Source organism: Phoca vitulina, unplaced genomic scaffold (assembly GCF_004348235.1).
Source record: "Phoca vitulina isolate PV1807 unplaced genomic scaffold, GSC_HSeal_1.0 scaffold12, whole genome shotgun sequence".
NCBI classification, from domain to species: Eukaryota; Metazoa; Chordata; class Mammalia; order Carnivora; family Phocidae; genus Phoca; species Phoca vitulina.
In genome coordinates, this window is record NW_022589715.1 from 34,404,348 (window position 1) to 34,548,009 (window position 143,662).

Consider the following 143,662-nt stretch of genomic DNA (forward strand, 5'->3'; position numbering starts at 1 on the left):
GAGGATAAGAGGGAAGGAGTGGGGTGGGGAAGAGGGAAAGGGAGAGAGAGAGAGTTCTCCAAAAGCTTTCTCAGCTGAGTTATCCTGTCTTTTATAAAACAACTTCACATCTGGACTGATAACTTGAATTCCACCCAGTGCCATTTAAATAGCCTAAGTTATAAACCTCTTAAACTTGAGGTTTATAATAGAAACACTGACAGACCCTTAACTATAGTGCCTCTATAGTAATGAAAGCACAACTATTTCATTATAGCAGTGTCTGGCAGGGCTGCTATAATTAAGAGTCTGTCAGCGTTTCCATTATAAACCCAAATTTTAAGAGGTTTTTAACTCACATTGTTTTAAATCACATTGGGCTTAAACTTGCTGTACAAAATGTCAGACCAGGTGTGTGTGTGTGTGTGTGTGTGTGTGTGTGTGTGTGATGTTGCTTTTCCTCTTATTTAGCCCTCCCCCTGACAAAGAAGCAAATAGGTGAGGCTTGTTTTGCGATTGGGCGTGACTGGGTGTGAAAAACATGTCCTGAAAAAAATTATTCCCTAGTTAAAAGAAAAGGAATCAAAGAGGGGGGAAGAGAATTAAGTTTGAGATACTTTTTGTTTTTGGTTGTTCTGATAGTATTTTTCCTTTAGAAGTGCTCTCCTTTGGGAAACCAGATTTGTACAGATTCAAAAAACAGTGTTAAAAAATGAATCTTTTGATAGTGGATTCTTGATACTGGTTTATTTGGAAGATATTTGATAATGTAGACTGCTGGAGATGATGGAAATATCTTGCATTATATTCTGAACAATTGTTCAGTTGCTCTAATATTTGGGATGATCTTTTTGAACTCACCATCTTTGCTGGGAATCACTTTTAGGCTATAATTAGCACTTATAATAGGGTTGCCTGATCAAAGCCTTATTGGTCTCTGGGGAAAACTAGAATTTGAATGGTCATGTGGGTTTCATTCACATGGTAATAGGATTTATTCACTTATTCACTACAAAACCATTTATTGAGCATCTACTGTATTTGAGTTTTGTATGTTTTTAATGCAGTACATTGGACTGGCTTTATTGCCCAACACCTATGTGTCTTTGATGTCAATGTGAGGGAACTGAACTGACTATCTTACCAAGCGGTGTTCTAACCAGAACTCCTTCTTGTCTTCAAAGGGGCCTCTTATTTAAATGGTGAGACTGCTTCCCCCGACCCATACATTATTGACTCAGCACACAGCAGCCCAGTGGAGAGGCAAGTATAGACTTATTTAGAGCAGATTCAGCTTTCTCCTTCTTTCTTTTCCTCCCTTTCTCCCTTCCTTCCTCACTGCCTCCCTCCCTTCTTCCCTCCTTCTCTCCCACCCTACCTACCTTCTTTCTTTTCTTTCCTTTTTTTGGACAGACCATCCAGGTAGGTGAGGTAGCCTGCCAGCCAGCTAAAGGCCCAGGGAGCCTCTGGAGAAATGCCAGACTAACTGTTCCCCCAGGAGCCTCCTGGGGGATGTCTGCCCTTGCATAGGGTGTAGACACTGCCCTCCCAGGGCCTCCGTAGGTCCTCATCTCTGGATCACAGTGGCAGGAGAGGGGGAAGAAATGTTATAGAGAGGTGGGGGCTGAGGGAGGCTGGGGAGAGGAGGGTCCGTGGCCCTTCTTTTCACCTTTCTCTTTAGGGTGCCCACATAATGCCCACCCCCTTTCTCACACACAATCCCCTTTTCTAAAATTAATTTTTCCTACTCCCACCCTCAAGAACCCCAAATGCAAAGCCTATGTCAAGTATAGAATCTAAACCCAAATTTTATTTTTATGAAGATGACTGCCCATTCTCTATTTTCTGAACTGCTATCAGGACAAAAAAATAAGAAGAATAAAAATAAGAAGAAGAGAGAAAGAAAGAAACAAAGAAGGAAGGAAAGAAAGAAAGAAAGAAACAAAGAAAGAAAGAAAGAAAGAAAAAAGAAAGAAGAGAAAACAGAAAAAAGGAAAAAAGAAAGAATGAAGCCAAAAGTAAGGTGGGACTGATTGTAACAATTTTTTTAACCATTCAGTCATTCATTTATTTATCTTTAAGCCTATAAAGGTGTTTCCCCCTAAAGGCAGACAGTGAATATTTTATTTTAATCTTGTAGTTTCCATCGAGACAGACCTTTAACCCTTCATTCTCCAGCTCTGCCCGAGTCCCCCGCGCCAGGCGATCCTCCGCACGAGGGCTGGGACTGTATTAAGTCTCCCTCTTGGAGCTGTTTGTTGACCACATTCACGTTCAGAGCCCTGGAGCTAAAAGCACTTTACACCATAAAATAAAAGCACTGTCTTTTTTTCTAAAAGGTTACGTCTGGAGGCCACGCGGCTCATACTTCATACCGAAAACTACTGAAAGGACTATGAAATCCTCTATGATTTACACTCTCTCACTGCATTAGGGTATAGATCTACTCGACTCTAAAAATACGGTGGGTTTCTAACCGACGTGAATATATGTGCATTATTTCAGAAAGTCTGTTAGAAAACTTGTCAACACATTATAAAGCATAAACCAGGACTTGGCTATTAAGTACGGAGATCAGAGGCAGAATATATACTGCAGGAAGTCCTGGGGAGTCTCCTCCGCGGGCAAGATAAAAAGGGGGAGGAGGGGAGGGGAGGGGTCGTCTGTTGGCCTGGAGTTTACATTCAATGTCGTCACCAAAGGTTTGGGAAAGAGCCCACGGAGCGTAATTAGCAAAGGTTCCACAGCTCCAAATTAAGTTAACTGAACGGCCAGAAAATAATTTTAACGTTGTCATAATTTATTACTTTCTAAAAGCCACTTTGGGAAAGGTAAATATACTTATTGTGTATCCAAGTGTGCGCGTTTAAGGTGACCTTTCACCCCTCTACAAAAGCACCTGCATCATTAATCAATACTTATGTAATATTTTTAAACCTTTTAAAACAACACATTTTTCTTTCTTTAAACACACGTACAACCTTCCCCTCCCCCCACTTTTGAGCGCTTTAGCGAGCATCCAGCAGGAATGAGGGAGGGGGCGTCACTCTTAGGGGCGAGCACGAGGGACCGGCAGTGGGGGTCTGCGGCGAGGAGGGATCAAATGCCAATACACAGCCCAGGTTTTCTGGACTGGGTGAAATCAGGCTGGGGGAGGGGCGGGAGCGGAGGGCAGTTCCTATTTCACTCTGGGCATTTTATGGTGGTGAAATTAAATATATGTTAATGGTGGAAACGTCGCTGCTTACCTCTCCATTGGCACCGAGGGAAAGCAGCTGCAAAACTGGGTTTTTAATGTATGTTTTAAGATGTGGTTTCGGAAGGAACCCCCTGGAATCTGAAACAAGTGCAATAACATAGCAGACCTACTTGTAACTAAGTGCTTAATTTCCTATGATTTTTTTTTTAAAAAGAAAATCAATAAAATGTTGCCAGTTATTTATTGGAAATAACCACAGATAGCGGCCCTGATAGGGTGCCGGTTTTAGAGAGCACACAATTGTGTAATGAATTGTAATTCAGAAGACTGTTAAATGTGAACCACAGAACCTTTCAGAGGTAATAAAGTCATTACTTTTTACACTACAGCCAACCCTGAAAAGCTTTATACACACCATTATATATAAATCATACATATATATTTCCACAACACACATTTGCCCATTTATATGCCTTCCCTATATATGGACTTTTATGGATGGATGGGGGAAATACTTAAATTTGAAAAAGTCGGTTCCGAAAGAATCTGACTCACTATTGTTACCTGAAGAGGCTGTTATTTTATTTTATTTATTTTTCAAAAACCTCCCAGTTGCACTTTATTCTTTCCTCTCCTCACCTTCCCTCCAACCATTCTTCTCCACGCAGCCCCCCTCCTGTGCAATGACACTCTTTTGGTCGTTCTAAAGCTAGTTTAAAAGGACGACGACGAAGAAGAACAAGAAGAAGGGGAGCAGGAGGAGGAGGAGGAGGAGGAGGAAGGACAAGAAGAAGAGGAAGAAGAAGAAGAAAAGACAGTAGTGGGAGATGCCGACCTGCTCTGAAGAACTCATGAAAAAGGGGAAATGGTGTAACGCACACACTACAGAGCTTTACTGCAAGTGACTCTTCCTGCTTCTTAAACAGGATTTGAGTGCCCCCCCCCCAAACTGGAGAGAAACAATAACAACAAAACACATTTACACAAACCCAGTTCAGCACACATCTCTCCTAATGCTGAGCATCAAAAACCTCTCTTTCTTCCTTAGTGGGGCCCGAAGCTTCGCGGAGCCAGGCAAGCCAGTCATTTTCTAATAGGTTTGAAACTTTACTAAGACAACACGAGAATAAACAGCCGCTTGCCGGCACCGCAGGGAGGTGGGTGTGCGCTTGCAAGCCAGGGGCTTCAGCTTAAAGCAATAAAGCCCCCAGCCGGGTGGGTGAATTTACGGAAAAGACGTCCTTTAGACTGAGGAGGGGAAAGAGAAGACGCGAGGGGTTGTGGAGCCGCTTGGAGGAGAGGGAAGGAAGGCTCCTCGTTCTGCAGACACACACTCACACACGTCCACCTGCAGCTCGGAGTCTCGCGGACCGCAGCGACCCGCCTCCACCCTGCACCCTCCGCGCCTCCTTTAGACTTGAGTCAGTTTGCCTCCCCCCCCCCCCCCCCGCCCTTCCTGATTTGGAATCGCAGCGCGGTCTCGGCGGCGGCGGCTGAGGCTACAGGGTGGCGCAGGCAGGCGGGGAGGCTGGGAGGCGGGAGACGCCGGGGGACTTTGCAGACACGTTTCTGAATAAACTTTCCAATCGCAGGGGGTGCTGTTGCTGTACATTTTACGTAAAACTGAAAGTATCCCACGCCAGAGTGAAGCCCGCTTTTTGACAGCGGCAGCACGCGCGCGCGCGCGCGCGCGTGTGTATGTGTGTGTGTGTGTGTGTGTGTACGCGCGCGAGCGCGTGTGTGCATTAAAGAGACAGGGGTTTATTTCCAACAGGTCTTCTTTAATTTCCCGGGAACGTCTGTAGAAAGGCCGGAGGGGCCTGCAGGCTCCAGGGTGTGCGCCTTGGCTCTGGGCGCCTGAGCAGCACGGCGTTGACCCAGGGCGGTCACCCCACCACCGTGGTCTCCCCGCTGCTCCTGGGAGCCAGTCCCTCTCTCTCCATTCCCCATTTTCTTTCCCCGGGGTAACAGCACAGGAATAGTTGTGCCCGGCCTGTAAGAAACATTTTTCTTTCCATTCCTCTGTGCTTTAGCAGTTGCTCTTGAGTGGGAGGGGGTGTGTCCATCCCTGGGACCCGGCCCGAGGACGTCCCGCGGCGCCGGAGCACGTTCCCAGGGACTGGAACTCTCAGTACTACCCGTGCTTTGTCCTCTGGCCCGCGGCCGCTCGGTGAGGTGGACGCCTCGGCGCCTTCCTCGCCCCGGGCCGCGGCGCTCCCCTCTGGGGGCTGGAACGTGCCCCGAGTCTGGCTCCTCGTTCTTTATTCCTTGTCCTTTCTATTTGCGACCCTGGGAGCCTCGAGTCCGTGCTCCCAGTTTCATTCAGACCCAATCACTTGTCTGGGCGCTCAGATCCCAGCTTTCCCCCGGCCTCGCCCCCGGCTCGGCCTTGGGGGTGCCCTCCAGCCCGGGCCTGCGCCGCCTCTCTCGCCCTTGCCCCCTCTCTCCAGGCTGCCCAGGCACCTACAGGCCCCGGAGCTGCCTTTCCGGACCCGCAACCCTCCAAACTTGGGCTGGACTCCGTTTTGCTGCGCGCTTCCTCCCGCCTCCCCTCGCCCGCTGCGGAGCTGTAACTTGGAGGCTCAGCTCTCAACTTCGGGTGATTTTTCTTTGCTATCCTCTCCTCAGGCAAAGTTTCCCGAGCGCAGCCCCGAGCTCAGGGCTTTCACTGCAGCCCTGGGCGTCCGCACGCGGGGAGCGAGCGCAGCAGCCGCGCGGCGGTGAGGGGAAGTGGGTGTGCGCACAGAGGAGGGTGTCCGGGAGCAACTCTACCTGGCTTCCCTCCGCCCGCGCTTCCCGGGACCCAGGCTGCAGCCTCGCCGTATACTCTTGCCTTTTTTTTTTTTTTAAGTAATCTTTCATTTTAGGGTCCGCGTCCGGGGGGGGGAGCAGGGCGCACGTCTCGCTCCCCCCACCCTGCTCCCCCCCAACCCCGCCGCCCCTTTCTTCTCTCCCGGCCACGCTGCCGCCACGGCGCTAGCTGCGGCCACTGGTGAGCCCGCGGCCCCAGCGCCCCCTCCCCTCCGCCCGCCCCTCCCCCGGGGGCCGCGTCTGGCGTCTGCAGAGCCCCCCGCCCCGCACCTCCCCCGCCCCGCACTGGCCATTGGCTTGTCCTGGTCTCTTTTTCATGTCCAGCCCCTGATGTGTGTCCATTGGTGTGAGCTTCCCCTTCCCTCCTCCCCTTCTCTCCTGCTCGCCCTGCCCATGTTTTGTGTGTCTCTGTCCATCCAGACTCCTGACGTTCAAGTTCGCAGGGACGTCACGTCCGCACTTGAACTTGCAGCTCAGGGGGGCTTTTGCCATTTTTTTCATCTCTCTCTCTCTCTCTCTCCCTCTATCTCTCTCCTCTCTCTCTCTCTCTCTCTCTTTTTTTTTTTTTTTGCTTAAAAAAAAAAAGCCATGACGGCTCTCCCACAATTCATCTTCCCTGCGCCATCTTTGTATTATTTCTAATTTATTTTGGATGTCAAAAGGCACTGATGAAGATATTTTCTCTGGAGTCTCCTTCTTTCTAACCCGGCTCTCCCGATGTGAACCGAGCCGTCGTCCGCCCGCCGCCGCCGCCGCCGCCGCCGCCGCCCGCCCCGCAGCCCACCATGTCTCGCCGCAAGCAAGGCAAACCCCAGCACTTAAGCAAACGGGAATTCTCGCGTAAGTAACCCAATAATAGTAATAATAATTATTAATAATCACGAGAGCGCGCAGGACGAGAAGTAAGAGCGAGGGGGAGAGAGGGGTGTGTGCATGCATTTTTTAATTTTTTCACGAGATGAACCTCCGAGAGTCGGGGTAAAAGCTTAAAGGGAGAAAAACAAACAAACAAACAAAAACCAAACCTCATCCTATCCCGAACCACAGCCGTACGTACACTTTTGGGATAGCACGCACCTTTTAATTTTTATTTAATTCACAAAAATTTGACTCCTCCTCTTTCATGCTTTCCGCTGCTTTATTTCGCTTTTCGAAAAGGAATGCAATGATTTCCCCTTCAATTTTGCAAAATAATGAACAATGCTATGGATGCGAACAACTCTCTTGCAAACCTAGAGGAGGGAGCTGGAGGGGAAAAGGGGGGTTGCTTCCACTCACCGAAGGAAGGAAAACGGGGCGGGAGGAGGGAGCCCAAGCCAAAAAAACAATTCCCTGGGAGAAAAGAGGTGAGACTGGCCCTCGGACAGCAGCGCGCTCACGGTCAAGTGTGCATCAGGAGGAAAGTAGTCATCTCCACAATAGTGAGAAAGTGGGATTGTGGGAGGGGGGCCCCCCGGCGCTCTGGAGTCTGCCGAGTGTGGAGAGGGGCCGCGGCGGCTGGGAGAGCTTGGCGACCGGGAAGGACGGGAGTCTCGGCCGGCGCTGCCGCCTTTTGTTCCGGCCCGAGGTGGGTGTTTGTCCCGCTGCCTTTTGTGCCGGCTCCTCGCGCTTGCCCTTCCGCGCCTCCGCCGCCGAAGTGCAGGAGCAAGGGCCCAGGGCGAGCGGGATGGAGGGAGGGCGCTCGGGCCGCCGCCGCCTGGGTTCCCGCTGCCCGCCCATCCCAGACGAACCTCAGTGGCGGCGAAAAGACGTGAAAAATAAAATAAAAATAAAAACAAAAATAAAACAAGGCAAGAGGATGTAAAATTTCTCGCCCCCAAACAGAAGCCAAACGCTCAGCCAGCCGTTTTCTGCAACGCTCTCCTCTTTGACTCCCCCACCCCCCCTTCAAAAATCTCAATCTCTATTAGAGGGGGAAAAATACAATTACCCCCTTCCCCAAAACCCCTTTGATTGCAAACTTAGAGCGCCGGCGGCATGGAGAGGGAGCGAGGAACTCCCTCCTCTTACTATTTTTTGGAAGATTTTCAAAAAAAGTGGAAGTGGATTTTGATTGGGAAAAATCTCGTGTCTGAATGTTTACAAGCACCGCGTGTGCGGGAGCCTCCTGCCAACAAACAGACAGAGGACCGAGCGCGGCGCGGCAGCCCGGGAGCGAGCGGCGGCGGCGGCCGGGCCTCGCCCGGGCCTCGCCGGGCCTCGCCGCGCCCCCGCCCTGCTCGAGATCGCCCACCCCGCGCCAGCCGTCTGCCCGCCCGCACAGCGGCAGGCCGAGCGGCGACTCCGCGCCAGCCGGGTCCACAGTGCACTTTCGCCCCCAGCACAATGCCCAGACCTTCTCCCAGCCCACCAGACTGCGAAATCGGCTGGGGAGAAACTCAGCTTTGTGAAGCATTTTTATTTTTCAAAGCAATTGAAAAAGCGCGTCTGCCGCCCCCTCCCCCCGCCCCCGGACGTTCTTGTCCACAGCTCCGGACCGCGGGGAGGTCACCACGTGCTTTCCTTGCCCCCCTCCCACTGGGTCTGGCCACTAGCCCCCGCCTCCCGAGCGCTGCCAGGCCAGGTGTGTGTGTGGGGGGGTGAGATGGGGGGGTGGGGAGGTGGGCAGAGTAGTATGTGCGAGTGTGTGTTTGGGGAGTGCTGGATCCCGGTACTCCGTGCACCCCACCCTTGAGTTGCTGCCCTCTAACCAGGGCCTGTCTTGGTCAGCGGTGAGGGGATGGCGGTGGTCCTTTTGAGTCTTTATGGGGTGGTGGGTGGGTTACTGGGTCCTGGCTAACAGAGTGCGTCTGGAAAGGCGGGCGGTGGGCACTTAGGAAAGTTTGGCAGCCGGGGAAAGAAAGGCGTGAGAGGGCCCACATCCCTTCCCCTCCTCATTTGTGACCCTTATTTTAATTTTTGATGCAATTTAAAACCACCACCTATACCCAATTTTGTATTTATTAAAGGGTTGGGGGGTGCGCATAGGGAGTTGAATTTTTCACTAGGCCCTGGAACTTGTCACACACTTCGGAAGCTCCCCCGCCCCGGCACGTTGCGGGGCCCTCCCTCTCCCCACCCCCGCGCATCCCTCCCTCGTCGCTCTCCCCCGCCCCCCACTCCCCCGGCCGCGCCGGATGCGGAGCAGACGCGGCGCGCGGCGGTGTGAAGTTACAGCCCGGCCAGGTACCGGCGGGAAGGAAGGGCAGTGTTCGCAGGACTCGGGAAAGCCCGGCCCTTCTTCGGAAGGATGCACTGGGGGCTCAAAGGACCGACTGAGGCGTGCAGTCCGGGCTGCTCCCCTGTCCCCCACCCACTCCCGGGTCCATCTCGGGACACTCCAGGCTGGGTGGGTTTAGCCGGCCTCTAGCCTTGTCTCATTGCGGTTTTTGGGTTAAGGGACTAGTATGGAGGGGGTGCGGGGGCCGCTTCTTTCTCATTTTCTGGGTGCGCAGAGGGGGCGGGAGCCATTCCGGTCTTCAAGACCCCCCCCCCCCAATCCTCCGCTTCTTGGGCTGACTGAGCCATTCGGTCGCTAGGAGGCAGAACAAGATCAAGAAAGCTCAGCGAACTTGAACCTGTACCAGAGCCTCCCCCACTCCCTGCTCTGCGTTTCTCGGCCGGGGAGGGACGCGCTTTGCGAGGGTGGGGGTGGGGGAAACGGACGGTTAGGCAGAATTCCCTTTCTCCCCCCATCACCCCTTATGTCTTTGTTCTTCATTTTGACTTTAAAAATGCTCCTGGCCAGGGCTGCGGAGAAGCGCTCGGGAGCGCGGTCGACAACCCGGTGCGCCGGGCGCTGAGTGGGGTGCAGTTTTCGCTTTCTTTTGGGGCGGGCATTTTTGGTAGGGAGGAAAAGGGGAGTACGCACTCTCAGCTTTCGAGGCAAGGCCAAAGGGCGGGATCCAGCAAGTTTGCACTTAGTCTCCTGGTTCACTTCTTCTACCCCCATACCCCCGCGCAAAGCACGGACAACGGCGGCTACGTTGGGGTTGCACGGCGGCTCTGCAGCCGGACCTCTGGCTCCCCCGCCTCCTGCAGCTCTCGCCTCGGAGCCCGAAATCACAACAATAGTAATAGTTATCATAATGATGCGGGCTAGCAGCATCATTAATAATGAATAACCGCAGCAGCAGCCGCCGCCGCGCTGCGCACACTCGTGCCCGGAATTGCGGGAGAAACGCATTTGCAGAGATTACCCCAAAGTAAAAAGTGTAAGCCTGGGGACACAGAATGAATTTCGGGGCCCGCGCTTGAGGGGTGTGTGTGGTAATACCGAGACTGCACCAGGTTAACCAGCCGAGTTTTCCAAGCCTCACTTCCCATTTCTCCAACTGGCGGGGCCGGGGAACGGTGGTCACCCTGAGGCCGGGCTGGACGGCGGTGGAGGCGGCAGTAGGGGCCCCTGGCTGCCCGTCGCCTCCCGGCCTGGCCCGCGCCCCACGGCCCGGCAGCCGCCGCTGCACGTGTTTGCAGCGAGCGCGGCCGGAGGCTGCAGCCAGCAAGCTTCTTGCTTTGTGCTTCAGAGTCCCGGCGCCCAACTTCACTTTCGGCAAAGCCCGCCCCCGCCGGGCCCCCTGCCCCGGGCCTATCGCCCTAGCCTTCGCTTTTGTTTCTTTGCTTTTCCTCTCCGCATTTCAGACTTGGTGTGCTTCCTTACCCTGTTAAGACAATCAAAAGGAAGGACTTGGAAAGCAAACTTGAAGGCATAGCTCCTTTTCCCCCTCCCCCTCCCCCAGCAGCCCTCGTTTCCCTCGCTTCTTCCCTACATTTCTTCTAAAGCTTTTTTTTTTCTCTTTAAATGTATTCCTTTGCAACTGCAGAGAGGAAGGAGATCTCAGTCAGCCGCTGGGGCATTGAGACGTTCCAGTCTGTTTTACTGTTTCAACGCAGAAGCATTTTATTTTCTATTTCTTTCTCCTCTTGTAGAGAATTCGCGGCTAATTATTATGATTATTTGCCCACTCCCTTCCACTTCAATCCTGGACTCCCCGCTTTGTAGCGGGAGGTTTAGGCCAAAGCTTAGAAGCGATGGTATTGTGGGGGCGAAAGAGGATGGAGTTGAATTGAGGGAGGGGGTAAAATGGCTGAGGTTAGGAATGTTTTTAGGGAAAGAGGAATTTGCATTAAAATACAGAGAAATTATCAGATGCCCAGAAAGGAAATGTTGATTACCACTGAGAAAAGATGTCAATGCAAATCAGTAGACTACACCAAGAGAATGGTATTTTCATATTTTCTTTGTGCCCCACTTCGTCTCATTTTTAATAATATAGCAGCAATAATAAGAACACGTTTTGGTATTTCTCTGAACATTACTAGCCAAATGTTTTGCAAGAAGCCCGATGTTAGACGTATTTCATACATTAGGATATAATTCTTGTTAATTAGCAATAATTTACGTTAAGAGCATAGAAAATGTTGAGGTTACAGGTTTTATATCTGTACATTTGATCATCTTGTTATTTTCAAGAACTTTGCCTCCTATAAAATTAATTAGGTGAAATGTGGAGGTGTAATCAGCAACCTCTGAATTACCACTTCATTTCCTGGTTTTGATTGTAAATCAGTTCAGTCACTACATTTAGAAGACTTTAACCAAGTCTGTTTGCACCGCATTACCTTTAACTATTTGATACCTAGGAGAATATTTCCTTTTCCTCCTAAATAATATTTCCACTTTCAGAAATATGTCAGGCCTTGGGGATAAAAAAAAAGAATCTTAATGGTGGAGTTTAAAAAAGGGTTTTTTTGCAAAGGTTCTACGTAGTACTAACTTTAATAAAGCAAAATATTATCTCTGAGTCTTTCTTTAATCTGTGAACCTCAGAACTTGTAGTTAGTGCTGAACAACAACAATAAAAAAAGCCACATTTGTCAATGTGTACTTAAAAATCCTTAATTCAAATAGCAGTGATCTTGGAGATGACTTCCCTATTCGGTTCCTCACTTGGTCAAAATGAAAGCAAATGTAGGAGTAAAATGACATAGAGGCATAATGCAAAAGCACTTCCGTTTATCTCCTTTTATTTAAAAAGCGTGCATGTGTATTCTGTATTTATCTTTTGGTCAGTATGTTGGGCAAAGAAACATAAGTGCTTACCTTGCTGCCTTTATTAGTGGGAATATAACCTTCATATTCCTGTGGTGACCTTATGTTAAATTAGGAGGAGTACCAGAGGCTAGAAATTATGACATGTCCTACTTGAGCACAGGTGCAGCTAGGCAGGGCTCTCTCAATATTATTTCACCCAGCACATCTGGGAGTTACTCCAGATCTTCCCCCTCAATATTCAGCCTGGGTAGGGTTGAAATAAATTTAACCTGAGTTCACTGGATTTTTGCACTTTATCAAAATCGGTTCCAATATTCTACACTCAAATTAAAATCTATTTTTTGATTCTCTGTGGCTTTAAGTTCATTAAATGTGAAATTGGCAGCTTGCTAAAGAAGGTCAGACTGATTAACTGTTTAAGACTTGTACATTTTCTGCTTCAGTTTTATTAACTGGCAGCATCCTGGATGTGTTTTGTATTTTGTGATTTTTTTTGATAGAGTAAGCATACGGTTTCAGGAGCAGAGACTTAACCAACTCTCTTTTCCTCTTTGGAAGGTTAAAAAAATGATAGAAGCTGTTCAAATGAGATGCTGGAGTATTTTGGTGCAAAGTTAAAAAAAAAAGGAAACAGGAATGAAAGACATATCTACCTTGTTATACCATCCGCTGGTGATTATGTGTGTAGAAATAGTCCCATAATGAAGCGTTTTGGAGCTCATTCAGAAAATTAGTCAACTTTGACAACATTAGGCTAAGTATTTCAAGTCTAAAGAAAGGACTTCTCAGCCTTGTTCTGAAATGTGGCGTTTGCTTGACCATTCTGATTTTTATGTGATGGAGGCCACCAAGTGCAAACATGTTTAGAATATTTTAGGCATTCCTTTCTTCAGAATGAAAAAATGACTAATTGGCTTATTTTCTTAAGTACTCAAAAGTATCCCATTTAGCTAATGTGTCTGAGAAGAATTGCCAGTGAATTTGGTATTTCTTTGATTTTGTGGCACTGCTGAGAGTGAGATCAGAAAGGTTTTTGCAGTATGAATTATGCTGCGTTATGATTATTATTTAGATCCGTTTCACAGGTGAATGCAGTCGTTTTCTTATTATGACGGTGTAAATGTGGCACATTTTCTGTGTGATATAGTAGCTTTCTAATTTATGAAGCTATGTCTCTGTATACTTAGGAGTATATACATTCACACACAAAGGGTGTGTGTGTTTATTCACCTCTCCTTTTTTATTCTTTGGCACAATGGACAACTTAGTCTGTAGGAAAAAGAAACAAATTTGGTTTCAGTACATGTTTTTACTAGTTTTGGGGGTAGTTATTATTTAAGCTTTCTTTATATTCCCTGCCTTAAGGATTTATTTAACAGTCAACATTGTTTCTAAACTCGCAAACCAAACACAGTTTATAGTGTGTGTGTGTGTGTGTGTGTGTGTGTATGTATGTATGTATGTTTTCTCAGGAGTTAGGGAAGTCAGAGAGTTTTCTTTAAATATATGATGATTTGCCTCATTGATAAATTTGCTTTCTTGTTGATAATCTTCACATCCTTACATGTTTTAGGTGCTCACGTTTTCTGGGTATTATATGAAGGAGCCTAGAAACACTTTATATAATGTGGTGGGATGGGATGGGGTTGAGAATGTATTTCCCCCTTTTCTCTCTTCTCTGGCGCTCTAATAATTGTGCTTTTGTTTCTCCAACCACAGCCGAACCTCTTGAAGCCATTCTTACAGATGATGAACCGGACCACGGCCCTTTGGGAGCTCCAGAAGGGGACCATGACCTCCTCACGTGTGGGCAGTGCCAGATGAACTTCCCATTGGGGGACATTCTTATTTTTATCGAGCACAAACGGAAACAATGCAATGGCAGCCTCTGCTTAGAAAAAGCTGTGGATAAGCCACCTTCCCCTTCACCAATCGAGATGAAAAAAGCATCCAATCCCGTGGAGGTTGGCATCCAGGTCACGCCAGAGGATGACGATTGTTTATCAACGTCATCTAGAGGAATTTGCCCCAAACAGGAACACATAGCAGGTAAATGAGAAGCAAGGAGAAAAGCTGTTTGCATGTTTTCTTTTCATTTTCAGAGGTGCTGTAGCCAAGCACTAAGGAGTGGTGAAGTGCTTTCTGTATTTCTCCATGTGACTGTCCCTGACAGCCCTGTAATGTTTAAAATAATCATTCCTATTGCTTACATCCAGAACACAAAAAAAATAAATATTTTCCACTTCACTGAGTCAGATGTAGGTGGTACACACACCTGATGCCCTCTCTCTGGATCTACTGATGCTGAATTTCTTTTCTTTTTTTTCTCCCCTTCTCATTTTTAAGTGTTGAACCTTACTCTACGTGGCCCAGTTTCCACTGTCCATTTCCAGACATGGTGACAAGTCAGAGGCAAAAGTGGCCATACAGACATTTGGTGGTTCAGCCGATGACCTCTTTGAGTCCGAATACCTGGTCAGACCTCCCTAGGGGTACAGTTAGTTCTCAAGGCTTCCATGAAGTGGGGTGGGCTGGCAGGATGTTTTGGAATGGCTAGAAAGAGTTAACTGAGCTTCAGGGCTAGCCTTGGATCCATATTGGCTGTCAGCCCGTATGGGGCTGTAATTAAACACAGCCCCGTGGTGGGATGACACTGTGACCTTGACTTTAAGATGCCATTTTCGACTGGCCAGGCCAGAGTAGAGAGGGCAGTTGCTGAAGCGCACAGACATGCTTACTCGAAAAGTTTAAGGGCATGCTGGAAATTTCAAAAGGTTGGTTTGACAGGAACGGCTGCTCCCTGCAGCCTGCCTCCTCAGCTAAATGATAAATGCTTCTCTGTGCTCTCTCTTGTCTCTGATGTGGTTTTGACAGATGTATCTTGATTTTGTTTGTGGTTTACACAACCACATGTCACCCTTACAAATGTCCAGTCCAGACTTTCCCTGTTTCTGCTATAACACAACGTAAAAATTCTATTGGAAAAACACATACCCATATTCAACAGCTCTCCTTTCGGTTAATTTTAGCAGAGAGGTAGCTAGGTGTGTGGGTTTCTCAGCAGCTCACGGGGAAAAAGAATTAGCGGGCTAACAGAGGGACTTAAATCCCTACTCTAAGTGATAAACAGCAGCCCTATATAGTGACCTTTAAGACGTGTTTTTGTGAAACAACAGTGATTTAGCACACAAGACAGAGTAAATGCAGAGTCTGTGGTGCCAAAAATACCAAGACTGTTGGTGGACCCCTTTCTTCTGTTTCCCCCTGCCCCCTTCCCTAAAAGGCAGAAGGTTTGTTCAGTTTTAGGAAAGAGTGCGTATAATCAGTTGATTCACTGAAACTTGTCTTTCTGACCTAGTTTGACCACAGAGTTGAACTGTAGTAGGTCAGTGGTCCAGAGGGGATTAAATGTTGTATTATTTCTCCTTTTCCCCTCTGGAATTTGATCATTAAAATCAAACGTGCCATTTTCTTTCTTTCTTTCTTCTTTTTTATTTTAATGCTTCCTGCAGTAACACTCAGATACTTTTCATTTAGTGAAACGAGAAATCTGTACCAGAGAAGCTGCATTTACAAAATATTTTTCTAGACTCCACCACATTTAGCTTAAGTGACATGTAGGTTAAGCTTTTATACCCCCGCTCCCCCCCACCCCCCCCAGTAGGATATGGCAGTGACCATTTCCATGTGCTGTCTTGTGACTGGAAGGAAAACGTAAGGCATGATTAATGAAGCAAGAGCCGGCAGAAGGGGATTTGTCGACTTCGGAGATCCAAAGCCTTTCTAAATCACCAAATATGGAGTAACACTTGCGTGATGTAACATCGTATTTACATATCGAGCTGCTCGTTTAAAAGACAAAACACAGTGTCTGTCAAGCAGGAATTAAAACCACACTTCTTACTGAGGTCCCAAATAGGTTATTCACTCTCAGATTAACCAGCTCCAAAATTCTGTGCTTCTGTACTTAGAAGAGGAATCTAAAAGCTGGGGGGAAGGCACTGTAGTGAAAGCTTTTTACTGTGATAGTTGTGAATCTACATAAGGAAAGAAAAGATACTTTCTTTAACTTCTGGTTGTCATAAAGGTTTTTTTTTTTTTCTTAAAACCTGGTACAATAGCAGAGCCTAGAGAAGCACCCCGCCCTGCCAAAAACAAAAACAAACACAAACACAAAAGAAAGCAAAAAGAAAAGAAAGCAAATTTAAAATATGTTTTAGAGTGCTAATACTAAATAATTTCACTGAGATGAAAAGCAGTGTAAGCTATCTAAGATATTCAATGGGTGCACCAGCGCTGCAACCCAGGTGAGGTAAACCTTTCATGCACAAATAATTACAAAGTCTTGATTCCTTTCATTGTGTTTAATCACCTGTTCCCACCCTGGAATTGGCTGAACATAAATAGCGTGGTCACATCTCAAAGCGAGATGTCAGTAACTAGAATCACGACTTCTCATAATTCACAGTAATGAATTAAGAGTTTCCTATGGTGAAATTAACATTCTACCATTGCACATAAATTAAGATGCCTTGGCCCTCAGGTGCCTCTGAAGGGAAGTTCTGGAAGACGGCTGTGCACAACTAGCCCATTTCTCTCCAGCACGTCTTCCCAGTTCCAAGTCTTCTTTTCTTTTTATGGTGAGGAAGGAAACAAGAAGAATAATCATTCGGTAGATATTTGAATTGTGTCACAAAAAGAAAGGAGAAGCAATACTCCATATTAGGAGAGAGATCTATTGATGAATCTCTAGAAGAATATGTTTGGCAACCACATAAAAGGTAGTCATTTAAGTGCGCTGTGTAGGAAAGGCTTTATTAAAGTGATGTAAGTTGGATTTGAGCTCAGTGTGCTCTGTGCCATTTTATAGGCAGGAAGCAGGAGTAAAACAATGACAGATTTTCCTGAGATAAATAAAGCTTAGAATTTGGGGCTTTCAGATAGGAGAATAAAGTAGAGTTCTTTAAATCCTTAGTAAAGTGATATGCATTTTGACTGTACACAGGCCTCTCCAAGAGGAGTATTTTTTTTTTTTAAGAAAGGATGATTTTTACCTGGCGAATAGATGGGTCTGTGCTCCAGCACTTCACCCATGTACGTGTGTTAACACATCGACGTTAATCAGTTTGGTTTCTCATTTCATTCAAATATTCAAAATATTGCGTGACGATGATCCATTGAGACCACTGAAATAGTATTCATTTAACTGGAAATGAGCAGGTTATATTGCGTGGGGTCCAGTGCATGTATTTGTGTTTCAGATATTCACCACGAGGTATGAGCAGCCTGTGTGTGACTGGCAGTCAGGGCTTTTAATAGGGGTGTTGCTGTGTTTTCTAGTCTCCTATTTTATGATGGGGGAAATACTCATCAAAGACTAGTGAATGGGAAACTGCTGTTCACTTATAGAAAAGGCCAAAAATATAATCCCACAGTGTCAGATTTGAGGTTTTGGCTTATTATACACAGAAATCTTCAAATTAGGGTTGGACTGTTATGAAGTTAGCTTTTTAAGAGAATGGGAGAAGATATGACCAGTGCTATAAAATGTAGTCAAGTCTACTACCATTGATAAATACGATTTTTTTCTCCTTAAAATTGTGAACATAGGCCTTTATATCGGATATTTCAAAATTATTTGCTTAGGTAATATACCTCATCACTGGATAAAAATATGTAAGACAGTTACTCTAATGGGAGGGAGAAATACTAATTCAAAACAGAAATACATCAGCATGTTACTTAAAGGTAAATCAAATATAACATGCTTTTCAGAATCTAGAAAATCAACTTGCCTTTTCCTTTTGTACCCATTCTAATTCTCTAGCTCAGACTGGATTTGGAATGTATTTGTATACTTCATGGTGTGACTGTAAATGAGACTATAAATTGTAGTATCCTAGTATGACTACTTACTTTTAATTTCTTTTTATTCGAGTGATTCTGAATAAAAACCACTGACTTCTGAAGTGAATTTTTAGCATGGCAGCTGAAAAAGAAAACAACAAACAAACAAAAAAAACCCCAATGTACTGGTGAACATTTTACTTACCTTCTGAATCCAGAGAATAGAGAATATTGTTTCCTTATATATATCTAGGATTTTCATTGGGAGCGTGTGTTTGTGAGGCCACTACCCAAAGACTCATGTTCATGAGTCTGGGAGTCCTATATACAAGCTGTATTTGTAAATAAGACCGAGAAAGGTTGTGAACTGGCAGCTTGGATGTTTTGTCAAAGTACAATGTCAGAGAAACTCTCTCTAAGACAAATTGTAAATAGAACTGTCACAGTGATTGCATGATTGAGCCACAGAAGTGTCTTACAATTGTTGGCATTGTCAGAGGACTTTTGAAAGCTTAATTAAACACAGTGGCCCGCATGGCTGCTAAATTTACTTCGGAAAGCCAAAAAGGAAAAAAAAAATTTTTAAATGTGGAAGATCCCAAAGATCCCAAAGTTCTTCAGACATTACCCTTTCGGTGACACAGAAAAGAGGCATTGTGCATTTTCCTAGTTGTCTTTTATAAATAATAGTTTTGAGAATAGGGCCACGTGATATGAAGATCATCCTGTGTGTGATGTAGAGATTGTGTTAGTTTTTCTGTCTCCTGCTGTTACAGACAGTTAATGTAAAAATGGCCTTTTATTGGAAACACAAATATGTATTCACTTCAAGAACAGGAGCAGAGGGGGAAAGTTTCCCTCCCATTCTCTGTGTTCATTCTATGAAAGCTTAAAAAAACAGTGCTTTAATTTCTTAAATCACCCCATTCCTTGTGTTGCAAGTTGTGCCTTTTACTTTAAAGGATCTGAAATCTGTTTTGCACACCTTTCTCCGAGTGAATGTGGCATTTAATTGTGGAGCTGCCCATGGGCTGGAAAATGCAACTGGGTGTAGAAACGTGCAGGCAATGTCAGGACAGCGAACCTTAAGCTCAGGGAAGAGGAGAGTTGGATGCATATTAATGGCACATTTTCGAGTCCTGGAAAATCATTAATTTCACACCATAGCCTCAATGTAGTTTGGCTAATGTGGGAGGACTAAATTGGAGTATATAACAAACGTGCAGACCCTAGGGAAGCATTTTTCAGAATTTCGTGATTTCTTAAGTGAAAGTATTTAAGAAAGAAAAGAATAGATGAATGGTGGCAGTGCACACTAGTCAGTAAGAAAGGAAGAAAAGTTTGGCTTTCCTTTGGGGGAAAACATGAAATCGAACCAAAGTAGCACAGCTAGGGAGATGCACCGAGATTGCGGCATTCAATGTGAATTTAATGTACTTTGGTTGGTCTGTTCACACTCTTTACTGCACAAAGGAATCATTTGACAAAATTTACCCAAGTCCCAGTCTGTTTTTACATACCGTAGTACTAGCTTCATGCAATAAAAAGCACTTAGCATCAAACTGGACCCAGCCTGGCACCTTGCCACTTTTTTAGAAACAGATTTAATCACCAAGGATCTTTAGTACCTTTCTGCTTGTTCAGATTTCATTTGGGTCATGGTTATGTCAGCAGTGTTGTTATTACAAGGATTAAAAAAGAAAAAGATTTTAACTTAGTGCCCATTTTTAACATTGTCTCAAATCAAGCAGGTTTTTATATTATGTGTCAATTTGGAGGACATTAATAAAGTTCATAAATATGTTCAGACCATGTAATTTAATGGATAATAACCAGTACTTTTATTTGTAATGACAAATAGAAAATTGGCCATTGTATCCCTCCCTCCTCTATTCTTTCCTCCTACCCAGGTAAATAAGCATCCTTAAACTGCTTCTCCCTGTTACTTCCAGGGTATAGAGGCTCTGGCCAATATCAGTAAATTTACCTTTGTAATTTGCCATGTAGTTTTTACAACAATGACCTAATTAATTTGAGCACGAACCATATTATTGCTACTAGAGTCATTTTCTGTCACAAACTTAATTTCCAGGAAATGTAACCTGACGAATAAGAATGCTTTAGCTCTCCACATGTGCTCCTAGAGACCAAAGGCAAATTTAAAATAATAATAATAATAATAAAATGCCAGCATTATTAAAGCCAGTATGCTTGATGCCAAACTCAATTTGAAGCCAGCAAACATAAGACTGTATTTCTAATCAGTTTTAGAATGTAACGTATTCCATATTGCGTTCACTGGAATCTGTCTCTCTGCTTTTTACTGGCCAGCTGCACTCCCTATGCATTTTTAAAACATTTCAGCAAAGGCTTTTGCTGTTCTTAGCAGGGTTAGTAACTTGGGGTCTATTTCTGAGCTCATTCGTCATTCTGCGATGGCATTGAGTTAGGTTGGCAAGGGAAGGATTTGAAGCATGGGGGGTGGTGAGGTCACTTCTGACCCCAGCAGGGAATAGGTGAGCTTCATTTGCCTTTACAATAGGCGCACAGTTACTGCACCTTGGAGGAGCACTCAGGTGCCGCTCAGATGGGCGCATGTAAATGCCCTGTCAGATGCGGAGCTGGAATATTAATGCTCCTTCCACCACCGCACCATAATAAAGCTGTACACAGCAAGCTTAATATGCAGCTAGTCTGGGGAATTGTGTAAACTTAGATAGCCCAGTGTGAAAGACAGCAATGTAAAAATGCTCGATATGCTACAGTTTCCATTCTTGTTCTCCTTTGATCTATAGCAAAATGAAAACATCATCCTTTCCTCCTCTTGGAGTTGTCTCCCCAACTCTGCCACCTCCCAATCCACCACCAGAATTTTTTGCATGTGTGGTATGGAGAAGTGCGACATAATTTGTTTCATATGGTTAATTACAGGCGTTTGAATATTTAAAATTTTAAATAGCCGCAGTTCCAGCTTTTCCTGTTAAAAGTATGTGATTTGAACAAAGGGAATACAGTGTAAATATTTGTGGTGATTTGCAACACCCCTCTCTCCCCATTAAACACATACACACACGCGCGTGCGCGCGCACACAGACATTCAGTTTAGATCTAGTGCTGACTTAAAAGACTTCTGTACCTTCATTTATACTTTTTTTTTTTTAACCAACTCTCAGTTGGAACTCCATTAAAACATTTCGCCATTATTTTTTGAGTCCACTTTTGCTTGAGGTTTTTAAAGAGGATTTTTATAATGTGTTCATTTAACAGAATCAACAGCTGTCAGAACCAGTTGTGGTAAATCCACAAAACGTACAAAAGAAAATACACACGTTTCCTGAAACAAAACACTTGGAAAAATAAGCTGCCAAGAACTGGTGAATGAGAAGTTTGCAGACAGGGAACCGGAGTGTTTCATCTCTGGAGACTGATGTGAGCGGATCTGATGCAATGCCCCTGGAAGGCTTACCTGACCAGGTGGCTGCGCTGGGGTGGTGCTCCCCATGCACGCAGGCTGGCCGGGGCTGCAACTTGCTCCTTCTGCCCTCCTTTTTTTCCTTTTTGATCTTTCTACAGAGATAAAATACCAAGTTTGTAGAGTGCTAAGCAACAAATTCTATCCACTAAAGGTGAGATGATCAGATTTAAACTTCCTGTAAAAGAGGTGAGAAGGCGCCCAGCACACCCTTTTCCAGATAGAGTTGGCTGTGTGTTATGCCGAATGGAATCGGCCCCGCCAGGGAATTCCCAGTGGGAGCATGGAGCAGGCCTGCTGATGAAGGGGATACCTGGGGACCTTGGGTCACTCACAATGCGTTTCTGTTTGTATCTTCACTCTTGTGAGCATTGGCGATGAACAATTACACCTACAATTTGATCTGAGTTTTAGATACAGGTGAGTCCACTGATTAAAAACTCCCATTAAAATGAAGAATGGAATTATTGTGAAGCCTGCGAAGGTGCTTTTGCAAAAAGAACACAGGTGCTGTTGTGTCCCCCGCCCTCTGGTTTCTGTTTTCTTTTTGAATTTTCTACAAAACACAAGGAAGCCTCATGCTAAGCATCAGGGCACTTAAATTCATATTCATCAGTTGTTCATTTTCTTGATATGTAATGATGCATAAAAAAACTGCAAAAAACATCACATCTGTTAATTTTTAGAGAAAGAAGGTGTAGCTTGGAATTTTACCTTAGTTGGAGCACAAGGCCCTACATGCCATGTTTGATCTTTTTACGTTTTTAAATATGGAGTTTCTCTTTGGGCCAAAAAAAACCAAAACCAAAAACCAAAACAAAAACCCCAAAACAAAACTCTGAAGCATTTCCCTTTACTGACTCAGGGGATACCACGATTTCATGATTGATTTACGTTTAGGGGGCAGCTCACAATGAACCATTTACTGCTCCTTTTAGCCCCCTCCTCCACAAGTCTTTGAGTTCACAGTTAAAACAATACATTAACCAATGTTAAATTTTAAATCTCATGAGTTTCTCCTACTCCATCCTGTCCTAAGATTAAAAAAAAAAAACAACACAACTATTCTTTTACATTTAAAAGTGAACATTGGCTACTGAAGAATGATTTAAAGGCTGTGAAAATTTTTAATAATAAATCGTAACCTTCTCATGTTATGTTTTTGTTATGTTAAGGGGAAAAAATCAATAAGGAAAAATTTAATTCTGATAAAGATACTCTTGGATCTTTGAAAACAACTGCTGTCCTTTTAACTAAAACATTTGAGCAGCTTCAAAGACTATGTATTTCTTCTGATCTTGGAGCTGTGTGACTGGTAGCAAGAAAGAAAAAAAAATCTTATTCTACATACAAGTGGATTGCTTAACAAGTCTGCACAGACACGTACTTGTTTGTACAATAGAGATAAAAATTCCTGTATAAAAATAATTCAGCTGCTGACAGCAGGCATTGTTGTTGGACCTGTCTTTTGTGCTTGTCCCAGCTCTGGGCCCCCTCTCCCCCCTATCTGCTTGGGACAGCTTGCTGCCTACAGACTCCTGACCAGAAGTTAATTGCTATATATTAAATGTATAGGTATTGTATCTAAAGAGGAACATCTCAAGCCTTCCTGTATACGTTCCACTCTCCTTTCTGATGTGATTGCGGCGCTGCCAGCAAAGGGGTGGCAGGCAAACGCTCTAATAGGGAAAATGACTTGAAGGCAGTTAGGGGAAATTTGGCCTTCAGGTCCCATTTGCTCTGCAGTGTAGCATCAGTTTCTAAACTTTTGTTTTTAATCTAATTCTGATTTACTCTGTCACATCCCATATCAACCCTCACTGAACTCTACTCATGTAGAGTAACATTAGTGTCAAACGGAATTGGTCAGGACTGTGGACCTGTGGCTCATACAGATGGTTGTGAATGTGAGTTACATGCAGCTCTGCATCCGATTCTTTCTAATAAACGTTAAAATGGGGCATGTTTCCGAGCAGGGCCCATGGATAAGTGAGCTAAGGAATCAGGGATAGTACTTGGGTATTTTCCCCTTCTCTGTTCTCTTTTCCACTTCCTTGGTATACCTGCCTTTCAGGTAGGAGGATCAATTCTAGGAAAATGTCTGAGGCTGGGGGTGGGAGGGGGGAAAGAGTGGCAGAGGGAAGTTACTGGAGTATTTTCAGTAGGGGTTCAACACAATCACCAAAGCAGAGAGTCTTTTGGGTCCAGAAGCGGAGCAATAAGCACGGGCACGTGGTCCTAAGCTGTTATTCTCAGTCTGACTTGCACACTAGCCGAGATAGGACTTAACATGTGCTTTCATCTGGGTTGGATGTATGGGATGGGGGAAGAGGAGACATTCACTGGGAATTCTATCACTAGAATTTCTTAAATATCATGAGGTTAGTAAGGTGTGAGTTAGCATTCGAGGTGTGAGATAGATTCTTCTCCATACTTGTCATTGGGAAGCATGAAAATTCAAATTCCCACTATGTAATAACTGGGGTGGGGGGTGGACACAACGACTTTCTGAATGTCAGCTGATGTCTGCATGACCTGTTCTTCTTGAATTAAATGCTGTCAGTGTAGGATGGGGGGAACCCCCAGGAAGATAAATACCCAACGACAGGATTTTCAATCCTCAGAAGTAAACCAGATCTCGCTCCTCTGCCTCATATCCTCTCCTTTCTTGTTCTTTTTCTTTTGGAAGCAGAAACTTCTAAAACGAATGCCACTACAAGGCGATGAAAAAGCTGTTTTTATACCACAGTGGATGTTTACACAGGAGACTCAACTTGAGGGGAAAAAGGCTTTTTGGGAGGGTGGTGGGACTCGTGTTAATCTGTTTTGTTGGAGGCCTGTGCAGTATATTGCCTATGAGCAACTCTGGGCTGTTTTTGATAAATTACCATGTTTAGAGATAGGTTTGGCTCTTAAGGGCTTAGTTTTATGAACAAAGTCCGTAACGATGTTTGCAGCCTCTGTTTGTCTCTTAGCCCCTTTGGCTTCACTAGAAGCTCAATGTTTAGTTTAAGCTCAGTCTGGAAGATATAACAATTTTGCATTAAAAAAATGAGGAAATCATAGGAAGAAAAACCCTTTGCTTTTTGGATGAATCTTACTGATAATTTGCTAAAGCTCATTTGAATTTTAAGCACTTCTTTAATCTTCAAAGGCTAAATTGCTTTATGAATATGCATGGTGTGGGCAGACTTCAGTTCATTACCTAGTTGTAAATTCTAATGACCATTAGGTCCTTCCAGTAATTGCGAATTGTTTTGCATTTTTGATTGGCCTATTAACATGTACATTCGGTGCACATCAGGCTGGCCTGTCAGCCTGCTGAAGGAGAAAAAAAAGGTGAAAATTGTTTATAGCACCAAGATTCTTAGATTTTCAATCTTGCAAAATTGATGATGTAAAAAAATTAAAGCAGTGTTTTTTCTTCTCAAGATTGAAAGTTCACCAAGAGATTTGACATATTTAATTTACATGATGACTTTGCACTCCTTCATTAATGCAATTTGCATATGAAGCTGTTGTTAATCACTTTTGATCATGTTTTGTGTATTAGCTGCCTCAGTGGCTCTCCTCCTAGGATGCCCCAGTAGAAAGGAGCAAAATGATGCATCTTCTTGCCAAGTTTCCTTTAGTGAATTGAGGAATTAGAAGTCTAACCTTGAGTAATTACATATGTTTTATCCGTTTTCTTTTAACATTAAGTACAGTTTGTGGAAGTGGTGGCTGGAAGTTGTTCTCATTTGGGGAGAAGACTGTAAAATTCAAGTGTATGATTGAGGCATATCCAGATCTGTGTGGAAATATGTGCTGCCTGTCCCTGTTCCCCCCGCGAAAGTTGTCGGGCAGTTTCATTGTTAAGCGGTTTGATGTCAGGGAGACTTGAATTTTCCAGCGTATTAAGACATCAGGCTTCTCCTTTGGAAGAGAGATGGCTACAAAGTACAGACAGACCTTTGCAACAATGCTTTGGGTTTTTTCTTTCAATATGTGCCTAACACCCACAGCCCTCCGTCTTGGGCCTGGGCTTGGCTGACTTCTTTACCTTTGAGCTCAAGGAAGTTTTCCTGTGGCCTCGTCCGGCTTCTGCTCTCCGCTGCTCTGTCTGTGTCCTTCTCTAGTCACGAGAGTAAATCTTGGTCCCTGGGCTCCCGGGTGCCTCCTTCAAGGTACACAAGTGCCCTGGTTGTGAAAACAAGCTGCTAACTAACGGTTTCCGATTTTTGAGAGACTGTGATTTTGGTATTTGCCCTTGCTGTTGAATAGCCCGTGCTGTATTATTGATGCTCATCTTTGGTCTATGAGTTTATCACTGGTTAACAAGCAGAATCAGAACACGGAAACTGATATTCTGATTAAAAGGAATGTTTAATGAAAGAAAATAAATTGTGATGGAAAATGAACAGTGTGTAAGAAACATAACTACAATTTTAACCTCCGAGGGACCCTAGCACTGCCCTACTGTGACTTCCATCCATACCATGCTAAAAGCATGCTTCAGTTCAAAGTTGTTAATATTCAGCTGGGAAACAGTATCCAGAACACAAATAAATTATTAAGTGCATGAACTTTTTAGGCAGTAAGATGAACTGATGGGGTCCATCTGTGAGATCCAGGGGCTTTTTATTTGTGTGTGTCGAGCGATTCTGCCCTCTCCGACTTCACAGCCTTTGGTCTCCGGCCAACTGCATGCATAATTGATTCCACACGCACTATCATTTTCTTGATGTAATTGCTTTACTAAGATATGATGAAATCTAATGGATAATTTGCTATTTGAAAATGGGCAAAAAAATGTTCATACTTTTTATTGGAGGGAGGGCAAAAGAGAAGGGGGTATTCAGATGACCGGCTATTTAAGAAAACACAACAAAACGGAACAGGCAAAACTAACTCATGCACTCTGCTTCAATCACGTTGCTTGTGGGTAGGAAGGTCTTTGTGACATATGGAAGCCAGTGTGTAAATCTCTCTCTTTCTATCTCATATCACCCTCCTTCATTCCTTCTTTCTCTGTCTCTCCTCCAAACTTTACAAGAAAGGGATCCTAACAAGGTAAAAAGTAAACAATTTAGTCATCACAAGCCTTATTATTCAGTCTATCCAGGAGTTTTGCCATGTCGGTTTATTTAACTTCCAGGAATGTAAACACTGACACAGCCCTAGAAGCAGCCAGAAAGATTACAGTATTAGAGTTAAAAACCGTGAGCACGGAGTAGCTGTGCTTTATACTCAGCTATAATAACACTTTACATTGAAACATAATGGTAAGTCAAAACCGACTGGAAACTTCTGCTTATATGGAGTACAAATTTCATTCTAATAGATTGGCATAATCTAGTGTACCCGGAGTAGATTGTTACATAATGGAGAAACTGTATAAATGTCAAGTACACAAATAATTCTACGGGAAGTAAATGAAAAGTATTAGAATTTCTTAAATCACCATTAAATTTTGTTGGTGGGACAATCTCATTAGGTCCCTCAAAATCATGTGTGGCTTTGCATAAGTCTTTTAAAAATGTATTTTGAGAGAATTTATGGACATTGAAACATTGTTTTAATCCAAACCAGTTCATGCTTTAAATATACCTTAAAAAAATTGTACTGTTTTTCAAAGTACTTAAAGGGAGTGGAGGGGTAGAAAGCATATAAAGTGAATCCATCTCACTGTGGCAAACTGTTTTTCAAGTAAAGTCATAATAATGAACAACACATGATCTGAAATTTGATCAGCAAACATGTACTTATGCCAAGGAATTTCCTTTCTTTCGTTCTTTCATTCTTTCTTTCTTTCGTTCTTTTAATTTCTTTTTTCTCTCTTCCTTTCCTTCCTTCCTTCTTCCCTTCCTTCCTTCCCTCTTTCCTTCCTTCCTTCCTTCTGCCATTCACATACCGAGGTTCTGTAAATCAGTAAAGTAGGGGGAGATCAAATCATAATACACAGAATGGCACAGCTAAGCTATCTTTTGGAAGAAACATTAAATTCACCACCACTAACAACAACAACCACAAAAAAATCTTTTTACAAAACTGGAAATGACAGAATAGTTTTAAAAAGGAAAAAAAAAAAACCCACCCCACCTTCTGATGCTCAAAACTTCAAACTATTAATAGACCACCAGTAAGATAGACTGTCTTTGTGCCTTGAAATGCAAAATGAGGGAAATAATTAGCAGAGGAACAAAATTCTCAAAATTTGAAGAACTTCTGTGATTACTGGGGGTACAGTGAAAAGAAAATGCAAATTTCTTCCTGATCTTAATTAGATTCGATTGTGCGGTGGGTGTGTTGGATTTGGGGGGAGAGGCGGGGGCAGGGATTGGGGGAGGCGGGGGTGGGGGTTGAGGCGAGGGGCTGCGTGATGTGGAGACAGGTTAACAGGGGCCTGGTGGTGTGTGTGGGGGGGGGAGGTGGTTTCTGGCGCTTGTGCAGTAAAGGGTGCTGATGGGGTGAGAATCCTGAGCCCTTAGTTTAGCAGGGCTCATTTCCCTCGGGTCTAGGAGATTCATTTGAGGGGAGGGGTGGGCACTGAAATAAGAGCCAGGCTGCCTTAGGAAGGGGAAGCTGCCTGTGGGTTACTTTCCCCGACCACATGGGAAAGCTGTGTGAGACGTTATGGCCTCCACCTTGTGCTCTGTGGCCATGGCTCAGTCTCTCAGGGGGGAGTCTGCACAGAACCCCCAGCACCAGAGCACCGCCTCCCCGCCCCCCTCCCTGCCCCCCTCCAAACACGCTCTTTAGAGTTCACTGGTGTGGTTGGCCAGAGTCCTGCCAAAGTATGTGCAGCAAGTTTCACTGGCTGGATTTCCCCTTGCGTGAAATAATAAAAGCCCTGGCCAAGGCTTATGAATCTATTTTTGTTTCATTAATATTATTTATTATGTATTTTATTAATATTTTTAGGAGGGACTGTGCTCTCATTTGACCATTTGTAGTTATAATTAATACATTCCGTACTGGTTGTAAAAAGTGTATTTGCATTTAATTGCAAGTCAGGCTAAATTAATGGATATGATTTAAAACAAAACTCACTTAAAATAATCTTGCAGGGAGCAAAAGAAGGGACGGTCCTTGCATTAAATTTATTTTCTGGGTGTCTGTGGTGAGAGGGTGGAAAGGATTATGTGGATCTAACGGGAATCGTGTGTGTGTCCGAGGGACATGGGGGCCACACAGGGGAAGGAGGAAAACCTGGGCAGTAGGAGGGGCAGCCAGGAGCTCCGATCCTTTCTTTAATTTCTGAGGTTACCAGGAGGAGGGGCTTAAGCAAAGTGGTCAAGTCCATCTGCTCCGGAGAAGGTGGTAAAGAAAAGAGGTTAGTGGCAAGAGGGAAGAAGCACAAAGGGAAAATTGTACACTGGGAGCGTTGCTCTCGCGGCCGTGGTGTAGCCAGACTGGTTTAGCAGACAGACTGATAGATTGTTTTGTCAAGGGTCCCAGGGTGTGCCCTGAACTTGAAGCACTTTGTTTATCTTGAATAGAAAGGGAAAAGCACAGACATAATCGATGTCTAGTTTTTAGGAGCTCGAAAGAGGTAGGAGAACACAGAGGAGTCGGGGAGGTGGGGGAGGTGCAGGCCTTGGTTGTGGCTGTCCATTAACAGATGAACTTGGCCTAGGGCCAAGCTTTAGATGAGAGCATGTCAGGGCCCCAGTGCAGCCAAGCCTTTTCAGTGTTTTTTTTTTTCCTTCCTTTTTCTTTCTTAAAAAAAAAAATACCTGCTGACTGTACATCAAATGCTCCCAGGTCTTTGGCTAAAGGCAAGAAAAAAAAAAAAAAAAAAAAAGACACACAGCCCAATTTTTTCCCCTCTGAACCAGTTGAGGCCAGTCTTTTGGCTACACACACAGGTTCTATCATCTTTCCTGGCTTGCCATTGGGAAAAAAAAGAGTTGTGATAACGCCAGTAACCCGGGGGCCCGGGCCGGAAAGGGTTCGGTGTGTTCAGGAGAGCAGCGTGTGTGAGCGCGTGCGCTGGCGCCGACGTGTGTGCGGAGCCGGGGCGGGCGGGGCGTGCGGGGCGTGCGGGCGTGCGGGCCTGCGTGCAGGTAGGAAGTCGGTGCGAACGAATTCTTTTTTTTTTTTTTAATGGCTGAAGTTAAACTCCTTGTTGGGAAAGAGCTGTGAACTAGGCTGTTGGTGGCTCGGAAGGATAATACACCAGCAAGGCCCGGGAAAGGCCAGGGTGGGGGAAAAAGTGTCCCCGTTGGAAGCGCCGCATTTCCCGTGCGGGGCTGATGGCAAACCCATGTGTCTGGACTTGTTTTATTCTCAATTATCTTATCTTCTTTGGTCTGTTTCTGTGTTTTTTAGTTTATTATGACATTATGCATTCACTTATGAGTGTTGGCAAGCAAGAGTCATCAGCCCAATGACTTCCTGACATTTTTAGCTCTTTTAATGTGCCGTCTTTGCCCTCCTGCCACAAGTGGCGAGGTAATTGAATTTCCCTGTTACTTACTGGCGGGGGGCATGTTCTGGTTCCCACCAGAGGAGCTGCTTGCGCTACATCTGGGTTCGTAGCATTCTACCTAGAGGACACCCGGGCTTCCAAGTAGTTTGGGGGCCTGTCCGAAATGCAGTTCGCACAATAAAAGATGTTTTTTCCCAACATAGACTTGAAAAGGCACCATTGTGAGCAGCCACATAAAATGGGATAAAATCACGGGGCGCCTGGATGGCTCAGTCGTTAAGCGTCTGCCTTCAGCTCAGGTCATGATTCCTGGGTCCTGGGATCGAGTCCCACGTCGGGCTCCCTGCTCAGCAGGAAGCCTGCTTCTCCTTCTCCCACACCCCCTGCTTGTGTTCCCTCTCTCACTGTGTCTCTCTCTGTCAAATAAATAAATAATCTTAAAAAAAAAAAAGGTAAAATCATGTTTACTTCCCCAGGCTGAAGCCTCAGCAGGGAGGTGGACTTTTTCTCCTCCTTATCAAGTAGCAAATAGAAACTGGGAAAATTTGGAGGCCTCTGGGCTCATCCCACAGATAACCCAAAACACTCAGCCAAGCCCGTTAGATGCTCTTTTCACTCCACCTACGTGCCTTTTTAACCTGAGTGGTAACATGGGGAAGCCGGGCTGAAAGAGGGGGAAATAAGCCCTTAAAAATATGTTTATCTCCTTTCCTTTTCTCCCCCTTCTTCAGCTTCTGGGCATACATGAAATAAAATGGTGAGGAAGTGCTGCCATTTCTAGTTGTGTGAGCTTGGGCAGATTTCTTCATCTCTCTGAGTTTCCATTTCTTCATATGTAACATGGGGGGAGTTGCAGGACCCCCCTCCCCCCAATGGGGACATCATTAGCATTGCATGAAAACGCTTGCCTGGTACGCAGTAAGGACTTGAGAAAAGCCAGTTATTATTATGATTCTGACTCATGGCTTAGCACTTTTCTCTCCTATAAGAACTGGGGTCTCAACATAGTTCCTCACAGTGTGGGGCTAGTAGCTTGGGATGAGAGATGAGCAGGGCAGGGAGGGTTCGAATGGGCTCAGAGCCTCCTTCTGCCTCAGGGTGGGCTCCTGCTGGAGCCTGTGGGCAAGGGGCTATTGGGTGGGAACAGTTGAGTAGCCGTTGTAGATCTGGTGAGGTGGGGTGATTGGAGGGGCTTCTCCCCGTTGGCAGTTCCCTCAGTGCTTGGCCTCTCTCCCTACAGACATGGGCTGCATCACCAGGAGAGTATGCCTGGGTATGTGACATAGTCACTCTGGGTTCAGATTCTTGCTTCACCACTGACTGGTTGGGAGAGTTTGGGCAAAGCGTTTAATCTCTGTGCAATGCAGATAACCCAAAGCACCTCCCTCATAAGGTGGGTGCAAGGGGTAAATGAGAGAGAAAGCACATAAATTACCTGCTACACAGGATGCACTCAGAGAGTTGCCATTGCTATACTATGTGTCTGTTCCACAGCAAACCCAGAAAGGAGGTCCTATTAACCCCATTTGGTAGAGGAGGCAATTGGGCCTCCCCAAGGGTTAAATAACTTCCCTGAGGGGTCACAGTCATTAGGGGCTTAATCCTTTGGCTTCCAGTCATTATCCTCTGTCACCTCCTCACAATGTTAGCAGCTTTCTGCAGTGGAGCTGGGCACCAGTTGGGTGGGAAGCTCTGGTGCTGGATGGTTGGCCCTCCTGTGGGTTCTGTGGTCAAGTTTTTTAGTCTTCTGGGAAAGAGAAGAATGTTATCCAGTTCCTGGGCGGCTGTCCTGGGCATATTGGCGTAGCCTTGGAGCTGTTGGAAAGAGTTGCAATGTGAGGAATTCTGCTTTGCAAGTAGTCACTTCTCCATCTGTCCAGAGTAAGGCAGACATGGGGCGAGGGTCCTGTGAAGAACAGGAAGGAGGTTTTATTATTTGCGCGTGACTCGGTTAGGAGATAGCAGTAGGCTGACCAAGAAACCAAGCAAGGACTTTTAAGGGCTGGTGAACCCTGGCTTCCAGTGTTTCTGTTCTGTTTTCTCTCCGGCATTCGCTTCGCTGACCACACCTTTAAAGGGCGGGGAGCATCAGAATTATGCTCTGAGCGGGAGAGCGTGTGTGTGTGTGTGTGTGTGTGTGTGTGTGTGTGTGTGTGTGTGTGCGCGCGCGCGCGCGCGCGCGCGCATATGTGTGTGTTGGGAGTGCTGCGGGGTAATAATCTGCTTCTAGGAGGTTTTCATTATTGGCTGAACAAGTGCTGTGGTAAGGCAAGTCCGGAAAGCACGCTAAGAGACCTGAGAAAATTTTTGAATGGAAACTACAGTCACCAACTCCATATGATCCACATGTGGCTTTCCCTGAGGCAAGTTTTCAAGTGCATGGTGGCCTCCCCTCGTCACTCTGCAGGCTGCTCTGACTCCATTAATATTTGCTGAAGCAAGACCTGAGGTTCATTGCAGACGGATTACATAATGTATTCCAAAACCAAATGTCAGGGTTTTCCTTTTTATCACCCATCCTTTTGAATTGGCTGGGCCACCATGGACCACCATTGGTATAATTTCAGAGTCCACTGAGTAGTTAGGAGGCGCCTAGTGTGTGCAGGAGTCCGGTGGGGGACCCGGAGAATTGCCTCCAGCAGTGACGAGGGTTGGCTGGGAGTTCTGCTCACTCTTCTATGCTCTTCTATTCCATTTGAACCAAGGGAGGTTGTTCAGATCAGGTCCACCACCAAGGAGTTGTCATGGGCCTGGATCCAGGAGGTCTTCTGAGGTGGGGATGGGGGTGGGGGTGGCTGCTGAGAACACATGTGGGTAAAGAACTCCAAGCCTTACACTTCAGTTCTCACTCTGCCCTGGGACTGGATCCTTGCTTCCTTTGCCCTCGCCTCTTCCCCTGGTTCTCCATGTTGTGTCTGCCTGCCCCCGGGTCAGGACTGCAGCAGTCTTCCCCTGTCACCCCAGGAGACGAGCTCTGAGTTTTATTCCTAGGCTGAAAGGCAGAAATGATAAAAGGAATACCATTGCTTTCGAGGCCCTATTTTTCCCCTCTCGTGTTCTCCCCATTCTCTTGAAAATCAGGCCAGCTCTCTGATGGTGGCCTTTTGTTTCTTTTTCTTTTTTGGTTCTGCCTTCATTAAGGTAAGCTCGAATTTAATGTCCCAAGAGGCAGGCCGGTGACCCTTCAGGCCAAGTGCCTGGATGTGGCAACGCTATAATAAATTTTGAATGGTGAGAGCAATGGAAATTTAACAAAGCCATAACTGAGGAGACCACAGAGGGGCAGCGGACTGGTTAAGAGGCTGTTGGATGAGCTGGGTAGTATTTCTACTTCAACCTGATTGAAATGTCGACTAAAAATCAATGCTGTTGACTAGTGATAATTTACAACGTTCCCGGTGCTAAGTAGTTCCCCGCTTAAGAATGCGTTGGCTGGGCAGAGATTAGTGCGGGGAGTTGTGTGTGTCACAATGAATCAGACGCATTATAGGTCAGCCCTTTATTTGTTTCATCATGACTTTTACACAGTTGTCATGTAATTTATGGCTGCTTTCACGTTGTCAAACATTTTCATTGCATCTTCTTCTTTAACACACTCCTGACACAGACGCGCTGTCTTGGAAGGCTTGGTATTATTTCATAATCCGAGAGGAGGCCTATAAACCATCAAATTACACTATCTTCGGGCTAATCTAAATGCGCTGCAGATTAAAATCAGAGCTCATTTGTCCCTGATGCAAATTATTAAGTTCTAATTATAAATATCCATTTAATTACCCCATACATTTTTATTTTGCGGACCCTTTTGAGCCCTGCTGTCTGCGACGGGGGCGGGGGGGGATGCATAGGAGACAATCTGCAGTAATTAATGTACACTTCCCAAATGTACAGGATAAACATATGCTGCTTTGTTTGTCGTATTTATTGATTGATTAGATGTATAGCGACTTTGGCATGGGCACAATCCAAAGTTGAAATCTTTGTTTTAAAAATGAAAACTATTTAAAAATCTCTTGGGGGGAAGACAAAGCAAAATAGAGCCAATCCAGAGCTTTCTGCTAGAATACATCATCCTCAAATATAGGATTTTCAACCAGATTCGAATTTGAGTCAATCTAGATTTTTCAGAAGTTAAGGGTGAGAGAAACCCTACCTCTTTTGTACCTAGAATACGAAATCATCATCATAGAAAAAACTGTAGTGTTTAAAAACAAAAACAAAAACAAAGTCATCCTTATTTCCACCCCTGTTGCCATTTAGGAGATAACATTTTCTGCCTGTAATAGGAAGACAATCCATTTGAGAGCATTATGATAAACTATTTTTGATTACTAAACAATAAAGTAAAACAAAAAGAGAACATAAACATTTGTGAAGGCCCAAGAACTAGATGCTTACTCTTCCATGAAGGCAGTGGAAAAATGACCAAAATGGTTTGGGAGGGTAGGGTGGGGATTGAGGTCTTTGGGGATTTTTCTAGAACCAAATTTTGACTTCTAATGATAGCGGGAAGACACTGGTCTGGGAACCAGTGTGCCTGGGTTCTAACTCTGAGCAGTGAGACTTTGGGTTACCTTCATTTTAGTTTCCTTGTGTATAGAATGGGTAGTTTGGAGTGGGTGCATCTCCAAGCCCCCGTCCTGTACCAGTGTACTCTGAACACCGTAGGGAGATTCCCTGCTTCCTCTCCTTTCTGCTCTTTTTGGAACCTCCTTGCTGAATGGGGCTCGCCTGCAGAGAGGGCAGAATATTTTCTTTATTTGCCTCAAAGGTAGGAGCTATGGTGGAGATTAAGGGTTGGGCTCATAATCCCTCTGCAGAAAGCTTAAGAGCAACTTTCAAATTGCTGGAAGCAAAACTGAAGCATGGTATAATGGAATGGTGATAATTCACAGAAGTTTCCAGCCTTACAAGATTTCTCCGTCTTTTAATTGTTGCAAGCTGTTTTTTTTTTTTTTTTTTTTTAATATAAACTCTAAGGAGTGTAATGTGTATTTTCTCCAAGCTTGCTTTTTTGGGCAACTGTAGCTATGTCAAAATAGAAATACGTTTGACAAAGAAATCAGTTGAATTTAAACAACCAGGTATTTTAAATTCAATTAACTGACTGAATTCAGTGATATTTTCCTTTTTCCTCCCCCAAAAGCTGGTTTCTCTGTATGGACATAGCCTACATATGCTGAGTTCTTGGAGTTACAAATTCTTGCTTGTTAAAGGCATCCGATGCAACATGTTTAGAAGAACTCTCCCTCTGTTAGTGTTGAAGACAGCATAAATTGAGGGAAAATGTTCTTTTTTTATTCATCATGTAGGTAAAAGCATATGGCCTGTTCTGGGACATGTGATCTTTGCAATCCATTTTCTAAACTTGGTGTTTACCATTGACTTTTAGCATGGATGTTTCTGTTTTCCACACTGTCCAGCAAATACCATTTATGCATGGCATGAAATTAGATATAAAATGATGTTTTCAGAAGCATGCTGATAAACAACATTCAAAGTTACCCTTTGGATAATGATTATTTAAAACTTTCTTTTATTATCCCACGTGCTAAGAGGAAGGGGGAAATGAACCAGTTGTGGGATACATGTTTCTCGTAGAACTCAGGCACTCTTGAGATCTATAGCTTCCATAAAAAAGCAATTTATTTACATTACTGCCTCTTTAATTTATAATGTTTTGGGGGATTTTTATTAGGAGTGCTCTATTAGGGCACTGATAATCAGCTGTTTCAAATTTTGCCTACTCTTCTGTCTCTGGCAGAAAAACAAAACAAAACAAAATGCTAAAAAAAACAAACAGGGAAAAGGAAAAAGTTGAGCCCTGACTCAACCCAAAGGAAGATAACGGGCAGACTGAATGAATGGCAGCCACCCAGAGGTACCACTTTCCCCTTCAGTTATTACTTGAACAAAAAGCACAATAGCATTCATGCCAAAGAGATAGGCAACAAAATATGTATTTAGATACGAAGTTTAGGATTTCATAGCCTGATAGTGTCTCTTCTCCCCCAACCCTGCATTGTATTGTGCAAATGTATCAGCATTGTATTGTTAATGTGTGATAGGATGCTACCGCTAGGACAGTCTTGGCTCACTAATGGGGTCAGCTGTGTCACAATGTGATATATGGATTATGTTTACCATGGCATATTTTGTTTGCGAGCTGGGCTGTGAGACTGGAGCAGATGATAAATGAAGATACCCTACAGGTTTTCACACGAGGTCCTGTGGTCCCGCGTCTCCAAAACAATCAAGCACTACTGGTAATGGAGAGGTAGTTGTGGGGACATAATTGACTTCAAAGTTTGAGATCTCCAGCTGAAGTTTAAGATGTGATAGTCCATTACGTTAATGTCTCTACTTAAAGCTCCTGTTTGACTTAAATAAATTATTTAGGATTTGTTGCTATTACCTGGGTAAATTCATGAATTGTCAGGCTGGTTAAATAACTTTCCGGTGGCTTTTTGTGCCTTCATGATTCATTTGCTTGGGCTCCTGTGTGTTTGTATGATTTCTAAATCTATCTCTCAAGTGTCAATGGCAATGAATGATTTATCTTACTGGAGTCTTGTGTGGTACACCTATAAAAGACTTATCTCTTTGGGGAAAAAAAACCCCTCCAAATACAGTGAAACGATCATCATAAGATGTAACACACACATGCTTATACATATGTACTACATGTATACACATATATAATGTGTGTATATATATCTAGAGTGTGTATTTGTATAGCGCACGTGTGTGTGTGTGTGTATATATATATATATATACACACACACGTATGTATATGCACTCTATATATAGGTAGAGCGAGAAAGAGTGAGAGTGGGAAGATCTTCAGATTTACCATTAAGTTAATACAAAAGTTTTAAAAAGTCATCCATATGAATACCTCTTTCATTAAATTCCAACTTAGGCCAATCTATTTCATGCTGTCTCTGAGGGTCTGTTGCTCACATAGCCCTGGATTGAGGGGCACAGTTTCTGATTCAAGCTGAACTCCTGGATGGTAGCCTATCCCCTGTGCATTCACAGAGCTGAGGAGGCTGGTCTTTCTCTTGGTGGCAGTGACATTTGTGGCCACGAAGTCCCCCTCTGCAGAGTTCTGCCATGAGAGTGTTTCTTGACCCGCCTCTGCATCTGGTTAAATGGACTTCAGTAATCTGTGCACAGTTACTTCTTACTTATTTTATATCCTGAAAGATATTAAGTCCAACAAGCTTTTACCCACTGAGTCTACAGAGAAAACGGCCAGGCAATTTTTGTTTCAATCTCTGTGTCTCTCTGGAGCACTAGTTCCAGAGGCTGATCAATAGGTTTTATTGTAGACCTCACTGTCTCTAAAAGCATTGTGACCTTATCCTGTCTAAAAATAGTATTTACTCTTGCCTGCAGAACCTTGACCTGTGAAAACCCATTTGGAACATAACTGACATATCTAGTCAGCTGTATATCTAAGACATGCTCTGTGAATGAATTCTGTGCAGAACTGTCCAGGAGAACACTTTCTTCAAAGAAAAATAAATACCAGTTCTGAACACTGGGAATGTACCTGCTTGCCTAAAGCGGTGATGGGCCACAGAGTGGAGAATGAGGAAGACTCAGGAATTAGGGGGATGTTGAGAGGGGTGAGGACTCTCATGGAGGACTCCCAGAGAGTGCATTTGGCCCCCAATAGGGCAAGGGACTGCAAGGAGGAGTATGGGCTGAAGTGCAAGGTGGCTTTAAACAAGGTCCATGACCCTTTTTAGAGAGTGTGATTCTCCGAATGCTTTTCTTGTCAGCTTTAGTCTTGAACTTGGTGGAAGGGATCCTCCAAAGCAGGACCTAGATGCAAAGAAGTATTTCTGAGTCTAAAGTAACTCCCCTATTTAATGGTAAGGAATTATTGTCACTTTAATTTTTTTAGATGTGATAATGGTTTTGTGGTTAAAAAAAAAAGTCTTTAGCTTTTAAAAATACATACTGAAGTATTTGGTGATGAAATGATAGGATGTCTAGAATTAATGTGTATAATCCAATGGGCAGGATTGGTTTTAGAGTTATAGATAAAACAAGTTTGGTTATGAGTTGCTAGTGGTTGAAGTTGGGTGATGCGTACTTGGGAGTTGATTTAAACCATTCTCTGTACTGCTGTATGTATGTATGTGAGATTTTCCCAAAAATAAAGGTGCTGCCTGACTGCTCAAGAGCAAAATGGCCTTGTTCAGTGGATGTTGTTTCTTTGCCAAGGGTTCAGCTCAGAGGTAGTGAGGGGACAGGTATCCTTTAGGGAAGAAAGTACTTGTGAACTCAAGTCTTGTATCTGGGAAGTTCACTTTTAAGGGAGGGGGCGTTCTTCTTAGAGTCTTCACTGTGCACTGTGCTTCATTCTCCTGGAAGAAAAGAGCTGCCAGAGTTTGTTTCAGCATGTGAAGAGCAGTTGGAGGTGGAGTTTAACTGAGTGCCAGCACCGGTGCCTCTTTTCTTTGTAGTGGGTGTTGGCAAGAGCAGGTGGGAAATGCCCATTTACCTGGCAGTGTTGACGAAGATAAGGTTCTTGGGCCTTCCTGTGGCCATTGAGCTCTGGCTATTTGAGAAAGATGGTTTCCCCAAGAGGAAGCTGACCATGCTCTTAAGGAAGAGGGGGACCAAAGCACAGTGGAGGGAGTTCTGGGGCACAGCCTCTGGAAGATGGGGGGAGCAGGCCGATGATGGCAGAGCTGTAAAGGGGCATCTGTTCTGTTCAGCAAAAGCCAGGGATGTGGCTGCTTAGCTTGAAAGCGAGGTTACTGGGGGCTCTAGTGCAGCTGGTCTCGTTAGAGGCGCGGGGGGCCTGGTCTCGTGCGCATCTGCTGCCTGGGAGCTGAGACCAGCCTCACCGAGCCATTCCCAGGCAGAGGTCCCTCTGGTTTCACAAAATGTCCACTCTTGCTCACTTCATGGAGAGGCTATTATTAGCAAGTGTCACTCAGTTATCTGAGACTGGCGCTTTTAGCTGCCATCGAAGTGCCTGACACTTGGGTTTACAGCAGATTAAATTAAATTTTAGGCTGGTTTGGCTTCACTGGCGGTAGACAATAGGACCAGCTGTCGTAGAAATGTAACCTGGCACCGTCAAGAAACTCTGTGCGCAGGCGCTCCCATGTGCACCTATGGGGGTGCCGAGCGTGCAGGTGACTCTGGGGCAGTGAAGGACCTGACGAGCCACTGTGTGGGAGTGGGGAGAGTGCCATCGTCTGGGGCTGACCACCGCGTACACCTCCCTATTTTCTCTTCTCCGCGTTTCATCCCTTCCCCAAAAAGTGTTTGTTCAGACAAATTGTCTCTCCAACTTGGTTTTATTGTGCTTGTTGACAGAAGGGAGTGTACAAAGCTGGAATAATCTTTCTGCTGTTTGCACATCCATGTCACTGTTTTTCTGCAAAGGGGCTAAGCTTGCGTGAAAACACCAACGGAAACCAGCAGAAGGGTGCAGATGATCTCGGGCTCGTTACAGCCTGGTGACCAAACTGATGTGATGGGTGGGATAGGCGGAAGGTCTGGCTGCTCCCCTGGCCTGCTTTCTACCTCAGACTCCCATAGGTCCAGCAGGCACACCAACATGGGGCTTGTGGGGGAAGGTCTTCTCTTTGAGAGGCGAATGTCTTTGCTTTCCTTGGCGCCTGGTTGTGGTTGTGCCTGTGAACTCAGGACCTTTAGGCCTCCACTGGTGAGTCAGAGCAAGGCAGTGTACATCAGCATCACTGATTTAAAATTCTTCAGAAAAGTCTGTGTGGATAACTTCTCCTTATAAACAGAATGCAAATGTGTCTATTATTCCACCGAAGGGCGATGCTCTTTGCTTTTATAATCTGGATTTTAAAAAATTCTGTGGCACTTGATTTCAGTTCCTCAGACTCCAGAATTTATACTCACTGATTAGAAATACATTATGCAAATAATTCAGTTTACATATCCAAATACTGTTTTGCATCATTCACACCTCATGTCTTGAAAAAAAAAAGTGAAATGTTTCCTCAAAATAAACAAAACCTGCAGAAGAGTTTATTGTAAGGGTGAAAATTAAAGAGGCACCCATTTGCCTGGGAACTTTTGAGGAAAATTTTAATACTCATGCATAAATAACTTTGCAGGGTTTTTTTTTTTTTTTTCTTTTTTTGGCTTCTACCCATAGGACATGCCATTCAAGGTATATTATGTTATCTTTGGCTTTGTGAATTTTTCAATTTTTGGAAAAAAGAAGCAACACGCTACATCAGATACACATTTGTGTATCTGCACGTACAGCCATAAATGAGAAGTTAAGCGGAGGAGATTGAAGGAGGTACAGACATTGCTTACCGGTGACATGAGTTTTCTGCTAGAGAGAGGGGAGAGTAGGGAGATGCAAACTTTTGATAACCCTTGTCAAGAGAGAGTTAACTAGGCATAGCCATGAAAGCTTAAGCTAGAGATTGACAAATGGCAAGGCCCTGCAAAAGTGTCTCTGCTTTCAGTGGGTTTTTATTATCATTGGAGTAATTCGGGGGAATACAGGATGTGACCTGGCAGCCTCGTCTTTATAAGCACGTTCCCGTGCCCACTTGAATGTCTAAAACAGTGGCTTTGACCTTGTGCGGCAGACCCGAATTGGCGTCAGAAATCTGGAATCCTGGCCCAGGATTCCAGTGGTTCCAGCCTCACTCTCTGGGGCGGTTACCCTACTGCTGTTGCAAAGCATGTCAGATTTCAGGAGGAATTTCCCTGCGAAGGAAGGAAGGATGGCAGGGAGGGAAGCAGGCGGGCGGGGACCTGGCCTTCTCTCTGCGCTGTGAGTGCCGTCATCCTTCTTGTAGGATGCTCCACACCCATCTCCCCTAACAGGTTACAGACACATTTTTGGCACCGCATAAAGTAAGCGTTCCAACATGTTTTTAATCTTTAACTTTCACGTCGTTAAAAGTCTGATGTACTGACTTTCAGCTGCCTGCAGATAGTTCAGGGCACAGCACCTGACAGGTGTAATGTTTGGTGTTTTATGTCTCTCAATATGGAGGTTATAGAATCAAAAAGGCTGCAAAATGCTTTAAAGCTGTTGATACCCATATACCAAACTCTCTTGGTCCTTAGGCTCTTTCTTACCCCACTTTCACACCTACATTTTTTTTTTTGTTGTTGTTTGTTTGTTTTGTGGCCTGTATTCAAAAGGGGCCCTTGGTGTCCTGGGGAGACAAGAAACCTCTTGGCTTGGTGTTACCTACCAGAGTGTAAGGACTGAAAATCCCACTTCTCTTCATTTTTTCCTCAAGGGTTGAGAGACGTGTACCATAGCTCTTTCAAAGAACCAACTGTCCTTTTGTCGTGGGTCATGGGGAGACAGATTTGGTGGTATTGTGGCTGCAGATCTCAACTCAAATGGCGGAAGGTCATTGACAAGCAGCCCCACCAACTACCCTGTGAGCTACTGCATCTTAATTTTTGCCTATGGAGCAGTGGCATGTTGATGGTCTGCCCAGCTTGCTTGGAGCCTGCATAGTACCTGCTGGGTCCTCAGGATGCCCCATGACACCTCCTTTTACATCCCAGTTCTGGATGGACTTTTAAAGGAACTCGGTGATGATAAGTGGGCTCTTGAATTTTCCTCACCATTCTCTGATGGGTTTATGTGTCGTCTCTCACCCACCCCTGGTGGGTGGTGATTCTCAGATTGTGTGCGATGCTTCTCGCCTTGCCCCCCCCCCCCCCCCGCCCCGTGTCTGTGTGTGTGAGAAACTGACATTCTCATGTGTGATGCCCTCCCATGGGCAGTTTCTGGCTGGCCCCACCTCCTAGTCTCCACTTGAGGAAGCATATTGAAATTCAGGTGAATCCAAATGTCATTTTGTAGGCATCATCTTGAGTTGGCTCTAACACAGACACTTACAAAGTAAATACATTTTATCCGTACTAAGTAGTAACAAAATCATTTGGACTCACTTCATGATGGGCTGCAACACTCCCGTGTGGATCTCGAGCTCTGATGCAGTGGGCCTTCCCCTCAGTGCCTTACGCGGTGGGGGAGCTCAGCAGATGTTGATGGAGGGACCCAGACAAGATGTGCGGAGGCCCACCCAGCCTTGCTGGAGGGAGTCTGGATAGAGAACACCTACGCCTCATTTTGCCTTTTTAAGTTAAGAGAGCTATTTTTTTAAAGTGCTTTAAAGAAACGTCTCCCTTTCCCTAAAATTGACTCAGAGGGCAAGGCTCTTGTTCCGTTTTTGACCAGAGTATCTGAGCAATCAGAGAAGAGACGTTTTTGAGCCTAGTGTTCTTCATAAAAGGGGGAAGTAAGTATTTATTGAGCATCTTCTTTGCAGACACAGAGTCATGAAGTCCTATCATCTACCCTCTCATTATACAGACAAGGAAGGTTGAGGCTGAGGAGGGGCGATGATGGGCCCGAGGCCATTCACTAGGCGGTGATAGAACTGGCCCAGAGCCCAGGCCTCACACCCTCTCCCTGGCTCGCTCTACCAGCTCGTACAGCCTCTCCTCACCCAGCAGGACCCGGGGTGACCCTCCTGTGCTTCTGCCGAGAGACTCGTGCTACCCCCAATGCTTTTATGTGTGATGGTTGGAATACTTCTGAGAACTGGAGCTTTGCTGAGGAAGACCCCAGAGAGTGGTCGGGTGCTGTACCCTTTCCTTAAGGCCTCTTTCTTTCCCTGTCCTGTTTTGGGCAGGCGTGGCCGCCATGTTTCCTGACAGGGCTCATGCAGAGTGGTAGCACCATGTGCACAGGGAACAGCTTGGCACTGTTATTCGGATCATTGAACATAGGGGGTGGGATGGAGCTGGGGTGCTGGTGGAAGTTGGACCCTCTCAGAGGCAGACGGGTCTTGAGAATTGGCCAGCTCAACCTCTTCCTCCTCCACATGTGTTCTATTTTTAAAGACATCTCTCAATAGCAGGAAATCCTTCCTTTTGTCTACCTTAAATCTCTTATGCTTCAGTTTAAACCCATTTCCTCTTCATTGCAGAGAAGATAGAGTTCCTTATCATCAGCTTTGAGCTGAAACCCCTCATATTTTAGAATCCTTTACTCTGCTCCCTGCCTCTTCTCCTTCCTGAAGAATCTCTGTTCCCTGAACTTGAATGCATAGATCTGTTATCTTTTAACCCATTTATTATTTTTGTACCTCTCTTTAGAACCTCCTGGTTCTAACCTTCCCGGATCTTTTACTCAAACACCGGTCTGATTACCGTAGAGTACACTGGTGAGATACTTGGTGTTTTCCCCATTCCTTACTCTGAGATCTGTACTCAGGTATCTTGCTTACTTTTTTTTTTTTTTTAAAGATTTTATTTATTTATTTGAGAGAGAGAGTGAGCACGAGAGGGGGGAGCGGGAGAGGGAGAAGCAGACTCCCCACTGAGCAGGGAGCCTGATGCGGGACTCGATCCCGGGACTCCAGGATCATGACCTGAGCTGAAGGGAGTCGCCCAACCAACTGAGCCACCCAGGCGCCCTCTTGCTTACTTTTTTAATAAAAAGCAGGCATTCATGTTCAGCTCAACGTCCCTGAGGAATTCTAGAGCTTCTTCAGCCATCTTTTTTTTTTTTTTTGCAGCAATGCAAAGTTTATTGAGCGATAGTAAAGTGATAGTACAAAGCTCCCAAAGGGGGAGGGGACCCAAGAGGGTTGCCATCTTCGGCCATCTTTGAGTGCAGTTAAACTTGCCCTCTCAACCGTCTTGAAGCCACACCTCTCCCTTCCTAGGCTCTCCTCTCTGTCCTTGTCCATACTGAACCTAATTCTCCACTCCTGTCCCAAGCCGCCCGGCCACCTCTCTGCTTCACCAGGTGGCGGAGGGTTATGATCCTGTCTCTGAGGGTGCCTCCTCCCTCTTGGCTCCTCTCCCAGTGACTCTGTTCATGGAGGCTGAGAAATACAGTGAGTGGCCTTTCTTGCCTCACTTACTGCTGGTGAGAGTCTAGCTGTTCATAACTTTCCGCTGACATCTGGAGAACGTAGGCTTTGGAGGAGCAGAGCCCAGATTCCCTGGGAGCCAACAAAGCCAAGTCTTTTATAAGTTTCCAGCATAACCTATGTTATAGTAATATGAGTTGGTCATTGTGTTTAATAGTAAAACAAAACCGGGGCTCCTGGGTGGCTCAGTTGGTTAAGCATCTGCTTTCGGCTCAGGTCATGATCCCAGGGTCCTGGGATCGAGCCCCGAATCGGGCTTCTCGCTCAGCGAGGAGCCTGCTTCTCCCTCTCCCACTCCCCCTGCTTGTGCAGCGCTCTCTCTCAAGTAAATAAATAAATAAAATCTTTAAGAGAACCATAGTAAAACAAAACCTAAGTGCACATGAAAAGCACATCTTCTCTGCGTGCTGGGGTGAGGGAGGTGACAGCAAGTGTGTAGGATGATCTGAAAAGCATTACGGACATGGGAAAGCATTTCAGAGCACACAAACATGGCATGAGTAATGGCAGGCTTATAGCCACAAGGCTAGATTTTCAGCCCTGCCTCCCTTTTTGGTACCGCAGTTCCATCAGTCAGGATGTATACGACGTGGTGAGAAGGGGGGCCGCCTGCCCAGGACCCCTTCATGGGTGTTGACCCAACAGAGCCCAGAGAACATCCCCTGACTGGATCTTTCTCGGACTGACTTGCTCAATTCCCATTCTGCCTAGCCCGGAGGTGACTCGGTAATCCCCACTGTATGACCTCACAGTGGGCTAAGTGGCTTGGGAACTTCAGCCTCCAGTCTCGAGTCAGGAGCACAAATAGGGAAGCTGGGGAGGTTGAGGGATCAAGAGTCGGTAGGCAGGCCCTGCATCCATTTCAGAGCCTGCTTCCGCCTGCCCCTCTCTTCGCCACCACACTCTCCTGGCCTGAAAGCACCGGGCTGTGTTTTGAGGAACAGAGAGATGGCCTGGTCCCATATACGGGCACTGAGTGCTTGTTTCTGGCTTGCCTTTCCCTGAGCTGGGTGGCTCCAAGGCCATCCCCCCAAGTCACTAGGAATGTATGAGTGGGGAGCCAGCAAAGGCCCGACTCCCGTCAGGAAGTGGCTGCAACCCCCGCGTGGCCTTTGGAGGGAGAGTGGCTCTGAGACTAATGAGAGGGCATTAGTAGTAGTCACGCTGCCTCCTGGTGCTAGAATCTTCTGCTGCCAAAACTATAACCTTTTGGAAGATAGGGATCGTGTTTTATTTTTTGTATTTTCATGTCCCACATAATGCTAGTTCCTATATGGTGTTTAGTTCATTATTTGTTCTGACTGATTGTTTGAAAATCGAAAGGCCAAGCTTTGCACTGGGGCTTGGCTCCATGTGGGGGAAAGGTGCCAAGGCTAGGTGAGTTTATTTTCCTCTTTCTCCCTGTGGACAAGATAAGGAGGGGTTGGGATGGGTGTGACATCTTCGATGCCTTCACTTGCAGACACCTTTTCTCCTGACCAAGCCGTGAGCTCTTTGCTTATAGCTCTGCTCCTTCTTGTCTGGAAGTTGGTGTGGGGGAGGCTCCTCAGGGCTGGGCAAACACTGAGGAGGGCAGCTAGGAATACCCTGGGAGTGAGGGAAGCCGGGAGCAGAACATGCGAGAGGGAGCATAGCCTGTGTTCAGAAGGGAGTGAGTACTGCTTTTCTTTCTGATAGCTCTGGCTGATGCTGGGTTGGGTTGAAATGGGGATTCTCTCTTTTTGGTGTATGTGTTTGCAGGACCTTTGATATTTGAGTAGGGAAATCCTCTCTTATCCATGGAATTCACTAACTCTTGCGGCGTGTTTCCCTTGCAGTGTTGTGAAGAGCGTCATCCAGACCAGCTAGATTTATTTGTACAACTTTGATTTCTTTCATAAGAAAAAAAATTCCAATTGAAGTTTATGTTTAGATGGTCTGTTCTCCCAGTCCCAGGACTGTCCAGAAGTGGGTTGCTCAGCAGGACTGGGCTCAGCGCTGCTGTCCCATCCGTGGCCAGGGCAGCTGTGACCTATCTCATGATACTGGAGGGGGTCCAACAGGAAAACATTCCCCTTGAGAACCTTTAGGAGCACTGCTGGCTGGAAGTGCTCTTAGGGAAGTCCAGGAGGAAATGGCTGATGTGGCCAGAGGTCCCTGTGCTCTGCCTTTGCCCCAGCCCAAGTCTGCCCGCCTGCCCGCCTGCCTGCTTGCCTCTCTCAGGCCAGGCTGCCTTCCTACCTCCCTCCCCTCCCCTCCTGCTCCTTCTTTGGAGATTTAGGACTGTGGCCTTAGAGAATTCACGATAGTGGAACTCGAATCCAGGTCTTCCCCATAGGCCAGGAAAGTTCTCTTCTACGGAGGTGCCTGTCTTTGGAAGGCAGTGAGTTGCTGGCCTGTTGACAAAATGGGTCTCCTGCCCATTGGACTCCAAGGTGTTTGTAACATAGGACTGCTTCGTTAGTGTGGATGCAGCTGTGCTCTATTCTAGAGCTAGGTCTTACTTCTAATTTCCCAGGTATTGGTATAATGGGAGTATTAGTTGTGGCAGGAGACATTTTTTTTTTTTTCTATCCTGGCCAGGGATGAATTGATTCTATCATGGATGGGAGCAGGCTGCCAGCCCTTGGGTGGGGGTGGGATCTAGAAGGGAGAGGGCAGGACAGGGAAGGTCCCGACAGGACTTGAAGATAAGCTCCAACAGGAGAGAAGAAGCAGGAGTTCTTGCTAGAGACAGAGCCAGCACCCACCGCTGGTGAAGTTGCTCCTATGGGTGCTTGGCCTTACGGTGCCTGGCCAGTGGCTTCTGCAGAGTAGCATCAATGGGGGCATGGAAGCAACATCTCCCTCACCACCTGGCTTTGAGTGCCCCTGAGGACTGGGCCTGGGGGCAGGAGCTCCCTTTAGTGTCACTCCTAGCATGAAATTCCTTGTTCTACCTTCTGACATCTTGTTGTGGTGTCGACTGCATAGATGCGGGACTGGGGCATGATAGGGGGTGCCGCAAACCTCATTAGCACGTGAGACCCTTACTCTGGGCCTCCTCCTTCTAGAGGAGAGCATTTCAAAGAGTTGTGGTGGATGAGAAAGACAAATTCATTCACCCCCTCCAAGGATTTGTGGCCCGTGGATTTTGGTGCTGGTGGGGATAGGTCCTCCCTATCCCTGAAACTTCTTAAAGGGTGACCGTTCAGTGGGCTGCCCGTATGCTGCCTCTCTCGGGGGTAACCAGAGGTGGTGGTGTGGTCAGGTGTGACTTGTGAGCTGTGCCCTGGGTGTCTGTTTTTGGGCGAAATTCATCTCTGAGTTGGCTAAGTGGTAAAACGCCTTTCTCCTGTGTCATCCAAAAGGATATCATGTGGGTGGGCTGTGTGGTCAAGTGTGCTCCTTAACTTTAGATGTGTTGCAGTAAAACCTGCCTGTTCTCCTACCCCTCCTTCAAGGTGACTCATAGTTGAGAAACCGAAAGAAAATAAACCGTCTTCACCAGACTGAGAACCTCTCCAAGCACTGAACCAATCTCAAGTAACGGGGATGCCCTGATGCCTACATTACCGAAGCCTCTTAAATTAGATAAACAACATGGAGTTATTTGGGGCTGTTGTTTTCACGGGACCAGAGAATTAGAGCTGAGAGGAGAGGCAGATGCTGTCTCATCTCATTTTAGTTTTTATTCAGCATGTGTTTCTTGAACACTTACTCTGTGCCCAGCACTGTGCTGGGTGCTAGATGTGCAGAGGTGAGCAAGACCAGGCAAGTTTCCTCTCATAAAGTGTTCTCATTTGGGAGATGGGTGTGTGTGTCGGGGGTCGGGGGATGTGGGAGGCAAATTCCTTATACCTGATGGCCAGACACGCAGCCAGAAAATCTAGAGCATACAGCCAAAGAGAGGGCAAGTGACTTGGCCCGGCCACCCTCAGCCACAAACCCAGACAGGTTTTTCTGAGTCCCAAACCCATGCTTTTCCTAGCATGTCAAGGAGCTGCCTTTAGCAACTCAACCTTTATAGGTGGGGATCTAGGTGCCTCTGAATTGCCCCCTTTAGAGCATCCTAGGTAAGCAGGCTTCCTCTTCTGATAGCTCCCCAGGGAAGGTGAGCACAAAACTTCCTTTGCTGCACCCACTTCAAGTGTTTCTGAGCCTTCCAAGTTGTGTGGATAAAGTTGTGGCCCCAGGTCGCTGCACACATATTCATTTCACCTGAGGCACTTGTATGTCCTGGGAAGACTTCCTGTATCTTTGGCCCAGTTAGTACTAAGCACTGAGCCATATCCTTTCTTTGGCATTTGAATACCTGTCCCAGTTACTGGAAGGCCAGCTTGGTGAGTTGGGGGTAGCAAGTACAGCATCTCATACTCTTATTTATTTGTTTGTTTGTTTTTGTTTGTTTTGAAAGAAAAGAATTCTCACTCGCTTTACCGGTCCTCCTGTTCTTGCCTCCATGGAAACGAAGTGCACAAAGCTTGGAAAAGAATTAGTGACTCTCCTCCCCACCAGTGTCTTACATTATGAGCTTCTTCTATGCCTCCTGCATTTTCAATGTATTACAGCTTTTCTGTGGCTTGGAAAATCCGTTGACTGAGTGATGATTGTTTTCATGAAACGGTGCAACATGTAAAGCAATGGTTGTCATTAATAGTGCAGTTATGTAGAGAGTAGCTCTTTAAGCCTTCAGTTTCAAATCAGATTAGCGCTCTGTTAACTTAAAATAGCCCCAAAAAAGAAGAAGAAAAAAAGAACTGTCGGAAATCAGAGGGAAATATTAGCATTATGAAACATGTTAACAAGTGGCCATTAGCACTTTATGTCTGCATGAATAGCATCTTTAAGTGTTTTATTGGTAACAGAATGGAGTAGAGTCACATAGAATGGCATTACTTTTCAAATTGGCAAGTTCTTTTAATTCAGACTTCTCCTTGTTATTGCCTACTGGGGAGCATTTATTCACCTGTCAAAATGTACACCAGGGTGGGAAAAGGTACTTTAGCTGTTCTGGCTGATCCCGGGCTCTCAGGTGTAAGAGTTTTGTCCCTCTACCGCCCCCCCCCCCAACACCGCTCCCCCACGGGAAGAAGGGTGAGTCTGAAAGCACAAACGGGATGAATGATGCTCTGGAGGAAGCTAGCCCAGAGCCCCCACACAGCCTCGGGGGTGAGGACATGCATCTCAGTGTGCCTGGACACGTGGCTCGCTGCCACGAGGTGTGTTTGCGCGGATTGCTGAGCTGGAGGGAACTCTGAAGAGCTGCTGGTGGTGGGCACCTCCCCAGGCTCTTAGCTTCTCCTTCTGGAGGCCCCTCCTACGCCTTAGGGAAGAGGCTCCAATTTGGTCTTGACTGGCCTCTCTCAAGAGCGCCCCCCCATTCTTTCTCCTTTCCCAAACCAGCTAAACCCCTTTATGTTATAATGCAAAATGCTGTTCCCTCTGGGCCTCAGGGCCTGTGGGGGAAATGGAATTTGGCAGAAACTCAGACTCCAAAGCCAAAGTGACCCCAGGTCTGGCTGCCTGATGGTTTTATAGATATGGCGTTGAGTGGCCTCCTGGCAGTTTGGGATTCTAGAGGTTCCCTCATTCATTTTTCAACACAATTTTTGAACACTTGCCATGTGCCAGCAACTGTTCGTGGTGTTGTGCACATAGCAATGATCAAAGCATTCAAAAATCCCTGACCTTGTGGCACTCCCATTCTAGTTGGGGAGACAGACAGTAAATGAATAAACATGTGAATTATATAGTGTGTCAGAATATGACCAGACTGCTTTGGAGAAAAATAAGGCGGGGATGAGGGATAGGGAATGTGTGGTGGGCACACTTCAAATGGGATGGTTAGGGATGGCCCCACTGAGAAGCAAAGGCTCCAAGGAATGAGACAATCGGCCATGTGGATTTCTGGAGGGAAGAGGGTTCTGAGCCAAATGAATAGCAAATGCAAAGACTTTGTGCATAATCTGCCTGGTTGTTGTAACAGGAGCAAGGGGCCTTTGGGGTCCCAGTGGAAAGAGTAAAGGAGGTGGGTGGGAGCTGAAGCCCAAGGGACAGGAGTCCAGTGCCTTGTCAGTCATTGTGAGGACTCTGGCTTTGACTCCAAGGGAGATAGAAGCCACTGGAGGAGTAGCATCATGTGACTTAAGTTTCCAGAAGGAGACTTTGGCTACTTTTTGAGACTTGGGTGGGGGGAAGGGTTGGGGGGGATGAGGCAGAAGTATTACAGGAAGCTGTTGCCAAAATCCAGGCCGTATGATGGCAGCTTGGACCAGGGGGATGGGCATGTGAGAGGAGGCTGAATTCTGGAAATGTTTTGAAGGTAAAACAAAGAGGATTCGCCGACAGATTGGGCGTGGGGTGTGAGAGTTAGAGGAGTCAAGGTGGACCCTAAGATGTTTGGCGTGGTGACTGAAAGGATGGAATTTCCTGGGATGAGGAAGGCACTGGGAGGTGTTTGAGAGGATGGAGGTGCTCGTTCCCAGCTGTGGGGCTCCACTTCTTCTTCCGCTTTGGGCCACAGGTGGCCGTTAGCCTGCTCTGCTCAGGGAGGGTTGAGAGGGAAAGGAGTGTGACCCTCATGGGGCAGCTGGGAGATCTCCAGTAGACTGCTGGGAGCTGAGATGGCTTAGGTCAAGCTCTAACTTGTAGTTGTTTAGAAAAGGTGCTTTTTTGAGCTGTTTTGTTCAGTTTCTTTCTCTATTGTTCGTTAGCTACCAAAGACAACTTGATCTTTTGACTCAGAAATATGTGCTTTGTGTCTTGCATTTCTTTTCCTTAGCTTTTTCTCAGAGCTCAGGTGAATCATCAGGGGCTGCTGGTGAACCATGGGATTTGGGAATGGGTAACTAAGCTGCATCTTGCCCTGGACTTCACCCTCTCCGGGTGCTGGAGGATTATCAGGAATCCACGGCCACTGTGTTTTATACCTCTAAAGAGTCCTTTTCTGAAGATTTCTCTGTGGCTCTGCTGTACCCAGATCTGCCACTCAGCCTGGGCTTTGGAATTACTTATGGAAATCTGTTGTCCTCCTTTCCATAGGTCCTCCTCCTCCCTTTCCCCATTCCTGGAAAGAAGTTGGCTGGCAGATAGAGTGTTTTTCCTTGAAAGGAGAGAGGAGAGCCCTCTAATGGAAAAGTAAAATAATTCTTGGAATTCTTATTACACCCAAGCCAGCCAAAGCTGAGACCAAGTAAATTATTTGGGGGTAATTTGCAAGGGCCTGAATCAAACAAATTACTTTCTTGCACTGACCTCAGCTTGAATCTTTAGACCAAAAGCTGGTGATGTTAGGAGTTTGATAAGAGTGAGCATTTTTATCTGAGCCATCTTCAGGGTTTTTTTTTTGGGGGGGGGTATCTTCTAGGCTTTAGAGCTCACAGGTGAGCATCTTTTGCTAGCAACAGACTCCTTATCATAGGAGGCCCTCCTTTGCCCTCAAGTCTCAGAAGACTTTATTCAATAACAGCATTTAGAGCATGAGTTTACTAACATCCATCGAGGTACGCCTTAGTTTTCTCTTTACCTCTTCCACGGTGCTGGCTTTGCTACCTGTAGAACAAATTATTCTGGAATCCAAGGTGGCCCAAGGGAGAGCCCACAGAAGAGTCTAGGTTGCCAGCTTGAGGGTTCAGCCTGTTGTCAAAGAGGCTCTCGGGGAAATCCAAAGATCTCCAGCCTTTCCTGTGGTCCCAGATGTGTAAGCACCAGCCTCTTGCTGAGATGGGTTCCTGACATCTTCCTTCTCATAGCTATGTCCCTCCTTGACCAGTTTGCTGAGGTGCCTGAGATCCTTTGCCCACCAAGCAGATCCTTCCCATCCCGGAGGAAAACAATGTGCTCTTCAGAAAGGCTTAAAAGCCCAGCACAGTTCCGCATTAGCTGTTCCGTAAACTTACAGCAGCACTCCTTTAAAAATGTGTCTTGGGGATGTTTGTCTCGCAGCAGCTGGTAACGTTGTTTTTGAAACTGTCAGACTTGGGCTGGGCTGCCCTTTTGGCCCCCTTCATGACTGTGGGGAGAATGGCCTGCAGCGTAATTCCGTGTCCCCCAAGAAGCTTTTCTCTGGCACCTCTTTCACATCTTGCCTCGTCTGCCACATTCGAAAACAAGTGTGGCTGAGTTTGAGTTTCCTCCTATTTTTTATTTATGTAACTTTTTGTAGTTGTTTGGATGGGGGAGGCGGTGGGCGGGTAGACAACCCTAGGGCAGTCAGCATGTTAGATTGGCTCTTTGAGATGAATAACTACTTAGCTGTTGCTCAACTATTTTTGTCTGTGAAATAAAGTGCAGTAAGCACCATGACATGAGAGAATTTCAGGTTTATTGTGATTTCTTTTTTGTGTTTGCATCTGCCCTGCTCAGTTAGGGCATTACCCGTAACCCCACAGGAGCGAACACCGAAGACCATATGATTTTAAAGCTTTAGAAATCTGCGTGTGTAATATGTCTTTTGTGAATTTTTTTTTTGTTGTTGTTGTTGTTGTTCTTTTGCTTTAGAAACAGTAATAATAATCCATAGTAATTATCCCATAGTATGCTGTCCTTTGTTACCGGAGCACTGGATTAGTGTGAAAACGTGCCCTGTATACAGTTTAAACAGCTTGATTTTGCTTCTTCCTTCCCCCTTCCACCCCCCTTTTCTGTCTTGTGCTATTTGGAAGACAATTTCCACATTTCTGCCATATGTCTTAGAAAAGCTCAGGACTTAGAGGCAGAGCAGACTTAGGACAGCAAGCTTAGTTCAGGTGGGGAGGCAGCCCTGTACAGCAGACACTGTTAGGCAGACCGAGAGCTGTGGAAACAGCTGCATTTGGAAATCATGCTTCCCCTCGCCTGCCCTCTTTTCTTGAGAGACTCCCAAACATCTGAAAATGCAAAAGCACTTCAGGTTTTAACTTTTCTGGCTCAAACAGAAGCAGCTTCAGATCAACAAGAGCACAGCAGTCTTTGTATGTTTTATAGACATTTTTTGAGCTTTTCAAGCAAGACAGCCCCCTCCCTCCCTCCCTCCCCCACTCACTTCCTTCCTTCCTTCCTTACCTCCTTCTTTCCCTCTCTCCCTGCCTTCCCTCCTTCCCTCCCTCCCTCTTTTCCTTTCCTTTCCTTTCCTTTCCTTCCCTTCCCTTCCTCCCTTCCTCCCTTCCTTCCTTCCCTCCCTCCCTCCTTCTTTGCCTCTCTCCCTCCCTCCCTTCCTTCCCTCCCTCCCTCCTTCCCTCCCTCCTTTCCTTCACTCCCTCCCTCCCTCCTTTCCTTCCTTCCTTCCTCCCTCCCTCCCTCCCCTCCTTCCCTTCCTTCCTTCCTTCCTTCCTTCCTTCCTTCCTTCCTTCCTTTTTTCTTGGTGCCTTGTTTTGTATTCTGCTCAACTGGAAGAGCATTTAATCCTTGGCCTCCTGTCTGTTGAGATATTATGTTTTTTTAATAGTGCTTGTTTATGACTAAGGTCAAAGACAGTATTTCCGAACAAAAATTAGAGTTAGTTCATAATTGAGTACATATGTATGTTAACTGTTTATTTTTATAGTTTGCTAATTTATTTTTAAACCACTCAGTTATGCCAACATGTTTATAGCTCTGTTCATCACGTGCCTTACCAGTCAGGGTGTTAAAAGGCACATGCTTTTCAATAGTTTGGATCCCAAGTTAAATTAGATACTGCTATCAGGTAGCAATTTAATTACATTAATTGAATGTTTAGGTGGAAAGGTAGTTTGTGGCAGAGGCTATAATGAAATAACATTTATAAGTACACATGTATAAATCTCAGCATTATAGACATTATTTGAGGTTGCTGACAGAAAAATGGGTATATATCAGGCGCTTAGAAGGAAATGTGAGGGGGCTCTGTCATCGGTGGTAAATGCTGCCTTCGCAGTTTCGGAGGCTGCTGGGCACGGCCGTTTCCTTCGTGCGCCGCCTTTCTCATTAGGCCTCTGAGCAGAGATGCACAAAGGCACCTGGGTGGCACTTCTCTGGGTGGCAGCTGGCCAGTTTGGGCTGGCTCACTGAGCCCTAGGAGATGAGACACCTTCCTGTGAGGCCTTTATCACCTTGGAGGCTCGAGGCTTGGCACACTTGGGTCCACCTCCGGGGCCCTCCAAGCCAGCTCTGTCCGGAATCCGAGGAGGGCTGTCTCAGGGTTCCAGGGCATTTTACAGACTGGGGTGGCAGCAGTTGGCAAGGAGAGCCCTGGCACGTAAGGTGTGGCACGTCGGCCCGCAGCTCTTGCCTGCGAGGGTGGCTTCCTCCGATGCAGAGGGAGTTGGAAGAGGGGGCCAGAGCGCCAGGCCCCGGTCAGCCGCCTTCCCTCCATGCCCTTGGACGAAGTGGGAGAGTTGGCATTTGAGTAATATGACAAGTTATTTGGGGCCCGGGTGCTCCTTCCCACCTCTCTGTGATTTAGTGTGGTGGGTGTCGAGTGATGGCTCACAAAAAGGGATTTTTAGGTGTGCTAACAGCAGATTCTTTGCCTGTGAGTCATTCATTGTCTTCTGACGCCATCTGGTTTCACCGGGCTGCAGAGCCTAGTGTGGTGTCCCGTCCCCTGCAGCACCCTATGTGGGTTATTTACCAAATGCCACCGTGCCTCCCTCACAGCGTCTGGCAGATAAATCAGGTGGGCCTGCCGTTGCTGCTGGGTGTTCTCTGGATGCGGAGTTTTCTGCCCACCGTTGTTTTGGGGGATACTGTCCCCCTCCCTCAGGTGGATTTGTTTCTGGCCATATCTGTAGTTGGCCCTTCCCCTTGGGAGTCAGCCATGAATGACTTCACCTAAAATTAAAGACCCAGCCGGAGGATTACCCTCCTCATCACAGAGTGGCCACCTTGGATCCCTTACCTCTTGGAGGTGGGGCTGGGTGGGAGGGCTTGTGATTTCAAAATACTCTTGCTTTGGTGGCCAGGAGGTCTCAGCCCTCTGAAAGAGAGCTGGGGAAGCTGGAAGGAAGGGTGGGCAGCTGTGCCTTCGAGGGGAAGGAGGCCTGTTGGTTGGGACAAAGAGGTGAAGGAAGGTTGGTTTGGCCCCCCAGGGAAGGACAGGAAAGTTCTCATTCCTGGTTGCAGATACAGTGTTTGTCCAGCTGAAAGCAGCCCCACTTGGTTGGCTACCTGATGAGTGATCTTCTCCAAGTTAACAACTGCTCCAACACATTTCCCCCACAAGTCCTGACAAAGTGGCGTGTTCTTTTGGGGCTGTTATTACCGCAGTAGGCATTTGGAAGAATCTGGAAGAATAGGGTTCCAAGGGACAATCTTGAAGCAATTTTTCGGTATCTGTTCCTTCCTTTCTTGCCAACCCTCTCACTTTTTTGGTTTATGAAAAATTGAACCCCTCCCTTTCAAACATCCACTGTGCTGTTAATAATGAGACTAGCAATAAAATCACAGTATGTTTATGTGGTTCTTGAATAAGCCTTTGATGGGCATTGTCAGACTTGAGCCTTACCTCGTGAGTAAACTTGTGAAGAGGCAGGAGAGGTGGTACGTGAAGCCCAGAGAGGTTAAAGGGCATGTCTGGTCTTACACAACTATGGGATGGACTTAGGGTTTGGACCCAGGACTCCTCCCTTCTGCCCCTCCATCCGTTCCACAGCCGGCCCACAGGGCAGACAGTTGGGGCTTGCAGAAGGCTGCTTTCTGGTGGAAGAGTCTGTTTGAACAGTTGAGAGCAGGGACGTCGGTAGGAGTGCTCCCTGGTAGGGGAGCCAGGTGATGGGAATTAAGATGATCTTTGAGGGTTTGCAGGGGCAGAATTGTGCCCGACATTCAGCCTTTCTGTATACTTTCCAGAGTTTCTTGCCGTAGCCCCTAAGCATCAGGGGAAATGTGAAGTTGGAGAAGCTTCTCAGTAAATACCTCAGGTACAGTTCTTAGTGAGCAGCAGTAGCTGTTTCTTGGGCTCACACCTGACTCCCTGTAATGCCGAGGGAAGGCTCAGAAGAGGAGGGTTTGGGGAAGACAGACGTGGAGCTGGTTGCTTTAGCACACTTGGTCTTCCGTTTGCATTTTGTTTGACTTGACTTTTCCTGGGTTCCAGGATGCTGAGCTCCCGTCGCAAGGAGAACATTAGTGCAAATATAAAAACCGCAGGTAGTTAGAGGTTGACTCGTTTGTTTTATTATACCTTCCTCTTTGGGAAAGCAGGCTGGCAGGGTGGAAGGAAGGGTCAAGTGTGTGTAATATTCTGGTATTTCAGATTGGTGGCCTCCTCTCTCTCTGCAGTGGGTGACTGGGCTGGGTGAAGCCCCGAGGCAACTTAGAAAGGGCAGGGTGGGCCAGACAAGCCTCTGGAAAGCTGTGTGCCTTCATCATCACTCCTGCACGCGTGCCAATGGGCAGCCGCGTGTGATGTCGGGGAAGTCGCTGTGCGGTGTGAGCCCCGGGCCCTGTTCGCTTGTGTGAAGACTCAGTGGGCATCTCTGTTTTATGTAAGGAGTCCTGCCAGGCAAGTGTGAATGGAAAAGGGGACCAGAGCCCTGGGGTCCAGGGGTGGTGTAGGCTGAATGATGCTTTTCAGAGTTCTTAGCATGTGCCACCCAAAGCCACGGATGCTTCCAGGAGGCAGTGGTAAGTGTGGGGCTTTGGTCTTGTTGGGCCTTTCACTCAGTGTCTTTCATTTCCTTCCTTCTTTTTTTTTTTAATCAATAAACAGTTCATAATCAGTTCTCAGAAAGTTTAGATAAATGCACATTATTGTTGAATTTTAAAAACTTCGCAAAGAGAATTAAACTCTGACGAGAGCTCCAGAATGCTGTCCCTCTCAGTGGGTGCTGGGTTTGTATCTTGTCTCCCAGATCTTCTGGACTGGATAAATGAGTCCTTACAAAATGTCACATTTCCCTGGCAGTGCCATCTGGGTGTTTGAAGAAGTCTTTCAGAGCTGGGTCGGAACTGTTGGGTGTGGAAAACAACCGTAAACCCGTAAACAGCACTGGGGTGGGAGCTTGGACGGCACACGGCACACAGGCCTTTCCAGCCTTGGGCAGTGCTTGGGGAATCTAACCCATAGGTGGGAGGCCTCTGCCCTGTCCTGGGAACAGATGGGGGAGAAGGTACAGGGGAAGTTGTTACGGCGCTCAAAGGAAGCAAGGGATGGCTATCTCCCGGGGAGAAGTCTGGGTCCTCAAATGGCTGTCCAGGCTGGAGTGGGTGGTGGCAGTGAGGGTTTTAAGAGGAAGCCAGTGTCCCTGGAAAATTGGGGTTCCTTTGCAGCTGCCCCCTCTTCTCTCTTGGTTCTCCTGGTTGGACCACAGTCTGTCCTCCCACCTGCTTGGAGACTGCCGAGGCGTCAGAATGGGGCCAACATGATCAGGGAGGTGTGGCCCCTTCCTCCTGGGCCTGGGGGTGACCCAGTTTGGAGGAGGTGGCCCCCACCCCTGCTCCCAACCCTGAGGCAAATGTAGTGAGTGGATCTGGGGCTGATCCCTTCCCCACAGATACCTTCATGACTAGCTTTGATCCTATTTAAACACATTCCATGCATATTAACATGACAGACATATTGGTTTTACTCCAAGCAAGTAGCAGTCTACCCTAGATGGGCCCTGGGCCCTTCAAGACAGGTGGGTGTTGGAAGACAGTAAGCAACAAACCTCACCGTTCTGGGAGCCCCGGATGGACCGGTGTTCTCTCCGTGTCTTGCTCACCCAGTCCCCCTCACACCCCATCTCATTTTACTCATGAGAAACTTGACTCTCTTAGAGATTAAGTGCCTCCTCCTGGTCACATAGCTTCTTAGTGACAGGACTAGAATTTATGTCTCTTGGTTACCAGTCGAGTGCTTTTTCTGCTCTACTCTATTACCACAATCAGAGCTAAATTTTTTTTAATTGGTCTTTCTTGAGTGCATATTTTAATATAAGAAAGCCTGGGATTGGATGTGGACACTACTTTTTGATGTAGGAGGAAGATAAGGGGAGGAAGCCGCCTGGGGACAGTTCTGGAGCAATACCTGAGATCTGGGAGTCGTGCGTACAAAGTGTGTGATGGCAGAATGCAAATATGTGCTAGCAAGAACGCCCTGTGCTACCCTTCTGAATTCCACCAAGAAGTTATTCTGTCTGTAATTTTATTAGGCTGAGACTTTTTCCGAGGGTTTATTTTTCCATTTGCTCACAGCCCATAGAAGAGAGCCAGGGAGGGAAGCCAATGCATTTGTACTATTTACCTACTCCCTGACTCTGGAACTCAGCAAGAGTTGCTGTGTAGTGCTTTGTTGCACCAACTTTCACAGATCGGGACAATAAACTGTAAGCACATCAGCTCACTTGGAGGGACCTGATATCTGATTGTTGCTCTGATAAGTATCTGTACAAATATTTATAGGATTCTGATAATCTTGGGTTGTGTTGTTACAACATGCAAAGCTGTCAGTTTTCCAGGCCTGCTGGTGATAGGGCTTCTCCGTGGAGCGAGGCTTATTTTTGATCTGGCCTTTCCTCCCTGAAACCCTGTTAGCCTGGGATTTCACCTCGTGCAACACAAGTTTTGTAGAAAGAAACGTGACATTACCCCCTTCCATCATTCACTGGTAAAATAACCAGAAGAGGCCCTTCTGGAATACAGAGAGGCGGGCATAACTTCTCAGAGTGGGTCTTCCTGCTCCCCTTGCTTAAATTTTCATGTGAGAAAGCCCATTGCTGTAATTAAGGAGGCGATATAGCATTTTGGAAGGCCTTTATCTCTTCAGGTGAGCACCTGAAAGAGAACTTGGAAGTGGCTAATCCCTATTACAAAAGCGTACATTTCCCCAAAGTATCCATGGCTCCTTGGGAGACTTAGGCGTCTATTTACAGATCATTGAGGATTAGAGCTGCTAGACTGTGAGCTCCTTGAGGGCAAGGAATGAGGCTAATTTCATTTTGTTCTCCCTGCCATTAACAATACATGTGTGGGACAAATGAATGAAATTGGCCTCCATTGAATATCAAGCAGAATGAAGGAAGAGTTTCCAGAACGATGATGTAAATAAGTGCAAAACTGGATAGTTAACTGACACTTTTCCTGAAACGGGTCTTGTTTTGGAAGATGCGCCAAAGGCGTCTTGTTGGGGAGGGGCTCATGTAAGTGTTTGGAGACCTCTGTTGTTGACTCATTCAACCGTGATTGGGCCAAGCGGCGCAGGTTTTCCCCATGGCTCACACGAGAAAGAAGTGCTTGTGAGCCCACTCTGCTAGGTTACCAAGCTCCTGAGCTCCAGACACTATTTTTTCCCTAGGTCATTTCACCCTAAACATCTTCGCCATAGACATCTTTGCTGCAAGCATTTTTGCTGCAAGCATTTTTGCTGCATAACTAATTGGTCCTTATGCCATAAAAGGTAAAAAAACAAAACAAAACTGGTTGACAGTTTGGTTTCATTTCTCCAATGAGGCAGTCCTCCCATTTTTATATGATCCAAATCTCAGCTCTCATAATGGTCTCTATGGTGGCATAGAGTTTTGAACCCACATTTCCCATAGAACTTTGGAACAGCTATCAACTGACAAGTGACAATATGCCAAGAATGAACAGCAGTGTAGAAGGCTTTCACAATGCAGTACAAAGCCCAGTTACAGATAAACATCCTAGTATTTGGAAACAGATGCCTCTCTTAATGAAGGAAGAAAATTTAGCAAGTAAAGAAGTGGGATGGTGAACGAGATGAATCAACAAGCAAAAATATGTATAATACTATGAATGAAAGACTTCGAAGACAAATGTTTAGGTACAATCCACAAAATAAAATCAGTTATTTGCACCGTATTGCCATGAATCAACACTATACATTTTGAATGTATTTGAATATTTTGTATTTTGCAATAAAGTCTTTTAAATTTTGTTATTCATTTTTCATGTTTCGTTATGTCCTTCTCAATGACTGTCCCTTTTTTATTTTTTTGTGATTTTATCTTTTAAATGGCAAAATCGCCTTACGGCCAATTAGTTATGGGGTGAGAATGTTTGCTAGAAAGGTGTTTATGGTGAAAATATGTAGCAGCCCCCGGAGGCTGGCAATACAGTATGGTCAGGCACATTTTACTGATGGACAGACTGAAGGCTCGGGGACCTTAAAGAGCTGCTCTGGGTTGCACAGCCGGGAAGGGATGGGTGATGAAGATTCTGGAGTCTTCATCTACCTTGTTCAGGGATCCTGAGCGCTCACCCTGCTGACCCACCCGAGCTTGAGCCCATGTGCCCCGCTCTGAGCTCCGGGCTGACGTTCCAGGCTGCCAGGTGCTGCCTCCTGGCTCTGGACTTGGTCCCGAGGAGTGGGGAGGAGGGGGGGTGCCCTTAGTCCTTCCCACTCTCCCCGCATCGTTCACAGGGCCTCCCCTTCCTTGTTTCCCTACCACAGAGACTGTCTGCCTGGCTCTGGGGTAGGCTCTGGGGTAGGCTGCCTGCTCCAGTGTGCCTCCCCACCAGGGATTATTGCCCTGGCCAGGCTGTGGCCGCTCCCCCACCCTGCTCTGAAGGCATGTCTGTCAGGCCGCAGGGGTGCGGTTCACGGGCGAGAAGTCAGAGGCGCTCCGCCTGAAGGAACTGGTCCCGGGGAACCTCACCTGTCCCCCTCCTCCTCCGTGCCCTGGCCGGACTTGGGGAGTTTTACTCTCAGGGTCATGTCTCCAACGCCAGCCCGTCTGCCACCTCAGGTGTACCCCCCAGACCTTTCCGGGCCTCTGGGTCTTCCATCCTGGGCAGAGAAGCAGGACTGTGGGAGTCCCAACGCTCAGTGCCCTGGGCACAGCCCCGACATGCAGTCGTTCTGGCAAGCAGCCTCAGGCAGGCCCGGGCAGAGGGCCGAAAGGAGGAGAAGGAGCAAGCGGAGCCGCAGCAGACCAGAGAGGAGACAAGAGCCAGCTCCCGAGCAAACCGCCTGGCAGTGGGGCGGGTGCCCTGGCTGGAGGGCTGGCCCGGGCTGGCCTGCCCTGGGAGGAGTCAGGTTGGCGCCTGCTCTCTCAGAGGCTCCGTGCTGCTGGAGGCCGGCCAGCTGCTGGAGCCGTGTGTGGGCGACGAACACAGGGTCTTGGAGTCTTGAAGGTTAGGGGTTGGGAAGAGGAGGAGAGAGAGAACTGAGGGAGGCCTCCTTCCCGGCCGCGCTGTGGGGCCCAGGCGCGGTCTCAGAGCTGTTTCACAGGAGCTTCCCCGTTGGAAGCGGAGCGCTTTTCCTCACTGTAGTCCACACTTTGGTCTTGGGGATCTAGTGGTCCCTGTGGCTCACCGACACCCCTACCTGGGGCCGGTGAGTAGGTCAGGCTGGTTAGCAAAGACCTTCTTCAGAAGGCCACATTTTGAAGGCATTTGGGCCCAAAAGCCGGGTATATCTGGCTTCACTCCCCCGCCGGCTGGGTGCCCTGAAACAAGTTGATCAACTCTGGAGCCTCAGGCTCCTTGTCTGTAAAATGGGGATAATTAACTTTCCTGTCCACTGGGAAGAAATGTTCTGCTTGAGTCTCTCTCAGAGGTGTTAAAGAATGTGTGTCTTCCCCAAAGGGTATTGTTCCAGAAGGTACAGTCCTGGTGGCCTTCTGACTTCAGCCTCAGCACTGGAGGGCACTGTCCGCTGACGTCGCGCAGCGTGGCCTCTGGCCCGCGCTCCCCCTGCTCCCCCCAGCCTCTGTGGCCAGACACTGTTCTCCAGCTCACTGGCTTGGCTCGGCAGGCGGGAGAGGATGATGGTAGCCCTGGGAAACTGAGTCCCAGGGGACAGGCCACAGGGTCACCTCCCAGCAAAGGTGAAGGTAAATGGGTTTGTTGTTGTAGTGTTCTTCACTTTCGATGCCCATTTTCGGAGAGAGTCAGAGGAAGGGAAAATGGGGAAGATAGGCTGGCTGCCCCTGCCTCACACCCCTCGCCCTGCCTGCTTCCTGTTCTATTAAAGAAATGTCGTTTCTGCATGAGTTGGACGATCATCTGAGTCTGATCGAGGTTTATTGGTGATTCAAATCTATGTGTAAGGTACATATGTCTTTGTACATAAATTCGAGAGGCTTCCCTCAGCAACAAAGTCTCCAGGCCCTTCAGAGAATCAGCCTCCTGGCCAACAATAGGGTGGGTCCAGGACAGCCTCGGGCCTAGAGATGACCTCTGCAGCCCCACTGGCTTCTGGCCTCCTTGTCCCCCATCGGCCTGTTTCCCGCTCTTTCCTGTTCATACACATAGGTGAATAGATGGGTAGGTCAGATCACCCCTGCTCATTTCTCTTCAGCACACTAACCTGTGTGCTATTAAACTTTGAAGACAAATGCAGGTGCCAGAGGTGGCTGTGTTATGAATGTCCCAGGCTGCTTCTAGGAAGAGAAGGGGTTCGAGGGGAGCCCGGTGCCTTATGGTGCCTTCCTGGTATCAGAATGGTGCAGTGCTTGGAGGCTGTCCCTCCCCGTGTCCTCAGTGCGCACCCTGCAACCTTGTAGGGACCCCTGTGTCCAGCCCAGCCTGGGTGTGCATCTTGTGTGCTTGGTCGGCACTGATAGGGGTCACCGTGGGGAGGAGATCTCCTGGGAGTGCACTGCCACCTGGCCTGTGCCCAGCCTGCAGTGTCCAGCTCTCTTCTGCCAGGGCCCTGCTGCTTATCACCATGGGCATTATCTGTACTCGCCACCTCTGCACTCAGGGCTGTGGTGCCCCTTGAAGAACCACACACCCATCTACCCAGGGGCCCTTCTTGCTTAGAGTCTGACCCAATTCCCCCCCTCCTTCAGAGACTTCTTACTCGCCCCCGCCTTTCTCAGGACAGTGTCCTTTCCCAAAGGACGAGACCCAGCTCTCTGAGGGCTGCCCTGTGGGTCCCAGGCCCTCACCTCCTCGGGCCTGTCAGGTTTTGTGCCCGGCAGCCTTCAACACCCAGACCTTTGTGGGTTCTCATGATGGCCCTCAGCCGTCGAGGTGGCTGCATTTGGGACTGCGCACAGGACCCTTTTGAGCAATTTTCTAGGCATTGGCAAAGGAAGAAATGGGACAAAAGAGGCCATGGAGTCCTCTGGGGGAAATATGTGCTGAGGATAAGGTGGTAGCACATAGAAAGGGGGAGCAGAAGATGGCCTGGAAGGCCTTCGAAGGAAGTAAAGTTTGTTAAATTGCTCCGTAAGCTGCAAAGTGCCATTCAGTGGAAGCTGTCATCATCATCCTCATCCTCATTGTCATGGCCATTATCATTACCATGCAGGAGAGGTAGGTGTGACGGACCAAGTCTCTAGCTGATTCCTGACTTTAGAGGCCATGAATCTGTTTCCTTGGAACATTCCAGTTCAACTCAAAAGCTGATGTTTGAGTCTGGACGTCAAAATTTTCCGATACTCCCCTGACTTACTCAACTGAGGGCTAGTTTCTAGGATGGGACTTGAAGATGGCTTCTATATCCTTGAATACTAGTTATCCTTACTGTGAAAAATCGGAATGTATCACATAGAGCAGGAAAAAGGTGATATTTTGTTCTACAAAAGATTTTTTTTTTTTTTCACTTTACAAAAGGACCCACGATGGCATTCTTTGCAGTGGAATGTTTCTGTAGCCGAGTAAGTGTTTACAGGTCATTAACTACTCCATGGAAGGACTTTGGTAGAGAAAAGGAAGACTGCAAGGAAATAGACTCCTAGCTCTAGTGCAGAGATGCTAATTAAAGAGAATTAGAATCTGCTGGCCAATGCGTGTCTGCTAAGCATTCTGTGCACTCAGTGTTGGGAGAGAAGTAGGGGGCATGCTTCCTGCCCTCTGAGAACTTATAGTCCCTTTGGAAGCAGAGACCTCTGGTGAACTAACCGTGAAGACACTGTCATGGAGGCAGAAATCAAGTGCTAAGTTGTGTTTCTTCACCTCTTATCATTGCTGATTGGAGAGTGGACCATGCTTTACAAAAATTCCATTTACATACTACTTTTCAGGACTCCTCCTATTGCATACGGTGAGGGAGGTTTGAGGAAGGACTTGGCCTGAGACTCCTCCTGGGAGCGTGGCGAGAGCTCACGTTGGAATGCAGAGGGTTGGCTGTCCTGGAATTTAATTTGGAGTTGGCACTCCAAAATGGCCCAGGTCCCTGATGGATGGTGGGAGTGAGAAGGTGGTGAGGAGAGAGGGTTGTATAGGGGAGGAGAGATGTACTCAGCATGCTCTTCCAGAAGAGGTAGCTGGCTCAAATCTGTGTCTTGAACCAGTGACCAAGTGGAAGGTGGCCGTCCTCTTTCTCTCTTCCCACTCTCCTGCTTGCTGCTACTCTGAGCTCACTTTGGCCACGTGTGTGGAGCCCAGCAGAGGACAACAGCAGACCTGTCATCAGACGGTCCAACTCTGTCTTCCTGGGAGATGGTTTCCAAGAGCTCCTGGTTGTGGCCTTGACACCTGCCTCACAGGGCTAGCCACCTGCCCCTTTAGGAACCCCTTTGGGGTGGTCAGCTCTTGGCCTTTCCCCCGTCTGTGGCAGTCCGCACCACCTTGCCAGGCAAGGCATTCTCTAAATGGCTTTATTGGCTTTCCACTGTAGAGGTCATAATCTGTTCTCCCGGCTTCCGAGGGCCCTCCGTGGTCCTAGTATTCTGGGATTTCGTGAGCACGTGCATGTTCCCCATCTGTTTCCTCGCAGATGCGTACTTTTCATTCATCCCTCCTCCTGTTGTCCTAAAAGCCTTCATCGTCGATCAAGTTTTCACATATGAGGGTGGCCCAGGCCTCCTTCTCTAGTTTGTTCCTCCCTTTTCTGGCAATCTTTTCCAGATCTGTAGCATGTTTCTTAGGTGTTCAAAAAAATATTCAAAGAAGAATGAAAATGTCCTTGTGCTGTGGAGACCGCCAGAGAGACAGTAGTACCACGTAGAACATGGAGGGGGTGGTGCGCCACCCCTGCCCCGGGCTCGCACAGTTGCGGGGTTGGGGGGGAGTATCGAATTGCCTGTTCCTGAGCAGGAAGGGACTTGGAGTTTGCCAAGCATCTTTTATGTCTGTGTGCCAGTGGAAAGTCCCTTTGGAACATTTTTGCTTGCAGGTAAGTCCCAAATTCTCAAACCACAGGGGCCACATCAGACGCATAATGTCTGCACCCCAACCTGGAAGACAACCTGACCGCTTCCACTGGCCGAACCGGACTCATGTCTCAGGGGTCGTACTTTGAGGTACTGATGGATGAGTCATGCTATGAGAAGAGAGGACGTTAGGCAGGACTTAGAAGTTGTCTAGAGTGATGTGGTGTGCTCCAGGTGCATAAGTAAGAACAGGAAGCTGGTGCCGGGGCAGAGTAGTCCCAACATTGGCCAGAAAAGAGATATGGCATCCCCCCTTAGAGCACACCAGGGTCAACACAACTGTAAGAATTGGTCTGGTGCAAGCTAACAGTTGCTTTTATCAAAGGCCCCAAGGAAGGGTTTGGCCTCCGATTGGGGTGGGGGTAAGGGTGGGGTGAAAGAGGAGTGGTAGATCTCCTGGTCTGTGGCTGTTTGCTCAGGTGGCCTTCTCAGAAGACTCTCTTGTTGGTAGAAAGTTAGATTTTATTTCTCAGTGGGAATAAAATTATTTGTATGCATTGCCATGTGGACTAGATCATCCCTCCTAAAATTGTGAAGGAGATTAAGACCTGCCCCCTCATCTCGTCACTATTCATTCATTTTTCATCTGTCTGTCTCTGTCCATCCAATTTGCATACATAGGTACCTATCAGGTTCCAGCTACTCTGCATTCCCAAATGACCCCCCCCCCACCCCGCCGCCCCAATCTCACATCCTTTCCTCTGTTCTCTCCCTCTTCCCTTTCTATTACCCTTGGGAAAGGGGCTGATGACCTCATTTCTGCTGAGGTGTAACTAATAAATACTAGGAGGTCTGTGTTTTATTTCACAGAGCACTTACTCTGTTGTAAGTACTTCCCAAATATTAACTCATTTTATTTCCATAGAAACTCTATGAAGCAAATACTATTATTATTCCCATTTTTCAGATGGGTCATTTTTTTATTCTAGCTGAAGAAATGCAGTGTGGTGGTGCACCACCACAAGCCAGAAATTACTTGTCATCACAGAACCAGCATCTATCTTCCCAAGTCTGGCTTTACCAATCAATGGAGGTTAGGTAGTTGGAATGAACACTTCTCCTCCCTTTCGATATTTCATCTCAGCTAGGGCCATTTTCACTGTCCTATCCCCATACTCCCATCTCTACAAATATGGCATGAGATTGATAAGACATTAAGGACTTAGAGGTCATTTTTTCCAACCTCCTTGTTTATAGTGGGGTGACTGGGTTTCCAGAGAGGTGACAAGGCCAGGCATGGTCACCTGGCCAAGTAGTGGCAATGAACAGATGAGGAGCCAGGACTCCCAGCTCCTGGCCCCATGTCTTCCACTACCCCATACCATTCTGTCAGCACCACCGTCTCCCCACCTCACACTTCCTCAGTCTCTTTAGCTAATGGATCTGTTGCCCCAGAAATAAGGATTTGCACAGGTGTCTTAAGTAATGTAGGTATGCGTCACTCATGGGGCTTCATTTTCTCTTTCTCAGCTTATTGAGAATAAATATTGCCAGTAGCAGTCTTTGTTCTGTTTTCTTCAGCTTCTTCTTCTTGAGTTGTTGTCTATTTAAGATGGCTGCCCCGTCTTGTCCACTTCCCCCCCATTCCCCCATGTCTGCCCTTAATCTGCTTCTACCACCGCCTGGGGCCATTGTGGCTCCTCTTGTGAGGCTCTAGCTCCTTCATGTATCCTTCTGCTTCCTGTTCACCCATTGTCCCCCAGCCCTGCCCTGTTACAGCTGAGGAGAGTGGGGGAGGGGTGAAGAGGGCGAATCTTCATTTCCTCCCCTGGCTCTCTGCTGTCCACAGCACTGGGCAGCAGCTGTTTCCCCCTGGGCTGTTTCTGAGAGAGGCCTTGATGTTGTCTTTCTTCTCAAGGCCTTTGGCAAGGTAGAAGTTATCTCTAGAACCCTTGGCTGCTGTTCAACTATACAGCTAATGGGGGAGGTCAACCGTCTCCTTCTCTGACCTAGTGGGGGGCTCTTAGGCCACTCAACACCACATTTAATAGTTACCCCTGGCTCAGAAGGGGCCTCTGAATGCCCATTATAAAAAGGTTTTGAGGTCTCTTTCTATCACTTCCTTAGGGTAGTCGAGAGGTTTCTGCTTGGAATAAGGTGACGTTTGGTAATTGAACCAAACAGACGGCTGGGATAGAGGCTTTGGAGCTGAACTCCCAGGGGAATGGGGTGGAGGTGGGGCTAGCTGAAGGGTGACAAAATGGGGGCTTCCTGGACTCTTAAATTCAAAACCTTTCCTGTGTTCTCAAAACTTGAGTTGCCCTAGGTATTTACCTAAGAGAAATGAAGACATGCATTCATACAAACACATACATAAATGTTCATTATAGCGTTGTTTTTAATAGTCAAAAAGTGGTAACAACCCAAATGTCTATCAGTAGGTGAATGGATAAATTATAGTACAGCCATACAATGGAACACTCAGTATAAGAATGAAATAGTAATACATTTCAAAAACATGGAGTCTCTGCATCATTCTGCTCAGTGAAAGAAATTAAACGCAAAAGGTGACATGTTGGGACGCCTGGCTGGCTCAGCCAGCAGAGCATGCAACTCTTGATCGCAGGTTCCTGAGTTCAAGCCCCACATTGGGCATGGAGCCTACATAAAAAAAAAAAAAAAAAGGTGGCATATGGTTTGATTCCGTTTATATGAAATTCTAGAAAAATCAAAACTATAGTGACAAGAAGTAGCTCAATGATTAAAAGAGGTCAGAGACTTAGGGGAGAAGATTGACTGCAAAGAGGGGCATGAGGAAACTTTTCAGAGTGATGGAAATGTTCTCTATCCTGATTTTGGTGGAGGTGAGACAACTGTATACCACGGGCAAAATTCACTAAACTGTACGCTTAAAATGAGTGACTTTTATTATCTGTAAATTATGCCTCAATAATAAAAACCAACCACTTGAGTTGGACCAGCATGGAAGGCTGTCTCTCTCTAAGTCTTTAACTGTTTGCATCTTCTCAAGACTCAAGCCGTCTCTGAGTGGGGCACCAAAGTACATTTTCTAGAACTCGGAATGTTCTTTGGATTCTGAGGAGATTTCACAGAAGTTGGGAATGACTGGGAGAGAGACAGAGGCAGGCTGAGATGGTGTCATCCGCCACAAGCAGAGCATGTGGACCTGTGTGAGAAATGCATGAGCACTTGTGAGTCTGTCAGGGAAGGAGAAAGTAAAGGGAGGGTGTTTATTGCCTAGAATTCCATTGGGCTTTAATAAATAAAAAAGGGGAGAGGGCGCCTGATTTGGTCTTAATTCATTAATAATACCTTCTTTTGGGTGAAGATCCCAGCTGTGTAATTGTCTGGGGAATTCCTGTAAAGTGAGAGTTTTTATTTGTTTTTAATATTCATCTTTCTCTCCAAATTTGTGTCTCAGGCAGAGTTTCCAAGGTAGTCAGCATAAATGTGATATTGGAACTTTACTCATTTATTGGCAGACTTGTATGGAGTATGTTTTTTTTTTTTAATTTTTTTTAATCTTTTTTTTTTTTTTAAAGATTTTATTTATTTGACAGAGAGAGACACAGCGAGAGAGGGAACACAAGCAGGGGGAGTGGGAGAGGGAGAAGCAGGCTCCCCGAGGAGCAGGGAGCCCGATGCGGGGCTCGATCCCAGGACCCTGGGACCATGACCTGAGCCGAAGGCAGACGCTTAACGACTGAGCCACCCAGGCACCCCTGGAGTATGTTTTCTGAACCCAGCTTGGTGCTAAGGCTGTGTAGATTTGAGTCCTTAACACGGAATACCTCCATGCATACATAGTGTTGGGTCCCGCCTGGACATGTGGCCTGACTCTGGGTCTTGGCTGTCAGGGTGGAGGGGGGATGCCCACGGCACTTTGATATGAACAGTCTGCCCAGCCTGGAGAATTATGGGCCACATTTCAAATAATAGTTACATTAGCTGCTACCTTAGTTTTTGCCAGGCCTCCCCTTTACCACACCCAGTGGCCAAAAGGGGCCAAGAATGTCCATGTTTGCTGCTCTCTGGCATCAAAATGAAGTCCTTTTTAGTGATGCTGGATTTAAAGTCCTATTAAAACTATGTTTTTGGAACTTAGCTTTTTGCATGCAGGATGTGCTCCTGCTGAGCCTTACTTCTTTGCAGATGACCATGGTTAAAATACAGCTAGAGAGTGTGGGGTCTCGCTGGCTCAGTTGGTAGAGCATGTGTCTCTTGATCTTGGGGTCATAAGTTTGAGCCCCATGTTCGGAGGTAGAGTTTACTTTAGAAAAAAAAAAAACATGGCCAGAGAGTTGCACAACCTTCAAGTTGGTTTTCACATTGAAAAGATGTTATTTTTTGGTACTTCTGACAGCCAGACTCAATTGGCCTGGCAAACGCTCTGGTCAGCACACGTACTTCGATTCTGCTCTTCTCCAGGGTGTGGGGTGGCTGTTTAAAGAGGGTGGATATTAATGCTAATCTTTGTGTAGCATAACATGTTACTGCCACTTGCCTTTTTTTATCTGGACGTTCAAGCAGATATCAGAAGGGAACTGTTGGTGGGTACAGAGATGGTTAAAATTACCATTATGCACAGAAATGATATTTGGAAAAAATAACTTCCCTTTTAGAAGGTAAATCAGTTATTTAAGCGTTATTTGTTGAATTCCTAGGTACATGTTTATCATATATCACATGCTGTGCCAGGTACTTTGAAATAAAATTAAAATAAGTAGAGGTCAGGGTCCCTGCACTTAAGAAGCGCTTTGAGAAGACATGGAATTAAGTAGAGGCATGGAGAGATAACCAGTGATGTAAGGACTGGATGTGAGTCCAAGGTGGTGCAGGCAGTGAGGCTGGAGAAGGAAGAGATTGATTCTTATGCTAAGGTGACTCGTAGACCTTTAGCTGGGCCTTGAAACATGGGCCAGATTCCAGGAAGTCAGAGAGGAAGAAGAAAAGCCAGAAAGGAAATGAGAATGGAAGGGATTTTGCACTTGAGCAGGGTATTTTCACTGGTGCAGAGAGGAAGCTAAGCCTAGAATAGAAGTGTCAGGCTGGATTATGGAACTCTGAATGGTGGCTTAAGGAGCTAGACCATATCCTGTTGACCATGGGAGGCTGTCAGATCGTTCTGAGCAGAGGATGAAGGCAGCATTCTAGGAGACATAAATGGAGGATTCTGCCCAGGGGTTGGATGGGCAGGTTGTTGGAATTCTCTCTATAATGTCCTTCATGCTGAGTTCTCCTTTGTCAATATATATGTTCTCAAGGATGGAGCTGGTTGAGGGTAGGCTTTCCTTTCACAAGCAGGGTGGAACCAAACATTGTAGGATACAAGCAAATGGATCTGTTCTCAATGTATAGAATCATTTAGGTCTTGGAAAGTTTTCATTTCGCCCACATTATGGATGGAGAGTTGACAGGAATGGAGTTTGGAAGCAAAAGCCCATCAGCTTCCACATTGTTCTCTTGTCCTTCTCCTCCAGACCATCCATGTTGAGGAATTGTTCAGGGCATGGAAGTTTTCCATGATGGCATTTATCATTCAGATGTGAGGAAACAAGGCAGGCACTAAAATCCCTATCCTTCTGGACTATCTTTAATAGCATCTTCCTACTTTGGGCATCAGTGAGCTAGCCTGAATTTAAAGAACTTTTTTGGATGGAGTAAGAGGAAAGTTGAGAAAAGCGGTGGTAGATAGGCATTTGGAAAGGAAAGAAGGTCTATGGGCTCAGGAGATTAGCCAGGGAAGCACAGAAAGTCAAACAAAGCATAGACCCTAGTGAGCCCAGAATATTCGGGAGGAGAACTCACCTCTGTTTGGATTTGAAATGATCAGAGCATCTCTTCAGCCGCCTTCTTTGGTACTTCTTCCTGCAGGCAGAATTTTCTTTCGAGACAAGTGTTAGTCAAACAAGCATTTTTTGTTTGTGGTTGGTCATTTGGCATGCGGCATGGCTCCTTGTCCTGGACAATGAGGAAGCCATTTTAATGGCAGACAGGGCAGCTGTGTGTTCACTGCAAAGGAATAACAGCTTCTAGGAGAATTGGTGGCTTTGGGGAAAAACTCACAGTGGCAGAAATTAATTGGAAAGTAGAGTAGAACTGACTTCCAAAGGCTGGTATTATGTGGATTTGGATGTGCTGTGGGCAAAACGACATAAAGGAAATGGAATGAGAAATAGTGTAAGGGACTGGCAAGGACCCTATTGGCTGGTAGACTAGTGTTGACCGCTCCCCCAGTGTGAATTTAGTGAGGTGTTTCCACTTTATCTTCCCCGAACTCTCTAAAGCAACAGTGTTATTGGGGTCTGAGACATCCTTCAGAAACTTCATGGCCACCTATTGTTTTATAACCGACAGCAATCTTTTCTTCTTTCTTTGAAGATAAATTCGTTTTGGGTGGTAGTGACTTCAGGCTGTTTTTGAATCTTTGGCTTTTGGTTTGAATTTCTTTTTTTTTTTTTTATTGTCACATCAACCAAAGCTAGGAAGTTTTACTGAATCCCCTTGCAGTATAATTGGTGTTTCCTTTCATCGGGGGAGCAAACTATTTACAGCCCTAACAGGGTTTACAGTGAATTGTATAAGTGATACTGACTTCTGTGTCAGCAAAAAATGAAACAAAAACTGATCATAGATGACATTACCTAAATGACAGTACCTCCGTGTGTCCTTTCTTTCACATTTGCTGTAATCCTGTTACGGCATTGTCCTATTACCCCAAGTACTGTCATCTTTAAATGCTGTCAAATCGTAACTGGATTGCCAAGGACAGAGGAGAGGAATCAGAGAGAGCACAGTGGCATTCCCCAACACACCACAGAGACGGCTCTTTTCCCATCCCATAGACTGAATTCTTGGAGAAATTGCTCAGTTAAAATGATGACTCAGGTGTCTTTTACAAGCTTTGACGAAATAGCCAGATTCACTCGTCATGTTCCTAGAAGGAAAGAAAGAAACATTCTCTTTTAACAGCTAATGAGACACACTCTTCCAGGATAATGTTCATGTTTCTGCATAATGAGAACTCCTGATAAGTATTATTATTGTGTTTTCAAAACCAGGTCAAAAGTAAGAGCAAAGACAGGGCTCTATCTAAGAATTTAAAATCCAGTTGTTTCTCATAATGTTTTCCCAGACTTGGTGAGGAGATTCCATTTTAGAGATGGGAAACTGAGTCATAAGACATTTAGAGGCAGATGTTATGGGATAGCTGGAGTTGGGAACATTCGTATTTTGGGTTTGTTCCACATGTCCATGTTCCTCCTTATATATTGAGACCAGACTAGTGTCCAGATTTTGCATAAAACTTTCATAAATTTCCAGTCTTCACCTTTCTGCAGCTTCTGTAGGTAGACTAGTTGATGGGGAGATGGCTGCATTAAAATTAAGCCTCTTGCTTTTTGTACTCTATTTCTCCTAAATAAGGGAGTGAGAAATGGTTACCCAAGCACCCTTATTCAGCCTAGCTTGGCTGCCCAAGAAGAGGGCTAAATTTAAGGGGGGCTAGCTAGCACTTCTTTCTCATGCCTCTTTGTTTTTTGTTTTGTTTTGTTTTGTTTTGCTTTTTATTTTTTAGCTTTGGATTTTATAACAGTGTCACTTAGTCTTCCCTTGATCTGATTCTGTATTCGTTTTTTAATATATAATGTTGAATAGTGTGTTCTATTATTTATAGCTCTCCAGAAGGATTCCCAAGGGAAGATAATCTCCATTTGAGGAGATGATTTCCCAGTCTCCATTCAGATGACGAAACAGTAACTGCCCACTGCACGGCCTCCCTCCGGAGTGTTTTCCTTACGCTCTCGGTGTGTGGCATGCGGGCTGCAGACACCCAAAAGCCTGACTGGAGGTGCAACCTGGGATGTGCTGACATTAACGCGAAAGGACTGGCTAATTGACTTGCAAAATATAGGTTAGGGAGTTTTATGGGATATCAAATTATCCTACTCTTTTTCTGGTTAAAGACAAAATATTATATTAAGTAGATCATTACATGGGTAAAAGGTTAGACCTTCACACACTTAGAGGTGTAGTGCTGGTGTTCCCCCTGCTGTTCACAGCATTTCCCTGTGGCGAATAGCGGACGGAGGGCCGGGAGACTCACTGTTCACAGAAATGTGGACTGTGGACTGTCTGAAGAGAGAAGTTCAATTTATAGGAGGGGTGTTTGCCCTGGCTTTGAATGTCCTGAGTCTTTTTGATTCTGATAGACTAGAATCTCGAAATGAAATATTCATTTGTTCTGATTCCATTGCTGTTAGCAGGGAAAGGGCGAAAACATGAAAGGGGGAGTGAGTAGCGGGCAGAGCAGTGGCCAGGTTTCAGAGATGGGGTCACTCCCAGTCTGCCTGTGAGGGGCATCCACGGGGCCATGGAGTGGAAACATCCTGTCAAGGGATGCGGTCATTCCATGACTACCAGCGCCTTGGCTGTCACCCCATGATGCCTTGGTCAACTGTCTAATGGTGTCAGGTTCTTCCTGAAAGAAATTTCAGTCCTAATCCTGATGTTGAGGTGGAGCTTCCATGTGTCTGATAATCATCTGCCAGCTAATCCATCATGCTGCCCACTTCTGTGCATTATTGATTTCAAAGCCTGAGGACCTCAGGCCACCACAGGGCTTGTGATTTGTAGAAAGGGACAATTTCAAGGCTTTTCCAGGCCAGATGTATTGTAGACAGGTAGGTCTTTAGAAATTATTTCTTAAAATGTGTGTGTGTCTGTGTGTGTGTGTGTGTGTGTGTGTGTGTGTGTGCGCGTAGGGTAAGTAGAGGTTTCTTGAATTTCTCGCTTCGGTACTTAACTACACATATGTGCATCAGGTGAACCATCAGTGTTTGCCACCCCATCTCTTCCATTGTGTGAGAAGAAGCCGTGGTTGCCAAAGGGGAGGTGGGCAGTGTGGGCCAGTAGAGCTGTGGTTGGTGTCTTGATTTGATGTATGGGGGAGAGAGCAGACCACAAGTCATTCTCTGGAAATGAGCCCAGGTCCACCTGCAGAGCAATGACCCTGAAAGCCCCAGTACCAGCATCCCCAGGATGTCTTGACCTCCAGCAGCCTTTTTGTCAAATCCACTTCAGAATGGAGAACAGCTTGCTTCTGTCCTATCCTGTTGACCTGCTAACAGACGCGAGTGTCAGAAACTTTGGATAGATATGGAAATAGAGCCCTAAAAATACTAAACAGACCTTGTATGTTGCCGGGGGTGGGGGGTGGAGGTGGGGAGCAGAAAGTTGGAGAAAGTAGAGGAAATGCTAAAATGTGCAGCCTCATTCCCTAGCCTTCCTGTTGAAAATGGGGATCGGATGCAGCAATATCTATTTCCCAAGAGAAGACAAAGCCATCTGTCGGGCGAGGGAGTTTGTCTGGAAGGCCTGGAATTGCTGTGTGACCTTAGGGAAACACTTGCCTTCTCTGGGTTGAGCTCAGCCCATGGCTCACAAGGGGCGGTGCTGGTATTTATAGACCATGTTTGAGAGTCCCGAGTGGAAGGCAACTTCACTTCTTAGCTCAGAATAGCAAGTGTTGTTTCTTATTTCTAGGTTGCTGGGACAGCTTCCTAGGAGCCTCATAGTCGGCAGCTTGGTGACGTTGGATGAAGGGTTCGTCTTTTGAGTCGATTGGTTTTTGCCACTTTCCACGTATTTTCTGGGTCTAGGTATTTTCTTATTTTTTCCTCCCAGGCGGTACCTAATTGAATAGGGAATCTGCCCTGGCTCACACGATCCTGTTTTGTTAGTTGGCTTTAAAGGCACTGAGGGTTTTCCTGGGACTGGTGTCTGGAAGCCGATGGCCAGCCCGACAGCAGCAGGATGTGGGTGGAGGCATGGGCCCCTTTGGGGTTAGCGGCCCACTGTGGCTGTTGAGGATGCTGTCCTTGGGAATCTTGCTGGGGTCGCCTTGCTCCACCCTGCCGGGTCGCTGTGACTTTAGCTAATTCTGGGGTTGTGTGAATTCATCAGTCTAGCCTGTGGCACCCCATCCCATCCTGTCCCATTGCATTTCAGAAGCCGGCAACTTGCAAGGCCAGGCTCTCATTACCCTCAGCTGCCTGTGTTTGTTTGCAGGACCTCAAGAAAGAGCTGGGTCTTCTTAGGGAATTGGGCGCAGTATCAAACTTGGAGTCAATGTGGGAACTATGGCAGCAAGGGATAGCTTGTTTTTTCAGAGCTGTCTCTTGTTCTTGGTGGGGGTGTGCAAGTAGTTTTTATATTGCCTATTTTGCCTTAAATACTGGTCTCTTTGTTGGCCAAGTCTTAGGCAAGTGCCACAGAGCATTTCCTTTTGGCCTAAACGTGATGACATTTAGATGAATTTGATGAAATAAACACAAATTTGCATATGCGTGGTCATGGACGCATCACCCATCCTCTTGTCCACCCCAGCACATATCCCATAAGGAGCTATTCCTAAGTGAGAATGCCTATAATTTTGAGGTCTTTCATTGGAAGGGTGATCAGGGCAGAAAACCTCAGCCCCATATGCATTCTTGCTTGAGTTGTTAACCTTTCCTTCCTTCCTCCTCTTTTTTTCCTCCCTGTCCAAGGTCCCCCTTCGCTTACATATGAGCCAGCCTGGAAGTATAGACTTGACCTCCACCTCACCAGGTGCAGCTGCTGACCAGCACAAAAAAATAGGAAATATTTTTTTAAAAAAGAAGTTTGGGTGGGGGGAGTTTCTGTTCCACAATCACTGCTGTTTCAATAAAAAGCAACCTGGTTTATCTATAAAACCTACTTCCCTTTCTGTGAATGTGACCGTTTTCAATAGCAGAAGACCCTGATGTATGTGTGTGTGTGTGTGTGTGTGTTGGGGGTAACGGGATGGAAGGTGACAAAAGGGAGACGCTAGAGAGAGGATGGAAGGAAGAGAGACGAGAGGTGGAAAAGAGAAGGAAAAGGGGAAGAGAGAAGGCAAAGAGGCAGGTGGAAAAGAAGATCGAAATTTGAGCTATTTTTAGCTGAATGTGAATGCAGATTTCATCAGGCTTATTGGCTGTGGGGAAACACTGTGTGGGGACAGTCACCTTGCATGTAACTTCCTGCAAAGCGGCCATGGTGACTAAATTTTCTGACACTGTCAGAGTTTGGACAACCCTGCCAGCTCCTGGAAGGGCAGCCCAACAACTGTCACAGGCAAAGCATCAAAAGCGTGAGCTGTCGATAGTGACCTGCATTTGCAGAAAATCTGAGAGCCTTCTAATTAACAGGGGAGCTCTAAATTAGAGTAAAGCTGTTCGACAAGCCCCCTCAGATGCGGTAAGTGTCACAGCGCAGATAATCATTACATCTAACAAGCTTCTGATTTTTAACAGAAGCTATGAGATGAACTCGCTTATAATGGTTCAGTTTCAAGGGGGGAAAAAAGCCACTCCCCTCCCCGAAAAGGAAGAAAGAAAGAAGGAAGGGAAGAAAGAAAGAACAAGAAGGAAAGAAAAGGGGGGGGGGGATGAAAAGAAATTCTCACGCGAGTGCTTTGGGCAAATGCTCAGATCCCATCCCTGAATTCTTGCCTTTGTTGCTAGCCGAAGCATTCAGATACATCTTCTGTTTTAGATTCTCCTTACTGTAATCTGTGTCTGCTAATAGGCCAGCTCAGTTCATTTGATGTTTCCCGGAGACAGTAATCGTCTGTGAGTTATTTCTGACCATCGCGTATTCCGCGGGGTCTGAATTGTTGAAAGTGGGGCCCCAAACCGTAACAACTTGAGCATTACAATCAAAACACATGATATGGATGGCAATTGATTAGGGTTGTCCCTTGGACGGAGAAACAGACTAGGGGCTGGTGGAGACTGCAGCTGTACCGGGGGACTTGCCTGAGCTCGCTTGGGGTTCATCTGAGCTCAGGCCTCCTGACCCTGTCCGGGGCTCTTTGCACAGGGCTGGGGGATTTGAATCCCAGTGTGAGGCATTGATTTAAAGCAGCTTTCAGAGGCCCGAGTGGCGTGGATCATTTGGGTGCCTTCCTTTGTGGGTGCTACCCTTGCAAGACCATTTCTCTACCGCGGGATATACATTAGAGGAGGAGAGGGCCATCAGTTCTTTGGCTTGTGTGGTTTCCCCCCAAACTACCCACACCATCCTTGCAATTATTCATGGGAAATAAAATAATGTAAATCACGCTGCCTGATTCTTCTCAAACAGCTTACAAAGTAATCACAGGCTGAAGTGCAGGTTTTCTTGTAGTGTCTTTATCAGTAAATCAGATTTTGAGCATTTATCAGCGAAAGTTAGATTTAAACATCATTCCTGTAATGTTTGAAAGAAAGATTTGTTTCAGTGGGGACTCTGCCAATCAGTGATCTTCCAGCTTGACTCTGCTATCAATTATTGCTGCAATTATTTGTCTAGTTGGATATTTAAAATGTCATCAGAAAGAGATGATTACATATTCCAGAAAGCAAGGCACTGTATAATCAGATGAACTGAATCCAGTTAAATGTAGTGTGGTACCAACCTGTCCTTCAAAGTACGATTGTTGAGCTACCACCAAAGCAGCAGTCTTCTGCCCGGTTTTCAGGAAGCAGATCTTAACCTTGGGATGCAGCGTGCTGCCGGGGTCGGGTGATCCTCAATTATGGGAAACTTTCCAAGTCTGAAAATGGAATTGCTCCTTCAGATACACGAGAAGTGCATTTTGGTTATCTCATTCAATTCATCTGCAAATCTATAAATAAGAAGTCCCTCTATTCTTCTTGCTTCCTGTGGATTTAAATGCCAAATCCTGATTTGTGGCAAAGTTGTCACATGCCCCTTTCCCACTCTCTCTGCCTGGTGCCCAGGATCTAAGCAGTGGCAGTAGAAATTACAACTGTTTGGAAGCCAAGAAAAAGCTCCATTTCTCACTTTTCTCCAATTCCGGATATTCTCGGCCCTGCTCCATCTATCAGTCTTCTCCCCACACACCTCCTCCACCGCACACCCTCCTTCTGTCCGCTCCACGAACAGGAAACAAATACAGCTTCAAATTTATTTATTTATGGAGGAAAAGAGACCACAACCTGAACACACAACAAAAAAACTCCAACCCAACTAAACCCAATGGTCCCAAATGTATAGAAATTTCCCCCTTAATAGTCTGACCCCATTTCTGGGCATCAGGAGTGCCCCTGATGGGTAGAATGTTCTATCTGAAAGTGACAGCCAAGCCCTCAGCTGGGAAACCTTAGTCCCTCCCCATTCTTACAACTGACTAGAGGTTGCAGGGACCGTCTCTGTATCTAGGTGGGTTTCGTGAGTTAGAGAACATGGTGGGCTGGCTGGGAGGGTTTTTTCCCAGTTCACTTCCTACACAGCGTGATGAGCTCTTATGTCTCCACAACATCTTGGTGGTCAAAAGGCTCTCCCACACTAACATAAAATGTACGAGGGTGGGGGGGGTCTGTTAAGAAATTAATCTCAGGGTGCCTGGGTGGCTCAGTCACTGAGTGTTCCACCCTTTTTTTTTTCTTTTTAAGATTTTATTTATTTATTTGACAGAGACACAGCGAGAGAGGGAACACAAGCAGGGGGAGCAGGAGAGGGAGAAGCAGGCTCCCCGCTGAGCAGGGAGCCCGATGTGGGGCTCCATCCCAGGACCCTGGGATCATGACCTGAGCCAAAGGTGGACGCTTAACGACTAAGCCACCCAGGCGCCCTGAGTGTCCCACTCTTAATCTTGGTTCAGGTCTTGATCTCACAGTTGTGAGTTCGAGCCCTGCATTGAGCTCTGTGCTGGGCGTGGAGCCTACTTGAGGGAAGGAAAGAAGGAAGGGAGGGAGGGAGGAAGGAAACATCCAAAAAAAAAAAAAAAAAAACCACCAAAAAAAAACTTTAAAGAAGTCACAACCCATTGAAATGGAGAAGACACACTGTCCGTGCTGCAGTCAGTGTTGGCCCAGGAGCTGGCAGTGGACAGCCCTGTCACCTTCGTCCCCTCTTCTCCCTCACTGGCTGTGCTCCAGGACCTTGGCCTTGCCTGGGTGTCCCTGCCAGGCCCTGCAGCATGTGGCCTGCAGTCCCAGCCCAAGGTGACCCAGGTCAGCTGACCACACTGCCCTTTTGTGGGGGGGGACAGATATTGCTTTGACCCTTGAAAGGGGGTTATCTGCTTGTGGTGGGTGAGGTGTGGTGTATTAAAGCCACAGAACAAAGGTGCAAAGGGCCTGGTTCAGCTCTTGAGCGATGGAGAGGAAGCCCTGGGTTCTGAATGTCTGCGCTGTTCTTGGGATTCCTGTTCTATTTTTAAGGGTGTACATTTCTCTCTTTGTGCCCCCTAGTATGTCTCAAGCAGAGGTGGGGGCCTGGGCCGGTGGGTGGGCAGGGAATCTGTGGCTCTGTGTCCGAAGCCCATGGCCATGGTGTCACATGCCGCGGCCCTTGCCAGGCCTTGGCCTGGGGAGCCCGGGGCCTCACAGAGCGCAGCAGGCCTTTGCATTCTTTCTTTCCCAGGCCTCCCCGGGGCCGTGCGAGGATATGGTGCAACTCCTGGGGGATGAGGTGTGGGTGGCTGCAGGTGTTCTCCTGCATCTGAGGCAGGGAGGCAGCTGAGACCAGCCCATCAACCTTTTCTTCACCTTCCATGGCCAGCTTCCTAGCTTGTTTTTAAGCCCTTTTAGTGGAGCAAAACCATGGGTTCTAAATAGAATTATTTGAACTGAAGAACTTCACACTGTTCTTTCTCTTGGGGCAGAAAGATAGGGGTGTAGGTGGGGGATGAGAATAGAGGAAAGTGTGGGAGATTACTAAAAAAAAAAAAAAAAAAAAAAAGAGAGAGAGAGGGAAAGGAAAGGGACCCAGATTAGGTAATTGGGGCCAGTTCATCAGAAGACTTAAGAAAATTTGACATCTATTGTAATTCTTCTAACTGTGTAATTATACGGCGTTTGGAAGGTGAATTATTAACCTGATTGTCCGTAACAACCATTGAGTAAATATACAATTACAGATTGCCAAAATTGTACAGTGAACTGACGGGCCAGCAGCCGCTTTCAAGGGGCTGTAATCATCTCCTAGGTCAAGGCTGACCCGGAGGTTCCTTGGTTAGTGAATCATTTACTGCAGAAACCTCAATGACCTCAGGGAGGGAAGGTTCCCCTGGTCACTGCTGGCTCCTTCCAGCCAGCTCGTTGAGAAGAAATTCTCTAAAATGAAGAAAAGTCCACTGAGCAGCACTCAAGTTCTGAGTGTTTATTGAGAGGCTTTTCTCTGCCCAGAATGGTGTCGGGCCATGAGAGGTGGACAATGAAGTCTTGGTTCTCAGAAGCCTGGGAGTTTAGTGGAGGAACTGGGGCCAATGGATGCATGATGATCAGAGGGGGCCCTGGACCCAGGAGAAATGCAGCACAGAGCTGAAGACGGAGGAATGGCGCAGCCTTTGTGGTCCCCCTCCCTTGTCTGACCAGGGCCCTTTGTGAGCGTCCGTGCCCCCAGCCCTAGGTGCAGGGGGTGGGGGGTGGTAATCTCAGCGGGCCTCCTCCTGGGGAAGTCCACAGCCCTCTCACACTGAGGAGCCAGGCTGTGTCAGCCAAGAGCCGCAGGCCATAAATGCAAAGTATGGTTGAACAAAAGCAGCTTTTGAGTGAGAAAGCTGAGTGGAGTTGTCCCAACCCGTCAACTTCAGATTTCTTTCCTCCTCCCCGTAAATCAAAAAACGGCTGGTGGAAGGGAGGGACAGAAGCGTTTCATTTTCAGATTTTGTAAGAAAATAAAATCAAATCAAAAGAACCTGTCCCACGCTGATACCTTACATGCCAGGTTTGAGCCTGAGGCAAATTTTTGTGGCCATGTAATAAGCCTCTTTAAAATGGTGACAGACCCTTGACTCTTCGCCTTGAATTACACTGATAAAAGACATTTTATTGCGTTAGAGCTGGGGCAGGAGTACAGGACCGTTCTTGCCTGGTCGGCCTCTTTGAAACCACGTCAGCCCTGCTGTCCACACTCCCCACCTCCTGACGGTTTGAGCACCATGGCGGCGGAGATCTGGGGCCCGTGACAGAGGGGGCTTTCTACCCAGCAGTCGAAAGTTGAGGCTCTGGAAGTAAGAGGATTTCAGCCTGAGGGGCTTGTTAGGGAGAGTGGAGTGTCTCCGTTCTTAGTAGACATAAGAGATCTTGACATTGGTGGCTCTAGGTCAGTCTCACGGTTGGGACCGCCCGGAAATAGAGTACAGCTGGGAAAGCGAATGCTCTCAGACCTCATTTCCCCCGCGGTCTTAGAGAGATTCCAAAGACAAAATGATTCCGGGGTCTGCCTTGTAGTGTAGGGTCCCTTTATGCCCCCTTGATCCCTATGGAATAGGGACAGGGGGCTTGTGGCCCCTTTGCCCAGGGAGGCCAGGTCTCCACCAGCTGAGCTCCCAAGTGAACCTGTTCACTGGGTAGAAAGGAGTTGAGATGGTGCATTCTTGGTTTGAAGAGCTTGGAGGTGTCTGATAACTTTGAGTGTTACCCTTGCTGAATCAACAGAATTAGTAAACCCAAGAACAGCTAGCAACACCCACCCGGTGGCTGGATTGGGAACTCTTGAATGAATGCAGATGATACATGTGGGCATCTCTTTTTTATTCAGGAAATTCTTTCCAGGTTGGTTAGTGGTATAAATGAAGGATTAGAAATTGGGTAAAAAGCCAGGAAAATAACTAGGAAGCCAAGAAAATAGGCCTCAGCTAAATAGGCTATGTCCACCTCTCCTTTGTTCTGTGGGATTAGGGCTGAGGCCAGAGCTTGGCTGCTCTGTGCCCAGAAGGAGGGAAGGTGCTGAGGGACTGAGGAAGAACGGTAGCAGAAGTTGGAGGAGCTTGTGGGCGGGCAGAGGCCTGTTTCTGAAAGAAGGACTAGCTGCCTTGGGATGAGGCCTGGCCTCACAGGACCAGAACCCTCCTTGATTCAATCTCACCTCAGGCGAGAGGGCAGCCTAGTTTTGTTCCTGAAGAAATGTCAGAGCCTGACCTGCTAGACCATTTTTTTTTCTTTTTAGTTTGTAGAGCTTTGAAGCCTTAAATTAGTTCTCATAATTTCCGAGCACTTCTGTATTAACCATAGAACATAATAGGTTTTAATTCTGGAGAATGGCCAGTTCTGGTTCTAAGAATCTCTTGGCCAAGATTATCGTAGAGCATTTGGCCTGTAGAGTATGGCTTCCCCACTGCCTCAGACAGACAGACAGACACACACACACACACACACACACACACACATCACTTTATAGAGTCAGGAAGGCAAGTGATTGCCTGTAAATGGCATTAAGACTTGTGTCTAGACAACACACTCTGCCTTGGCTCACCTCGAGGGCTCCTGAGGTGAGTGCTGACAAGGGGCAAAGCTTGGTCCCCGGGAAGATGGACTGGACTCTGAGTTCCAGCCCTGCCTGCATGACCTGCAGCAGGACGCTCTTGACATCTTCTGCTTCCTCGCTGGGGAGGTGAGGATAACACCTTCCCTCATCCCACAGGATTACTGTAGGGCCAGAATGTGAGGAGGATGCTTTGGGAAGAAGAGAAACCTCCCCACAGAGGCCAGGACATCCTTCCTTAAGAAGGGCCAGTCTGGGAGGCCTGACACAGCCTTCCTGGGGCTGCCTATTCTTTGGGGCCCCCTTCCCTTTAATGGTTGTGCAGATCAGTCCTGGAAGATAAGACCAGAAAATTCTCCAGCTCCGTGGGTGGTCAACCATGCCTCTGCCCTCCCTTGTCTTTCCAGTGACACCCCCGCCCCCCCCCCCCCCCCCCCCGCCTGCCGACTTCCTCCTCCACAGTACCCAAGAACACCTGAAAACATCAAGGATCTCTTTCTAAGTGCCAAGCTTAGTTTTCTTAAGCTTATTCTGGTATTTTCTTGAGACTGATGAAAATGGTGGTATGGAAGCATAAATTACATTTGTCGTGAATTAACACAGATAAAAAGGCTTGGGGTGGCCTCTTCAGAGTAATTTGGGAGTTGCGTGTTCTGCCAACTTTGACAGACAAGTCCTCTGCTCTGGCCTGTGTTATCAGAACGAAACGTTTGCTGAGCAAGTGGTCAGTCTCATTGGATCCAACTTTCTGGCCCAAATGCCCTTCCCTCCCTTCAGTGCAAAATGTTCATTCCACCCTCTTCAGGCACCTAATACTAAGTCAGGAGAAACTCAAGTGTGGTTTTCAAGGCTTTCCAGGTGTCTGGGACCATGATTTTCTGTCCTTTTCTTCATTTCTCCTGTGGGCTGGGGGGGTGTGAGTGGTATCTGTGAATGTATTTGCGGGAAGTTGGACAGTTTGGGTGACAGAAAGGAATTCAGGGCAGCTCCTTGGATCACTGCCCCCTTCTCACCACAAAGGTATTGCATTGAGCCCCACCTTAAGGAAGCCCGATACCCACAAAATCTCATCAATGGCAACTGATAAATTAGAGGGTGATTTTTCACATTACAGAAAGATTGTTAACTTTTCAAAAGGTTTCGCCACAGGGTTCCTTTAAATAGTGAGCTCCCCCACTGAATTTAAAGTGTTTGTTTACAGATCATTAACTACTTGACAGAGAGGTTGGGGAGGGGGTGGAGGAAGAAGCACTTAAAAGGTAAAATGTTAGAAGCCCTGCCAATTTTCGATGGGCCTGGAAGGGTGATGAAACATCTCTGAAATTATGTCGGTTAGCAAATGTGATTCCATTTACAGAAACTCACTTTACACATGGCTTTCCAGGAAACCTTCACGTTGGTTGAGGGCAGGGACCACAGGACCCCGGGGCCTTGCCATCCTGGTTTGAGGTGGTTGGGAGAGGACTCTGGCTTTCCTGAGAGTCCTGTGTATGCCCTCACGAGCTGTGGGTGCCAGGCTCTGGCATGAGGCCAAGCTTTGCCACTGGCCGTCTGGCACGGACAGCTGAGACCTTTTCCCTTGACATTTAGCCTGAGTTTGTGGAAAGTTTTTTCCTGGTTCTCTGTGACCTTCAGTCTCTTTGGCTCTGGACCCACCTAGGTTTCCTCCTTGAAGCTCAGACCGGTGAGCTTGGCAAGATTGTGCCCTAGGAAGCTGAAATCCACCACCAGGCCTACTTTCTGAGTCTAAGAATTAGGCCGGCAGCTGAACCCAGTTCACACTGGCCTGTAGGTTCCTCCTAGTCCCTGCATGGGCATGAGGGGCACAGGCCCATCCTGGCCAGCATTAGGATAGCAGATCTTTTCACTGCATCCCAAACGCCTGTCCTAGATCTGGTCTCAAAGAGACTCTGACTGGCCTGGGAAACAGGAGGGAGAAGCCATCCGTCAGATCCAGTCTTCTCTTTTTAAGGACAAGAAAACTTAGAGTCAGTAAGGGGAAGGGATTTACTCAAGGTCATGCACAGCTGGTGAGTGGCAGAGTTGGGACTGAAGACTCTGGATTCCTGACTTTGCGCCAGCAGCCTATCCAGAGGAGAGAGTCCCTGATGTCCTAAAGGAAGAAAAGAATCTGGAGAGTAAGGGTCAGTGCGGTTCATGGGCCTGGGCATCTTTAAAAGTAGTTCTTATATTCTCCCAAGTAACCTGAAAAAGACCCCAGGTAGAAGCAAACCTGCATGTGCATATGTGCAAACACACACACACACACACACACACTCATGCACACCCCACCCCAGACAAACAAAATCCTCAAATACGGACTTGGAGAGGGGGTGAGGGTACCCCCGCCTTCCCCGTGGCTTTGAAGAGAAGAAAGGGGGGAAATTTGGAGGGAAGGTCAAGTCGATGATTGAAGAGACAAAGCAGGGTAGGAAAATCTCCACATTTCTTGCACAGTCATTTGTTGAAAATGTGTCAGCAAGTACAAGCCCATCTTAAACTGGCAATGATACATCTGAAATAGATTATTTAAGCCAGGGAGGCAATATTGCAAAGAAGAACATGGCTATCAACACTTGTTTGTCTGACTTAAAGGAATAAAGCAGTGAATTCTGCCTCAGCGGACCACCCACCATTCATCAGGGGAGAAGAATGGAGGAGGGGGGGACGAAACAGGACAGATGAACTTTTCATGAAGAGTTTCACAAGCGTCCGCGTGGCTGTGTCCCTTATTTTAAGAAAATGTGATATTTGGAAGTATGAATTCGTCAAAGCTGAAGACTTCACCGAAGTCCTCAGGGGGTTTATTTAGATGAACAGATCCTCGTTGTCAACCGAATGGATCGGTGTACAATATTTTGATTTAAATGTGACTACCTGTTGGGCCCCATTTGCTCCATGCACTCCTTGGCTTTTGCTCCGCTGAGCATCTGTGCCGGCTTTTGCTTTTGTCTAGAAAGTCCTTCCTCTTGGCTCCCCAGGTGCAGTTCCTAAGTTACTGCTTCCTGAAAGCCGCTCTCCTTCCTTTCAAGTGGAAGCAATTGCTCTTCCTTTGAATTTCCATAGCAGTTTCTCTGTGGCTCTCTCGTGACACACTTTCTGCATGGGAGTAGAGCGATTTCTGTCCAGGCCTTATCTTCTCTACTAGGTGAAGGCTGCCGCGGGGAAGTCTGGGTCTGGGTTTTCTTTGTGTTACCCACAGACGCTGGCCCATTGCTTTGGGCCTCACAGGCCCTCGGTAAATAGTTGTCGAATGAATGCCTGAAAGAATGAATGAATGGAATTAACCTGGGTGACACGTTTTGCATAGTGAGGTACACAGTTAAACCAAGGGAAAAAAACTGTCCCGAGACAATTTGTCTTTATATAGCTGCCCTTCCAGTCTCCTTGATAAGTTCCACCATTCTAAGGCAAAAGCTTAAAGTGTAATAAAAATTTATCTAATTCACAATCAAGTGAAAATACTTTGGGCCCAGAGCCAAAGAATATTATTGGAGTGCACTTTTTTCAACACCCTAAATTTAACCAGCTGGAATTCTTTTTTTTAGTACCATCCTATTCAACCTTTTGAAATGAAGGATTTGCCTTTTAGTGGGAAATCTGCATTTCAACACAAAGATGGAGCACAATGTCTTTGGTTTAGTTATTCTTCAGAAAAGCAAGCTCTTTTTTTTTTCTTTTTTGAATTATATGCTTTGCTTATGTTAAAGACACAGATTGCAGAAAATTTTGTTTAGGCCTGACAGATTGGTAGCTTGCATTTTTTGCATTTTTATAGATAAAGGGGCATGAAAGGTGTCATCTCTCCTCCCCCTCATTGAGTGAATTCCTAGGATAAGAACTCAAAAGGTGAAGTTAGTTTTCAGATAGTCAAAGCTATGATAAGAGGATAGAACTGGTCAAAAAAGAAAAGTTTTTAAATGAATAATTGATGAAATGGAAGTCACTGATGAAGTATCAGGGAATGTAGAGATCACGAGCAAGTTTCAGCACAGAAATTCTGTTAAGTGTGGTATCTCTAGAATTCTCGCTTGGTTTCATTTATACAGGATACACTTTTTTTTTTAAAGATTTTATTTATTTATTTGACAGAGAGAGACACAGCGAGAGGGGGAACACAAGCAGGGGGAGTGGGAGAGGGAGAAGCAGGCTTCTAGCAGAGTAGGGAGCCCGATGCGGGGCTCGATCCCAGGACCCTGGGATCATGACCTGAGCCGAAGGCAGACGCTTAACGACTGAGCCACCCGGGCGCCCCCCAGGATACACTTTTTAAAGAGCATCACAATTTGGTAAAACCTTAGCTAGTAAAAAAAAACAATGATGGAAAAAATGCTCATGTAAATGCTCATTTCTAGAACAAAAGGGAATGCAATTTTGACAGTATCAGAAGGTTAATTAAGAAGTCTGTTAGCGATGATAAACCTGGCACATTTTCAGTTTAGATTGACATGACTCAAGACCTAGGCATAGCTAACATTTGCTCTATAATACTGTGATAAGTCACAGAATCTGAGAGGAGCCGGTATCTGTTGTAAACGGAGGGTCAAGAGCTAGAAAGACATTTAGTGGATTTGCTTTCCGGTTAAAGAAGCCTCTGTCCCAGACTGGCTGCACTGTTGTTATTTTTGTGATTTAGATCCACTAATATTGATAGAACTGGAATTGGTTCCGAAACTGTACAAACTTTCAGGATGCATTTGAAGGGTAGTCTGTAAGTTGGCTACCGGCTGGGGGAAGAGGGGATTTGAGAATTTTGGAGCTGGAACAGTGGGTCAGGGTCCTTTATGTTGGCCCATCACCTAATATAGAGATTCCCTCCCCATCGTGGTGGGTTGTCACTCATTCTTTTCTTGAAGACCCAGAGTGAATGGGACGTTATAGCTTCCTAGGGTAACCCATTCCACTTGGGGACAACCCTACTCCTTTTGTGCCCTACCTGGTTGGAAAAACAGGGAAGTTTTCTAAAAATATATGTTCAAGGGGTGCCTGGGTGGCTCAGTTGGTTAAGCGACTGGCTTTGGCTCAGGTCCTGATCCCTGGGTCCTGGGATGGAGCCCCCCCCCACCCCCCTGCTGGTCTCTCTTCTGGGTGGGGAGCCTGCTTCTCCCTCTCCCTCAGCCTGCCGCTCTGCCTGCTTGTGTTGTCTCTCTTTCTCTGTCAAATAAATAAATAAAATCTTTAAAAAAAAAATGTTCAAAAAAGGAAATATATATACATGCATATACACTGTAGTAAACATCAAACATCTATACGTCTATGTACCCCTCTAGAGAGGCCTGGGGATTTAATACCTGATAAAAGTTGAGCACCCAGAGCGGCCATCAAGTGTGTTGGAAATGATGCTTTGTGCTTAGCTGTTTCTGCACATTTGTAGACAGCAGTATTACTTGTCGATGAGGAGACTATAATGTGGCTGCGTTACATACCCAGTGATTAATTTCAGAAACAAACAGCATGTCAGTAATAAAGGAGTCTTTGAGATGTTCTTGAGGAAACCTAAAACTTGATTTAAGGACCTTAAATTCCAGGGACATCCCACAGGGCTTATAGAGCTCTGCATCAAAAGTTGGTACCCATTGTATATAGAAATGTAAAGTGACCAATGTAAAACATTAAATCAAAACCATTCCCAAATTTTTGCAGATTTTTAATGAGACCTGAAAAATAAGATTCATTATTTTTTATTCAGCCCAAGGAAACATATCAACTTAATAATGCATAAGGCATTTCCAAGGCCCCAAGTGGAAATGCTGGGTCTCACGAGACCTTTATGAACCAGAAGGTTAAAACACCTTTTGCCAGAAGAGTACAGGCATTTGAAAAGACTGATCCAGAAGAGGGCAACACATCCCATTTGTGAGTCCAGACAAGGAAACAGAGTCCAGTTCTTACACCATCCATGTCATGTGCCACAGCTGCTGTCTCAAACATTTCAGCTTTTATGGAAGTGGTGAGGACACCATCTGTCTGACATAAACTGGTTTGGATGTTGTCTTGTGCAAAGAGCATTCCCTGTTTGATGGAAGGCTTGGCTCTATTCTCTGTCCTGTCAACGAGGAAGGGTGGCACCTGGGATTCCACATGAAGGGATTCTTAGGTATGTCCCAAGCTTGCTCTGGTTTTGACTGTTCTGAAGGAGGTGAGTCCCAGACAGAAGGGACGACAATCTTGTAGCCATTCTGGCACTCTGCCAGAGGAACATGCTTCCAGCTTCCATGCCTCCCCTCGCCCTAAGACAGCAGTATTAAACTGGAACTGTGCCTACACATCACCTGGAGGAGTTGTTAAACACAGATTGCCGCACAGCCCCTACCCCCAGGTTTTTATTCAGCAAGTCTGAGGTGGGCCTGAGAGTTTGCATTTCCAGCAGGCTCCCTGGGCCTCAGTCTGCACTTTGAGAACCACTGCCCTAAGAGTACCACCAAGGAAACAAAAGAGAGCATAGCCAGACTGCCCACTTTCCAGCCCACCACTCCCTGGGGAAGAGAAAAGGCCCTCAGCCCGGGGTGGCTCAGGCAGGTAGAGCTAGCTGCTCGTTGAGTGTGATGCTAAGAAGCATTCATTGTGAGACTTTGCCTAAAACATGTTGAAATAATTGAAAGCATCACAGCAAAAAGTTAAACCCTAGGGAGGCTATTAACAATTTAGCATTTCCAGTTCCTGTGAGAATGTCGACTACTTACCAAGGGGAATGCGTTCCGTGGGAGAGGCTGCAGAATCAGCTGGGGTTCCCCATTGCCTTTGCTTCGATGCTCTTCCTGGACGAAGAGAAATGCAAGGATGGGTCTCTCGGAAAGACAGTGTCAGTAGCTTGTTAAGCTGACAGGAACAGTTTGTCTCTCTTCAGCTGACTAATTCTGTAGGGGAAGCAGAGGTAAAGGGTGAAAGCAGTGAAGTCTGGGTTGGGGAGAGGGTGCAGCTAAGAGGCTCAGGAAGCAGATCAGGTGTTGTTTTCCAATTTTGAAGCCAAGTCCGATTTTTGGATCCTTCGAAAGGCCCACTCAACACCTCTGGGTTGGACTCTCTCCCAAGAGGTTGTCACGAGAAGTTGTTTCTCTCAATGGGTCAGGAGAAAGAGAACCCTCCTCACTGGCACTTCTTGGGCAGGAACCAGGGGAGGAGATAGATGGATATCCCAGAAAAGAGCACTGGATGGGAAGTCAGGAGACTAATTCCAATCTTCACTTTAACCATCAGCATAGCTGTGGAGCAGCCACTTGATTTCTCAAGGCCTCAGTTTCCCCATCTGTAAAATGAAGGCATAGACTTGAGGATCTCGAAGGTTTTTTACAATTCAAAAGCCAAAAGCAGGGTCATGGTGCCAGATACCCAGGTACTGGCCCTCGCTTTGTCACGTGGCCTGGCCCTGTGGAAAAGCGGACCAGGCTGCTGCCCCCGGAAGCTCCGCTTGCTCAGGGCCGACAAGTTTGTAGACATGTTCACCCACTGAAGGTAAATGCGAGCGGTCAGGCCTGGATTAGGCTAAGAGCCCTCCCATTTCTTGCTGGAGGCCGTATCAAGGCACCTCATGGCTCTTCTCAGAGGAAGTGGCAGGGAGTTTGAAATCAGACCGTCCCCGTGCAGGGGTCCAGGTCTCTTGCTGCATTTCTGCTAGGGTCACAGAGCTACCTCAGCTGTGTGGGTCTCCTAAGAAAAAGATTTCCGTCTTGGTCACAAGACAAACTTAGGAAAGGGCTAAGGCAAGAGCAAGTACAAAAATGGGTTCTCAGACTTCTTGTTGAAAAACACAATGACTAAATCCGTAGTTAATTTTACCCTCTATTCTCAATACCCTGTTTATAATATAAACAGTTGAATGAAGACGTATTATTATTTTTCTTAAGTCCAGTCTTTGCACTTTTCACGGGTTCATTTTGTGGTATTTATTTTGTTTGGGGTTAGAGCAGAGGATATGCCTCTCGAGATGGTCTCCGAGAGCAGCCCCCTTTGCAGGCCTGGTAACAACCGAATGTGAGATCTTCCACAAGCACCACGCCATTGTTACCCACCGGGCTCCCCATGAAAGGGAGCCTTGTGCTGACTGCCCTGGCTGTTCTTGGCAGCATGAATCTCTATAAGGAGAACAGGATGTATTTTACACTTGAGACCTGCTATCCTAGAGTCTAACAACAACACTTTTAAGTGCTCTTAATATTAAGCTAATGGAAAACATACTCTGTTTACTCACCATCAAAGTCTGTTTTTCTTCTCTCCCTCCTCCCCCAATCATCACAACCTCCCAGCCTCTAGAACACACCGAGTATCTCCTGCTCCATCGATCCTACACTCTGTCTCAAGGTTGACCTCTCCATGCTTGGTTGGCTCAAGGTGGACTTGGAAAAACTAGGAACTTACCACATAAACCATATAATCCCCAGGTCGCACAAACCAAATATTTCCTTTCTCACAAAAGTCTCAGTGCTAGAAATGCTTGATTTACTGCTAGATTTATGTTTACTGGTGTGAGAAGTCATTTCTCCTCACCAGAGAGAGACCAAGTGCGGGAGAATGGAGAAGGTGGGCCACTTTTTCTGGGTGCTGGTTCTCTCCTTGTCAGGTAATAGTAGGATTCCTCATCCTCAAGATGTGGACTTGGCCAAAGTTATTTGAACCCCAGAAGTCTAATCTTTATTCTCCACTGCTTTGTGTTGTAAGAAGCCATGTCTATATGGGGAATTCCATTGATCCGATTCTAGAGTGTGGCCCAGCCCACGATTTCCCTGTCTCCGAAGGTGTTGTCATAAGTACAGCTTGGGAAGAGGGAGCAGTGGGACAGGGAGGGCAGAGTGGGCCTCTCTATTCTAGAAGAAATGATTCACAGATCCACTCATTTCCTACTTGCATATTGTTTTTTGCTTGGGCTTATCTTGTTAAGTAAATGTATGCGTGTAAACCAGCCTTGCAGATAAATCCCCTCCATTTTGCCAGTCTACCCCCTAATATTACCAATTTTCCCCTTGCTGTGTACACATCTCTTATTATAAGACAATAAACAATAACAAAGAAGCAAATGAACCAAAGACCCCCCCCCCCCAACTAAAACAAACCCCTTCTCTTTTGTCTAAAAAGACCAAAATCAAAAACAAAACAAAATTGTGTGGAAATAACTTCATCGCTGTTTTTTCGATACAGGCCTTGGGCCTGTTAACTATCTGCAAGGCTGTTGTAATGATGTTAATCTATTTTAATGGAATTGAAATGTGATATCCTGTGGTTTACGATGCACATTGTTTATAGCTTTAGTGCTTGATTTTGGGTTTCTTTCACAGATAAACTTCTGCACTGGAGGGGCCTGTCCTCCCCTCGTTCTGCACACGGAGCTCTAATCCCCACGCCTGGGATGAGTGCAGAATATGCCCCGCAGGGTATTTGTAAGTTGAGCATTATTTTTTCTACAAATGTCCATGTGTATAAAGATGAGAGTTTCTGGAAATTACCCTTACTTTTTAAGTACTGAACGGAGTTACTTACAAAATAGATTGGCATCCTCATCTGCATTATTCCATTACTCACTTGGCACCCTCTCCCCCACTCCACTCGACCCCCTCCTCTTTTCCCTCCCCTTTTTTGTTTCTTTCCTCACTGAAGACATGGAGCTCACAGCCGCTCATCCCTGGGGGGAGGGGGGGTCTTCGCCCCAGGTCTTATCTGGCTCCACGGCTGGTGACCATATACCATCTGTGTGTTCAGGGCCCATTTTATTGCTGGACATTCACTTGCATGGCCTCATTTAGGACTTGGAGTTTATTCCATGGTGTACGCGTTAGCAGAGGCCAGAACCAAAAGAAGTCAGTTTAGAGTTACTCTAGAGTTGTTCTCATGCATGTTATATATGCATTTCTGTGTGTATTGAAACATGGTATATTTGTATATAGACATGGTGCATTATGTATGTGCATACATATACAATTTCTACTTATTTTTCTCCTAGTTTTAGAGAAAAATGCACAGCATTGTTGCTTAAATTCAAAGATTCCACCGCCACCCCACCACTACCATTAACACCATCCAAGTACTTGTTCAGACCAACTTTTATGGTGGGGATATGTTTATGAAATGTAGATTTGTATGTTCGTAAAAATGTGTTTGAAAGATGTTGTTTTAGAAGGTAATACAGTTTGCTTTTCTATGTAGTAACAAATAATATGAGTCCTGCATGGCTACACAGTCGGATGGGGGTGGGGGTTGATTCTACCCCAAACACGAAAAAGCAGCTTCCAGAAAAAAAGAAATGTGACATCGAATTTTTATTTAAGGAATGTATTTTTATTTTGAAAGTATGTGAAAACTAACCTGTTGTGGAAAGAAGAAAAGAAAGGGAAAGTGTCACGGAAAGAAAAGAACAAGATGCAGGTGTTCAGCTAGAGAGGGGACTGGTTTTTAGGTGGGAGAGGTCAAGTAGACCTCACCATCTTGTGAATGGTGTCTGCAGGGCAGGGCATGCGCCCTGAGACCAGATTTGAAGCCAGTTGTTTGTTTTGTTAACTCCTAGGTAATCCTAGGTAACAAAGAGTTATTGTGTGAATTTCACAAGTCCTCAAGTCCTGAGGGCTGGGCGGTGCAGGGGTTAAAAAGTCCCTCTTCTGCCATCCCCTCCCCAACACCAACCTGGGCCTAAGCCTGGCTTAGGTCACAGATTGTAGAGAGTTTAGGGGGTTGGACTCTTGGTTTCGAGTCCCTACATGCTGGCTGGGTGGGGAGAGCGCTCCTCATTTGGCTGGGGGTGCCTGGGGCCCCGCATGGGGCCGTGGGAACAGAGCCACCCGTGGAGGGAAGGGAAAAGAAGGGAGTGGGGCAGTAGAGAGGAGGGTGGAGCTGAGTGGCCAAGGGCTGCTGGCCTCCCTCTTCCGCTGACCCTCCTGAGGGCAGGGAGTTGGATTGGAGGGGTGGGAAACTAGGAGCCTGATTCAGAGCCCATGTCTTCTCCCCCTCTTCCCGTAAAGGGAGGGTGCCCAGTTTGCTGGTGCCCATGCTGGCAGGACCAGTTTAGGAGTGACCAGACAAGGTATGTGGAAATGGGTTGTGGAGTTCCAGAAAGCTCTCGAGCAAAGCTGACCTCCAGGTCACTCAGCTGCCTTAACCGGCTGCCCTTGGCTGGCAGAGCGTTTAGCACTTAACCTTGTGGCTTCCCTGCTGGTGGACCACAGTCGTGGGCCCTAATGTGGCCCCCTCTTGCTGCCTTCTAGCCAGGGCCTCCCCTTGGCCTGGGCTGAGGCCTGGATTCTGGATTCCAGACTTCTACAGGAAGCCCTTCCGGGTGTACAACGTGGTCAGTCATCACGCTAGGTTAACTCACCAAGCCTGGGAGTAATGAAAACTCACATTCACGTCGGACCTGGTAGTTTACATATGGGTTTTGTATACGTCTGTCATCTGAGCCTCACAATTCTTTCAGGTACTGTTTTTATGCTCACTTTACAGATAGGAAACCTAAGGTTCAAAGAAATGACATGACTGGCTCAGAGCCCTAAGCTGGTAAATAGTAGAGCCAGGGGTCTGGTGTCAGACCTTGTTCTTCCAAATCCTGAGGCTTAGATCACATTACTTTTTAGCATTGCTGATAACCTAAAAATGGGGTTATTCCTCCCCATACAGTAAAAAGAAATAAAATAAAAGCCGGTAGGTGAGCAATAGCCGATTTTAACCGTTTGATGCCTGGAGTTCCTACGCTTGGGGCCAGGTCTCAGTTTATTGCTCTAAGTCAAAACAATCCCCATGAATGCCCAATGAGGCTCTCAAATTGAGAAGTTGATTTTCGTCAGAGTAAATGAAGAATATTATTATATTTTACATGTCAATAAATCAATGTAGCCCTAATTTTGCCACGCAGGAAATCAATTCTGGCCTTTCTAAACCATCAAAGATGTTATGAACAAAGTAATTTCACAAATTACGGCAAGTAACACATTTATTGATGACTGCAGTTTAGGAATTGGGAATCTGTGAGCACCGTAATATAATATGGTGCACTGGCGTGAGCTGAGTAAAACACAGATTATGTGGTGAAACTGTAATGCATCATTTGCTATTAGTGGACTAGTAATAATTACCAGTTTCAAAGCCGCTCTTTCGATGTAATCTTTAGTCTCAATCGTAACAGCCCTTCTCATTGACGTTATGATTACACTAGCTGCCCTCATGATCTAGAATATCTAGTTGATAGGATACTAAAATGTGATAGTGAAAACTGTATGTTGTGTGCTCATCATAAGATGAAATGGCATCTTCTCTGACCCGATGTATGGAGAGGAGAGGGTAACAGCATAGTGTGAACATATACTGTAGAGTGATCACATCACTGCCTCTGAAAACAGAATTTTAGGAAGGTTCAGAGCAGCAAAAGAAGACAGACTTTTCTCATTTAAGCCTTTTGGAGAGGATGCAGGTGCGCTCCCTGATGCGGTGCTGTACAACTTTCGGCACTCACCAGTGGCCATCCCGTTCACGGTACCTGCGAAACCGGCATTGCTAATTATGGGTCCAGTCCTGGGATTCAATAGAATATTATAAGCTAAGATACGATTTTAAGGCATTTGGAGTGATGAAAGTGTTAAGGACTTGTTTCAGCTGACAGATCTCCTTTTTACTTATCCAATTCAGATTGTCAGGCTAAATGTATGATAATAACACAGAGTCCTAGGGAGGCAAAGGAGAAAGCCACGGAGGGTCACGTTAGTTGGAACCAGATAGTTTTTTTCCTGCCTATTTAGGACCCAAGTCATTGTTCAACAACAACAAAAAATTTATGAAAATACTCTCAATGATGCTTTTTATTTCCCTTTGAAGAGAGGAGGAAAACAAAAATAGGCAGATAATGTGATACTAATGTCAGCATTTTCTTTCAAAATCTTTCTGCCTTTTTTTTTTTTTCTCCCTCCACATTAGGCAAATGTTGGAAACCTAATTTTGGTATCTTATCATCTAATCTTGTTAAAGAGATTTACCCAGGAGTGGGATACATTGAGGGAGATTATAAATGCATTGTAAAGTAAATTACAAGGTCAGGGCAGGGAGTCCATTATTCAGACAAGTGCTTGAGCAAGCGGGCTTGTTTTGGAATGCAAGTGTTTGGGGCTCCTGAGAAGACCCTGCCAGCTTTTCTTTCTGACTTGCTAAATGGAGGAATCATAATTGATTAATTCCTCATTCCCACTCTTTAGCTCCATGGTGGATTTTTTGCTTTTAAAAAAAAGTTACTGACATATACTAGCTGGGGGCCTTACGCGACTCGTCTAGTCCCCCTTTTAAAAGACAGGCTAAAGTTTATTTCTCATTTGTGTTTTACACACTGTCTTTTTTGGAATCCCTGGGAAGTTAACTATTTTTCTCATCCTTGTCCTTTGGCCACCAACATTTGTGCCCTTTTTAATGCTGTAGTTGACTGGTAAACTGTTAGTTACTCCCTTGGTGTATATATATTTTCAAATTTAGCTATCTCCAAAAATGAATGATTGTGAAGTCAAGTTGGCCCCTCTTTGCCAAAGTGGCATTTACCACTCTCGGGTTCTTTTCAGCGAGAGAGAAATAATGTGACTTAAGCAGGGCCCCTCTCCAGACGGCTTGGCTACTGGCCAAAGAGTTGACTAGCTGAACTGTATCTTTCTGTTTCTTTCTCAACTGGAGCTGAGGCTCAGCCGAGGGCGCAGGATGTTGTATAATTTGGTTCACGTTGTTAGCCTCTCAAAATAATGAGGAGGAGGATAGTGTAGCATTTCTCAGCCTGCTGCCCGTCATGGTGCTGGCTGCTTTAACTGTTCTTAAACTAGGATGCTGTGTCTGCTTAAGTTGGCACCAGCCCCTCCTCCTAACTTCTCCAGACTTGCATTTGTTTGACTGGGGGACAACTCCTAAAGATTCGATACGGCCTGTTGGTTAAATCCGAATTAAATTTCTCTTTGGAGATTTTTTGCACCATCCCTTGAGATAAAAATGGGAGTCCCTGTAGGGTGTTGTGGGACCAGGATTGGGACTCACTGATCCTCACGCCGGCTGGGATGTGAGAAGGTTGCTAGTTTCTCTTCCTGGAATTATTTTATGAGTATCTTCTCATTTTTAACAATATCAACAATTAGTGTGTTTCAGGCTAAGATTAAAAGCATCTCTAGGGCCATAGAGAATTGTAATGAGTTGACCTTCTCTTTTTTGATATCTCTATGAAATGATTGCCTCTTTAGAAAGTTCACCTGCCACCCAGGGGAGAATAGAACGATGGGATTTAGGAAGCAGAGAAGTTTCCCTTAGGTCACCTTGTCCAAGTCCCTCACTTAACAAATGAGGAAACGGAGGCACAGAGATGAAGTCGCTTACCAAACCACAGCTGGCGAAAGATTGGGAAGCTCAGATGTTTGCTGAGTTTCCCTAGAATGTAGGGATCCTCATTCCTAAGCTTGTATTGGTCCAGATTTTTCTGCTTTGGAGATTGGATTTAAAATTCTTAGAACTGAATGAAATGGCAGAAAGACTGATTGGACAACTATTTATTGGGCACCAATATGTGCCGGGCACCAATGTAGGCACGGGCAATAATAGGTCAGTTAGGGCTTAGGCCTGTGGGGTTGAGGGCTGGGGGGCAGGGAAGGCAGGAGGTGAAACATAAAGAAGCAGTTGCTAACGCCCTCCTCTGTGATTAAACATTGATGTTGGTGTTGTATTATTTTGCAGGTAAAGATGAGCCCAGCAGCTACACATGTACAACTTGCAAACAGCCATTCACCAGTGCATGGTTTCTCTTGCAACACGCACAGAACACTCATGGATTAAGAATCTACTTAGAAAGCGAACACGGAAGTCCCCTGACCCCGCGGGTTGGTATCCCTTCAGGACTAGGTGCAGAATGTCCTTCCCAGCCACCTCTCCATGGGATTCATATTGCAGACAATAACCCCTTTAACCTGCTAAGAATACCAGGATCAGTATCGAGAGAGGCTTCCGGCCTGGCAGAAGGGCGCTTTCCACCCACTCCCCCCCTGTTTAGTCCACCACCGAGACATCACTTGGACCCCCACCGCATAGAGCGCCTGGGGGCGGAAGAGATGGCCCTGGCCACCCATCACCCGAGTGCCTTTGACAGGGTGCTGCGGTTGAATCCAATGGCTATGGAGCCTCCCGCCATGGATTTCTCTAGGAGACTTAGAGAGCTGGCAGGGAACACGTCTAGCCCACCGCTGTCCCCAGGCCGGCCCAGCCCTATGCAAAGGTTACTGCAACCATTCCAGCCAGGTAGCAAGCCGCCCTTCCTGGCGACGCCCCCCCTCCCTCCTCTGCAATCTGCCCCTCCTCCCTCCCAGCCCCCGGTCAAGTCCAAGTCATGCGAATTCTGCGGCAAGACGTTCAAATTTCAGAGCAACCTCGTGGTGCACCGGCGCAGCCACACGGGCGAGAAGCCCTACAAGTGCAACCTGTGCGACCACGCGTGCACGCAGGCCAGCAAGCTGAAGCGCCACATGAAGACGCACATGCACAAGTCGTCCCCTATGACGGTCAAGTCCGACGACGGCCTCTCCACCGCCAGCTCCCCGGAACCCGGCACCAGCGACCTGGTGGGCAGCGCCAGCAGCGCGCTCAAGTCTGTGGTGGCCAAGTTCAAGAGCGAGAACGACCCCAACCTGATCCCGGAGAATGGGGACGAGGAGGAAGAGGAGGACGACGAGGAAGAGGAAGAAGAGGAGGAAGAGGAGGAGGAGGAGCTGACGGAGAGCGAGAGGGTGGACTACGGCTTCGGGCTGAGCCTGGAGGCGGCGCGCCACCACGAGAACAGCTCGCGGGGCGCGGTGGTGGGCGTGGGCGACGAGGGCCGCGCCCTGCCTGATGTCATGCAGGGCATGGTGCTCAGCTCCATGCAGCACTTCAGCGAGGCCTTCCACCAGGTCCTGGGCGAGAAACATAAGCGCGGCCACCTGGCCGAGGCCGAGGGCCACAGGGACACTTGCGACGAAGACTCGGTGGCCGGCGAGTCGGACCGCATAGACGATGGCACTGTTAACGGCCGCGGCTGCTCCCCGGGTGAGTCGGCCTCGGGGGGCCTGTCCAAAAAGCTGCTGCTGGGCAGCCCCAGCTCGCTGAGCCCCTTCTCCAAGCGCATCAAGCTCGAGAAGGAGTTCGACTTGCCCCCGGCCGCGATGCCCAACACGGAGAACGTGTACTCGCAGTGGCTCGCTGGCTACGCGGCCTCCAGGCAGCTCAAAGATCCCTTCCTTAGCTTCGGAGACTCCAGACAATCGCCTTTCGCCTCCTCGTCGGAGCACTCCTCGGAGAACGGGAGCTTGCGCTTCTCCACGCCGCCCGGGGAGCTGGACGGAGGGATCTCGGGGCGCAGCGGCACGGGAAGTGGAGGGAGCACGCCCCATATTAGTGGTCCGGGCCCGGGCAGGCCCAGCTCAAAAGAGGGCAGACGCAGCGACACTTGTGAGTACTGTGGGAAAGTCTTCAAGAACTGTAGCAATCTCACTGTCCACAGGAGAAGCCACACGGGCGAAAGGCCTTATAAATGCGAGCTGTGCAACTATGCCTGTGCCCAGAGTAGCAAGCTCACCAGGCACATGAAAACGCATGGCCAGGTGGGGAAGGACGTTTACAAATGTGAAATTTGTAAGATGCCTTTTAGCGTGTACAGTACCCTGGAGAAACACATGAAAAAATGGCACAGTGATCGAGTGTTGAATAATGATATAAAAACTGAATAGAGGTATATTAATACCCCTCCCTCACTCCCACCTGACACTTCCTTTTTTCACCACCCCCCCTCCCCCATCGCCCTCCAGCCCCACTCCCCCGTAGGATTTTTTTCTAGTCCCATGTGATTAAACAAACAAACAAACAGAAGTAACGGAAGCTAAGAATATGAGAGTGCTTGTCACCAGCACACCTGTTTTTTTTTCTTTTTCTTTTTTCTTTTTCTTTTTTTCCTTTATGTTCTCACCGTTTGAATGCATGATCTGTATGGGGCAATACTATTGCATTTTACGCAAACTTTGAGCCTTTCTCTTGTGCAATAATTTACATGTTGTGTATGTTTTTTTTTTTTTTAAACTTAGACAGCATGTATGGTATGTTATGGCTATTTTAAATTGTCCCCGATTCGTTGCTGAGCAAACATGTTGCTGTTTCCAGTTCCGTTCTGAGAGAAAAAGAGAGAGAGAGAGAAAAAGACCATGCTGCATACGTTCTGTAATACATATCATGTACAGTTTTATTTTATAACGTGAGGAGGAAAAACAGTCTTTGGGTTAACCCTCTATAGACAGAATAGACAGCACTGAAACAAAATCTCTATGAGCTAAATGTCTGTCTCTAAAGGGTTAATTGTATCAATTGGAGAGGAAAAAAAAGGCCTTGAATTGACAAATTAACAGAAAAACAAAACAAGCTTATTCTATCATTTGGTTTTAAAATATGAGTGCCTTGGATCTATTAAAACCACGTTGATGGTTCTTTCTACTTGTTATAAACTTGTAGCTTAATTCAGCATTGGGTGAGGTAAGAAACCTTAGGACCTAGCATATAATTATATATTGTATTTCTCACAACAATGGCTACCTAAAAAATATGACCCATTATGTCCTAGTTAATCATCATTTTCCCTTTAGTTTAATCTTATAAGCAAAACTGATTATACCAGTATAAACGCTATTTTGCTCCTGGTGAGAGCTTAAAAGAAATGGGCTGTTTTGCCCAAAGTTTTATTTTTTTTTAAATGATGATTAAATTGAATGTGAAACGTGCAAAAGCCCTGGAATACAATTAAATGCATTAGTAAGGAATTCATTTTATGAAGATAACTTGTTTTAAATAATGTCTGTCTAAAAAAATTCTGGCACCAAAAGAAATAGATCCAGATCTACTTGGTTGTCAAAGGGACAATCAAATGATAAACTTTAAGACCTCGTAGACCATATTAAAAAGAAGAGACTGACAATAAGGTTTGACAGAGGGTAACAGGAAAAAAACAATATGTGATCTTTTAGCACAACGTGGTACTATTTGCCATTTTAAACTAGAACAGGTGTATAAGCTAATATTGATACAATGATGATTAACTATGAATTCTTAAGACTTGTGTTTAAATGTGACATTCTTAAAAAAGAAGAGAAAGAATTTTAAGAGTAGCAGTATATATGTCTGTGCTCCCTAAAAGTTGTACTTCATTTCTTTTCCATACACTGTGTGCTATTTGTGTTAACATGGAAGAGGATTCATTGTTTTTATTTTATTTTTTTAATTTTTTCTTTTTTATTAAGCTAGCATCTGCCCCAGTTGGTGTTCAAATAGCACTTGACTCTGCCTGTAATATCTGTATCTTTTCTCTAATCAGAGATACAGAGGTTGAGTATAAAATAAACCTGCTCAGATAGGACAATTAAGTGCACTGTACAATTTTCCCAGTTTACAGGTCTATACTTAAGGGAAAAGTTGCAAGAATGCTGAAAAAAAAAAAATTGAACACAATCTCATTGATGAGCATTTTTTAAAAAAAAACTAAAAAAAAAACTTTGCCAGCCATTTACTTGACTAATGAGCTTACTTACTCGGACTCAACATTGCAAGCGCTGTGAATGGAAAACAGAATACACTTAACATAGAAATGAATGATTGCTTTCGCTTCTACAGTGCAAGGATTTTTTTGTACAAAACTTTTTTAAATATAAATGTTAAGAAAAGAATTTTTTTAAAAAACACTTCATTATGTTTAGGGGGGAACTGCATTTTAGGGTTCCATTGTCTTGGTGGTGTTACAAGACTTGTTATCCATTTAAAAATGGTAGTGGAAATTCTATGCCTTGGATACACACCGCTCTTCAGGTTGTAAAAAAAAACATACATTGGGGAAAGGTTTAAGATTATATAGTACTTAAATATAGGAAAATGCACACTCATGTTGATTCCTATGCTAAAACACATTTATGGTCTTTTTTCTGTATTTCTAGAATGGTATTTGAATTAAATGTTCATCTAGTGTTAGGCACTATAGTATTTATATTGAAGCTTGTATTTTTAACTGTTGCTTGTTCTCTTAAAAGGTATCAATGTACCTTTTTTGGTAGTGGAAAAAAAAAAAAAAGACAGGCTGCCACAGTATATTTTTTTAATTTGGCAGGATAATATAGTGCAAATTATTTGTATGCTTCAAAAAACAAAAAGAGACAAACAAACAAGTGTGACATTGTACAGATGAGAAGCCATATAATGGCGGTTTGGGGGAGCCTGCTAGAATGTCACACGGATGGCTGTCATAGGGGTTGTACATATCCTTTTTTGTTCCTTTTTCCTGCTGCCATACTGTATGCAGTACTGCAAGCTAATAACGTCGGTTTGTTATGTAGTGTGCTTTTTGTCCCTTTCCTTCTATCACCCTACATTCCAGCATCTTACCTTCATATGCAGTAAAAGAAAGAAAGAAAAAAAAAAGGAAAAAAAACAAAAACAATGTTTTGCAGTTTTTTTCATTGCCAAAAACTAAATGGTGCTTTATATTTAGATTGGAAAGAATTTCATATGCAAAGCATATTAAAGAGAAAGCCCGCTTTAGTCAATACTTTTTTGTAAATGGCAATGCAGAATATTTTGTTATTGGCCTTTTCTATTCCTGTAATGAAAGCTGTTTGTCGTAACTTGAAATTTTATCTTTTACTATGGGAGTCACTATTTATTATTGCTTACGTGCCCTGTTCAAAACAGAGGCACTTAATTTGATCTTTTATTTTTCTTTGTTTTTATTTTTTTTTATTTGGATGACCAAAGGTCATTACAACCTGGCTTTTTATTGTATTTGTTTCTGGTCTTTGTTAAGTTCTATTGGAAAAACCACTGTCTGTGTTTTTTTGGCAGTTGTCTGCATTAACCTGTTCATACACCCATTTTGTCCCTTTATTGAAAAAAATAAAAAAAATTAAAGTACACAATGTAAGCTTCTTGTGTCCTCATTTGACACACTCTGTAAATTACTTTCAAGAAAATAACAGGTTTTAAGAGAAGGCCAGTCAGTCTTTTTCAGGATTATTTCTATGGGCATTTTGATGCGTGTATTATACCCTAAAGTGTATATATACCCTACTATATTAATATAGACATATCTCAAAACATGGAAATAGTTTTTAGATTTTATAGTTCTAGAATAATTTTCAAGAAATGGAAAGTGTTTTCAGTCTGATGTTAAAAACTTTCCCTTCATCTCTTAACGATAATCTATTCAGATATAAATGAAAAATTTACTGGTAATAGCATCTTAAACTTTTATTTCCTTTGGATTTTTTGCTGTTCTTGTTGTCTGAAAGTTCTTTTCTATTCTCCCTTCCCTGCTCTATCTTAGAACATAATGTAAAAAATCAGCTCTTTCGTTTCCATATGAGTCTTTCTTCATACCCAAAATAACCTCACCCTCCCCATAAAAATCCAGAAACAAAAGCATCAGGTTAACGAGAGAGAGAGAGAGAGAGAGAGAGAGAGAGAAAGAGAGAGAGAGAGAGAAGTAACCAGTAGTTTAGCCAGATGTGGCAAATCTCTGGAATCAGCCACTGATTTCCTGAGATGGATGGTGGTTTGCCTTGTGCTTCTGAGGTCCTAGGGACCAGAGATGGGACAGATCTTTTAGGTGCTTTTCTAGTGTGTTCCTGGCTGATAGCAAACGAGGGGGCGAAATACCCTTCAGTGATCTTTTGCCCAACCAACAGATTTATGAAATGAAACATAGTCTTTGGAAAGCAGGTTAGGTCCCTTATAAAAACCCCTCCTTAGAAATCTGTGTTGTCAGTTTTACAAATACTGCATGCTGCAGCATCTATTTGCTTTATTAAAACACATACTTCTGTGATACTGTCTCCCTGTTCCCAGTGTAGATGAATGGATACAACGTTGTTCTTTTTGTAAAAACCAAAACAAAAGCTGTTCTGTTGTCTTGTGGTAGCATTTTTGTTGCTTAGGTCTTATGCCCTGGTGCCTGTGAGGTGGCCTTTTCATGTAATGCCTTTTATCTGAGGCAAGAATAGTTTTATCCTTCTAAAATACACAGAAAGTAGGTATATTTTTTTAAAGCCAGTTTGGGTGGGAAGCAGGGAGTGAAGGCAGAGCGGAATCCCATACGAGAGGATTTGGGGCTGGGTGTAAGGAGCTGGGATGAGATGGACGTATCTTTCAGGACTTGGTAATTGGCAGTGAACTGAGAGGCGATATTTGTGTTTTGAATTAGGTTACTTCACAACTGAATCCAGAATACTATGCAAGATAGAAATATTCCCCAGGGCCATGCCGGTTTTAGATGTGGTGACTTCCGCTCCACCATATTAAATGTCCATAAAACCGCTGTGTGTCCCCTATTACTCTTTTATTAGGAGCTATGAGTGCAGCTGTGCAGGTTTTGTATACAGTGTTCATTTTAATTTTTCAGTATATGATGCTCTTAGCATAATTAGGTTTTGCATCCTGACAGACAGAATTAATGGTGGATACTGTATACTTACTTGTATGTTCAAATTTCTTAAATGGGGAATGGGGAGGGGTGCAAGCATCTGGTGATAAATCACGGATTATGTTTGATTTACATGGTCCCGAAGTTAAATAAATTTATTGGGAGACACGTTCTTCAGGGTACTTAGTCTTCTGACTTATTGAAGCCCTCTTATAAAATCTTATTTCTGAAGCTGAGTGAACAATAGGAGCCTGAAAACCTAGGCAACAGGAATATAACTTAAAAATGGCATCTGTATCCGGAAACCCAAAATTAAAAATCTTAATGCAAAATAACAAAAAACATTTCCAACTGAGGATAAATTCATGATATTTTTTTTAAATGAGGAAATACTAAGGATATTAACGTTTTTCAGAATTCTCCAGTTTATGTGATACCCCTGATGTGTTGATGCAATGTCCTCTACATACGTGAACTCTTAACGCTTAAATGTTCCCTTCTATCTTCATTTGGAGAACAACTTAATAAACAGGAGGACAGCAAATACTACTTCTCACAGATTTTAACTTAGAAACCCTCCCTGTGCATGGACTACCTCTATCCTGAGACCGTTTCCCATCTTCTCTTTGTTTAGGACCTACAAAAGGACTGAAGCCAATACATTTTAAAGGTGGCTAAGAAGTGGGGTGAACACTTGCTTCTTCATTTGTACCAGCCATGGCAGGAAGTGTGAAGTAGTTGAATTTTTCCCAGGGCCTTCTCTGATAGAACTGTTTATTTAAATACCATTTTTGTGTATGTAATGAGTACGTACTGTATATGTTCATAATGCTTGAAGTGAGAATTTGAAAGGAAGTGGCAGTGGGGGTCAGATATCATTTCATTTGGAGCAATAAGGAAATGAGGTGGTTTATTCGCAGACACTAAAAGTTTGTTAAAAGGTACTGGGATATTTCAGGCTTTCCTGAAAAGGTGTTGAGGAGCCTCAGGCCCCATCCTGTCCTGCTTTGAACACTTTACTCTCAGAGCATGAGGGAGGAAATACGGTGTTTTCTTTTTTTTTTTTTAAAGCTCTTTCGCCCTCTGTACGCACACACAAACATGATTTCTTATGACTGTGTTGTAGTCGTGTGTTCTTCATTATGATTCTGTTACTCCATCGTTCCCGGGCCTGGTGTGTTCAAGAATGTACCCATCCCATTCTCTTTTCTTTTTTCAGACAACTTCCCATTAAAAAAAAAAAAAAAGAAAAAGAAAAAGAAATGTGGGAATTTTGCCAGTGTGAGGATGGGATTGGCAGTGTTCTTTAAACCTGCTTGGAAAAATGTTCTTTGAAAGACTGTTAACTTTTTAAAAAGGCATGAGGCACTTAGCAAATTTTCCTAAGTGTCTCCTAAGGCCCTGCAGCTTTCCCAATTAAGAATAAATGAACCCATGTTTAGAGAAATGGACATCAGGACACATAGCCAGAATTGGGATTACGTACATTTATTTCAGGGCTTCTAAAGCTGCGAATGGTAGACATGGGTTGTTGGGTGTGCACTTTTGCTTGCTGTCATCTTGTTATCCCATTAGCCCTCTGTTTCATTTAGTAAAACACATGGCCAGTGAATCAGCCTTTAGGGGGATGGGTCTGTTTCTCTCTCTCTCTCTGTTTCCCAGTGTCATCTATGGTCATGGGATGCAATTAATTCCTCCCTTTCAAACGGGAAAGGAGACCAATTCAGTTCACGTGTGTCATTGTACTTAAGAACTGAAACTTGCCTGAACACAACTCCAATGGTTGAACCAAATACTGTTTTTTCTTTCTGTAAAGTGGCAAAGACTACTTAAAGGGAGCGGATATCAGGTCCTTGTGATTCAGCAGAAAAGGCAAATTAAACGATTTCCCCAAAGTCAATCCTCTAACGCAGGATCCACTCCCCCACCCCCAAACCCATAGGGGGTTGTGCTGTGCTTTTCAATAACGGTGAGCGGGGTACATGCCCAGGCTGTATTTTGTCTGTTAGGGTTTTCAGTACTGGTAGCAGGTCGGACAAAGGGGTTTGATGGGGGTATCAGCTAGAGGGACCTCAACGACAGTGACAGGGCTGGACTGGGAACGGGGTTCCCCAGAACCCACCTGGACACAGGAGGCCCCTCAGTCCGGGTCTCCACTGCGCAGGGGGAATTCGGGAGAGCAGCTGAGCTCCAGACCCTGGGCCTCCTGCGGCGCCAAGTCGGGGAAGAGGAGGCCCCAGGCCCCTGCTTCGGGTCGCCATGGCAACGAGCCCTGGAATGCCACAGTGGTAGCCCTCTTCCTCGGCACATCCGGACTCCCAGTTCTGCTGCTTCAAGTCAATGTACACAGCAAGGGAGGAACCCCGGAGGAAAATAACCACTCCCTTCTTCCCTTCACCATTGCCTTTCCCCCTTACCAAAAAGAAAAAAAGGAAAAGAAAACTGCATGTTTGAAAGAAACTACAGGCAGTTTTTGGTGCAATTTGGGAGCAACTATTTTGGGTTCTGGTTTCCTCTTCAGAGATTTGTTCGCCTCTTGTAAATCGTTGGCTGCTTTGACGTTGAACTTGATGACATTTCATGTTTTCGTTGTGCTGCTTTTACATCAATTTTGAGTTTCTGTTTCTTTATAATTTTATTATTATTTTAAGGAAATGTCCCCCTGCCCCCCTCCCTCCCCTGTTCTCCTCAACCAAAGGACTGTTTCCTACTCAGTTTTCTCAGTCGTAAGGGAAAGTGTTTCCTTCCAGGTGTGTCCCCAGTTTATTAGGACTATCATATGAGCGGGTAGCGGGTCTGGGTCCCTGGCGGGGGAAGGCAGGGAGGGAGGCATGGGAAAGGCACTCAGAGGTCAGAGATGTGGGGGGAGGGGACTGAGTTTGAAATCATGTTTAAGATGCCAGTGGCTCAACCTGTGGTGAATTTAAGTTATAGTTTTAAAAAGCTAGTTAGAGAACAGAAAATCACTGGGCCAAGTCACACCTGTACTTTTTTTTTCCCCTCCTCTGTCTCCAACCTCTTTCTAGGTTCTTCACACACCCCCATTCGGCGTAGTACCCAGAGAGCTCAAGATGTGTGGCAGTTTTCGGATGGAAGCTCGAGAGCCCTTAAGTTCTGAGAAAATTTGAAGCCCCCAGGGGCGGGGTGGACGAGAGCCGCCCAGCCGACATCTGCGTGGTCTGTCATCCTGCTAGTTTGTGATGTTTTCTGACAGTAGCCTCCAAGAAGCCGTTGTGCGAAGACAGAGTCCTGCAGAGTCCTTCCTGCCCGGGCCTGCAGTGCCATTTTATTTATATTTTTTAATAAAAAGTAAAAACAAAAAAACAGACCCACATTGGAACAGTGAATCAGTCCCATTACAGAGGGCCCCTGGACCATCGCTGTCCTGAGCAGCGTCCTGGCCCTTTTAAAACCAGCCAACCTAATTACCCGTATTGTGGAAATGAGCATGAGTCCCCCAACCCCTTGTTTCTATACATTCTATGTTGTCTTTTAAAAAGTGTGCTTAACATTGACACAATAAATGTTGGAGCTTTAGGTGGTGTTTGCTTGTTCTTTAATTATTAATGCTTATAAGACAATGCAGCTGCTTATGACTTTGTATTTCTGTACCCGTTTCCTGCAGACATCCATTGGGTGGGTAAGAGGAACAGATTTGAGGAATGGGTAGGAGGTGTAGGAGGGGAAAGAGGTTACTGCTTATCAGATGGCATAAATTTTCAAGGAGAATCAAAATGCAAAACTTGGGAATAAATCATAGCAATATCATAATTAATGTAGTAGTAGTGTTGCTGTTTATTAATGCTGAAGTGTGGTTTTCCTAACTGTCTGACTTATAATTTGCATACCATTAAATAATGCATAATATGGCACGCTGAATTCTGTTTTTCAAATATATGCTTTTGGTGGCTACCAAGCAGGATTTGAATTTGTCTTTTAATTTAGCTCAAGAAAGATAACGTCACTGGGTTAGTGGTAAATCCCAAAGAAGGTGATAAATGTCAGTAGTGGCTTATTAAATATTCTAATTTTAGGTTCCCAAACCTTTAGCAAATATATCTTAATACAGACAAACAAACACACATAAAACTTCTTTATTACTTACATTACTCGTATCAGGAAATTTGGGGCAGATTTTATACGGCGGGGGAGGGAACTGTGGGAGGAAGGAGGTTCACATCAGAACACACAGTTATGATCGTGGCGTCCATTCCTCAGAAATCAGTGACACAAATAAATTAGTTCTACAAACAGGTGATAAAAATCCCTTCTGGTCCAGTTAATTTACAAAGAACTTTTCTCAATTTGGTGTTTTCTATTGCCTGGAGAACCAGAAGAGAACTAGAAACAATATAGCATATTAAAATAGGTTTATAAATAATAGAACTCAGACACCTGTGTATTATAGATTTACATATTGGCTGTGAACGTAAGTGGGGAAAATCTTACCCACTCACTACCCTCTGGCTAGATTACCTAGCCTAGTGAGAAGATAGCAAAATAATTGGCATCTGGATTCTTTCCTGCTTATTCATCATAAATAATGACTTCTTACAGTAGCGTACTGCCTTCTACTTTATACAGTGCTTTCATGAACATTATTTCATCTGATCATCGTCGGGACAGATCTCACAACTTCCACTTTGTGGGTGAGGAGACTGAGGCTCGCCAGGGTTAAGGGCTTGCCGCAGGCCAGGACGATGAGAGGGAGGGGAGGAAAGCCAGGTGTTCTGGTGTCTAGTCCAGAGCTGATTTCACTGAACTCTATAACTGATCAAAGAGAGTGTCTCCCTGTGTTAGCACACAAGTCATTAATGTTCATAAACGCACACATGTATGGCGCGCGCGCACACACACACACACACACACACACACACACACAGGTCAAGGATGTCCACAGGTCAGGGCACGCAAAATTGTCCCTTTCTACCAACAGCCGTGGGCACTGCAGGAGGAGGTGGGAGCAAGGGTCCCTCCTTGCCGTCTTTTCCCGGTGTCTTTTCCATGACAGATAAACAACCCTGATTGACTAGGTGGCCTTGATGAGTTTTTCCTCTCACCTAGGTGGGATGGGGCTTCCAGAAAAGAGTTTTTTCCTGGAGAAACATTCTCCCTGCCCCATGCTCTGCCTTTGTGTTGTTGAAACCTGAGACCAATAGGGATTCTGTGACAGCATCCTCCCTGAATGTGCTAAGCTCCTTGCTGATACTTCCAAAAAGTGACACCATTTCCAAAGGGAGACCCGACTGAGATAGAGCAAACAATTAAGATTCTTTTGGACAATGTCGGCCTTGGTTGGTAACTGCACTTGGTGTTCACTACACTTTCGTTTCTGGTCTACGTTTCTGTCTCTACCTCTTTTTTCTTCTCAGAGTCAGAAAGTAAATGGGTAATTATAAATTATTGGGTAATTGTAAATAAGTGGATCCGTTATAAATACATGGCTATCTCTAGAAGTGGGATTTTTGTTTTTTGAAAGGGTGGGGGAGGAGAGAGGGTGTGGGTAAAGGATATCTTTTCTTCCTCCCCCTTTTGGGAAAAAAAAAAAGACATCTCATTAAAAAAAAGAAAAGACCATCTCTTTCTCCCATATCTTTTTCAGTTGGAAGAGAATAAAAGTTCATTTATGAAATTCATTATGAAATGATGGTGTTGTGCTAGGGCTAGAACTTTTGAAAATCCACACAGGATTGATGATTTGGGAAGACATCTCCCTGTGCGATATGTCAAGGTCGTGGTTATCTGTGAATGGTGGAAGCCGAAGAAGGGACTGACAAATCTGATCGGGGTCCTCACTGTGCCCTCTCCTGAGAGTGAAACTTCAAATTGCAGAGAGATTAATTGGTTGCCCAGCAGGTACTGAGCATGGATTAGAGGACACAGTCTCGGGTGCTTGGGAGGGTGGGGACCAGACATGGGACATTGTTCTTACCCTCCCAAGCCTGGTCTATGAACATTAATTTTGCGGTCTGTCCAGATTGTCACACTAAACAAAAAAGTCTAGTTAGACTTCTGAATCCATGATGGCAGAGACTCAGTAGCTCCTGCAAAAACTGGTGGTAGTTTAAAAAAAAAAACAAAAAACTGGTGGTAGTTTAAAGAAAAATTTAGGCAAGGCAAGCAAACTTGGATTCTACTGAGGTCTAACCGAGTGCCCCAAACCTTGGCAGAATGTTTCCCTGGCATTTTTGCTTGGAGTTTTCAACAACTTTTGTATTAGAGTCAAGCCTTGCAAAAGGTGAAGAATATCTTTCAAGTATTGTGTGCACTGACACGATTTTCCTTTTTTTGAGGGCTAGTTGAGATTAATGTTGAAGAAGATGATTATCAATATTAACATGTTTCCCTTCTACAGTAATGTTTATTTCTATCAAGAATTCCATCAAGAATCAGTGTCTCCAGGAAGTGGTGGTAGAGAGGGTCAGAATTGAAGTATTTTGAGGATATCTGGGTGGCTCGGTTGGTTAAGCTCCTACCTTCAGCTCGGGTCGTGGTCCCAGGGCCCTGGGATCAAGTTCTGCGTTGGGCTCCTTGCTCAGCAGGGAGCCTGCTTCTCCCTCTGCCTGCCGCTCTCCCTGTTTGTGCTCTCTTTCTCTCTGTCAAATAAATGGATAAAATCTAAAAGAAAAAAAAAAAAGAATTGAAGTATTTTGTAGGCTGTTGTTTCTCTTCTTCCATGCCATATAGCTTTGGCTCCTTTTGGGATATAGCATGAGGAAACAGATAGGAGGAATTTACATACTGGCTGTGAAGTCAATATAAAGTTGAATTGGAATTTCAGAAACAACGAATATTGCAAGCACACTTTCCTCTTCTTCAAGGATCTATTCTGTCTGAGTTCTTAACCAACAGGGAAACAATAATGCTATTTCTTTTCTCTGAGTCCAGCAGAGACGGCACTCCTCAGTTTGCACTCCCCCAGGGTTACATTAAGACAAAGTACTTCACACTTCCAGCAAAATCCAGAAACGTAATTGTTTTCCTTCCTATCTTAGTGTAATTAAGATACCTTCTTGTTAAATCACATTACTTTTCCCCCTGGCTTTATATTTTTAAGAATGCTCCCAGAAAATACCTAAGGCTTATGGAACACTTTTATAGATATGATAGAATCAATTTTCCTAGAGATTCTAGAAAGGTGGGCCAAGAACCGACTACAGCAGAAAGGAACCACAGCAATCATCCATTTTACAGATCAGGGCAGCAGAGTCCCAAAGATTAAGTGAAGGATCTAAGATCACACAGCCTGGGGAAAAAAAAAAAAAGTGAGAGCCAAGCTCGAAATCACACAGTTAGTGGTTGAGTCAGAATTGGAACTCAAGTCTCCAGCTCCCATGCAAAGAAATTCAAGCGGCAAATCTCTCCCTTGTGACCTACTAAATTCAGAAGCAAGAGCGGCAGAAAAGTGTGCATTACGGAAGGTTTTAAGAATAAAATCAAAAGCTTGTTGTGGTGCCAGTCCTGGTGGGGAGCATGTGAGCATGTCCCATATTTCAAGGGTTTCTAAGCAGCATCCCGATGGCAGAGAACATTTAGGTCACTACCTGGAAGCATTCCTCCTTTAATTCACCCCTCCGATGGTAGAAATAAACTTAGGGACCCAGAATTGCTGTGAGACAGCTTTTAAAGTTAAAAGGGCATAAAAAAGAGCTACTCATCAAACCAAATTCATCTCGAATGACTTAAATAGATTTCACAATCTGTTCCATTCTCTAGACAGGATTTAAGAGAAACACCCACTTAATTTGAATTTCAAGGCCGCATCACATCCTGTTAGAGAATCCAAATAGCCAATAGCATGACCTGAATCTTGTTACTGGGGATATTTAATTTTGAGTTCAAAAGTGGTGTAACAGCAATGAACGGCAGGGAGGATCGACTGAACGGGTATACAACTCTGTGTGGTGAGGATTATTCGCCTTCACATGCTAGTTAGGCCGCGCGTTCTTTTCTGTGCAAGATGAAATCCTACCCACTTGCCCCTTCCTTCGATCAGGGGTTCCTGCCTCTCTTCAGAGATGTACAAATCCCGCCTCACCCTTTATTAGATCTGCTGCCTTCAGCTCTTCTGCTGCCATTTCTTTTCTCGCCAGCCATCCTTTGATTCGCATTCCCTTTTTTGAATGGACAGGGGTTGACTCCGAATGTCCCCGGGGCCTGACGGGGCTGCAGTTGTGGGCAGCAACAAAGTCATCCCTGAAATAGGAGCGGGACAGCGGGATGTCGCACAGAGCAACAGCCAATCAAATATCCCTGTTGAGGATGGTCTGAGAGGAAGTGATTTGCCGGATTTTTCCCCCCTGGTGATATAGTCCCTTGAATTTCCCGAACTGGCACTGCCTACGAGCAACTTCTGCTGACATCGGGGTCCCTTCCGCTCCTCTCTCCGGGCTGACTTGTCCTCTCCCCTCAGACACAGAGAAAGCCTGCTGAGAGGAACGCGGAGATTACCTTCCTACAGGCTCTGAGGTTTGCAGAGTTGCTCACGCCCGTTTCCGAGTGCCCGGGTGCTCACCTGTTGCTTGCCTCGCCACACGAACGGGAAAAACCAAAATGCAAATCCTCCGCCTCAGAAATTCACTCAAAACTCAGAACTCTGAACACAAGAGATTTCCCTTTAAAGCAGTCCCCTTTGCGTGGATTTGCCTGTAGCCTCTGCGCCTAATTTGTGGAGTTCTTTTTATTTTTCAGGTCCTTTGAGAGTCCATTTTCGTTTCCCTCTGACGGGATGATGTACCGCGGATGGACTCCTGGGCGTTATGGTCCAGGCCAGCGAATGGTGCCAATCTCTGAGTCAGCATCTCTGGGCCGTGATCCTGGCTTTATCGTTGCCATGCTCACCCACCTGGTGTCCCCTCTCTCTGCACTTGACTTTATAAGGGGTCCATTCCTCCCTCTAAAAAAAGGAAGGGCACTCCCTGCTTTCTGCTTCCTACGACCCAGCAGGGCACAACTGTCACAGTTCTATGAGCCACCCGTATGCTCTGGACTCTGGGTAGGGGTGGGGGTGATGACATCCAGTCTTGATGACTATAGGCAAGTGGGGTTGGGGTCCATCTTAAAGGTGGGCTTTTCTTTTTTTTAGTTAGTAAACCCGTTTTCTTTATAACTTTATGGCACAGAAAAAAAAAGCTGCAGCGATTTTTGTTTGGGATCTAAAGCTGTCATCACATTTTTTAAATGGTTACATGTGCAGTGCTCAGGGTGCATTTTATCACTTTGGTACACCTGAAGGTTGGATGTCCCTCTCTGCAACTTGCGCTGCTGGTGGGTAGCCCTGGAGGGCCTTGTGCACCTCCCTGAAGGTGGCAAAGCACCACACATCTGCTGCCTGAAGATCGAGAGCCAGGACAGGTCCGAAATGTGATCGCTATTGAACACCGAACCCTTCTCAGCTGGCCAACTGCCTGGAGTTTGGTAAAGAGCAAAATATAGGTTAAAATAAAAACAATAAAATTAGCCAATGCTTATTCAGAATTTACTATGTTCTGGGCATAGTGATGAGTTTTCTGTGCATGTTCTTATTTCTTCTTCATAACCATTTTGTGGGGTAGCTACGGTCATTATTCCATTTCACCAAAGCCGAGAGAGACCGCGGGACATATCCAAGGTTAAACACCTGGCACTGCCATGATATGACTCCAGAATCCTCACTCTTAACCTCTACGTGTTGACTTCCAGATTCTGTCTCATTCTAGAATTTTGTCATCATATGTAATGCCGCGGTGGAGGATCCCCTATGAAAAACAGTGACAACAGTGCAGGGCTAATTAAACTGATTAGAAAGCATACTCAAAGTGGCGTTGCCTTCAGGGTTCTGGTCTTGTTAACCACTGACTAAGGTTGGTGTCAGTATTTCTCACAGCGCTTGCATTTCTGTCTGTCCTTGGCGCTGGGAGGACCAGTTTGATTCCGTGAACCATATCCGAGAAATTCACTCATGCATCTTCTCCATCTGCAGTAAGGCTCATTCGTTTGTTCAATCAACAAATATTTATTAGGTCCCTGCTATATGCAACCTACTGAGCTAAGTGCTGGGGAAAGGAGGCAAAGAGGTAAAGGGCACAGTTACTGCCCGTCAGAAATTGCCACCAGTGGAGAACGAAATTAATTAGAATCCTACTGAAAAACTAGTTAAGTTGACAGTGGTGAGAACAGTGGGCCTTTTTAAATGTTAATATATGATTCACTTTGCCAAAGTAGATGATAGGCCAGGGGCTTCAGCACTCCTGAATGAATGGGAATGTTATTCTTTATACCTTATCAGTAGGACATACTTAAAAGTTATTTTTCAAATGATGGGGATGAGTATACACTGATGTTTCCTCGTGTAGTTGGTTCAGTCCTTCTGGTAAATAATAACAGCAGATAATTTAGAAGGAGAGTAGCTATAGAAACACAGTTTCTTGTCCTGTGGATGGAAGATAAGTGTTACTATATCCTGTATATCCTGTGTGTATATCTTATATAAAGGATAAATCCATGTATTTCCACTCTCTGGGCTGACTTGTCCCCGGTTACCTGCTGGCAATTCATTCTCAATGAAACATGACAAAGAAATCTTTACTTCTCCTATGTGCAGTCCTATGATCTCTTTCAGAATATCAGCATAAGCCAAATTCATTTTCCCCACCTACAGCGTACAAGGTGGTGTTCTAGGCACTGTGGGCAACTATCAAGAAGTTTAAGACCCAAGCCCTGTCCTCAAAGGGAATATAGTCAGTCCCATTAAGAGGGCAAAATTATAAGCATAAAAGCAGGTCATTAACAATGAAAGGGTGCAATAGGATTAATTCAGAAGTGAGAGACACAAACTATAGGAATCTGAAGGAAGAGGATTTCTCTGGGGCCCACAAAGATGCTGGGCTTTTAGTTGGTCATCAAAGGCAGGCTAGGACTTGGACCATAAAGAGAAAGGACGGGGGCAAACCAGTTCAAGGCAGTCCTGTGGTGTGTGGAGGGCAGGGGCTAGATCACCGTGGCAGGAAAAGGTTTGTTTATGGATATAATGGAAGGTAAACTTAGAAACTAATTGGGAACCAATTATGGAGGCTCTTTAATGATAGGTGATGGGGCCTGTACCATAGTTAATAAAAAGTTTTTCAAAGTTGTGTCCATAGAAAAGATTTTAGGAAGAGTATAACAGAGTATGGAATGGATTGAAGGGGAACTCAAAGGTGACCAAGAGACCAATAGGAGGCTGGTCCTTGAAGGTGTTGCCAATTTCCTGGAGGGAGGACTCTGCCATGAGTATAGTATTTGGGTCAAGCTATGTAGTCACCTTCACCGCATGCAAGCACGCAAGGATGCCATTATTTGATGGTATATCTAAATTCCCCATTTACCCTGCTCTAGATCCATCCCAGAATGCCTATGGAAGCCGACAAAAGATCTTCCTTATGTGTTGATGGTTGTTAGAAGCCCACACAATGAAGAGCCTAAAGATAAAGACCTTGAGGCCCAAACCAGTCAGTTTCCTGGAGATGAACTGTTTTTACAGTACCAAGGGAAAACATCTCGTCTCATCAGGCATTTAACACTTTAGCAGAAAGTCTCAAGCACAATGATAAACTTAAGTGGAAAATGAACAGAAAACTTTAAGAGTTTTGTAGTTCAGTGGGCTCCAAGGATTTCCTTTTTTTGAGGGGGAAAGATTAAAGATTTTTTTTTTTTATTCTCTTGACTATTTGTAAAAGTTGAATCATGTTGCTTTTTTCTTTGCAATATGCTTGTTGATACATGCCAGATACTGCAATAATACGATTTTATTGTCATTTGGCCACAGCACTAGATGAATTTCATAATGAAGGCATGAAGTGAAAGTAAGCAAGCATGTTTACACAGAATCAGAGAAATGTTCTCTGCACCAAAGTGAGGCTGAGCAGGCTAGGGCTTTACTCTCTTAGAGCTCAAAAAAAAAAAAAAAAAAGAAAAAAAAGAGACCTTTGTATTATTGTATGGCAGTCATATGATCTGGTATCCTTCCATACCTCCCTTCCCCCTGGCTACCATTCTGTTCTCCCTGGAAGCAGGATTGGTCTATGACTGTCCAGGGTCATAAATCAGGACATTTAAGGCACACAAAGAATTCATTTTTGACACTGGGTTGCAAACTCTCCATTTTACTCTTGAGTTTCCCCTCGACCCTCCTCCTCCTCACCCCTGTGACCTGTCCATAGCCACAAGCCCCAGTGCTGGCGTCAGTTCTCAGGAGGATTGTCAAAGATGTAAATACAAGCTAAAGATCAGGCATGAGTGAGTGGCTGGGAGCCGCCCAAGAGGTTCAGCACACGTGGAAACATTCCCCTGAGGTGCAAAAACACTGACATGACAGGTATGGCTCGTATTTCCCTCCTACCGAAATAAAGTATAACTGAAAAAGTTAAATATTCCCTATAGACCTTGACGTGGGACAGGGAGGAAAGTAAGGTCTCTGGGAGATGAAGTCTGTGGAGCAGAAGACAAAGCTCCCTTCTCTAGCTAAGCTCCCCCTCTTCTATATCAGCACAGGGCTCAATTCACACTTCAGCAGATAATCACTGAAAGTCACAGATAGGAGCCCCTCCTCATCTGCAGTTTTGCTTTCCTCAGTTGCCCATTGGCAACCACGGTCGCTAAGCGTGTGCTCCTTCTCCCTCACGGTGGGAAGGGCCATAACAGCCCGCGCTACGTCACGACGACGCCTGCGCCATTCCCCTGCGTCACTCCCCTGCGTCATTCACTAACGTCATCTCATCATGCCGACATTTGGCCATCTCACGTCCTCACAAGAAGAAGAAGGGTGAGTACAGTACGTAAAGAGATTTTCAGATAGACCGTGTTCACATAACTTTAATACAGTGCAGGCATACCTCGGAGATACTGCAGTTTGGTTCCAGAGCACCGCGGTAAAGCGAATATCGCCATACGGCGGGTTAAATGAATTTTTTTTGTTTCCTTGTGCGTATATAAGTTATGTTCACACTATACTGTCTATTAAGTGTGCAGTAGTGTGATGTCTAAAAAAGCACATAGCTTAATTAAAAAATACTTTATCGCTAAACAATGCTAACTGTCATCTGAGCTTTCAGGGAGTCATCATCACTGGTCACAGATCACCATAGCAAATAAAATGATAATGGAAAAGTTTGAAATGTTGTGAGATTACTAAAATGTGACATAGGCATGAAGTGAGCAAATGCTGTTGGAAAAATGGCACTGATAGACTTGCTCAGCGCCAGGTTACCTCAGACCTTCCATTTGTAAAAAACGAGTATCTGTGAAGTGCAATAAAGCAAAGCACAGTAAAACGAGGTATGCCTGTATATTTTTATAATAATTTTATTTTATTATTAGTTTTTGTTGTTAATGTCTTACTGTGCCTAATTTATAAATTAGACTTTACTGCAGGTATGTATGTATAGAAAAAGACCATAGTGTAATAGGGTTTGGTACTAACTGGTTTCAGGCATCCACTAGGGGTCTTGGAATGTATCCTCCATGGATAAGGGGGTCTACTGTATACTTAGTTAGGAAATGCAAGTGTCCATAGAATATATTTAAGTGTTTAATGTAGTAGTTGTAATGCAAGTGTTTAATGTAATAGTTTCACGTAATCATTCTTTTCATTTTTCCCATGAGTCAGAAGTATGGTGTATGTATAGGAAGGCTGTATATACGCACAGTTACACTTCTAATTTTTTATGTATACACCCATTTATAACATATTCATGTCTTGTGTATGCTACCAGTATGCACACAACCAGACAGGAAAACGTGCCTCATCTATGACTGTGATGATCTCAAGGACATTATCGGGTTTTGATCTTTGATATTCAGCACCCCCTGGTTTCTAGAATCTTATCTTCAGTAACTGTATTCACTCTGACCCCTCACTCTTCTTCTCCAGGTGTTAAAGGTAAAGGCTACAAAACTGGACTAGAGAAGGTTTGTTTATCCTCTCCTGGCCTGAGGAGTCATTGTGTCTACAGAACAGATGTAGGATGGGCAGGAGTGGAGTAAACCTATCCCCTCTCCTACTGGAAATCACATTTAATTCTGACCCAAGGGGCCTCTGTGTTGCAAATGGAGAGGTAATTAAGCCTCCAGACTCTGAGCCTTTTGGGGTGAGAGGGCTTAGTTTTTCATATATACATCCAGTATATTTTTGAAGAGCAGAGGGTGGGGGGCCAGAGAGGCATAGGAAGCCTTGAAGAGAGTGGAAACAAGATGACAGGTGTTGGGCATATTGCTGTTAGGTGGCATGGATAAATAGAACACATATTTAAAGATTAATTCCAGTTTTAAAAAGCTCAAAGAATTGTACCAGCATTCTTGGTAGTGTGACAGAGGAATGGGGCCACCACCTTGCCAGTGAGTGCTTATGGGAAGGAGAGGGGGCTGGAGTGCCCCTTCTGCTGTCATTATTATTATTAAAAAAATTATGATTGAAGTGGAAAAGTTCCACCTGCAGAGACCTGGAGTGAGACCTCGAAGGACAGGAGCCCTCCACTGGTAACGACACCTGGTTGTTAACACAGCCAAGGACTGAGCCCAGTGACCTAGAGGGAGATGGCTGAGGTAACCAATCCCCAGGAGTGGTCCTCCAAGGAGTGTTGGTCCCATTTCAGCCACTGCCAGCTAGGAACATTCCACCTGCTGCTGTTCTGTGTTGATTTAGACCATGCCTCCTGGGTGTGTGGCTGCAGTAGAGCTTGGAAAATCTGAAGCAAGCAGAAGGACTTGGGATTTCCATTTAGGAATGTTGACACCTTCCCCTAGTCAAGGGACATGGAGTGTGTGTGTGTGTGTGTGTCTATGTGTGTGTGCGCGCGCGCGTGTGTGCCTGTGTTGGACTTGTGTAGAGGGTAGGGTCAATCCTTTCTCTACCACCCCACTGTGTTAGGGCTGGTGAAGTGGAAGGTGCTGTTGTACACTGCTCCCCCCTCCCCTTCCACCACCCTCTTTTGGAACCAAGCTGAGAGAACTCTTTAGCATGGGCACCCTTGGTTTTTTTTTTTTTTTTTTTTGATGGGCCAAGCTTACAGTTTTCAAAGTGCTATGACAGGATGGTTGCAAAAATAAAAAGCTAGTGAAAGCTTAGTCACAATATTTCTATAGCTGGCAATCAAAAGATCATATTGCATGCAACTGGCAAAATCATCATAGGGAAATTATGCATTTTCCAGAATACCTTATTCCCTTCTGTGTATTAAACATTACTTTAATATTCTGGTGACAATGTTTTATAATTAATCTAAATGTAAGGGAATGAACACACCAGAGATTATGTCTCAGTGCAAAGAGGTGAAAAAGGCTTTTTTGCAGTGGCAGACCGGATTACTGACTCAACTCCTTTCACTTAAGAGCAGCCACGGATATCACTAAGGGCTAATATCCTGCCCCATCCTCCAGTGAATGCAAACATTCTGTACACTTTGGGGAGTAAAATCTCTTCACTCATAAGGGTGTTAACACAGAAGAAAAGCGTTTTAAAAATTGCATTAGTTCATAGACTTACATTGAACTCATGAGGGGGAATCTAGCCCCAGAGAGATAAAAACTAAAGAGCTGAGCCATAAACCAGTATGATAACATCCTTATTATAAGATGCAAATTGAGGGACCCAATTCACTAAAACACATGTTACTGGTATTTAATTTTGCTTGTGGGAATATATCAGAAGTTGGCCTATGCCTTTTGCACAATGTACTTAAAACGAGGGCGAGTAACTTTAGCTATTAAAAAAAGTGATAAAGAAGCGCAGGGCAAGCCAGGATTGAGAGATAATTGCAGGGATCTAATTTAAGTGTCAGTGTACACAGCTTTCTTCCTTGGCTTGGGCTTAGAGGCGCAGAACTGGTGTGGGAAGGCAAGTGGGGCTATGCTCCTGGATGGGGAGGCTGGGGTCCTGCAGCGGGGCAGTGGAATGGCAGCCCTTCTTGGCTGGCCTGGGCCCGTGGGGCCATAGTCTGTGGGATGGGGGCCAGATGAGGCTGGCCCACGCCCAGTGGTCATCGCAGGAACTTCACTCGAGCTAGTATGTTTGGGAGCCTGCGGTTTGGAGAAGAGAAGATACACTTCCCCATGAGAAAAAGGTCAGTTCCTCTTTCCTCGGGTGGCACAAACAGCCTGCTGGGTGTACTTGGACTTCCTGCCACCACTTCCACCCCTGGGTAGGTGAATTATGCTTCCCTCTCAGGGTGACATGGTGAGGTTGTACCCTGGGTCTGCCCAGGTGGCCATTCCTGTGGGACTGCACAGACAAGAGAACTATTCCTCAGCTGTCACCTCCTTTCAGAAGCCTTCCTTACCTGGGGGCTCTAGGGAAGGGACATCGCCCCTCAAGACTCAAAGTGCTATCAGTGGACCCCAGCGTGTGGGCATCATCATCTGAGAGCCCATTAAAAATGCACAATCAGCAACCCCTCCCCAAAGCTATTGAGTCATGGTCTACATTTTAACAACGTGAATTAAGTTTGAGAAGTGTGGCCAACCCCATCCTCTGGCCTACTGCATGGGCCCCTCATTTGGCATTTATCATTTAGGGCTTGCAAGGTTTGTATAGTGAAGAGAGGGTTCTCCAAACATCTGTTTTTTTTTTTTTTTTTTTTGGTGGGGGAGTCAAATCTTTGTGATTAGAGGGAAAAATATCATAGGAAGCATAGGGATGCATTGGAAGTTGTCAGGGCACAAGCATGATGCACTGTGAGATGCTACCTTAGATAACATTGGGGTCACCTTGATGTTGGCTGGGGAGGGAAGGGGTGTCCAACTGTGGAGGGGTGGAGGGTCTGCTGAGGGGATACATTGTTCTGGAGATGCATGGTGGTGATGGGCATACAGCATTGCGAGTATACTTGATACCACTGAACTGTATAATTATGAATGGTTAAAATGGTAAATACTATGTTATATATATTTCACCCTAACTCAAAAAACTGTTTAAAAAAGCAAGGAAACAAAACCAAAATAGAAAATAACAAGAACAGGAGCGCCTGGGTGGCTCAGTTGGTTAAGTTTACCTTAACCTTCAGCTCAGGTTATGATCCCAGGGGCCGGGGATTGAGCCTGAGTTGGGCTCCTTCCTCAGCGGGGAGCCTGCTTCTGCCTCTCCCTCTGCCTCTTCCCCTGCTTGTGCTCTCTCTTAAATAAATAAATAAATAAATAAATAAATAAAATCTTAAAAAAAAAGAAAATAACAAGAACAAACGGCAACAAAGTAAACAAACACAAAAGAGGAGGCGAGGCTAGCAAGAGCAAGCAAAGGAGAAAGGCCGGGGCTGGTTTGGGAGAGGCAGCGGCAGAGAGGGAAAGGAAACTTATGCGGGGACAGAGGCACTCTCTGGAGCCTGGGGCTCCCGCATACTGTCCAGTCATTTGCAGCTGGAGAACGGCTGATTTTCTTTTACTGCCTGACAGTGTGCCTGGAGTTTAGGGGCAGGATCACCTCCCTGGGGTGGGAGAAGTGTCCACTTCCAGTTTATGTATGTGTGTTATCCCGAGAGTAGGATAAATGGCTGTGAAGCTGACCTGATATTTATGTCCATTTTAAGGCCGGTGGTTGTTGATATGAGTGCTTTCTCGGTGAACTGCACGCTCAGAGTCATTTACTTTATGGACGGTTTCTGCTGGGGAGGACTGGGAAAAGTCATCAGATTACATGTTTGCTGCTTCCCCTCATTATATTCTCACTTTTGAATAATTTCTGAGGACTTTGGAAGTGTAAGAAGGGGGACCCCCTTCAAGGTGTGGGAGCATTCCAAAGACAGGTAAGATGTTTCCTGCCCCAGATGGGCTCTTTACTATTCATTTGTGAAATCTACTATTATCATTCTAAAAGTTTCCTGTTGTTCATTCTGCCCATTAGAAAAAGTAGAAGATCTGGCTTTCAAACATGTGTTTGAGCTGGATCAGGGAAGACATATTCTAATCTTGTCTGGCCTGTTAATTTGTTTGGTCAGTCCTTGCTTGTTTAGGATTCCCTCCCCTCTCTTTTCTCCCTCAAGCAACAACATGGTATAATCATAGCCCTTGCCTGTAGAACTCCCTGCTTGTCAAACACTGAAGGTTCAGTCTGTAGACAGAAAGAGGCTGGAATGCAAGGTGTGAATACTGCGGTAAAACAGAGGGTGGGCAAGTTGCTATTGCTATTGGGCTTTAAGAACTTGCAGGTCAAGAACTGGCCTCAAAAGTAAAACTTGAGAGACTTGAAGTTATATTCTGAGACCAGGGTAAAGGACTCCAAGCTTTCAACTCTGTGACTTGCTTTCAGGAAGATGCAGCATGTATTTGCTGGTCATGGAGGCAGATGCTTGGAATTCATTTTTCGCCAAATGATTTGGTTTTCTGAGTCTCGAGTCCTGGTCAAAGCTTCCCTTTTTATCTTATTTTTTTAAAAAGTCAGTTGGTACAAACTGGGCTTAACTGCAAGGGAATTTAAACAGGAGGGGAAGCTAAATCTTTCAAGCTATCTGGTAAATCTGAGAGGTCTCTGAAAGGGTTCCAAAGAAATGTGAGTAAATGTCTGGGAGGAGGACAAGGAAGTGATTGTATTATTACTAATAACATAATGAGATACTCATACCTTTGGAAAACTATTTTTACCTTCGTTGAACAGTTTTTATTTGCTCATTTTGTCCCTATTCTATCAAGGTATTGCCATTAACCTCACTTCTCCAGTGAGCACACTGAGGCACAGAGCAGTCCAGTGGTTTGTTAGGGGCCATAGAACTGGTTAAGAGAGTAGGCAGGACTTGGGACCCAGGCACTATTACTCATTCTGCAGACTTTCCGTGAGGTTTTTAATCTTGTCCTTTCTGGACATGCTCTCTCCTGGGTTTAGACTCATGCTAGGTGCTAGGTGGGAGGGTACTGGAGATAGTGGGATAAATGTGGGTGTAGGCTCTTGAATGGGCTAACATGCTCAGGCTGGAGCTGGTCCTAACCCTGCCACGGTGAGGTGATGGGAATTGAGGATAGACTCTTTCCTGGAAGGGAGGAGTATGAGTGTTGGGTTCATGATACTGGTATGTGGTTCTCAGTAATTCCACTCAGGCCAAGAAAGCAGGTGGATCCTCATACAACCTGCATTCTCTGGGCCATTTCTGAGCCTTGCCAGTTCCTACACCTTATCTCTAAAAGGATGGCTTACTCCATCACCCTCTGAGTTCAAGTATCTTCTTTTAAAGATGCTGTGTTGGTCTGGATAGCAAAGCCTTCAGAGGCCCTTATTTTAATATTCTCAGATTATCTGGGAGGAGTCATTAATCTCCTTTCCTCAGGTAGGCTGATTTGTCAGATATTGCTCATCTCACTTAAACTATTCCAGAAACAAAGAGTCTGACCTTGAGAAAACGAAATATAGGGAAGTCAGCTAAGATAAGACTGGAATCTTCAAGGTGATGGGTGGGAGGATGGCAGCCACAGAGAGCCTATCCACACAGATTTTGGAAGCCAAGCTGAGGCACTGAAGGCAAATTCTCTGGACTTCCCACGTGACCTTCCTGGAATGTGTGCTGGGGGAGGGGCGGCTGAGGATGTCTTCAGGTCTTGAGCCTAGTGGCCCAGCTCTAGATTCAGAATTAAGACCCTCGGGTTCTATATAGTCCCCGCTCTTTCTGTTCATTTTCTTCTCCGGATCTTATTTTTCTCATCTGTAAAGTGAGTAGATGAATTCCAAGGTCACTTCTGACTCCACGATTCTATGTGACTCTCCCTGGAAGAGAGAACCTGAGAGGATAACCTGGGAGAATGCTGTTCAGTGGTGGCCAGGTAGGAAGTCACCTGGAGCAGCCATAGGAGGAATCAGTGAATGGTGGCACAGTCACTGCCATGAGCAATCTGTGGTGAGAGGAGTAAGCTCAGACCTGTCAGGGAAAGAAGGCCACTCTACAAAACACCAGGGAACCTATATAAGGAGGTTTTGCCCAAGTGACGCGCAAGTAGGTGCTGGTAGCAAATAAACCAGCTCAGGGTCTCAACTTGGTTGGGAATGGAATGCTTTTTTTTTTTTTGGTAAGGAAATAAATCCAGTCAGGTCTTTTATCTTGTTTAGAAATCATAAATTTAACATGTATTGCGGTTAGTAGACCAGTTCAGGGGCTGTTTGGGGGCATGGATTCATTAGGCTGAGAATATTTATGGGGTAGGGTTTAAAGGACACCATTCAACAATCCGTGGCCCAGGGCTGTTTTGGCTGCAGCTTTGGGCAGTCTTTTGGAGTTCTGTTTTGTTGAAATATACTTTAGGACACAAAGAATTAAATGGCTTTTGAAAACATTTCCCTACTACTCCAGCTAGTTAAATTCCCAACACTTTGGAATCATGGCTATAATTCAGTTTTTAAATACAAATAGAGTGCCTGCTCTGTCTTACTACGTGCTGGACACATTTTGAGGTATTTTGAAGGAAACAATGGTGAATGATACTAGGGCCATGGCAGGTGACTCAAACAACATTTTTTGTTATAATAAGTTTGGGGAATTTTTCTTCTCCTATAAGAAGGCAAATCAGCACACACCTACACCTCCCCATGTCCTTTTGCTACAGGACTTGGTCTTGATTTCTGGAAACCTTTTCACAATCAATAGGCTAAACCTTGTCCTAATCAAAATATGGTAGACATGTTTCAGCATGAATACTGCTGAAAAAAAAAAGACTCTGAAATATAAACTCGTTTAGACAATCAATAAATGAATGCTGACTCATTGGGCGCTTGGTGAAGGTAAAGGGCACACTCTGTCCTTGACCACCTGTTATGTGTATTTTATTTATTCCTCTGAGCCGTGTCATATTATTGCCATTTTCCAGATAAAGAAACTGAGGCTAGAACTGGTTAAGTGACTTGCTAAAGGTCATCTAGCTAGTAAGAAGTAACGTCTGGTCTTTCTGACTCCAAAATCCATGCTCTTATTTACCTGTTCATCTAACAAATGTTAATTGAGCATTTCTCATTAACATACTGCCTTCATATGGGGCATTCTGTATGCCTGAAGCATGAAATAAAAGCACAATAGAACATATTTTGTAATTAAGTGCTACTTTAAGAGCTACATGAACTCAGAGAAGGGAGAATGATGTGGGTTGTAGAGGCTTGGCAAGATGTCTTAGGAGTATCTTAGGCTGGGTCTCAGAGCATGGGAAAGATTTGCAGGGACAGAGAACAGAGTGGCAGAATAAGGTGTGTTTTGGGGGGGCATTGAGGTGCAGAGGTAAACCAGAATAGGTGGTTTAACTTTGCAATGTCACAGCCTTTTGGGTTCAAATGTATCTCCCTGAAGTAGACTTCCAATCCCTCAAATATTGGAGAGGTTGGAAGTACCTGCACTGTGTTACTCTCATCTGCCTGAATAGCAACTGTCTCTAAGTCCAGAAAAGAGACCTGGGAGGGGTGAGAATATAAAATAATTATTCTTTTTTTTATAAAATAATTATTCTTTTTTTTTTTTTTTAAAGATTTTATTTATTTATTTGAGATAGAGAGAGAATGAGAGAGAGAGCATGAGATGGGGGAGGGTCAGAGGGAGAAGCAGACTCCCCGCCGAGCAGGGAGCCCGATGCGGGACTCGATCCAGGGACTCCAGGATCATGACCTGAGCCGAAGGCAGTCGCTTAACCAACTGAGCCACCCAGGCGCCCCTAAAATAATTATTCTTGATGGCAATTTCCACATGCTTCCTAAACCTATATCCAACCCGAATTACCTTAATAAATCTGAAATAATAATGGGAGAAGCCTAAGAGTAATGATTTTAAAAGCCCCGTGTTCCCAAGGGGCATATGCTACCAGCTGCACAAACTCTTTCTGTGTGTGATCAAAACCTTTTTTGTTCCCTTTAAAAATAAGACATTTGTAAGTGGGTGCTTCATTGGTTGAAGAAGTAGTTGCTTGGTTGTTGGTTTGGTTTTTGAGAACAGCAATGCCATATCTATAGAATCAGCTTGAGCAGTGTATTTCATTCAGCTTCTCAAAAGTTACCAATTGGGGTGCTGGGTGGCTCAGTCAGTTAAGCATCTGCCTTCGGCTCAGGTCATGATCCTGGGGTCCTGGGATGGAGCCCCCAATTGCATCTGGCTCCCTGCTCAGTTGGGAGTCTGCTTCTCCCTCTCACTTTGCCCCTCCCCTACTCGTGTGCACCCATGAGCGCTCTCTCTCTCTCTCAAATAAATAAATAAAATCTTAAAAAAAACAACAACAAACTTTAGGGATGCCTGGGTGGCTCAGTTGGTTAAGTGTCTGCCTTCGGCTCAGATCATGATCTCAGGGTCCTGGGATCGGGCCCTGCATCAGGCTCCCTGCTCAGCCAGGGTCCTGGGATAGAGTCCTGCATCATCAGGCTCCTTGCTCAGTGGAGAGACTGCTTCTCTCTCTGTCTGCCGCTCCCCCTGCTTGTGCTCTTTCTCTCTTTCTCTCTCTCTGACAAATAAATAAATAACATCTTTGAAAAATAAAACTTTAAGGAGATTCTCGGTGAGGCTGTTGTAGTGACTCTGACTCATTGCATCCCATGTGACTCCTTGCCCCTCTTTTTGTCTTCTTTTCTAGCCCCTGTATAAGCTGAGAAGGTGGGATAGAAAGGAAGTACAGGAAAGTTTGGGGCCCTGATGTTGGTCAGGAGGGTTTGGAGGCTGGGAGTGGAGCCCCAGAAAGACATGGCAGCTCATGGTGGTGTGGTGTGGCCTCCTAGGCACCACCTGAATCTCCCCAAGGGGAGGCTGCCACTGCCATCCTCTCCTTTGCCACTGGTGGTGACTATTGGGAGCATTTCTCATAAGATTTGGAAGGGATGTCCAGGATAATCTCTTGGGGCCCATTAACTCAGTTGCTTGGGCATTCTAGTGACAGAGTTGTGTGTTGCAGCGGAAAGAGCACCAGATTGGAGAAGAAGTCTTGCCCTAGACAGTTCTGCTGCATGTCCTTAAGTGTTTCTTAAGATTTCTCCATCTCGATTTCCTTATTTGTCATCTAGATGGTCACTAGGTAATCTCCAAGCTCCTTCCTAAGCCCGTGACTGGAGGCCAAGTTGTAAATTTAATCTCCTCTTGGGATAGATAATGTTGCTTTGTGCCAGGGTCACAGACAGCAGCCCTGACCTGCCCTCATCTTGACTTCTCTAGAAGGGAGAAAGTCAGTGGTTCAGCCCAAATCCTTTGTTGTTTTGGATAAAACAGCTGCCAGCTGATGCTGTTGGCAAAATTGTGTAGAAGAATTAGTGTGACCAGCCATGCTGGTTTGCTTGAGATGGAGGAGTTTCCCTCATTTTTAAAATAGGTAAAATCTTGGGCAAATTGGGACAAATTGGTCACCCTAAGAGGGACAGTCCTCACCAATTTAGCATTAAGATGCTGCTCAACCAGGGCCAGTGAAGGTATCACTAAGAAATGTAAAAAAAAAAAAAAATTCTAAAAAATTCCAATTTCTATTGGCAATTACTATAATCCCTGGAAGTCTCTCCAGGTCTCTGTGAAACAAATATTGAAATCTAAATGATGAAATGCTTTTTTTCTCTGGTCCCAGGGCTGTGTAAGCAAGATACTTCCTACCCAGAGGCCTATCCTAGGGTCTTGAAACAAATGTCTCTTTTCATTCATCACAGACAGTCTCTTCATCCAGCACCCACCTGTTCAGGGCAGGAGGGATGATCCGGATACATCTGACGGCACCGTGGCCAAGCCTTACCCTGGTTCCCACATTCCCTCTCACTTCTCACTGTGGGCCTGGGAACAAGTAACCTTTCTTCCAAAACTGATGCTCTGATTGGGCTGCTAAGTTAGAAATGTAGGGCCACAAGAGAGCAGGAGCCATAAGAGATTGGGTGTTTCATGCCCAAGGTCTAAGATGTCCTAATTCAGATGATTTATTTTGGGAGGGAAGGTTCTAAGAGTGGCCATAAGAGTCTAAAAGAGCCTTTTTGGGCACAGCCTGTAACCTGTTGCCAATAGCTATTTTTTGTAAGATATGGCAACTTCTTTCTAGGACTTGGATACCTCTTCCCCTTCTAAGCCTCTTTTGAGTTGGGGAGCAATGCAGGTGGTTCCCCCAAGTCCTTCTCCTGTCATCTAACCCTACTTTTACTCTTAGCTTTGTTTACCTTCTCTATCTGCTTTGGGGGCATAGAACACTAAGCAGCTATTTTATAATTTCTAAAATCTACTCAAATCACACAATTTATATACAGATATATTTTTTGTTGTAAAAATTCAAATTTTGTTAATCCAATGGATGAGAATGGTATGTCCTTGGTTTAGTTCATATTTCCCTGGGTCCCTGAATGACTGTGTGGAATAGGTCCTCCTTCGCCACCCCCCACCCTCTGGACAACCTACACCAGACTGTGATATAAGGCCCTTTATGATGTTAGGCCACTGAAGTTGGGGTTGTTTGCTACAGCAGTTGGCCAGCCCTGATCAGTGCAGGGCATTGCAAATATGGCAGAATGCCAAAATCTTTTTGATCTTTTAAAATCATGCCATCTAGGCCCTGCCCTACTTGGTGTGTATATGAAGTTAACTTCCATTTCTTAAGACCAAGACTATGGTTTGAAAACCCAAGTAACTGCAGAGAATTGAAATAATCTTTTATCATCTGTTTCTGTCTCCCTCCTGTAACCATCCTTTCCCCCCATCTTTGTGAATATTCTTTTCCTTTCTCCCAATTTGTAGAAGTAAAATGGAAATGTTCGAAGGTTAATGTAGGCCAATGGTTCTTTGGCTATGTCAACACATAACAAATTGGGATGGAGAATTTTAACAATTAAAAAAAAAACTCTTCCTGATTTTTCCTTTGGCCTTAAATACCATCTAGATAATTAATGCCACTGTGGTATCTTTTCTCCACTCTTTGGGTGACTAAATATTTGTACCTCAGCTTCCTCCTTCTCTTTGTGTATGTGTATAGAAATAATTTCAATGCCCTAGCTTAAGATCTGGCAGAGAAAAATATTCTTATCCCCTTGGAGAAGGTCATCCTATTCTGGAAAAGCAGCCTCAAGAAAGGACCATATACATGTTTTGTAAAAGCATGATTATTAAGTTTCAGGTTTATTATCATGCAAATGCTTCTATTTCCCCTCTTACTCCACCCAATCCCCTCCTATAACTGTGAATAAAATGACATCTGGGACGTTGGGAATTTAACCAGCCAGTCAGGAAGGCGGAACAGTGTTTCCTCAGCCAGTGGTTCATAGGGGTTCTCAGAGGGCCTTTGCAGGGAACTTAAGGAGTTGTTCCTTTAAACAAGGTGCCAGCTTATCTCACATTTTAAAATTCCCTTTGTGTTCAAAGTTAAGTGTTTATCTCCCTAGGAATATGGATTGGTACAACCTTTCAGGAAAGCAATTTGGCAACATGCATCAGGAGCCTTAAAAACGCATATAAACTTGACCTGGAAGTCCCACTCCTAGGGCTTTATTCTATGAAAATCATCAGATAGGATCACAGATGCTTATCACAGCGTAATTTATGAAAGCAAAACATCTGGTAATAGCCTAAATACCAAAAAATAAGGGTAGGGGAAATCTGCTCCATAATGGAATATTATGCTGCCTTAAAAAATAGTGTTAAAAATTGATAACATGGAGGAAATGCTCATGATAAAGTGTTAAGTGGAAAAAAAAAGGATACAAAACAAATTCTCACTTTATTTAAAAAAATTATTTAGGCACACATACATAAAAGACAAGGATCAAATACAAACAAAAAGAGTTCTGTTCTAGAACCTCAGCTCTGAAGCACCCTAAAACAAGTGACTTAAACCCTCTGAATTTTTTTTTTCAGGGTTGTGGTGAGGATCTGAAAAAATGTTTTCAAAGTTCCCCGCACATAATGGTTGCTCAATAAATGGTAGAAACTGTTATCATTCTGATTCTTACCACTATTATTTATTAGTGGTAGGAGTTGGTCTGTGACAAAGCTCGTGAAAGAATAGTTTTGTGGGAACAGTCTTCCTGTTACTGACAACTAACTTCCCATCGTTGTCTTCCCACTATCTTCTGTGAGGTGGTCCTGCCGATAATCTTGACAAAACAAACCCCAAGCCCCAAAGTGAAAATTGCAACAGGGATGAAATTCCTGGAAAATATATGAATGGGGACATTTGGAGGAAGCAGAACTTCCTTTGGCTGTTCAAACAAAGCAAGTTAAGCATTTAGGAAAGTGAGTTATTTATTGGGTCGAAAACAAATGATAATATACATCTGTATGGTGCTGCACTATTTTAAACCCTATTATCTCAAGAAGAATGTGTTTCAGTGAAGTAGCTTATATGCTTTGATATCATATATAGGTTATCTATTGAAATATAAGAGATTACCCCAAAACTTAACATTGACATCAACACACATTTATTATCTCACAGTCTCTATGGGTCAGGAATCTAGATGCAGCTTTGCTGGGTTAAGGGTCTATCATGAGGCTACAGTCAAGGTGTAGGCCAGACCTGCAGTCTTCTTGAGGTTCAACTGAGCAAGCTCACTTAGTGGTTGCTGGCAGGATTCAGTTCCTTCTGAGTTGTTGGACTGAAGACTTCAGTTCCTCAGTGGCTGTTGGCTGGAGATCATCTTAGATTTCTTGCTATGTGGGCCCCTACAGGGCAGCTCACAACATGGTAGCCAGCTTTATCACAGTGAACGAGTTGAGAGAGAGAAAAGTCACAATCTTTTGTAACCCAGTCTTGGAATTGACATCCCATTACTTTTGCCATATTCTTTTTGTTAGAAGCAAGCCAGTAGATCTAGCCAACACTCAAGGGAAGGGGATTACACAAGGGTGTGGATACCAGAAGGCGGGGCATTGGGGCCATTTTAGAAGGCAGCCTACCACATCCCCTTTTTACAGCAAAGGAAACCAAGTCTCAGCAAGGATGTGTGACTTTCCCTAAATCATCTACGAAAGAAGACTCAAACCAGGGTTGTTTAGGTTCCCAAGCCTATACTCTGTTGTCCACTCTATCATATAAATCTCTACTCATCTTCTTCTAGCATAATCTTGTGCATAAAGGCATGTATGGTGTAATTTATTGAGTGCTTAAGGATTTTTATGTAATAAAAACATCCTAAGAAACCTACAGCATTTTATGATATTTTAGGATGGGGGCACATTTTGGAGACAAATAGAAAAATGTGATGATAATTAGAAAAATATACAGAGGCTCTATTACCTACAAATGCCATCCAGAGTTTTCACAGATAAGGGTCTGGAAAATAGTTCTTTAGGCCATCCAGGGTAGCAGCTATGATTAATTCCAAGCTGTTAACGCATTATATTATGCAAATACTCCAGCAGCTCAGCCATGGAGAAAGTCGGGCACCGCCCCCACCCCATTCACTCTGGACACTCAATTTGCATGGAAATGTGGCACTCTCACTAGGAGAGGAGACAGTTTGGTTCTCCTTGGGGGGGCTAGGGGGTTAGGAGGTAGGTGGGGGAGGTGGCTAGAGGGAGATCAAGCTACCCATTAGTGACATTGATCATTTTAACACCATTTGTGGTTAGAAAAACAATGATATTACCTTAATTTAGTAATTAAATTGCTTCAAGCAGGAGAGATAAGCAAAGCCTAGAGTCAATTGCAGTCGCACTGAATTTGGGGCCTTCTAGGAATGGGAGTTGAATCTTACATTACCAGGAAGAAGGCTATTCTACGTGAGCAGTGTTTAGTCTCAGCAGAAACAGGGGGATCTCCTTTCTGGGGAAAGAAAGGCAAGCAAAAGGAGAATGTCTCAGGAAATGAGATGGAATTTTACCAGGGAGTTTTTACTATGGGAAGTGTTCGATATCCAGGAAGTGATCATTGATGACTCTTATAGTTCTTTCCCTCATAGTAGTACTCGGGTGGGCTCAGAACTCTATTCAATGATTGAACCATCTTAGTTTAGGCGTAGCTGACTTACAGGGTAATTTAGCCCTGGGTTGTTGGAGATAGCTGTTGAGGAGGCAGAGCAGGGGCATGGATTGGAAGCCTCTCAAGAGATGGGCCAGGACACTGGCCTAACTTTGGAGGTAGAGTAGGGGTGCTGCAAGTTGAGGGCTTGAGCAGCACAATTACCTGGGAGTAGGAAGGGCTTCCAAGACCAGAACAAAGATGCACTTAAATATCTCTGTGCAGGTTGTATTTCCAGATAGAGAGAAGAAGGTGGAGAAATTGGCAGAGAGTTGGGATGTCCACTCACCCATACACACACATCTTCTATAGACACGGAATGAAAGGATCAAATCAAGTTTTCCTATAAGCAGAGAGGAGTTCCACTGTGGGGAGAGAGTGTGCATGCAGGACATGCCCCCCAACCTCCTTTGTAATTTCTGCTTCTGGCAGTGAGGCTTCAGAAAAAGCCTGATTTGGTATGTGTTTTCTTCATCCCTGTACCTTCTACTATATGCCAGCTTATAGGTATTGGAGGACACTTCTGCTCTGTTTTCACTGTATCTTCATAATGTCTTTAAGCCAATAGTGTAAGTGTTATCATTCTTACTTGTCAGAGGAGAGAAACTATGGCTTGGTTCAGTGATTTGTCCAGTGAGCTGGGGGCAGGTGGTTCAGAGGCCAAGTCTCCTAACTTCTGGCTGAGAGCCCTTTCCATTTCACCAAAGTACCTGGGAAAGCCAAACCTGGCTTGAAGCAAGACGCAGAGAAAGAGAGCTTGGTTGTAGTGGGGGCTTTGAAGAGAAGCCACTAAGGTTTCTTGAAATGGTTTCTGCTGATTGGTGGACAAAAAGGGAGGTAGCATGTGGGGAGATCTGTAGACCACCCTCTGACTTTTTGGAACAACCATCTGATTAACTTCTTAGAGCTCCAGCTCTGGAAGCAAATGGCTCTGTTAGTTGACAGGCAGGAGAGGATACACATTGCCAAAAAAAGAGGCTGAGATATGATGGAAAGGTCTTTGACCTTGGAGACAAAGACCTGTATTGTTTTCTAATCCTAGTTGTGCTACTAATTCATCATTTAACTGTGTGACCTTAATCTCTCTAGTTCTTGTTTTGTTCACTTGTAAAACATAGACTAGATGATCTCTAAGCCCTTTCCAACTCTTGTTAGAGGGAAGCTGGAGTCAGACAGAAATGTAAACTTCCATTCCATTTCTCAGTGATTGATTACCAGATCCCAGCCTCCAAGAACCCTAGTTTCTCCCTCTAGAATTTCCAAGTTCTGGACATCTTGGAACTTGCTCTGATTGTGAAACACAGGCTATGAGAGAAACTGACTTCTTCCTAGTCACCACTTTCCTCTGCTAGTCCCAGGATATATGACACCACCCAAGAGTTCCCAATCATTGTCCTCATGTCTGCATTTGACCCCACACCATTCCTGACCTGTGTTCCTTCAGCAATGCCTTCTCCCATTCTGCCCTCAGCCTTTCCTGCCCCAACTATAGCCACATTTCCACCGAAAGATGGATATTTGACCATCACTCAGGAGCCATGGGGAAATGTAAGATAGGTTCCTTGTCCTGCAGGAGCTTAAAACATAATTGGGAGAGAAATTGATCAATAGATTTAATGCATTTTCAGTCAAAATCCCAGCAGGAATTTTTGTTGAAATTGACAAACTGATTCTAAAATCTATATAGAAATGCAAATACCTAGAATAGTGAAAACAATTTTGAAGGAGAAAAACACAGTTGGAGGACTTATACTACCTGATTTCAAGACTCAGTGTAAAGTTAGAATACTCAGGACATTGTGGTGTTGGTGTACAGATAGACATGTGGATCAATAGAACAGAATAGAGTCCAGAACTAGATGCCCACATATGATTAGCTGATTTTTTACAAAGATCAAAGGCAGTTCAATGGGGAAAAGATAACTTTTTCATCAAATGAATTGGAATAATTAGAAACCATATACAAAAAAAAAAAATTCAATCTTTATTTCACACCATACACAAAAATTAACTTGAAATGGATTGATCTAAATGTAGGAGCTAAAACTATAAAAGAAAACATAGGAAAAAATTTATGTGATCTTGAAATGGCTTCTGCTGATTGGTGGACAAAAAGAGAGGTAGCATGTGGGGAGATCTGTAGACCAGACCACAAATACACACAACCAAACTATAAAATAAAATATTGATAACTTGAGCATTATGAAAATTGAAAATTGCTCTTCAAAAGACACTTACCCAAATGAAAAGACAAGATAAAGACTGAGATGGGATGCCTGGGTAGCTCAGTTGGTTAAGCATCTGCCTTCGGCTCAGGTCATGATCCCAGAACCCTGGGATCAAGTCCGGAATCGGGCTCCTTGCTCAGTGGGGAGCCTGTCACTCCCCCTGCTTGTGTTCCCTCTCTCTGACAAAATAAATAAATAAAATCTTAAAAAAAAAACCAAAAAGATAAAGACTGAGAGAAAATATTTGCAAAAAATGTATCTGATTAAGAAATTGTATCCAGATTAAAGAACTCTTGCAACTTAATAATAAAGGAAACCCACAACCCAATAAAAAATGGGCAAAAAGATGTGTACAACAGACATTTCACCAAAGGAGATATACAAATGGCAAATAAACACCTGGAAAGATACTTAGCATTAATAGTCATTAGAGAAACACAAATTAAAACCGTAAGGAGACACCACTATATATACAATCAAATGATAAAAATTAAAAAGACAGAAAATTAACAAAAACACTGGTGGAGCAACTAGAACTCTCATTCGTGGGAATGCAAGATAGCACACTCACCCTGGAAAAGAGCTGGCCCGTTTGTGACCCTGTGACTCAGTAGTTTCTCTGCTGATGTGAGAAATGAGAACATATGTCCACACAGAGACTTGTACTTAAATGTTCATGGCAGCATTATTTGTAATGGTGAAAAACTGGAAACAACTCGGATATGCATCAACCAATGAATGGGCAAACAAATTGTGATCTAGCCACGCAGTGGAATACTACTCAGTAATAAAAAGTGTAGAAGTACTGATGCCTGTGATGATAGGGATGAATCTCAAAGACATTCTGCTGAGTAAAAAAAGCCAGACACAAGAGTACACGCTGAATGATTCCATTTAAGGGAAATTCTAGAAAAGACAATCGTGATAGAAAACAGATCACAGGATGCCAAGAGTCAGGGGCCCTGGATAAGGGGTTGACTGCCGAAGGACAAGGGAGAGAATGTCGATGTCCTATACATGATTGTGGTGGTGGTTACATGACTGTATACATTTGTCAAAACTCCCTGAATTGCACACTGAAAATTGGTGAGCTTTATTGCTGTAAATCACACCTCAGTCAAATTGATTATGGAAAATATCACGGGGAGAGAGAAAACATGTTGGCATGAAACAAGCAATGTCAGGTAGAATAAGAGAGAATATCCAAACATGAGGGGCAGAGGGAACAGTAGGGAAATGTAAAGAATGAGACCTAGCTCCCAACTGTATGTGGGATGGTCCCGGGAAGGTGGGGAGAAAGGAGGCTTGTGTGGATGAGCCTTTGGGCTTGGTCAGGCTGGCACAGGAGGAGGGGAAGGGCAGGGGCTTAGCTGTGGACCAACCCCTGGGGAATGCCAACTTCTAAAGGGCAGCAGGGGAAGCGGTTCCGGCTGTGGCAGTTTTGGTCAGCACCTTTACAGTAAGCTGTGGGGAAGTGTGGGGTTGCTCGAGTGTGGCGGCACTTTTGGCCTTGAGCCCCACACACGGGTCACTTTCATCAGAACAGGAAAACGAAACAGGCTCCCCTGAATGATTTATGGGAGGGCTTGTATTTTGGGGATGTGATACTGCAATTTGTGTTATAGGATCAGGACATCTGTTTCCAGGGAGGTGTGTTCTCTTACCATGAGTCTTTCCCACCAGGGATCTTTTGCCCCTTCAAATAGTTACACGTTTTATCTTGGTTGCTTATTAGCATAAGGGGGCCTTCTGGTGACAAGTGGCATCACCAGTACGTGAGTGTGAGTGGTCTGGGGCCAACTGGGAGGTGAGCAGGAATGGCTTTGGTCCCACCCTGCCCCTCAGATGGCGTCCAGCAGTGCAGTAAGCTGTAGGATTAGGGAGTGTGCCATCTGTCAGATGGCATAGGCAAGCTCCCACTTAACAATTAAGTTTTAGCCATTTATTTGATTAAATTTCAGTTATGCTAACTGTCCCCTTGTGGATTAATGTCCCTTGCTGGGGAACTCTACTGCCAGCAGATCTTGGCCTACAACCCCTTCTCACCAGGAGGCACATTCCCTTGGGGAGGTCTGAAGGAAGAAGGGATAGAATCAGAGTATCCTGGCTAGAGGAACTTTGGCAAGCTTCCTGTTCAACCCTGCACTTCACAGATGACAAAATTGGGGCTAGCTGGCCACAGGGAGCCAGTAGTGAAGGGACTTGCTCAATGTCACACAGCCTGTTAAGTGTTGAGCAGGACCTGGTGCCTCCAGCCTCAAAGTTCTTTCTAAATCATGCAGACTTGTTCCTCTTGGTTTACGGAGGGTGCAAGCATAGCCCGGCATATGTGTAGATGGAAACACGGTGTGTACCTATGGCAGGCAGGTACCCTACTCCTGAGGAGGGTAAGGTAGGACCTTTGCTTGTGCTCACCTTTCTCTGCCAGGCTAGTTCAGGAAAAAGCCCTCATTAAAAATTCAATTTGAGAGGGAGGCTCAGTACAAGCCACACCTTTTTTTTTTTTTTTTTTTTTTTTAAAGCCCTACCCCCTTCTGCTTTCAAAGGAAATACAAATCTTCAATTCTTAGTGAGGAAGATCTTTGTCTGGTTTAAATTTCAGAGACTTTGTTTTGTCAAAAGGGTGTTTGAGATTCTGGAAGCCCCACCCTGCCTGGTTTTTAATACTCCCCACTAATCCCTTTTCACCCCAAGGCCTTGTCCACATGGTGTTCATGGTCTCCTAGCTTGTCTGGGTGAATCCTCCCAGCTCCCACCCTGAGAACCTCCTGCAACCCAGGATCCCCGTGAGCATATTATGCAAGAATGTGTGTGTACAAGCACCTCCCCCCACACTGTATGTGGGATCGAATATTCATTGTATAAGTCAAATTAAAATGTATTAACTTTCCTTCCAGATGCCCCCTGATAGCAAGTTTAATTACTCTGGACATAATTAAATGAGTTTAGGAGATTAGAAATATAAGGGGGTAGTGAAGAGCATAAATTTATGGGGAAAAAAGGAAAATTTAATTCTGAGGCTTTTGTCACTTGGTGGGTCGAATGCTGCGGACAAGCGAGATGGAGGAGATGCTTGGGTAGAGGTGGAATGAGGAGGGTTTTAAGAGGGTTGAACCAGTTTGGATGTATTAGGATGTATCAGTCTCTTGACCCACAAATGTAGAAATGTAGGAGACCCTATGCCTGGGCATCTTTCCCTTGATTCAGGGTGTTTTTTTCCTGCAGAAATTCAGTAAACTTGAGGCAGATTGACCAACTAAGGAGCTGGGCAAGCAAGCAGCTATACTGAATCCCGCTATCTCTCCTGCTTCATTCTAGGGCATGGCTTCATCTTGCCATAGGCTTTCCTTCCTGGGGTAGGCTTTGCCAGGGACTTGAGGTCAAGTTCATAAACCTCAGAATGTCTTCAACAACAGAAGTGGATCCCTAGAATGTTTGCTGCTTTGTGTTTCTTTGGCCCTTGGCTCATTGCACACCTCCGGGTACTTCAACCCCAATCTTGCCCTGACTGAAGGAGCAAGGGGTGGAGGGCGGGTTCCAGGTGGAGGCAGTAGGCCCCTAATCCAGCTCATTAATTAGATGCTGGGTTACTCCATTAAAAACCCAGGCACACACACACACTCCTGTGGGCACACATGCATGCACACAAATATACTCACACTGACATACACTAGCACATTCACACATACATGTACACTCACTTGCATGAACATGCACTCACATATGTTCACACACTTATTCATAAACCCACACACATGAACATACACCAACACACACACACGTACATACACTCTCATAATATAAATACATTCACATAACAACACATTCATACACATGCACACACACTTGTACACACATAAGTCACTCATTCCCATATACACTCTCATGTATGCTTATTCACTTTTACATATTTGCAGAAATATGTATGTATGCATACACATATCTATACACTCAAACACACACACAACTAGACACTCAACTCAAAGGTGAGTGTTTTGGAAGAGAAGATATCCTCTTTGTGATTAATCTTCCTATAGGTCCTTCTCTTCAGAATCCAGTTTTTCAACTGGAGGGGATGTCTTGCCTCTGAGTGGAAAAGGCAGTTGTGGTTTGTTAAATTTTTCAGCTGCACAGGGCGGAAGGATATTCTTCCTTGTGGTTTAGAACACTCTAGAAAGTTGCAAACAGATTTCCACACCCTTTCTAAAGGTGCCTTCCCCTGCACTGGGGCTGTTTTCAAGAAGCTGGACAAAGTTCTTTAAGTAAGGTCCTGATATATATATATATATTTAGAAAGTATATATATATATTTATTAAAAATATATATATTTATAAAAGATATATGTATATATATGTATACACGTGTGTGTGTGTGTATATATATATATATATATATATACACATTTATAAAAGCCAAAAGAAAGCACCAAGACACTGAATCAATAGTGAAAGTGAAGGCAAAACAAGCCTGAGGAGATAAAGTGAAATTCTCTTACATTTGAGCCTTGGGTTGGGGGGTTGGGGACTACGAACTGCTAGAATGGTGTTTAGAAATAAAGAGTCTGTGTTATGTCTAGTGGTCCTAGTATTTTGTGTTACTCTGACCCCGGCATTGTATCATTTCAATGCAGTCGGGTGTGCAAATGTTCAGTTCTGGTGGGTGAAAGGTATTTTGTATTCAAGCCAAATCTACATTTCAGATTTGAAATGGGGGGAAGCTGGGAGAAAAGGGGGTGGGACTGAAAAGGGGCAAAGGTCAGTGTTCACAGGTCTGAGACCATGTTTAATATCACATGACACCTTTGTCAAACAGTGTGTCACTGGCCCTCCCCTCCGTACACACAGGCTGTCTGGGTTTCTGTACCTAAGGGACCTTTCTCTGTGTTGTCTTCCCGCCCAAACTCTGAGACTTGCTTTCCATAAATCAGAAGAAATGAATGAAATTTGATCTATCACCTTTTTTTAATGTGGTGGCAAGAGAAGCCCTGGAGGGTCATGTGCTCCCTTCCCTCCCTGATCAGGCCTGTCTGCATCCCCTTCTTGGGCTCCTGTGGGCTGTCTGAGGCCTTGGGGATTGACAGGAGGGCGGGGAGGGAGTGGTATTATATTTCTTACTCACAACCTTGAAGGTGAGCCTGGGTCTGCAGCCCAGGGTCAGGTCATCCCCTGAAACCTCAGAGGTGATGAATGAGACCCGGGCAGAGAGACACGTTCGAAGCAGCTTGAGAGTGGCAATGAAGACTCTTGGGTTCTGGGGCCATTTGCTGCCCTTCTGTGTAGGGGAGACACAGGGTAGCATGGGCTAATAATGGCCTACTTTTCACCTCGTGGACCAGAGTTCACCATGGCTTTGATCTTCACCTACACCTTGGGGTGGACATCTGTCCCTATCACCACAGTCCCCACATAAGCATAGCTGCTCTGCATGAGCATCCTAACTGGGATGGTGCAGTGACACACCTCTCTGTGTCTAGTGTCTCTGGGTCTCCCCAAAAATGCTTTATAAAAGGGAAAGCCTGGTGGATATTTTTTTTTTAATTAAGATTTTATTTATTTATTTGACAGAGACACAGCGAGAGAGGGAACACAAGCAGGGAGAGTGGGAGAGGGAGAAGCAGGCTTCCTGTTGAGCAGGGAGCCTGATGCGGGGCTCAATCCCAGGACCCTGGGATCATGACCCGAGCCGAAGGCAGACGCTCAACGACTGAGCCACCTAGGCACCCCAAGCCTGGTGGATATTGTAGTCACTTTCCTCCTTCATCTTTTGGACACCGAGTTTTGAAGACCAGGGAGTGGGAGAATGAGCCACCAGAATAAGCAGTTAACCTGTGAAACTTTGTCCAAGCTTTATGAAAAAGGGACAGCTCTATTAATGAGCATAAATCAGCAAAGGCAGGAGGACTTTGGAAACACATAGACCTGGGTTCAAGTCCAGAGTGTCACTTGAAGTAGTAACTTCTCTGAGATTCTTCATTTCTCATCTGGAAAATGGGGATAATAATAACTTGACTGTGAGGTTATTATGAGCATTGTATGAGTTATTGCATGCAAAGTGCCTGACATGAATTTGGCTCTCAATATATGTTAGTCATTATTTATTTCTTAAGATTTATATTTAGCCCTTATTTCAAAGAGTGAAGCAGTTTCTACATAAATCTGTGGGGCAAAGGCAGAGTTTTAAAATGGGCATTTGGAAGAGGGAAAACAAACATTCTCAGGAATGAGGCTTAAATTCTTCGATCAACCAACACTCCTGACCAAATCATGATTTCCCTTATTTTTAGGAGCTGAGAGGAATCTCTTCCGCTTGGTACATTGTGGTGGGAAGAATCCCTGCGGAAACCAAACAGTACTCTCGGCCACATGAAGGCTCGTGCCCTGTTTATACCAGCTGCCATTTTGACAGTTGTGCTTAAATGGATCAAGGTCAGTTTTACCTGCTTAATGATCTGCTTACACGAAGAAACGAGATGCCAGGAAAAATTTAGGAAGACTAAACACCATGCAGAAAGGCCACAGCCTTGTCCTTCCCCCCCACCCCCCCATCTCCCAAGCCCTGCTTCTAGGCTGTAGAGGTTACTCTTAAAAATGAGGATATAATCTTCACAATATGCCCGAGACATCACAAATCACCCAGCAAGCCACTAATTCCTATGTACATGAGCTTCTTAATTTGTTAGTTGTTCTTAAAAAACTTTAGTTCCTTTCACTGTGGAAGGTATCTTCTCACTGCCAATTTTGAAAATCCTAAAATCAAGGAAAAAGCAAGAAAAATTGTGATATGGTGGAGGGACCAAGAACTGGATTTTACTTTTGGCTCTGTCACTAATTAGCCAAAATTAGCCATCCAATCTTGGGCAGGTAAATCTCATTCCTGCCATCTCAGTTTTTAGATTTGTAAACCAGGGTGATGGTATCTGCTCTATCTCACGGTTTTGTTTGGGCATGCTCCAAGATAAAGGATGGGAAGGGGATAAATTGCTCTGCATGTTGTTTGCCACCCTTACCTATGAATCTTCCCTGAAGAAGGTAAACCCAGCTTCAGTTCACATGACCAGTTAGCCTGGGGTTGGGACTCAGCACATTTTCCCCAAGTATTAGTAGTAGTCACCAAAAACCCTAATAAAAGTTGACTTACTCAACCCAGGGGCAGTCTAGAGGGCTTAACAAACTGATAAACGTGCCCACGATTCTGTTTTCCTTAATTCTGGTATGGAGACTCTAGTCCTCCAGACTCTAATATAGAGTATGGCAGAATCTTCAGAGGTAGCGCTGTGATGCTCAACAGAAGCCACAGAACGAGGGACTTGTTGATATAGAACAGGGGTCAGCAAACTATAGCCCAGGAGCCAAACCCAGAGCATTGCCTGCTTTTATAAATACCATTTTATTAGAACACAGACACGCTTGTTCTTCTATGGATCTATGTCTGTCTAAGTCTCTGGCTGCTTTCAATGGCAGGGTTGAGTAGTTGTGACAGAGACTGGCCCTCAACGCCAGCAATATTTACTACTTGGCCCTTCACGGGAAAAATTGGCTGACCCCTGGTGTAGAATATAGATCAAAGTAGGCTGTCACTCAAGATCCCTATGAGTGTGTGGCTTTCCCAGTTATTCAGCTTATTTTATTAATGAATTCCTATCTATATCTCAGGAGGGGTCAATACTAGTTCTGGGCTCAATGGTGAAACAAGTAAAGGATCATTTTCTTTTTTTCCCCCCTTTTTGGGAGTTTCCTCCCTGTAAGAGACAGAAGAAAATTGACCATTTATGCACCAGCCACTTTACTTATGCCATTACCTTTACTTTTTATGCTAACCCAGTGAGTTGGGTATTTTACATATGGAGAAGCTGATCTTCAGAGACGTTAAATAACTCAGCCAAGATTACACAGCTAGTAGGGGGTGAAGCCAGGATTTCAGTCCAGGCCTGGCTAATTCCAAATATCAGAATCTTCCCATCAGAGGTTGCTGCCTCCATGCCTTTTGGCCCTCCCTCTGCAATTTCCCCGGAGGCCAGTTCTAGATACTGCCTATGCCTTGTTGGCATGAACTAAAGCCAATGAGTTACTTCTTGAAGGATTCCATAGCCTCAGCTCCAGTTGTGGAGTATAAGGCTTTCTAATTTACGGAAGGGAATTCAGGCATCAAGTTGAAAGATGAAAAGGGTGTTTTTGGGAAGAGGGGATTAGGAAAGCGTGGCAACCTTCCTGGAATCCTAAAATCACCCTGAGGGGTGACTGCCTTATCACTTGTGTGAAGAGCAATTTAGAACTGTTGCTAATTTATATGAATTGTCCATGTAACTACCCCAGTACCAAATGAATCACACAGTTTCACTGCATTAGTAATACTTTTTAAACCTACATTTCTCTCAGTGAGGGGTAGAGATCTGATAAATATGGCCTGGGAGGACCCAGGATCCAGTAGCTCCAGCCTCGTCCCATAAACATCTGTCAGTCCACTCCACTGCTTCTCTCTCTATAGCAGAGCAAGGGTCCTTGCTGGCTTTGCCATCTAGGGTCTTGTCAATGGCTCTGTTTTTGAAGGCAATGGAAGAGTCTTGGGTTCTGGAACCAGCCTGGACATGGGGGACTGTCTGTGCTGGCTAAACTGAGCTTCTGGACTGAAGCCAGCCCAGGAGAAGAGGCATCTGATCTGTGATAAGGAAGAGGGGCCAAAGGCGGCTGTAGCTGCCCTTGGTCTGGCCCTTTTGCTTAATATATGGTCAATTTTCTGATGAAAGGGCTGGGGGTTAAAGGTCAGCTCTGAGTTGACTGTTAATATACCTGCCCTCCTCTTGCTCCCTGGGGGAGGGATTTTTTTCTGTGAGGTTAATTCAGGGTAAATCCTTTTTAGGGAGAAGCAGGAATGGTAAAGACATTTCTTAAAAACTTAAAAAAAAACAAAAAACAGGGAGAAGGCCAATGATTAATCTGTTGTACTCTGGGTTGCAGATCTTAGCAGTACACACGTCTAATTCTATAAAGCCTCAAAGCTCCCAAGCTTATGAAGGGATGATAAATAATAAATAGTAATTAAATTAAAGCTGTGCACATTGGCCCCTCTGCATTCCAGGAAGTTTGAAAATGGAGTCACCCTTCATCATGATGGAGACCCTCCCTGAGGATGTTCTGGTGGTACTGAGTAGAAGAAGATGTCATGGGAGCTTCCCCACAGACTTCTCAAGCTGTCACAGTTTAGCATCTCCTTCGGGGCAAAGAGAGGTGGAGAAAGAGGGCCCTGGGCAGGGGCTGAGGTGGCTGTGGCTGCCTGGGCAGCAAGAAGGAGAGGCTGTAGAGTGTATAGACAGACGTTTGTGGGAGGCTGTTGGAGCTATTGGATCTTGGGTCCATATTTATCAGATCTCTACCCCTCACCTGAGAGAAATGTGGTATATAAAGGACTGCCAAAGCTGTGAAACCATGTGATTCATTTGGGACTGGGGTGGTAGTGGAAAGTCCACTTAAAAGCCGAGCTGACTCCTCTGGAACAGTAGCTCCACCATAGGGGGGCCACAACAGGGACTGAGGGGGCCACTCCTTCAGCCTCAGGTGGAAACCTTGAGCCACCCACTTACATACCCAGTGTAACGACGGGAAGACAGGCCGTGGCTCTGGGCACAATCAGCCAAGGCCACTGCAGCTCATTTCTCAGGTTATGTGGTTTTGAACAAATTTGAAACACTGAGATAATGACTCCTGGAGGGAGGAGGCCCTGTAGCCAGAGATGTGAGGGTCAGTCTTCATGCAAGAGAAGGATCAGAAGCGTTGATAACATCTGGATGGGTGCGGGTGAGGAGGGACAGAGTCATGGGAAAGTCTGTCTCCTGCAGTCACTCGTGGGGCTGAGGGAATTGGTGTGTGTGTGGGCTGAGGTGGGAAGGGCTGAGCCTCTGACCTCTGGGTTAAGGAAATGCCATTTTCTTTCTTTCCTTAAAGAAGAAACACACACACTCACACAAACACGCATACCAAAAAAAATTCCAACAGTTCATGGTCCTGTTTATTCTCAGACAAGGAGTGGATGGCCATTCAGAGGTGTCCGACTGTGCCGTCCAGCCAGACCGACATCTGTGGGAGTTCAGGGTTTTAAATGTTTAGTCTGCATGAGACCCCCAGGTCCCAGTGGGCTCAATTCCTGATAGGCCTGACTTAGTCATCCACCCCCAACCCCTCCTATGAAATGGAGGCCTGGAGGTTTGGACAAGGAAGGCTTGGTTCCCTCTCAAGTCCAAGGGGAGGCCCAGGCACAGGGTTGTCATCAAATTTGTCAGGAACCTAAGCCTGGGGACTTAGTT

At 45.3% G+C, this 143,662-nt stretch overlaps 1 protein-coding gene across 5 annotated transcripts; it reads left to right on the top strand.

Annotated features, from left to right (window-relative positions):
- Positions 1 to 6,390: 6,390 nt before the first annotated feature.
- Positions 6,391 to 106,414, top strand: BCL11A (BAF chromatin remodeling complex subunit BCL11A). Of its 5 annotated transcripts, none has more exons than XM_032410934.1 (5): positions 6,391 to 6,829; positions 13,743 to 14,072; positions 91,148 to 91,249; positions 96,540 to 98,434; positions 106,305 to 106,414. In XM_032410934.1, the coding sequence occupies exons 1-5, from the start codon at positions 6,775 to 6,777 to the stop codon at positions 106,404 to 106,406; spliced, it is 2,484 nt and encodes an 827-aa protein (XP_032266825.1). In that variant the 5' UTR covers positions 6,391 to 6,774; the 3' UTR covers positions 106,407 to 106,414. The 5 variants fall into 5 exon arrangements, with proteins under 5 accessions (XP_032266825.1, XP_032266824.1, XP_032266827.1 ...); XM_032410936.1 differs by having other exon boundaries at positions 6,392 to 6,829; positions 96,540 to 98,282; XM_032410937.1 differs by having other exon boundaries at positions 6,397 to 6,829; positions 96,540 to 96,682.
- The last annotated feature ends 37,248 nt before the right edge of the window (positions 106,415 to 143,662 follow it).

Bases quoted from the DNA above. Each gene is read 5' to 3' on its own strand.
- BCL11A (XM_032410933.1), top strand. From the start codon at position 6,775: ATGTCTCGCCGCAAGCAAGGCAAACCCCAGCACTTAAGCAAACGGGAA. The intron at 14,073-91,147 runs GTAAATGAGAAG...TTTCTTTCACAG, and splicing joins CAAACAGGAACACATAGCAG to ATAAACTTCTGCACTGGAGG. The intron at 91,250-96,539 runs GTAAGTTGAGCA...ATTATTTTGCAG, and splicing joins ATATGCCCCGCAGGGTATTT to GTAAAGATGAGCCCAGCAGC.